Source organism: Trachurus japonicus, chromosome 16 (genome assembly GCF_045865225.1).
Source record: "Trachurus japonicus isolate A0001 chromosome 16, Traja_1.0".
Classification (NCBI taxonomy): domain Eukaryota; kingdom Metazoa; phylum Chordata; class Actinopteri; order Carangiformes; family Carangidae; genus Trachurus; species Trachurus japonicus.
The window spans coordinates 31927205-32071383 of record NC_140922.1 but is presented as its reverse complement, the minus strand read 5'-3'; the positions used below and the strand labels follow the sequence as shown (position 1 = coordinate 32071383).

At 41.9% G+C, this 144179-nt stretch overlaps 2 protein-coding genes across 11 annotated transcripts in view; one reads left to right on the top strand and one right to left on the bottom strand.

The window, feature by feature from the left end:
- Positions 1-39976: 39976 nt before the first annotated feature.
- mef2d (myocyte enhancer factor 2d) lies at positions 39977-121591 on the top strand. Of its 10 annotated transcripts, XM_085803074.1 has the most exons (13): positions 39984-40261; positions 51689-51892; positions 68270-68404; positions 68555-68692; positions 84219-84450; positions 90953-91006; positions 101699-101880; positions 103313-103342; positions 106189-106306; positions 107284-107455; positions 108964-109032; positions 113228-113278; positions 118031-121591. In XM_085803074.1, the coding sequence occupies exons 1-13, from the start codon at positions 40208-40210 to the stop codon at positions 118539-118541; spliced, it is 1950 nt and encodes a 649-aa protein (XP_085659200.1). In that variant the 5' UTR covers positions 39984-40207; the 3' UTR covers positions 118542-121591. The 10 variants fall into 10 exon arrangements, with proteins under 10 accessions (XP_085659193.1, XP_085659194.1, XP_085659191.1 ...); XM_085803067.1 differs by lacking the exon at positions 68270-68404 and having other exon boundaries at positions 39977-40261; positions 103313-103333; XM_085803065.1 differs by lacking the exon at positions 68270-68404 and having other exon boundaries at positions 39982-40261.
- A 13322-nt stretch (positions 121592-134913) lies between these two features.
- The window catches only part of nes (nestin), a 9668-nt gene continuing 402 nt past the window's right edge, over positions 134914-144179 (bottom strand). The window contains exons 1-4 of the mRNA XM_085803064.1: positions 143530-144179; positions 142045-142169; positions 139066-139139; positions 134914-138410 (exon numbers count right to left, since the gene is read on the bottom strand). The exon at positions 143530-144179 is cut by the window's right edge and continues 402 nt beyond it. Of these exons, the coding sequence (XP_085659190.1) occupies positions 135565-138410; positions 139066-139139; positions 142045-142169; positions 143530-144179 (3695 nt within the window). The 3' untranslated portion in view covers positions 134914-135564. The remainder of the gene's footprint in view (positions 138411-139065; positions 139140-142044; positions 142170-143529) is intronic.

Sequence of the window (144179 nt, the reverse complement as noted above, 5' to 3'; positions counted from 1 at the left end):
GCTTTCTGCAGACCTCAATTTCATTTCGTTTTGTTTTTGGCTGGACCACATTCCTTCATGATTTGTCTGAATTGAGGCGTCTCCCTAAAATACCAACCCGGCTCGCTTTTTTTGGCTCCGGTTCTTCCTCCTCCTCCTCCTCCTCCTCCTCCTCCTCCTCCTCTTTCTCGTCGTCGTAGTCGTCGTCGTTGTTGTTGTTGTTGTTGTTGCTGGTGTTGGCTCAGAGCCGTCCAGGCCTCAGAGCCAGAACTTGTGACGATCATCAGATGAATGACGTGAGATTAATTTAGTCACCACCACACGGCTGCTTCTTTTCTTTTTTTCTTTTTCTTTTTAAATTCCCCTAGATAAAATAAAAGAGTCATGCATGGTTTACAAGGATGATGATGATGTGTGTGTGTGTGTGTGTGTGTGTGCCACAGGTTTGTAATGGAATTGGAGGGAATAAAAAAAATTAAAAAAAACGCAGCCTCGGTCACCTTTCTCAGCCAATTGTGATCAGTGGTGGACAGTAATGGAGTACAGTTACTTGAGTACTGTACTTAAGTAGGCTACATATCCAGAGGATTTGTACTTTACTTGAGTATTAGATTTCTTTGGTACTTATTACTCTTACTTGATTACTCTTACTACATTTCCAAGACAAATAGTTTTACTTTTACTCAAGTTAATTTCTAGGAAGGCTGAAAAGTACTCGTTACTTTCAGGTCTGCTCTTTTTTTTTTTCTAAAATCCTATTGAACACAAGCTGTGTTTGTCTGTGAAGGAAACCCTAACCCCTAAAAGCAGCACATCAGTGCAGCTGCTTTCAAACAGTTCATTCTCACAAACAAGAGTTAAAAGATCCTTAAATTCATTTAGAAACAATTATAGTAATTAATTGATGTGAAAAATAAGAAATTTACTCTTACTCTTATTTTTACTGAAAGTAAATTTAAAAACATGTAATTTTGGATACTTTGGTACCTTTAAAAGCAAGTACTTTTTTACTCTTACTCGAGTACTGGGGTGGAGTACTCTGTCCATCTCTGATTGTGAGTGGAGATGGGATGGGATAAGAGGGGGGTGGGGGAGGGGGAGGAGGGGGTAAGAGTTGGGAGACTTTGCGCTCGCTGCTGCAGTGGTGAAGTGAAGTGAACGTCGTGCCACCGCCATACTGACGGGGTTACAGTGGCGTGAGAGCAGGGGCTGCTGGCCAGCGCTCCGGCACAGCTGAAATAGCAAAGCAGCAGAGCCAGGAGCTGAAACACTACACCCCTCCTCACCCCCTCCCTCCCTCCCTCCCTCTCTACTCACCCTATCCCCCTCTTTCTCTCCCTCTCTCTCTCTCCCTCCATCGCCTTCTCACCTCTCCCTCCTCTCTTTGATCTGAGGTCCTGGCGTTTTTCTCGCTCATCATCATCACCATCATCATCAACACCCTCCCCATCCCATCCTATCCCACCTCTACTCCCTCCTTCCCTCTCTTTTCTCCCTCTCCTCTTCCTCCTCCTCCTCCTCCTCCTCCTCCTCCTCCCTCAGCGCAGCGTGGCGTGGCGGAGAGGTTACGGCCTCATTTGAATATCTGAATGTACATCGAGCTCGTCCTCACTGGGGCGTGGCGTCGTTTTACGGTCGCACAGCTGGGCCGGCGTTATGGGACCATCTGCACAGGGCTCATTAAGTTAGCTGGGAGCTAACATGGAGAAAGAGTGTGTGTGTGTGTGTGTGTGTGTGTGTGTGTGTGTGTGTTAGCTTATTCCTCCTCGTTCTTCCTCTGTGTAGAATAACCATTACCCAGAACTGGAAGTGGTTCTAGGAAGACAGAGAGGAGGAGGAGGAGGAGGAGGAGGAGGAGCAGCCACAGAAATCCCCTCTCCACTCGTCCAGAGTCACACTCCTTCCTCACTCCTCTTTGTGCTCGTATGTTTTGGCTTGTGATGTTGGCGTGTGTCGTCATGCGTGAACGTGTACAGTATATCTCTGTCTCTCTCTGCACACACACACACTGTATCTTCTCGTGTGTGTTACTGGGGCACAAAATGTGGGTCGTTTCACCTGCGTGGAGACGGTTTCCAGTAGTTTTTTTTTACAGTGTCATGGAGCTGAATATCACCTGAAACCAAACTGGAATTTAACATAAAAAAAACCCCATTATATTTAGCAAACAGCCTTTAAAGCCTGTTAACTACAGTAGAAGTACATGTGTACTGTGTTTTCTTGGCTTGGTCCATGTGCACCAAGTTTCAGATAAAACACAAATGTTTAAAGAAACAGTCTAAAGTCAGAAAGATATAGATTTAATCACAGAAAAGCTTCCTTTTCTTTTTTTTAAACTCCACTCTCGTATCTGTAGGTAAGTTATAACTGGAGCCAGCAGTCATGTTAGCTTAACTTAGCTTAGCACAAAGACTGTAAAAGGCACAAACAGAGTCGGGCGTAAAAGGGGAAAAGAAGCAGGGAAGGTGGGTAGAAGGGAGGAGGAAGGGCAGGTTCATCATGTTAGTGATGGAGATGCAAAATATTGATGAAGAAAAACACTTTGAATACTTCAGGATTACGAACTGGTCCGATATGATCAGAGTCGGGTTTGATCTGCCCGACTGTTTTGGGACATCAAAGGGATAGTTCAACATTTTGACAAATTGGCCCATTGCCATAATCCCTATAGTTTAGTTAGGAGTAGGTTCGTTACCTTTAATTGTCGGTGCAAGATATTTTTAGATCAGCGGGGCAGAGACGGAGGCGCACGGTACCTTCGTGTTTCCCTCATCAAACTCATCAAATACACAATCCAACAACTCCAAATGTTCTGGTGGACAAGTTGTGACCTGCACATTCACCACGCTATGAAATAATCATGTAGAATTATGTAACATTATGACACATGAAGCAAATACTCAGAACTACTTGCGCTTTTGAAATCCCTCCGCCCAGCAGCCCTGTCTGGAATGTAGTTCCGGCTGGGTAATGAACCTACTCCTAACTAAACTATAGGGATTATGGCAATGGGCGAACTATCCCTTTAAGTGAGTTTGAAACAGCCAGCCCTTTAAGACTTTATTGATTAACCCACGTTATCCTGTCTCTCTAATCTATAGCACAACAACGGAATATCAGCCGGGTGCAGAGACTTCTTAGACCGGTGATGAGTGGTGTTCATCCCTCATAAAAGAGAAGCAAGTAAGTGCAGTTTCCCCCCTTCCTCCCCCCCTCCCTCTTCCTCCCCCCTCCCACCCCACACACCCCTAAAAATGTCAAACCTTTTTAAAAGGATTATCTGACAATAGAATAAATCTACTCTGTGCTACCGAGAAGTGAAACTAAACCACAAATACCAAACACCACACATGTCTGGTCACGTTGATTCCCCCAGCAGCTTTAGAAAGTCTTGGAGAAAAAAAAAAAAATCTTAATTTCTCACCACAGAAGTTTATTTTGTTTGCCCTTGTGCGACAAAAAAATATGTGTTTATATAGCATTTCATGTTGGGTAAAGCTTGGTACGTCTGTGGAGATAAAACCTTGATAGTGTGTAGTTGTGAGTCCACCTTGTTGTCGTGATGTAGGTCTAGTTCCTAGTGGTCTTTGTGTTGCTTGTATCTTCAGCATCTTTGCTTCAGATGGTTTAGCCACAGAGTTAGCATCGTTCTTTTATTCTGCAGCTATTAAAAAAGGTCTTACAGGTCCTTAAATCTAGGCCCAGATCCTCTGATGGAGGCTCTTTAAAGTTGCTGCTGAGATCTTTCCATCTCTCCACCTCTTTGCCCTGATGTAGAGAGTATGTGTGCGTATATGTGCGTGTGTGTTTTCTTTCTTTCTTTTCTTTTTCTTTTTTTTCACGGGCAAAAAGCACAGCAGCGTTTTGAGTCGATAGAGAGCGTACTTGTTTTGTGGCGGCCCGTGTCAGCGCAGGCATTAGATAACGTTTTATTTGATGGTGTTCAATGGCTGACTCGTCCTCACCTCTCGCCCAGGCCTCTCCTGCTCTCCAGCCCACACGAGCTCCCATGTAAAAACCAAAAACGCACACAGACATCCACCCACTGACTCACACACACACACATCATACACACTATACACACACACACACACACTATAGCTACACACTCATAAACACACTCGCTCTCTCTCTTTCTCTGCATCCTTCCTCTGGAGGATTCTGGCAGTTGTTTATGTTATTGAACTGGTTATCACATTACAGCTGGAACAGCACCAGGCTCGCAGAAGAAAAGAGTCCTCCTGCTTTCTCAAGAAAGGAAATAAAAGCGAAGGGAGTGCGAGGAAAAACAAGAGCAGAGGGGAGGACGAGATAAGAATATGTTACGTATTGATATGTTCCTGCTGATCGGCATCGTTATAGGACTCCTTCAGGTGTCTTCTGTCAATGTGAGGTCCTGCACTTCGCTTTAAAAACAAAAGAAGAGCAGCATTATCTGATCTGTTGTCTCTGTTCGCTGGAAGAAATGTTTTTACTTCCAATAGTCTTTGGTTTAGTTCAGGCAAACACCTGATTATGTTGAAGGGGAATATTGTAATTATGGTCACAAAGGAAACCGAGGAAGGACGTCTGGTGTGAAAGTCTCAGGACTCAGGAAAAAAAACTAGTCAGGTGTTTTTAAAGGAGCTGTTTGTAAGTTCTGCGATTGCTACATAGCTAGCGTTAGCAAGAACAGCTGCTTACGCTCAAGTCTAGAAACGTTTTGAGTTTAGAGTCATCTGTCTCCAGCTGTGGGAAACAACCATCCTTACTTTTCTATTAGCCTACTAACATGACTGAAGTTAGCATGCCAAGTAATGGCAAAGGAGGACATATATTTTGCTTAAAGAGCTGTTTGTAAGTTTTGCAATTGCTACATAGCTAGTGTTAGCATGAATAGCTGATTACGATTAAATCTAAAAAATAATTGTTTTGAGTTAAGCGTCAAACTTCATTCACCAATCTATCTCCAGCTGTGGGAAAAGTATCTTTCTATTTCTAACGCTTCTTCGCTTTGACCGAAGTTAGCATGCTAATCAGCTAGCGGTCTTGTCAATTTCCGATACCGAGTAACAGCGGACGAGACATATTTTGACTTCTTGTATTGAAAATGCAATCATGGCTGAAGCTCTTGATAAGCCTTGAATGTTCGTGATGATACTGTGATGCTAACATTAGCATTAGCATTAACCCGTCTTACCAGTTAGTTGGTGTGGGAAGCAGCCGTCTTTTGTTTTGGTTCTGTTTTTCTACTCATGAGGTTAGCATCACCATACATAACTAAAGCTGAAATAAAGAAATGGTAGCAAAGTAGGCTAAACATGGTTGGAACATGAGATGTTGGTGATGAGGAATTAAATCTAAAGTTAGACCCACAATGTTTCTTCCAGACTTGATGGTAAACAGCTGTTAATGCTAACATTAGCTGTGTAGCAATAGCAAAGCTTACAAATAGCTCATTTGAAGCAACTACAAAGAACTTTTAACTGGATGCAAAAGTCTTTGGTTTCTGCTGATGTGTCTATATGACCTAGGCTACAACAGCAAATGAGGCCATCGGTGGGAAGATAAGCTATTTCTTAATAGTCTAACTCTATAACTTTGGGAAGCAGTGGCCAATTAGATGAAACGATTTGCGGCAGGCGTGAGCCAGATAAGCATCTTACGACAATTCGCATTAGAGCTCATGGGAAATGCAGTCCTCATTCCGACAAAACACTACCGCCTTTGTCCACAGGGGTCGCCAAATTCAACACGAAATGAAAGTTCATTGTAGGTGCTTTAATAATGTATTTTTATTTTTTTTCTGGCTGATTTTTTGTTTTGGTTTGAGTCAACAGAGATGGAGGCTTTCACACCATAGGCCATTTCTCAAATCTGCTAGCTCTTTCGCATGCTAACGAGTTTGAAGCTAAACTCACAATGTTTCGTCTACACTTGTAGCTGCCAATGCTAATGTAAGCTATGGAGCATTAACATATAGCTAAAATGGCTCCTTTTAAAGTGTTTAACTCCTGTCTATGTGAACTCAGAGAAGAGATGACACCAGGTCAGTACATGCTGGTCTAGTTTACATGTTTCATGGTGTATAGAGGAGTTAAACAGGAGAACCTAACATAACCTCCTCCATCTCTCATAGTGTTGTAGGCTACGGCTTCACACCTGAACGCAGCAGCTTGTCTCTGCGTGCTCTGCCTGTTGAGCTATAAACCACCAAATAGAAATGCTTGTTGTTAAACCACCTCCTTTGTTACGGGAGGCAGAAAGAAAAAAAACACAAGTGATTTGGTGGTTGAAAAGTCGGCGCTAGAAGTTATGGAAACTTCTTTTCTTTTCTTGCTCACCCAGCAAGAATACATAATCCAGAGATGTGTTTCTTTTTCTATTTCTTCTTTCCTTTCACCCCATGGTTTTCTCATCCAATCCAAGGAAGTGCTGCGCTTTCAAATCCCCTCTCTTCTTCTTCCTTGTCTTTTTTTTTTTTTTTTTACAAACCGTCATCGTCCTAAATATCCCGCCGCAATTTCTCCCTCTCACAGGAGAAAACTTTGTGTGACAAAAGCGTTGACGGGAGGAGGTGGTAGCCGCCTATCTATCTACAAATTCCTGAATAAGACGAAGCCTTTCAGCCGCCATCAAAGGGGGAAGAAGGCATCTTAGCATCTCGCCGTTTCGTTTCGTCTCGTCGTCGCTGCAGAATCCAAATGCACACTAACACATAAAAAAAAAAAAAAAAAAGTTTCACTCTCAACAACCCAGGAAGCTTTAATACCCTTAATGATAGTAAAACAAGTTGACTTAGAGGTCGATTATCTCCTGACTGGTGCGTGACCCCGGGATTATCAGACCCACATCATACGGTCGACACGCTGCTCCACACAGCCCTGATTGGAGTGAAAACCTGAGCATTGTTGGTTATAATATGATTATGGATTAACATGACAGAGTAGTTTTTTATGTGTGTGTGTGTATATGTGTGTGTATGTGTTGCTCCCTTCCCTTCCCTTCCCTTCCCTTCCCTTCCTTGCCGTAATGCCGCCACCGGCTCCACTGAAGCAGAGCAAAGGAGCTTAGTGCTTTTAGCCTGTAGTTCTGGTCCACGGTAGCATCTGATGTCGTCGTCGTTGTCGTTGGACATGGCACACACACACACACACACACTTGAACACATGCTGCAGGGGCCATAAAGCCTCTGTTTTAATGCACCGACAGAGAGTGTGTGTGTGTGTGTGTGTGTGTGTGTGTTAGAGAGAGTCGGTGGGTGATACAGTATGAAGGAAGGCTTTTCACGGAGGACAATTCCTCTGGAGTCACAACAGGTGTGTGTGTGCAAGTGTGTAGCCTATATATGTGTGTGTGTGTGTGTGTGTGTGTGTGTGGAGAATTATGAGCTGGGCACTAAAAGAGGCGGGGGAGGGGAGCGGAGGGGTTGGAGGGCTTATGAAGGGTCCCCTCTGCCCCACCTGTAGCCTGTCAGCTGTTGTAAGCCTGTTAAAACGTCAGCTGTTTCTGAGGAGAAGTGTGTGTGTGTGTGTGTGTGTGTGTGTGTGTGTGTGTGTGTGTGTGTGTGTGTGTGTGTGTGTGTGTGTGTGTGTGTGTGTGTGTGTGTGTGTGTGTGTGTGTGTGTGTGTGTGTGTGTGTGTGTGTGTGTGTGTGTGTGTGTGTGTGTGTGTGTGTGTGTGTGTGTGTGTGTGTGTGTGTGTGTGTGTGTGTGTGTGTGTGTTAGTCAATGTCAGGGCGCTTGTGGAGGTTAGGGGGAGGGGGGAAAGAGGAGTGTGGCCCTCACCGCCCTGTTGCACATCAAACGCCTCGTTTGTGCAGCAGCAACAACCCCGGCACCGTGACGCTGCTGTAAAAAGTAAAAAACAGATTTGTAATTTCTGTCCTCACAGTAACTTTGAGACTTTGAAAAGAGTAAAGAAGTAAATGTGGGAATATGAATTAAAAGGAGTTAAAGGGATAGTTTTTGCCCCTTTGCCATAATCCCTGTAGTCATAGCAGTAGGTTCGTTACCTTTAATTGTCGGTGCAAGCTGTTTTTAGAATGGCGGAGCAGAGCCGTGAGCTGCTCAGAGCTATGCTACGGAGGTTCATTATGGGATTTCTTGGTTTCCCTCATCAGACTCATCAAATACACAATCCAACAACTCCACAACGCTCTGGTGGACAAGTTGTGACCTGCACATTCACCACGCTATGAGATAATAACACAACGTTACCACACAGAGTTGTTTTAGAGGGAAATTCATGCAAAACCGCTGATGCGTGTTGCCTTCAGGGACAGTTTTTCATCATCAGTCTCTGTATTTCCCTCTAAAACAACTCTGTGTGGTAACATTGTGTTATTATCTCATAGCGTGGTGAATGTGCAGGTCACAACTTGTCCACCAGAGCGTTGTGGAGTTGTTGGATTGTGTATTTGATGAGTTTGATGAGGGAAACCAAGAAATCCCATGAGCCTCCGTAGCGTAGCTCTGAGCAGCTCGCGACTCTGCTCTGCCGTTCTAAAAGTAGCTTGCACCGACAATTAAAGGTAATAAACCTACTGCTATGACTATAGGGATTATGGCAATGGGCCAATTTGCCAAAAATGTTGAACTATCCCCTAAAAAGAAAAAGATGTTGCTTGTTTTGTGCAGGAAGTCCCGCCCCCACAGCCCCCGTTTTGATTGACAGCTTTGCCTTTCAAGGAATCTGAATCTGAAACTGGTTTATTGGCTCGGTCTGTGTAAACACAGGAGGAATTTCATTAGTCTCAGTCTCAGTTCTTCCATATAAATAGACGTAATTAAATAAGAGACAAACGTGGAGGCAGTGGAAGTGGAGCAGTGATGTAAATAATAAATACCGAGGGATGCGCCTATATGTACGTCGTGAGCTTTATGTATTTCTATACACATGTGTTATTTATGGTGTGCAGGTTTTTATATAGACAGTTGACAGCTGTGATAATCTCATCATATTTCTTCCTGTTTCTTTCCAATGACGCCATGTTGGACGACTCGTATTTAGAGACGATGTCTGAGTCTTCGAGGACGATTTATTCTCCAAAAACCTGAAACATGTCTTCATTCAACATCAACAAAAATAAAAGCAGACCAGCTCATGAAGGGCGTCTGTGTTTCCTGTTGCCACAGACTGAAATAAAGAGAAAACATCTGAGCAAAGAGACTAAACACTAAACACTTTTTCTTTGAAAGATTTGTCGCTTTGGAAACTTCTTTTGGTTTTCTTGTTTCTGGACACGAGAACAAACAGCTGCACGTTCGTAGATCTGGTTAAAAACCCCCCCAAAAAGAAGGAAACTGTGAGTCGGGCTTCGTCATCGGACCGCGGTTCAGTCTCTGGACTCTTTGAGGAGGTTTTTGTGTTTTCAGCTGTTTGTATATGTTTGTGTTGAGTCATTATCCGCTGGTTTCCAGTCGCTCGTCCTGCTCCACAAGTTGTTTTCTGCTCCGGCTGCAGCGGACGGCTCGTTGTCCTGATCGATTAGTTTGAATAGATTGATGAGAGGGAAACGTTTCAGCTCGTATGTGTGTATGATGGTGGGATGGAGGTGTTTGGTGGTTTGCATCAACACAACTGCTGCTTAAAAATCCCATTTAAACCAAAAAACAGTGAGATTATCCAAATCCTCTGTCAAAGTGTTGTTATTATTATGTGGGAAAAGTTTGTTATAGATCAGTTTTCACTGTTTTTACCAAAAAGGCACAAGCTACTAAAGATTTAAGATGTCAAAAGTGACCTAATGTCTCAGATTAAGCTTCACAACTGCATCTTCTTGTCTTTTTTTGTATCTAACCAACTGTCCAGAACCAATAAAAGATGAAATTTACTGTCATATAACAAAGAAAAGAGAAACTTACACAGAAAGTGTGTAAAATCCTGCTCAAAATATTAATTATGAGTCACCACAGAGCTGTTTCTTCTTTCTTTACTCTAAAGAGGTTTTAGATGAGTGAAGAGATGAAATATGTAAACACATAAATGAATATTTATTCTGTCTTATCCCATAAATCATTATCTGACCCCTTTGACCCTCTTGACCTCCGGTTTGCAAACCACTGGTGTAGCGACTCTTTTTGCTTGTGATATGAAGCCGATATGTTTCCAAACTGAACTTTTTTTTCTTACTTAATTTTGAACATCATCATTTTTTCCTATTTGTATGTATTTATATATTCAAAAACATTAAAAATCCCCTCTATCATCTCCAACACAGTTTTCTGACACTGAACCAGTCTAGAGTTGTGTCTTCAAATCAGATTATATCTAAAATTACATAGAAATTATAGAAAATCAAATCAACAGTTCTTCTCAGACTTCTTCACATCTTCTCTCTCGGGGCTTCTTGAACTGACACAAATTAGATCACAGACCCCCATCTGATGTGATTGTTTTATTTTGAAAAGCCCCCCCTCCTCCCAAAAAAAATAACCCAGACTCTCCGTCACTGGAGTTATTTATAGGAGAGAGGAATTATTCTAGAGACAAGAAGAAGTTTATCTTGTGCTGGTATTTTTATTTTTTCTCTCTGGGCCAGTTAAGTAAAGTAAAGTTTTGTCTGACGACCTTTTTGATTCCAGACGTCGGCTCTTTATTTTCACCGACGTAAGCGAAACGTCTCTCTCTCTCTCTCTCTCACAGGTGCTGAGTGATTTATGGCTTTAATTTACTTGATAGATTAAAAATATAACGTAGCAACAAGCGTGGAGCGTTAATTAGCACACGGTGAGTTCCCCCCATCCCCATCCCCACCTCGCCATCCCACCATCCCGCCACCGCCGCTGGCAGGGAGACAGAAACAGCTTACTACTACACTTAGCGCTTTAAAATAGAAATACAGTACACAGTGTGTGTGATGATACCTGTTTCTATTCTTAGGACACAGAGGAATCGATGGGAGTTTATTGATTTCACCTCCGAACAACTCGTTTTCATAAAGTAAAGATAAACAGACTGAAATAAATAGAAACACAACCTGTGAATGAAGGAGTGTGTGGACGTTGAAGAGGAGGAGGAGGAGGAGGAGGAGGCAGCAGCTGAGCGAGGGAACAGGTTGCTGCGTCTGTTAGGACTCGTCTCGCTGCTCTTGACCTTTGACTTTTTTGCCGTGACAGCTCTGGTGGGGTTGGGGGGTTGGGGGGACGGAGAGGGGAGAGGGGAGAGGGGAGAGGGGAGATGCCAAACTTCCTCAGTTTGTGGAAGAGTCCGACAGAGACACGGAGTGTAAAATTCAGTGTGTAAAAATTAACAAGGTCTATTGGCCAAAACTGAATCTACTACCCATGAATATATAAGTGTACACTGCAAAAACTCTTACCGAGAATATTTGTCTTATTTCTAGTCAAAACAAATCTCAATATACTCAAAATAAGACTCATCACATAAAAAAGCAGCTTGTTTTTAGACACTTTTTATTTCTTTCAAGCAGATTTTCACTTGAAATAAGTAGAAAAATCTGATAGTGGAGCAAGTTTTTCTTTCTTATTACAAGCACAATAAACTTGCTTTCACTGGCAGATTTTTCTACTTATTTCAAGTGAAAATTAGTTTGAAACAAGTGAAAATGATCTAAAAACAAGTTCATTTTTAGGTGATGAGTCTTATTTTAAGTGGAAAGAGTTTAGTTTTGACTAGAAATGAGACATTTTGACAAGAAAAAAGACAAATATTCTTGGAAAGATTTTGAGTTTTTGCAGTGTATAATCGCTATAAAATAAAGTTTGTTTGGTTTTCATAGCCATATAATTATTCTTTTATATCTACATACAGTATAACGAGGGTCTTGCTTTAGAGAGTGTTGCCATCTTGCGCCGCCATGTTTGTAACGGAAAATGCCAGCCAGTCAGAGAGCAGGTTTCAAGAGTTTCACGTTCATAAATAAACCAACCAAGGCAAAAGGCTAAAGGCAATTTTATTTGTATAGCCCGTTTTTACAAACAGTTTGTCTCAAAGGGCTTTACACCGCATCATAACAACATCCTCTGTCCTTAGACCCTCACATCCACTGAGGAAAAACTCCAAGGAAACCCTTTAACAGGGAAAAATCGGAGAGGAAGGAAAGAAGAAGGAGGAGGGAACAGCAGACATGTTTAGATCTTCACCTCATCGCTCCATGATCCTGAAATACTCCCAGTCGTCACAGTCGTAGTAAACAACTTGTTTTGTCCTCGGAGGCAAACGTCACTTTGCCGACGGGAGGGGGGAGTGCAAGTGAGCGCTGCAAACTAGAATCTGAATGTTTTTCCCCCCATTTTACGCACTGGACCTTTAATAACGGTGAGGTGTTCTTGACGATGGTGACTCCACTGAGTTCATCAGACTCATCAGATCAGTGTTAATGTGCAAACACAAGTCTGCACTAATGCAGAGGCCGTGGTTTCACCTCAAATTAGATCTGGATGTCAGACAGTGGACGGTTGAGGAGGAGATGATGACGATGATGAGAGGAAACGTGAAAAACTGTGAAGAACCTAAAGAAAAACACAGTCGTCCTGCTGTCTGGAGCTTACAGGAGCTCAGGAGGGTCAAACTGCAGAACTGACCTGTTTCCTCTGTGAAGATACAAGGTGTCATGGCCGATAGTGAAAAGGTAGAAGACAAAACCAAAAGACAGTGAGATTATCCAAGTGTTGTTATTATTATGTTGGAAATGTTTGTTTTAAATCAGTTTTCACTGTTTTTACCAAAAAGTCACAAGCTACTAAAGATTTAAGATGTCCAAAGTGACCTAATGTCTCAGATTAAGCTTCACAAGTTCATCTTCTTGTCTTTTTTTGTATCTGACCAACTGTCCAGAACCAACAAAAGATTAAATTTACTGTCATATAACAAAGAAAAGAGAAACTTACACGTGTAAAATCCTGCTCAAAATATGAATTATGAGTCACCACAGAGCTGTTTTCCTTCTTTCTTTACTCGTTTTCTTTTGTCTAAAGAGGTTTTAGATGAGTGAAGAGATGAAATATGTAAACACATAAATGAATATGTATTCTGTCTTATTGCATAAATCATTATCTGAACCCTTTGACCCTCTTGATCTCTGGTTTGGAAACCACTGGTGTAACTCTGTGAAGATACAAGGTGTCATGGCCGATAATGAAAAGGTAGAAGACGAAGATGAGAGGAGGGAGGAAGAGGAGGGATGAAGAACAAGAAGTAGCTGCAGAATTTCCTCCAAACACCTTTAAATTAGAGTCAGAGAGTTAGAAAAAGAGTTGAAACATCCATCAAATCCAGATTATCATCTCAGTCTCCTCCACATCTCAGCATCAGAAACACTATTTACTGATAAACTGACAGAAAGTGATGAAACACTTCCTGGTTCTGTCCCTTTAAACGGTTTATTTACTTTGTTTGTTTAGTTATTCGTTCAGATCCAAGACTCAGACAACTTTATTGATCCAGACGACGACAGTTGATTTGCAGCTTTACGACGTCCACGATCACACAAACAAGGTTTAACGAGTTTCACTTCAAAGGTCCAGGCCCAGAGGTCGCTGAGATAAAAACATCAACAACCACTAAATAATGTGAAATAAATGGCAATAAAACCATAAAACTGAAGCATCTATTAGTTCAACCCAGAGGTGACAACCAGCCCATCATATTTTGTGACTTTAAACCTGCAGAAGTTGTTAAAATGATGTTGAATAGAAGGATAAAGATACCAGATAGACAAAGTACGTCAAGTAAAACAAACAAGAATCAGTTAAAACAGCTACAACCAGAAGTTTAAATGAGATTAAAACAAGTCAAATGACCAGGAGACAACAACAAAACGATATATTTTTAATAAATTCATACAAAACCGCTGATGCAAGTTCCCGTCGGGGCCAGTTTTTCATCAACAGTCTCTGTATTTCCCTCTAAAACAACTCTGTCTGGTAACGTTGTGTTATTATCTCATAGCGTGGTGAATGTGCAGGTCACAACTTGTCCACCAGAGCGTTGTGGAGTTGTTGGATTGTGTATTTGATGAGTTTGATGAGTTTGAAACCAAGAAATCCCATAATGAGCCTCCGTAGTGTAGCTCTGAGCAGCTTGCGGCTCTGCTCCGCCGTTCTAAAAACAGCTTGCACCGACAATTAAAGGTAACGAACCTACTGCTATGACTATAGGGATTATGGCAATGGGACAATTTGCCAAAATGTCGAACTATCCCTTTAAGGTAAAAACTTTATGGAAAGAAGATTGTAAGACAGCCAGTGGAGATTGGTGTTCATAGCTTTGACGTCGGCTCTGAGAGGATTTGATGTTGGATGGAGACGTCCAGCAGAAAGTCAGACTGAAGCTGTAATTGTTTCTCTGTTGTGGTGTCGATTAACGAAGAAGTACGGGTCGAGAGAGAGAAAGAGATAGAGATCGGAGAGAGGGAGGAAGGAGGAAAGGAGGGAGGAGTGTGCTCTCTCTGTTGGAAAATGTTCATCTTGTGAGCTTTATTATTGCTGTGAGATTTGTCAGGACTGTGACAAAAATGTGGAGGATTCCTCAATAATAATGTAGGTCACAGAGCAAGAGAGCAGCCAGACCATAATAATACGGCTCTGTCATCGCTCTGATTCCTCTCCCTCTTCTTCTTCTTCTTCTTTAATTTACCCCCCTCCTCACCCACTCTCAGGGAGGCAGATTTGCATAATCAGGGTTTTCACTGTCAAACCCTTGAAAGCGAATCATGTTTATTCACAAACCTATTAGTCACTTCGTACAAAGACAAAGTGGAGAATGAGCTCGTCTCCGTCACTCAGCAAAACAAATCCTTCCACCTTTTCTTTCTCTTTTCTTTTCTTTTCTCTCTCTGAAGAAGAAGTCGACAGCACAGCACACACATGGATTCTGGGATGTTGGGATGTTGGGATGTTGGATGTTGGGATGTTTATCGTAGCGAGAGCTGCAGCTTATACGCTTGTGTGTTTCCCTTTCAACATAAATACACTCGGCCTCGGGGCGAGACGAGAGCGAGCGGCTCGTTTCCTTTTCTCTGCTGCTCTGCTAAAGACCACAGAATAGATTTCCTCCTCCTCTCTCTTCTTGTGCCTCCCCCTCCTCTTCCTCCTCTTCCTCCTCCTCCTCCTCCTCCCTCGGCCCCTCCACATGCAGCCGGCACCACACCGGTCTTTGGCCCGACGCTGCTCCAACGTTTGTGTCTCCTGCAGCAACGGAGCGGAGGCTCATATAGATCCTCCTTTCAGGCCCGGGGCCAACGCCGTGTGTTCGACACGGAGCGGCCCCACAGGCGCCGTGTGGATGTGGATGAAGGGTGAGGAGGGGGAGGAGGAGGGGGGAGGAAGGGGAGGAGGAGGAGGGGGGAGGAAGAAGGAGGTGAGGTTGTGCAAAAACTCAGTCTTTCCAAGAGTATTTGTCTTATTTCTTTCAATTTTAGTCAGAACTAATCTCTTTCCACTTAAAATAAGACTCATCACCTGAAAATTAACTTGTTTTTAGATATTTTTCACTTGTTTCAAAGTAATTTTCAATTGAAATAAGTAGAAAAATCTGCCAGTGAAAGCAGGTTTTTCTGTGCTCGTAATAAGAAAGAAAAACTTGCTCCACTGTCAGATTTTTCTACTTATTTCAAGTGAAAATATGCTTGAAAAAAGTAAAAAAGTGTCTAAAAACAAGCTACTTTTTTAATGTCATGAGTCTTATTTTAAGTAGAATCAGATTAGTTTTGACTAGAAATGACATTTTGACTAGAAATAAGACAAATATTCTTGGTAAGATGTTGAGTTTTTGCAGTGTGGAGGTAACTGTGTCCTCGGCGCTCCGACATCAGGATTGTTGTGTTTAGAGCTGTTGTATATTTTTTCCCAGATTTCCTGCTGCAGATAGTTCATTTTTTCCACCTCCCCTCCTTCTCTCCCCCATCCTCCCCCCTTTTCTCCCCCCTCCCTCTCTGATATTTATCCATATAAGTTGCTGCTTCAGGACCAAATTGTCTGGAGGAATTTCTTTCGCCCGTACATACGTTCACGTTCACCGCGCTCTCTCTCTGTGTGTGTGTGTGTGTGTGGAAACTCAATGACACAACTGTTTAGCGAGACTCCTCGGCCTCCCATTTCCCACACACTCCCCCCTCCCCCCCTAACTCCCCCCTCCCCTCACCCATCCATCCCATCCCAGCCCGGCCCCTTTGGAGATTTCAAGGTCAGGAGAGGTCGCTGGCTGAGACTCGTTCCTTGGGAAGCAGAAACACACGGAGGATCTGTCCTTTTACAGTCTTCTGCTGCTCTGGACGCCACCATGGCCGCCGCTGCCGTGGTCATGGTTACAGTGATGCATCTCGCTGGGGGGGGGGGGGGTCGAGGGGGGGTGAGGTGTAGCATCAGATCTTCAGTGGTCGGTGTCAGTCTTCATCTGAGCCGACAGAGGACGAGGAGTCGTTCTGAAAAACCAAGTGTAGAGAGTTTGGACTCAGTGACAGCGAAACTTTTGCCAGAATACAACAGGGTGTTGTCATGGTTATGAGTGATGCCGTAGAGATGTGACCATATAACGTTTAGATAGATAGATAGATAGATAGATATATGGATAGAATATTTTATTAATCCCCAAGGGGAAATTTAAAATGTCACAAGCAGCAGCAGCAGCGGGAAAAATAACATGGCAATGGAGAGAGAAACAACACAGATCACGAGACACGGAAGTAAAATACATAAACAACACATAGTGTATTACAACACAATAATGAATATGTGGATAAAAGGTGTGAAATGTTAAAAAGTGCTGGGTTTAGGATGAATTTACCAGTGCATTAAAAAAAATCACTTTTATATGATTATTATTTTACAGCCTGGATCAAGTTTAAAAATAAACACCAAAAGACTTCTGTTATCAGAACTGAAAAATAAAAGTTTTAAACGTTATTAGACAGTAAAAAGCTTAAAAACCAAATTAGATCTGAACAATTAATCAATTGAAATCGTAAAAACGACAAAGTGAGCCGTAAAAAAGTAAAAACTAACTCTGCTGTCGGACTTTGGTGACATTTCAGATCAACTTCTGCATCAGGCATGAAAATATGTAAAATGAAAAATGCTAAATAGCCCTATTTTTTCAAATTGTAAAACTTTTCTCCACAGAATGAGGTCGATGGATGCAACATATAATCTGTTGTGATTTTAAAGGGATAGTTCAACATTTTGGCAAATTGTCCCATTGCCATAATCCCTATAGTCATAGCAGTAGGTTCGTTACCTTAACCTACTGCTATGACTATAGGGATTATGGCAATGGGCCAATTTGACAAGATGTTGAACTATCCCTTTAAAGGTGTTCAGAAATGGCCGTTTGTCCTGTTTGTCGCCCCTCCTTCCATGAGTTTCCACACCCCAGTTTACCCAAGTAAGGAGAACGAATTTGATTGGTCGTTATCGAGCAGGCGGGATATTCAATGTTTGGGGCGAGACCGAGCTCGGTGTGTGCGAGTGTGTTTAGCTAACGTAGCTAACGGTTAGCTAGCCAATGTGGAAAACTACCCCACTTTCATCCCGGATTTACTCGAAAATACCATTCTGCACAAAGTTTGGGCTCCATCGTCTGATAAATGAGTTGATACACTAATGTTAAAACCCATAGTGGACTCAAAATCAATGTTCTTTTCTGAACACCTTTAAAATCTTTATTAAAAGTGAAAATACAAGAATGTAAATGATTGTCCCAGCTCTACGTCTTCATCTAAAACAGAAAACAGAGTGAAATGTGATTGGTCCGTTCATCAACTAAAACATTTTAAATGGAGTCAAAGCTCTAGAAAATATTTCATAGACTCATTTAGGATTTTGTGGATCTTCAAACTTTATTAAAACCACGTGGGGAGACAATTTACTATTTATTTAGTGATATTTTTATATAATAATGAACATTTTTGTCTTTATGAGCGAGGTCACCGAGGTGATTTGTTTTCTGTTGTCAGAGATTATTGAAAAAATAAATAACAAGAACTCTCCGACAGCTGAGCATGCAAGTGTATGCGTGTGTGAGGTGCTGTGTGTGTGTGTGTGTAGATGTCAGGGTGGGTGGGGTGTTTTAGGGGTGGGGGTGGGGGGTCTACTGGAACAAAAGGTATGTGGGCAGCTGCCATCGCCCTGCCAACAGCTCCTGGTCCAAATGTGAGACGTTCACTCACATGTGCACAAGGGACAGATCTGACACACTGAGCTAAGTAGGCAGCTACACACACACAAATCCAGTGTGTTTTCAGGCTTTAACTCGCAAATACAGAAGTAAATAATCGAATTAATCTCTGTTCATATCAGCACAGTTATGGCTGACTCTAATAATTAGTGTCATTCCATGTTGTGATGAATTTGTTGATATAAATAATGTTATATTGTTTAAATCTCCTCATTTTCTCCAACGTAGCAACACAAAGTGACATAAAATAGAGAGAAAGCAACAGGTAAAAGCTGAAACCAGAGAAATATTTATGTTTTTTAGCAAAATAAAACAGTGAAAATGTGAGAATAAGTGTTTGACAATGAAAAGAGAATGAGAAGGTGTAAATACTCTGCAGAAATCAGCAGTAACCGATAGATTTTGGTGTTTTAAAGATGATTTTTTGGCGATAGTGAAATAAAAAGCGGTGATAAATATTGATTCTGACATAAAATAGAGAAAAAGCAACAGATAAAAGCTGAAACCAGAGAAATATTTATGTTTTTTTGCGAAATAAATGAGTAAAAATGTGTTTGACAATGAAAAGAGAATGAGAAAGTGTAAAAACTCTGCAGAAATGAGCAGAAACCGATAGATTCAGGTGTTTTAAAGATGATTTTTTGGCGACAGTGAAATAAAAAGCGGTGATAAATACTGATTCTGATCAATAAAGACAATAAGAGAGAAGAGAAAACGGTGTCATGTCCCTTTAAAGAGTGGGTCAACAAGCAGCGCGGTGGCCAACAGGGACACTGATGAATTGGTGGCAGTTGCTGAAGGCATATTAGGGCAAAGGGTGACCTGGGAGGGGTTTACCGCTCTGTGTGTGTGTGTGTGTGTTGGGGATGAGGTGTGTGTGTGAGGGGGGGGTCTGGGGGGGTATGGGGGGTATGGGGGGGTGTCCAGTCCAGTGAGAGGGGTAATTTGGGGGGGGGGGGTCCGGCAGAGTGAGGCTGTTCCAGCAGTTGTCAGTGCAGCAGTCGGTGGTCGAGTCGAGTGGCACATGTGCTGCTCTGAGTTCCTCTGCTGCCGCCGCCGACGACCGGGAATAAAACTAGAACCACAACTACAACTACGACTACAACTACAACTACGACTACAACTTAACTTGGATCCTTTGGAGTTTTTTTTAATTTCTTTTTCTTCTTTTTCTTCTTCAAATTAAAAACCCAGAATCCAGACGTTTTATTATTTTGTATTTTTGAAGATATTTTTTTCCTTCCCGTTGGTGTCGAGACATTTGACGCCATTGAACGCCTCCTGGTTTCTGTAATCTGACGGTAAGAGCAGCAGCCAGCGACCGGTCGACTCGACACACAGCAGCTCTGACAGTGTGGGTGTAAATGTGTGTGTCTGTGTGTGTAAAAGTGTGTTTAATTTTGCGTATAATCAGTTTGAATCGACTTGAACGCAGCTTTTTTTTGCGTAAACCTCCAGTTTTTTTTGACTCTGTGGCTGTTTTTGTTTCGTTTTGTTTCTGTTTCCTGAGGTCCTTGAACGCCTCAGATATGTTTTTATCTCCCTCTAATCGTCCCGGTGTCTCCCCCTCTCCCCCTCACCCCCTCCTCACCCTCTCCCCCCCTCCTCCTCCTCCTCCTTCTCCGGCGCCTCTGAGGACTTTACAAGGTAGATAGCGGAGGAGTGCGAGGTGACTTGATGTGTGGCCTGTTCTCCGTCGTCAGCCGCCGGGCCGACACCTCACTCACCCCCTCCTCACTCCTCACCCCTCCTCCCCCCTCGGTAGATATCTGGAGGAGGGGGTGAGAGGGAAGAAGAAGGGGGAGTGTGTGTGCTGTTGTGAAGATTTACGGTTGATAGCTTGTGTTGTCGTGCGGCTCGTAACATCACACCTGTTCTTCTGCTGCTGAATCCACCAGACTCACACGGACATTTAGAGAGAGAGAGACAGAGAGAGAGAGAGAGAGGCCTTGACACCTGTTTAAAACCACGCTGTTTACCTCACATATCACACACACACACACAGATGTAACACACACACAGACACACACACACAAGCAGACAGACAAGTGGATGGTTGGTTTTGACCTTGGCGTCTTCATATCTTTTGTCAGTCACAGAGAACAGGAAGTTGTTTATCCACGTTGAGCTCAGGAGATAACAGCCTCTTCTACTACTTCTGATTGATCTTCTTTCTTTTTCTTCTTTCACTTCTTTCATATCTTTTTCAATTTCTTCATAGTATTCTTCACCATTTCATAGCCTCTGTCTTAGAACTTCTACTTGTACTGTTCAGATATTGTTTCATCTATATTAGTAATGGTTCAACAATGTTTTCAAGCTGTCAGTTTTAAATACATGTGAGTAGACTTTAGCCTTTCAATTTCTTCATACATTTCTTCATACTGATTTTAAAGCAGATATCATCGGCACGGCCGTTTCGGCTAATGCTGTGTTCAAGGCAGGCTTTTGAAACCGTAAGTTACAGCTTCAAGTCACAACTACGACTTGGTAGCGTTCCAGGTAACCCGTAGCTCGTGTTTTTACCGTCCTGTTGTCTGTGAAAGTTCCCTATAACGGCCACTCGTAACTTCCGACCCGTGAACTCGTACCAGATCGAACTGGTATGACTTCACAGGAAGGAAAAACACAAAGTACGAGTTTCCTTGAACGCACCATGAGTTAGCAGCCCCCGCCCTTGTCAGGCATCAATTGGTCCTCGTGCTACGTCACCACATTCACGCGCATCCCTTGGCTGCACACACAGCCCTTCATGCCGTTCTCTCCCCTCATTGGATAACACTTGTATCCCACAAGGAAAATTTTCTCCTCGGGTTACAGCAGAGCAGAGTGACGGAGAGACTCGTGTTTAGGCTGAAATACTTCATGTAAGTGATTGCTGACGGAAAATAGGACTATTTAGGACTTATATTAACAAAAACATTCCACTGATATCTGCTTTAAGTAATTTCCAACCATTTCATTGAGCCTCCTTCTTACATGTTTTAATTTTACTCTTCAGATATTATTTCATCTTTTTCCAAATTGTTTCAACAATTCATTCAGCTCATTCAGCTTCCAGCTTTCAGCATTCACCCGTATTTCCTTCAGGAAATGTATTCTCTAGTTTTTTCGAGAAGAAAGAAGAAGATTCTTCTTTGGATTCTCCTTCTACTTCTAATTGATGTTCTTCTTCTGATTCTTCTTCTACTACTTCCTCTGATCTTCTTTCTTTTTCTTCTACTTTCACTACTTCTTCTGATGCTTCTTGTTCTACTTCTGATTAATCTTCTTCTTTCTTCTACTATTGCTACTAGGGCTGCCCCCAAATAGTCGACCAAGCACTGGCCGACCAAAAAATCATTAGCCAACTAAGATTTCATTGGTCGATTGGTCGTAGGACCAAACAAACAAACATTTGGAGCCAAAATTAAGTCAAAATTAATATGACTGAACTGCATGAAAGGCTGTAGGGCTTTTAATTTGAAGGGCCAGATACAGGAAGTCGTGACACTCAGTCACTGTTTTTTTCTGATTGATGTTCTTCTGATTCTTCTCCTTCTTCTTATCCTCCTCCTCCTCCTTCTGTCTGCTCCTGTATCTTTAAGTGTGAATGTTCGACTCTCTGAACTAGACAGAGAGTAGCATGAACCTTCCACTGAAGTGCTTTTAATTTGAAAGTCTGTGGTTGTGCGTGTGTATCGGCTGATGGTAAATGGCTCGATAGAAAAATACAAAGCAAGAAGTAGAGGAAGAAGTAGTAGAAGAGGAGCGAGGAGTGGATGGACGGAGCGTGTCCGTGTCTCCAAGCAGCTGCTGCGCTCTTGTTTTGAAGGGTTATCTTGACAACAAAGCCGGCCTGGCTCCGAGCCGCCGGCGGCCAGATTGAAAGATGCCTGAGTTAAAGCTGAGGGAGACGACCACATGTGTAAACAGTCGGACCTGTTGTCTTCAGGGAGGGTTCATCTGTGTGTGTGTGTGTGTGTGTGTGTGTGTCAGAGTGTGTGTTTATTATTCTTACTGTGCTGCTGTGAGCGCTCTGCATACTTTGCGGCAGAGCCCCCACGTTTTCTCTTTTGCTAATGATGGATCAATCTCACAGAAACATTTCTCGGCTGCTTGGCTATAAATAGCGTTTGGTTTGTTTATTGTGCTTGAAACGGCAGGATTCCTCCTCCGCCCACTCACCTGCATGAGCTCAGACCTGATAGTACCGCTGATAAAACATAAAACAGCTCCTCATTGACGAGAACGTGTTCGACTGGTGGCGGCAAAATGTTTTTCGTGGGAACGCCGACCGACCTCGAACGTCACATCGATGTCATCACTGGGTTTTTGTCCTGTGGGCGTTTTTTTTGTTTGTTTTTTTCTGTTGCAGACCTTTTGTTGAAGGGAAAAACCTTCGAAGCACTGACGAAACAGATGATAGATAATAATAAAAATAATCTTTATTTATAGAACACCTTATTTATAGAACAGGGCTCTGTCTGGTAATCTGTGGATAGTTCACTTTCTTTCTTTCTTTCTTTTTTTGGACCATTTTAGCTGTGTAAAAGCAGATGGGATGACATTTCCCAATGGTCTGCAATTTAATTTTCAACTTCAGCACTTTAAATATATCAATAACAAGTATACATCCAATTGTACCACTTTGGCTCCATTGTGACCAATCGAAACCCATGAAAACTACATATTTACAGTAAATGATACAATTGAAGGTAAAATGTCTTTTATTCTAGACTCAACACTTGATAATTGTATTTTTTTTTAATGTTTTCTACCAGATCATGTCACTAGTCCAATTTTTTGACAAATTTCATGTAATATTCTGAAGTGCATTGTGCAAACAGACTGGCATTTGAGGGATTAGGAAAGGAAATTTCTTTTTTTTTGACCATTTTAGCTATGTAAAAGCAGATGGGATGACATTTCCCAATGGTCTGCAATTAAATTTTCTTTAAATATATCAATAACATACTGTATACATCCAATTGTACCACTTTGGCTCCATTGTGACCAATTGAAACCATGACAACTACAGTAAATTATACAATTTAAGGTAAAATGTCTTTTATTCTAGGCTCAACACTTGATAATTGTATTTTTTTTTTTTTATGTTTTCTACCAGATTATGTCACTGAACCCATTTTTGGACCAAAGGAGCAATTTAATGTAATATTCTGAAGTGCATTGTGCAAACAAACTGGCATTTGAAGGGTTAAGGAATTAAAAAGGAATAGATATGATATTATACTAATGACAAACTGATGTTAGTTAAAGTTGCTGTACAGATAAAAAGTAAATTAAGATATTTAAAACAAGGAGAAAAAAAGTAAAATTAAAATTCCGGGCTCACAGTGTTTAAAACAAAAATGGTTGCCCAGATTGTTTTATTTGTTTTGTTTTGTTTTTTTAACGTGAGCTTTATAGAAGTGTCAGTGTTACCTGAAGTCGGCTCATCAACGTCTATTAAGAAGCTAATTAGCTTTATGGCTGCATCTTGTCATCAGTTTCATTATTGATCTCCGTCTTTTAATTTGTTTGTTCCATCAAACTTCAGAAAAACTTCAGTGTCGATCACAGAGTGTCAGAGTTTAACGAGGCGTCTTCACGCGTCCCGTTTGGACCAATTAACTCTCACTAATGTTAATAGATGTTCAGTTTTATTATTGTGTGAAGTGGAGAAAAGCAGCAAACCGTCACATTTTCAGACTCGTTAATGGATCAAATGATTATCGACGACTGTGAGAGGAGCTGACAAGTCCTCATTAGACCGACTGAGTTAATTAACCCATCGCTGTCTGTCTGTTTCTAAACTATCTCCCTCTCTGCTTCATGTCTCACTCGACTCTCTGTCTATAAACCAAGAGACCTGTCGATCAATAGGAAATGGATCAATAACAATACAAGTGACTGATCAGCAGGAACAGACTCAGGTTTGAGGATTCGCTGCTTTGAATTTAATCAATTTTTCTATTATTTTATGACATTTTTATTTATAACCGATTGATCCTTTAAATAAATTACAAACAGACATGTCTGTAAATTGATTATTGGGTATTTATTGATACCTTTTTTTAAGATACTGCTTGTTAGATGGAGCAAACACAACACAGACAGTGTGGAGACGTCGCCTCGAGCTCTGAATAACACACACACACACCTCGCCACTACACACACACACCAGCTGCTTCATTCCTGATCAATAGGACGAATCTCCTTGTTGTTTACAACTACTTCCGGGTAGAAAACCAGCATTCGAACAATAGTGACGGACGAGAGTTTCGCTATATATATCTAATTTTTCATGTCACTATACCACCGTTTAGACTAATCTGATGTTTGTAAAGTCTATAAAACCAATGATTGGACAAACATTACTATTTATGTGTGCACATTTTTGTAATTAGTCATGGTTATCATAGATTAGCCGTGCTAACGGTTAGCTACCTGTTTAACTTTAATAACTCAGTGACTCAATAAACGCTCCATGAAAAAATATTTTCTCCAGTGGATATCTGAGTTCCAACATGACTGAGCTAACTGGAGTAGTTTCATGTCGTGTCCCACAACGGGAGGGTTTTAACAGCTGACGTCCTGGTGTTAGCTTAGCTACCGCCGTTAGCTTAGCTACCGTTAGCTGTCCCTGTCAGCTGCAGCCACTGATGCTTTCTAGACACTGTGATTCCCCCAAACTGAATAAATACAACACATAGCAACACAAAACACACACACAGAAATAGTAATGTTTCTTCAGTCATTTCAGATTTGTCTAAACGGTGATAGGGCGTGAAAAATATGATATATAAAGCTAAACTCTCGTTCGTTACTATTGATCTCATTCAAATTACGTGCTGGTTTTCTACCCGGAAGTAGAATGTAAACAACAAGGAGATTCTGATCAATACGACTGATCAGAATCGATCTATTGAATGAATTGATCGGTTCTCAGACTCTGAGGTGAATTCTTCAGCGGCGTCGGCGTCGGTGTTGACGGAAACTGTCGCTCTCATTGTTCCTCCTGTCACTTCACACCTTGCAGGGCTGGCCGCGCCTCTCAACAGTGTGTGTGTGTGTGTGTGTGTGTGTTCCTCGCAGCAGTGATGTCACCTGACAGGTCAAACCACAACGTCCGACAAGTCGTCAACAAACCGCAGTGAGAGTTTTTGTGACTTCTACCAACTACAACAACAACAACACGACAACTCGTCTGTTTGCTGCTGCTGCTGCTGCACAACAGAGTGTGTAGCACAGGTGTATTATGGGTATTTGTGTGTGTGTGTGTGTGTGTGTGTCAGTGACAGTTAGGGCACGCTGTGTTGTATTGTGTGTGTGAGTGTGTGCGTGGGTGTGTGTTAGACTGCGCTATTGACAGCGGGCCGGCGTGATTCACGAGCCGAGAGCCACACACACATCTCCTCCTCCTCTTCCCTCCTCCTCCTCCTCAGAAGTGCTGCCCTTGCACTGCACCCCACCCCCCCTCCTCTCCCCCACCTCTCCAAAGCCTCACCCATGATTGGCTAAGAGGAGGAGGAGGAGGAGGAGGAGGAGGGGGAGGAGGAGGAGGGGGGAGGAGGTGTTGGATCATATTCCTCTGGCAGCGTCGACACTGAGGCACGATCACAGTCGGTCTCCTCCTCCTCCACCTGCTGATGCTGCCGCCACACAATCACCCATAGGGTTGCACTGTGCAGAGATGCATGCTGGGTAGGGATGTCACAATTAATCGCGGTATTTTAAACGCCACAATTAATTGATCGCAAAGATTCCTAAATACCGTCACTTTCACAAAAAAAGATTATGTATGAACCGTGTCGGCAGATGTGGCGCCAAAGTAAAGGAAGATGCACAGATACTGGTCCATTTACGTATCGTAACATTGAATTGGTAGGAGTTTGGCAAACTGACCCCCCTATAGTCATAGCAGTAGGCTTGTTACCTTTAATTGTCGGTGCAAGCTATTTTTAGAACGGTGGAGCAGAGCGGTGAGCTGCTCAGAGCTTGTTGTAGAGGTAAATTCATGCAAAACCGCTGATGCACGTTGCCTTCAGGGACAGTTTTTCATCAAGCAGTCTCTGCATTTCCCTCTAAAACAACTCTGTCTGGTAACGTTGTGTTATTATCTCATAGTGTGGTGAATGTGCAGGTCACAACTTGTCCACCAGAGCGTTGTGGAGTTGTTGGATTGTGTATTTGATGAGTTTGATGAGGTAAACCAAGAAATCCCATGAGCCTCCGTAGCGTAGCTCTGAGCAGCTCACGGCTCTGCTCCGCCGTTCTAAAAATAACTTGCACCGACAATTAAAGGTAACGAACCTACTGCTATGACTATAGGGATTATGGCAATGGGCCAATTTGTCAAAATGTTGAACTATCCCTTTAATTATTTGGTATCCATGACAATAAATGAATTGAATATTTCAAACACTTCCCCTGGCGGATTAATAATTGGTCATATTTTAATAGACATTTTGAATATTTTATAATTAGTAATGTATATTTTAACTATATTTGATTTTACATATTCATAGTGTTGTGAAATTAATTAATGCATGATAATCATGATAATCGTAGTACCGTGACTATTTCTCTGACAATAATCGTACCAAAAAAATCTATCTGGGTGACCAAAGTTACCCCCCCCCTTGTCCCCCCCTCCTCTCCCCCCCTCCCCCTCCAGTGTGGCGGGAGCCGTGTCCAATGGTTGCCCGGGAACATGAGGCAACAGGCTGTAAATATCACGCAGCTGGTGCTGGCAGAACACCCTCAAGGTTGGGCCGCAAACCGAGCCTCCGCGGGTCAGAGGAGGGAATTCAGGGGCTCAGTCCAACCCCCCCCCACCCCCCACCCCCCCAAAGCCACCTCCTCCTCCCACTCTGAAGACCATTACCACCACCAACACCCCTCCTCCTCCTCCTCCTCCTCCTCCTCCAGCCTCGACCCCATCGGCAGCTCCACACTGCAAAAACTCAAAACCTTTCCAAGAATATTTGTCTTATTTCTTGTCAAAATGTCTCATTTCTAGTCAAAACTAATCTCTTTCCACTTAAAATAAGACTCATCACCTAAAAATGTACTTGTTTTTAGATCATTTTCACTTGTTTCAAACTAATTTTCACTTGAAACAAGTAGAAAAATCTGTTTTTTGTGCTTGTAATAAGAAAGAAAAACTTAAAAATTATTATTATTCACTTATTTCAAGTGAAAATATGCTTGAAAGAAGTAAAAAGTGTCTAAAAACAAGCTACTTTTTTATGTGATGAGTCTTATTTTAAGTAGAATGAGACTTGTTTTGACTAGAAATAAGACATGCACTAGTTTTTGCAGTGCATGAGGAACCTCCCGTCGTCGTACAGTGAATCTGGAGTGAACCCTGGCATTTATGTCTTCACCTTCCTCCTCCTCCTCCTCCTCCTCCTCCTCCGGCTGCTTTGTGAGACGAGGGGAAAATGAATGAAATCAAATTGAGATCAGATCAGATGAGGACAGCAGCAGCAGCAGATTCCTGAAGCGTGTTGTTTCAGGTTGAGGTGAGGGAACAACTGATGTTTCACCTGCACCGCCAACAGGAAGTGGAGCAAAGAAAGAAAGAACAGACAAACAGCCCCTTCACAATAAGAGCCCCCCCCCCTCATGAATGATCTTTAAAAAAAGTTATAGGTGAACTCGATCCACTAGAGAATTATAATGTTAGTGCTGTGTTGTAGGAAAACACGGTGAGGATTTTCACCTGTTTCCTACTGATTTACATTGATTATTGATCAGGTCCTCGGTGCAGCTCTGTTGTAAACTCCAAGTTATTGATTGTTAAACAGTGAAGTGTTTGCAAAAAACAGTAATATCAGCTGATTGATCAGTTATCAGATCCCCATAACAGCTGTAAACAAGTTGTCATGTTTTAAAGCAGACTCACTATTTGGCAAATCAAAGGACGACTATTTAAGACTCCCTTTTTCCTAGTGACAAGTAATAGAAATTGATCAATGAATGGGTTTAAATATGAGATGAATGAATAAATATGTTTAATCTCCACTATCTGACCTGTGATTATAACCTCACCTGGTTATTTCATATTGATTGATTTATTGAATAACTGAAGATTTGATAATGGAGAAAAAATCACAAAGCTCAAGGGAAACTCAGAACAGCGTAGATATGATTGATAAACTAGTTAGGGGCCATTTGTGAATCCTTAATGTTAAGGGGGGGGACTCTTATTGTGAAGGGAAGGCGCTGCTTCCTGTCTGGTTGTGACCTTTAATTCGGGCCGAGGTCCAAAAACATGATGCGACCTTAATAAAAAGTTGGAAGCATCAACTCATTAGACGCCACACCCACATCGCTCACACTTCACATCTCTGGTGTGAGGAGGAAGGTGATGATGATGGTGGTGGTGGTGCATTCAAAGCCCCACGCTGAGGGTCGGGACTTCTCATTACCTGATGATAAAACAAACAGAAACAGAGAGATTTTATTATATTTTATTTTATTTTATGTTATTTAGCTGGTGCAGGCTGTCTGGTCGTCTGGTCGTCTCTCTGATTGATGAGTGATCGGTGGCGTATTGATCGTCCTGTTGTTCAGACTGAGCTCAGATCAGTCATCCTGACGGCTGCTGCTCTCAGAGGTCGTGACTCCTCCTCCCTCCATATTGAAACCTGAAGCCCCCCCCCCCACCCCACACTCCCACCCCCACACCCCCCCTCTCCATGGTGACTCCTGTGATATTTTGCCAATACAGCATGCGAACTGATACCACCAACTTTTCTTCATCATACATTTCATCGACACTTAACATCATTTGCAAACACGTCATGACACACCACCTCTGCTATTTGCTGTGGACGGGGGCCGACCGACCGGCCGGCCGGCGTGCCTCGGACCCCCGGGGGTTATTTATAGCCCCGACTGATGTGTCTCCAAAGTCGGTAACTAAACACTGGAGCGGTCTTTTCTCCTCTCAGCTGCTCCAGTGGCCGTACTTTACTTTTACATTCACTTTTAATCAAGTCAGACGCAGAGTTTATATTCGTGTGTAAAGTTGTGAAGCGCCAAAAAGTTTGTAACTTCTTGGCCTTTTTAAACATCAGCCAAGAGCTGAACGACCCCAGAAAACCACCTGCCAGAGTCAACATTAGTTAGTGTTGTGTTCAAGGTCTCGGCCTTTGTCTTGAGCTGGACCACAGCTGCAGTGACAGATGTCTCTCTGTCTCTGGCTCACTTTGGTTTCTGTGATGTGATTAGGTATTAAACGCCACAATTAATTAATCGTAAAGATTCATAAATACTGTCACTTTCAAAAAAAAAAAAGATTATGTCGGAACCATATCGGCAGATCAGCACCGAAGTAAAGGTGAATGCACAGATACCGGTCAATTTACTGTAACGTAACATTGAAGTGGTAGGAATTTAAATGTTGCCGTGTCACTTGACTTGAATATTTCAAACACTTCCCCTTAGGGGTTAATATTTGGTCCTATATTAATAGATACTTAAATATGTTTACTTTATTTGATTTTACATATTCATAGTGTTGTGAAATGAATTAATGCATAATAATCGTGATATTCGTGATACTGTGATTTTTTTCCCTGACAATAATCGTACCAAGAAAATCGATAATCATGACATCCCTAGATGTAATTCAGTAACTTTAAGATAATTTAGATTAAGAGACTTTAAGATGATTCAAATAGTTAGTCGTCATCTGAACAACTTGGTGTCACCAGTGTCACAGTGGGAGGAGACTCTGTTCAATCCAAACTTTGTTGACATTAGATATGGTTTAGATTTTAGATCAAATCATCTTTTCTTTGTAGCTGAGGAGGAATAATGTAAATATCAAGACATGTGATTATTATGAGGACTCGAATGGTCTCACATTGGTTTGGTCTTGACTACAACACTAACATTAGTGAATTTTCATTAGTGATTTAACTCGGTGTGTGAGATTCTTGGTGTTTATGGTGAATCATCATTATCATCTCTCCTCTCACATTTCCAACAACAGTAACAACCGTTTCCTTAACGGCTGCGTTTTCTCACAGCAAATAAAGAAACAAATAAAGAGTTTATTGCTTCTCTCCTTAGTTTCCTCTGAACAGAACCAGTCCGAGGAGAGAGAGAGTGAATCTGGATGGGTTTGATGTTAGTTTGAATTATGTTTTTCGTGGTGCAGCCTTTGCACTTTGCACTTTTCTCTCCACCTGTGAAGAAGCAGATGAGTTCATGGTGCTAGTTAATCACAGTGTGTGTGTGTGTTGGTCGGTCTGCGGTGGAGCTGGTCAGACTTGGCAGATGCTGGTGCTGAGTGGGAAAAGTGATGGATTTCTCAGCAGCACACTGGCTCGGCTCCAGCAGCTGAGAACCATCTTCACCTCCCTCCCTCCTCCTCCCCCTTCCCTCCATCCTCCCCCTCCTCCCCCTCCTCCCCTCCTCCCCTCCTCCTCCCTCTGAGCGACTCCCGGCCCCCTGCCACTGACTGTTATCTCTCTGCTCCAGGCTGCTCTGCTACCACTTAACACACCACGGCAGAAAAGGATGGACATGCACACACACACATATACACACATACACACACACACAGGCAGCAGCACAAACAGATAACACACAGACACACACACACAGAGACACACACACTTCACCCTGACCGATATATTGATGCATCTGTGTTGTATTACAGATTAATCATGTGAGCGAACCGATAACACACTGCAAAAAATGATTTTTTTAGCACCGTGGACGACGTTTGTGTGGAGTAAAAAGAGGAGAAAGTTTAGATTTAAGATTATTTTCAGTGTTTATCACCAATATCTGACCCAGTTATTGTTCTGTATCAATCAGACCTTAATCTGTAAAGCTCCATAGGTAGATGTTTGTATTAAAGCTCCTTCAGAATAAAGGTAGATGTTTGTGTTAAAGCTCCTTCAGAATAAAGGTAGATGTTTGTGTTAAAGCTCCATACAGTATAAAGGTAGATGTTTGTATTAAAGCTCCATACAGTATAAAGGTAGATGTTTGTGTTAAAGCTCCATACAGTATAAAGGTAGATGTTTGTATTAAAGCTCCATACAGTATAAAGGTAGATGTTTGTATTAAAGCTCCATACAGTATAAAGGTAGATGTTTGTGTTAATGCTCCATACAGTATAAAGGTAGATGTCCATGTGTAGTGTGATTATAAAGCAGCTCTAGGTTCTATATTAATACTGTGAAAGTATCAAAGCCTCAGTCCACAGAGAAATGCACACAGCCTGTATTCAGAAACTGAGCCTATAAAAACCAGCCGTCAGGACTTCCTGTCACTTTGTGAGGTCACAACAAAGCCCCGCCCCCTCACCACCATCACTTTGCAGGATTTGATTTCTTTTGAGTGTTTTATTCTGAAATCTGCTCTGTTTGAGTTGGATGGATGAACTGTTTGTTTACTTTACATCCTCAACAGAGTTTAGCACATTTAACAAATAATAATGTTGCTTCCTCTGTGTTTGGAGACATTTTCCGACGAGACCAGTTTGTTTAATTGTGCAGGATGTTTGTTGCAGCGTTATTAGAGAAAAGAAAAAAGGGAAAGGATAACAAATAAAACATGTGAGGCAGAGAAACGGTCTAACTGCCGTCGTTAGGAGGTCAAAGAGCAGCAGTTTACATGCATTAAATACATCAAACCACCACAGACTTTAATTACACAGCTCCCAGCATTCACACAAGATTAATGAGGAGGAGAGATTCTTTACTCCCGTTTCAGCCTGGGAAAGGATCTCTCTCCCCTTTTCCTCCCTCCTCTCCCTCCTCCTCCTCTTCCTCCTTTTTAGATCTACAGATCAGGTCGGGTCTGAGCGAGGTCTCGTCTCAACGCTTCACTTCCTGCTCTTTAAAGACCTCATGCTGTGCACTTTTCTCTGGGTTTATTTACCTGCTGATATCCCTAACAAGATGTATCATTGGTTTTGAGTACCTGTGATCGTTTCTACTGCCCCTTTCTGTTGCCTCTTTCTGGAGCTCCAGCAGGCACCGGTCAATTGGCCAATCAGAAGAGAGAATGATGACCTCTCCTCTGATTGGCTGACTGTTTTTGAGTGGCATGCGGTCTGGCCAATCACAGGCAAGTAACTGAAACCTAAGCTGCATTCATAAAAATTGAAGAAGAAAAAAACTGGTCGTGGTGGGCGGAGTTACCTGGTGTGTGACATCACAGAAAGGAGGAAGTGCTATCTGCTCGTCTTAAAGAGACAGTTCCTACAAATGGGTGGTGTGTGTTTCTCTGTTTATGACCAGTTTGATGCATGGGGCAGTATATACGTGGCCCAGAGACCTCCCCAAGCACCAAAAAATAACCAAAATCACATTTTTCATGCCATGGGGCCTTTAATGCATCATCATCTGTTGTGTGTCTCGTTAGGAGACGACAGTGTTTCTGGTGAAGAAGCAGGTGTTAGCTCTCTGTGTGTTTCTGTGTGTGTGTTTCTCTGTGTGTGTTTCTCTGTGTGTTATGAGTCAGTCCTGACACATCGTGGTCGTCGTGGTCGCCAGGCCTGTGGCTATGGCGGCAGACATGTTGGTGGTCGTGTATCGGTAAATATGGAGGGCAGCGGTCGCCTAGGGGACGGCAGGTTGTCAGGAGGAGGAGGAAGGTCAGCAGTCCCAAAGATCTGGGTGACGTGCCCTTTAACACGTCACTTAACCCCCGATCGCCCAAAGTGGCAGTTGCTTTGTGTCGCTCCAGGACAGAAAAAAGAGAATAATAATAATAATAGTAATAAAAAACAACAACCTTGTGTTAAACTTCCAAATTGCTCCTCATGAATCCCTGTTACACTGCAAAAACTCAAAATCGTGTAAAAAAGTCGTATTTCTTCTCAAAATGTCTAATTTCTAGTCAAAACTAATCTTTTTCCACTATAAATAAGACTCATCACCTAAAAATGAACTTGTTTTTAGATCATTTTCACTCGTTTCAAGCAAATTTTTACTCGAAATAAGTAGAAAAATCTGCCAGTGAAAGCAAGTTTTTTTGTGCTTGTAATAAGGAAGAAAAACTTGCTCCACTGTCAGATTTTTCTACTTATTTCAAGTGAAAATCTGCTTGAAAGAAGTAAAAAAGTGTCTAAAAACAAGCTACTTTTTAATGTGATGAGTATTTTAGGTTTAATCAGATTTGTTTTGACTAGAAATAAGACAAATATACTTGGTAATATTTTGAGTTTTTGCAGTGTAGAATCCGAAGCGCTGCCCTACGCCCACGTGGCTGCAACAGGAGATTGAAAGCTTTGCGGTGCTTTAATGGCTCGCTCCAGCAGATGTCAGGGATAATGATGCGATGCAACTGTTTTTTTTTTTTTTCCCAACTGTTCTTTTATGGACTAATCTTGGTTGCAGGCCGCCCCAAGGCTGCGACCCCGCGTGCCCTCTGTGAGGCTTAGTGGACACATTAGTACAGTAACAGTGTTTCTATCTGGTCTTTTCTTTATGCAGAGCTTCTGTTTACTTTTTTTTTTTTTTTTTTTGGTGATCAATCTGAATCTAAAGCCTTTGTTTTAGCCCTTTTCCATAATATTACACAGTTACAGCTCCACTCAACTCGGTTTAGGTAATTTTCCATTAAACCCTCGGGTTGTCCAGCTCTCGTCTTTTATTCCAAACGCAGGTCTGCACCTGGTCAGCGGACAACAGTGTAGTTTTCAACACACCAGCCTTTTAAACACGAGCTTTTGGTTGTTTTAGAGGTAAATTCATGCAAAACAGCTGATGCACGTTGCCTTCAGGGCAGTTTTTCATCAAGCAGTCTCTGTATTTCCCTCTAAAACAACTCTGTCTGGTAACGTTGTGTTATTATCTCATAGCGTGGTGAATGTGCAGGTCACTACTTGTCCACCAGAGCGTTGTGGAGTTGTTGGATTGTGTATTTGATGAGTTTGATGAGGGAACCCAAGAAATCCCATGAGCCTCCGTAGCGTAGCTCTGAGCAGCTCGCGGCTCTGCTCCGCCGTTCGAAAATTCTCTTGCACCGACAATTAAAGGTATCGAACCCTAGGTTTTGCCGGTTTGGTGGAATTGTACGTTTACGTTTCCATGGTTTTCAGTCGTTGTCATAGTGGGCGGTAAACGCATAGATCTATTAACGCTGGCTTTTAACACGGATAAAAGCTGATGTGATGATCCATGCGTTTTACAGATTTTCATTGAAGAAACAAAAAATCCATGCATTTACCGCAACTACCGAAACCATGGAAACGTAAACATAAAATTCCACCGGAAGAGCAAAACCGGCAAAACAGGCTTACGTTTTTGACGTTCGGAAAAAGGTGGATAGGGATTGTGGTGAATGAATGAATGAATGAATGAATGAATGAATTAATTTATATTTATTTACGTGTCGTGCACCAATTAAGGCGCCCAGCCTATAAGGGCCTACAAGACACATTATCATCATATTTAGACACCAAACAAAATCATCAGAGCACAGACAAAACCAAACAAAAACAAAAAACCACATGGAATTCACATAAATAATTCACTTTTTCTTTTTGACCAGGCACTTTTTATGAAAGTAGCTATAGTAAAGACTTCTTTTCTGAAGAACCATTCCAACTTTACCTCATCATCATCAGCCCAAAACAACTCAGGTTTCAGATTTTGCATTGTGGTAATAGGCCAATTTGCCAAAATGTTGAACTATCCCTTTAACTAGAACAAAAAAAAAAAAAAGCAGCTGTTGTTTCCTACAAAGCTCGGCCTCTCCCTCTGCTCTGTGACCACCACATCTTATCATGAAGCCGTCTCCGTGTGGTGTGTAGTGTAGTGTAGTGTAGTGTAGTGTAGTGTAGTGGGCGTTCCCCAGGGCGCTAATCTGGTCCCGCTGTAGATTCCCTAATTATCAGCGTTTATCTTTTCCATTGTCCAGAGCTTCTTCGTCTTGTCACTGTGGCCCTGCTCAGCCAGGCAGCAGACACACTCCAGGCCTCCTCCTCCTCCTCTTCTCCTCCTCCTCCTCCTCCTCTCCTCCCATGTGAGCGCACAGATTCTGCCTGACATCAGACATGGGAAGCGAGCTCCGGCAGCGTGAAGGGTAAAGAGGTCGAGACTTGACCACCCCGGGGCAGATAAAGCAGCCTTTTCATGTGTGATCAGCCCCCAAGACAAAATCCCTCAGTGCACCGCCTTTGAACTTCACCACAACTGGAGCCCGAGTCCTGCTCTCCCTCCTCCTCCCCCTCTCTCCCCCTCCCTCTCTCTCTCTTTGTAGCTAATGAAGAGCCGTGTTGTTATTTAGTTAAGATGCGTTCACTGACACCTCTTCAGAGAGAGAGGGAGTGCATCATGCAACGTATTAGCGGCGTCCTTCTCTCTTTTCAAGAGCTTCGCTAATGAGCTGCTGCAGGTAGAATTCATTACCTTTTAAACCTGCGCCGAGGAGGAGACGCACACGAAGCGAGGTGTTAAAGATGGATTAAAGCACAATGATGATAATAAAAAAAATAATAAAAAAAATAAAAAAGATTTAGCTGAAGGGGGCTGGAGTGTATTTACAGAGTTGTGCTGTTGCCAACAGTTTGTAGCGACACGTTCAGTTCCTGCAGCTCCTCGCTGTGGATTTTACAGGCTCAGGATGAAGCTTCCAGTTCTTAATTCTTAATTCTTTTCTTTGGATAAACCCCTTGAGATGTATTTATCGTCTGGTTTTCGTCGAGGGGGTCCAAACATACAGACAAACATGAACTCATCAAACAAACCTGTTCTCAACAATAAAGAAAAACAAACTGTATAATGATTAATATCAATTCAACAAATCAGAAAGAGCAGGAGCAGGTCACCACGAGGTGAGAGGACACCAAGAGAGGAACTGGATCTGATATTAGCAGGAAGGTTATGCCAATCTGCTGGTGCTTTAAAGGGATAGTTCAACATTTTGGCAAATTGGCCCATTGCATAGTTTCGTTACCTTTAATTGTCGGTGCAGAGCTGTGAGCTGCTCAGAGCTGCGCTATATGGAGGGTAATGGGATTTCTTGGTTTCCCTCATCAAACTCATCAGATACACAATCCAACAACTCCAAACGATAATAACAGAACGTTACCAGACAGAGTTGTTTTAGAGGTAAATTCATGCAAAACCACTGATGCGCGTTGCCTTCAGGGACAGTTTTTCATCATCAGTCTCTGCATTTCCCTCTAAAACAACTCTGTGTGGTAACGTTGTGTTATTATCTCATAGTGTGGTGAATGTGCAGGTCACAACTTGTCCACCAGAGCGTTGTGGAGTTGTTGGATTGTGTATTTGATGAGTTTGATGAGGGGAAACGAAGAAGAAATCCCATGAGCCTCCGTAGCGTAGCTCTGAGCAGCTCACGGCTCTGCTCCGCCGTTCTAAAAATAGCTTGCACCGACAATTAAAGGTAACGAACCTACTGCTATGACTATAGGGATTATGGCAATGGGCCAATTTTCCAAAATGTTAAACAGTTCTCCATCAAACCATTTTACAAAACAATTATGACACTCATAACACACCCTGGTTCTTCCTTTTACTCCCTTCCTCCACTCTTCCTCCGTCAGTGCATAATTCATAAGCGACTCATCTCCAAAGCTCAAGTCAATTGCAGCTTGTGTAGCGTGAGGCGTGCTGCTTTCTGCTGCTGTCAGCCCCGTGATGGACTATTTCACATTCTTTGTTTCATAAGAATGGATGTAAATAGAGGGCGTTCGTTCGTCTGCCACAGCCGCCGCCGCTCTCCCAGGTAGAAGGGAATGTGAACAATGCCGGAGAGCTGGTGTGGCGTCTGCACTCGTGGCTTTTCTTTTCTTTTCTTTCCTTTCCTTTCTTTTTCTTTTTTTGTTTCCAGATGCTTCAGCTCTGTAACGCTGCCACTTGGCTCCCACTGTCCTGTGTGTGTGTGTGTGTGTGTGTGCGTGTGTGTGTACGCAGACAGTCTGTATGTATATATAGAGAGAGAGAAGCTATTTTTAAAAGCTGAACCACAAATAGTAGTAACGGGGCCTAAAACGGTCTGTTGCCATTCCTGCTGCTGCCTCCACCGCCGCCTCCTCCCTCTCATTCATTCATGAGTTTGCATGAATTTGCAGACTCACTCTCTCCCTCTCTTTCTCTCACTCTCTTTCTGTAATTTATTAGGTTAACCCCCCCTCCTCCTCCTCCCCTCCTCCCCTCCTCCCTTCCCTCCCGTCCTGTGTTTTTGATCAGCCGCTGCAGCGTGTCTCAGACCAGCCCCTTATTTCATGGTTAGTTAGATTCACAGTAGTTGTGTGTGTGTGTGGGGGGGAGGGGGATCAGACCTGCGTTCACTTTAGGTAATATAAGACTGTGATGATTGTAGTAGTTATTATTATTATTAAACTGGACTCAAACAGCCGATCGCTGCGTCCTGAGAGTTTGGAGTTTGTGGTTTTATCTGATGTATTTATATTGGCTGCTACATGTTTTTTATTTATTATGCACATTTTTTAATTAAGTTTGAATTTTATGTGAAGAAAATCCACCGTTTTTTAAAGTTTAATCGAAGCTTCGTGTTTGTAAAGTCAACGAGTCGTTGTGTTGAATCAATACTGATCAGAATTAGTATTGATTAGGATTTTTGTCATGATCATATTGTGTCGATCAGTGATCGTCATGTTAGACTGAAACCTGCTCAGAGGCGGAGAGGAGAACTGACTCCTCCTCTCCCCCTTCCCTTCATCCTCCTCCTCTTCTTCTCCTCTCCACCTCTTCCACTTCTTCCTCTCCTCTCCTCTTTCTCTCCTCCTCTTTTTCCTCTCCTCTCTCCTCCCCCTCTTCCTCTCCTCTCTTTTCTTCTTCTCCTCTCCCTCTCATTTCCTCCTCTTCTTCTCCTCCTCCTTCTTCATCTCCTCTTCCCCTTCTTCCCCTCCTCTCCTACTCCTCTCCTACTGCTCTCCTGCTCCTCTTCCTCTCCTATCCTCCTCTCTTCTCCTCTCCTCCTTCTTCATCTCCTCCTCTTCCTCTCCTTTCCACTTCTTCCTCCTCTCCTCCTCCTCTTCATCTCCTCTCTTTCTCCTCTTAATCTCCTCTCCTCCTCCTCCATCTCCTCATCTCCTCTCCTCCTCTTTCATGTCCTCCTCCTCTTCTTCCTCTCCTCTCCTCCTCTCCTCCTCTCCTCTACTCCTCTTCATCTCCTCTATTCTCCTCTTCTACCCCTCTTTCTCCTCTCCTTTCCTCTCTCCTCTCCTCTCCTCCTCCTCCTACTCTTCCTCCTCTCTCCTCTCCTCTCCTCCTCCTCTTCCTCTCCTATCCTCCGCTTCCTCTCCTTTCCTCCTCTCCTCTCTTTCTCCTCTTCATCTCATCTCCTCCTCCTTCATCTCCTCTCCTCTCTCCTCATCTCCTCTCCTCCTCTTTCATGTCCTCCTCTTCCTCTCCTCCTCTCCTCTTCCTCTCCTCTTCTACCCCTCTTTCTCTCCTCTTCCTCTCCTCTCCTCTCCTCTCTCCTCCTCTTCCTCTCCTCTACCTTCTCCTCTTCCTCTTCCTCTTCCTCTTCCTCTCCTCTCCTTCATCTCCTCTCCTCTCCTCTCTCCTCCTCCTCCTCTTCCTCTTCCTCTCCCCACATTCATCGGCGGCGGCGTGTCAGCCTGGGCTCCCGGTCGGGCAGCCGGTTGCCGCGGGCGACCAGCAGATCAGTGATGTGGCGGTGATGCCTCTAATGAAGCTGACACAGCACAGCCTCTCCCTCCCTCCTCGCCGGGGCCCCGAGGGCCTCCTGCTCTGCGTGTAGCACCACAAACCCCCCCATCTCCCCCCCCCCCTTCTCTTCCTCCTCCCCCTCCTCCTCCTCCTCCTCTTCCTCCCCTATGTGCTCCTGATGATGATGATGATGATGCGATGGCGCCTCGGATGCTTCGCTGCATCATTTATTCCCCCCACATGAGCGGTCAAGGCGGAGACAGTGTTGTTGTTGTTGTAGTAGCTGAAGTGGGTCACGTATACAAACAAAGCCCCTCCCTCTCTCCCATTTCTCCCCTTTCTCTCCCTCTCTCCCTCCCTCTCCCCCCTCTCTCATTTCTCATTTCTCATTTATTTAGATCTTCTCCATTAGCTTTGGCTAAGGCCATCGCTATTCTTCCTGGAGTCTATACCTTCACAGATTAAAGGGACAATGAGGAGTTTTGGAAAAGCGAAGCGTTTTCACACTAGCTACATTTATGAGCCTCCGCACCGTGAAATTCTCTGACCGGCGCAAGACAGACTCATGTTTTCATTCATCAAGAATTAAAGTCAGAGGTTGGAAGACGATCACATACCGTCGTAGTTCCCACCATAAACGGTGATTTGGTGGCGTTATTCTCATGACTCACCACCAAACCGAAAGTAGAAAAGGCTGGTCGGCTCGCCCAGCGTTTCCGCCACCACTAATAATAACAAAATAACGATAGAGACAAAACCATATATTTATCTAAAATGGAGCCATTAACAAGTGTGGGTAGCGGAGATTCATCCACATTAATATGAGACTTTTTTATAACCAAATAGAAACTCGTTGTCCCTTTAACTATCCATTGCAGTAGATAATTACAAACAACATATACATATTACTGGACCTTATTCATTTCCACAGTGTAGCTACATTACCATAGTAGAGTGAAATAGTCAGATGTTCAAAAACATACGTTCCTCATAATTACATGAACTTACAGAAGCAGTAGGCTACCAAATACACAAGCAGACGTAGGATATTTCAACATTTCTCTTCCTCCGTCTCATCCGTGTCTCCCTGTGCTGCTGTTTTCCAGGAGCTGCCCAGCCGAGGTGAAGGGGAGGGCAGAGAGAGGACGAGCTGCCCCGGGACAAACAGGACCATGATCTGAGGAGAACCCCGTTCTTCCTCTCCTCCTTTCTCCCTCTTTTTTTTTCTTTTCTTTTCTTTTCTTTTTTTTTTTTTTTTTTTTTAAATAACGCGACGAGGTGACAGCCTCATCCTCATCCTCCACCTCCTCCTCATCCCCTTCTTCTGCTGCTGCGCCGGGACAGAGACACCACACACCAGGAGGAGGGAGACACACGACCACCCGTCCATCCATTGGCCTCTGACCTCCACGCTTCCTCAGCTCCTCCTCCTCCTCCTCCTCCTCTTCCTCCTCCTCCTCCTCCTCCCGCCACCACACCGGAAACATGGGGAGGAAAAAGATTCAGATTCAGAGGATCACAGACGAACGCAACAGACAGGTGAGCGCTAACTAACGTGTGATGACTTCCTTTCTTTCTTTTTTTTTTAAATTATTAGCGGTGCTTATTTATTAGTCCACACTACATTTTGGTGCCTACGCTCCTCTCTTCCTCGCATCGTCTCAGGTAATAACTGGGAAGGTTTCAGAATGTTTGTAAAGTGAAAGCAGATTTTCTACCAGACTTGATGACACCTGTCGTCTTCCTCCCGACGGTTTACGCCGAGGGAACCACCACAGATTATTGTAAAAGGTTTGAAAGTCCGAGGCTCGATCCAAAAACACTTTTACACAGCAGAAAATCACGTTGCTTGATCCGAAACTGTTCAACACTACAAAAAGCCGAACCATGGCATGATGATGTAGTTTGATCCGACACTAGACTGCGCTCCAATGTGCCGTTTTTTTAATCCTAGGTTAACCGGATAATAAATTCGTAACCGGATAGTAGATTGCCTACTCGGGTACCCGGGTACTCGGGTAACCGTGCACATCCCTAGTTTATACAGGTTTTATAATGTGCAAATAAAAAAACTAAAACTAAACTAAACTAAACTAAGGTGACAGGGACACTAACACAGTGGAGACGTCTCCATAGAGACACGATGGAGATATTTGATGATGATGATGATGATGATGAGTCAACGAGCTCAACAACACACTCAACTTCTAATTGATCCTCGATGTGTGTTAATTGGAGCCGTCAGAGTCGACGTGACGATAACGCGTGAATGCAAATTCCTTTTTGTTTTTTGATTCACGTTGATGAATGAATGAATCATAAAACTAAACCGTCTCCAGCTTCAAACTCCTGTCAGTTGTAATAATAATAATGATAAACTGATTTACAGTTACTGTTACAATCGGCTTAATTAACACTTGTGTGCAATTAATTTGCGATTTATCCCGATTAAACATCCTAAAACATCCAAGTTGACAAAATTAAATAACGATAAAAAATAGTCATATAAAGTCATAAAAGTAATTACTCCAACTAAAACTGTCACTTTAAAACCAAAACTTATTAGGAGTTTTATTTTTTTATAACTTCATCACTTTTTATTTTTATTTGTCGTTGGTTTAATGACACAGAGCGACGTCACTAACGTTCACGTTGCCTCATTGCAGTATGCTAAAGCTACTGTATGTATACGGAGTTGTTCTAGAGGTAAATTCATGCAAAATCACTGATGCGTGTTGCCTTCAGGGACAGTTTTTCATTCAGCAGTCTCTGTATTTCCCTCTAAAACAACTCTGTCTGGTAACGTTGTGTTATTATCTCATAGCGTGGTGAATGTGCAGCTCACAACTTGTCCACCAGAGCGTTGTGGAGTTGTTGGATTGTGTATTTGATGAGTTTGATGAGGGAAACCAAGAAATCCCATGAGCCTCCTCTGTAGCGTAGCTCTGAGCAGCTCACGGCTCTGCTCCGCCGTTCTAAAAATAGCTTGCACCGACAATTAAAGGTAACGCACCTACTGCTATGACTATAGGGATTATGGCAATGGGCCAATTTGCCAAAATGTTCAACTAACCCTTTAAGAGGTGACAGTGTAAAACCACTGGAGTACCGATGATATCAGCAATAATAATTTAGAAAATGTTCTGTCTGGTTTTATGACGGAGACAGTGAACGCGTCACGACTGGTTTCCTCCAGGTGATGATGAGTGAAGTTCTGTCTCTGGTTTTAAACACACACACACACACACACACACACACACACACACACACACACACACACACCTGAACCTGCAGGTTTGTTGTCCACAGTTTGATAACCCAGCCTAACTTCTGTCCTCTGTCCTCTCTACAACATAACACTGTCGTCCTTTTTCTTTTTTATGAGGCTCATATGACTCCTCAGAGCCATCATGGGGTTTTTAAACACCGCCTACAGTGAAAAGGAGCAGTGGGAAAGTATAATACCACCATGTCCCTCCTCCCTCCCTCCCTCCCTCCCTCCCTCCCTCCCCAGCCCTGAAAACAGCCTCAGTCCCTCTGGTTACATCAGTATGGTATTGTCAGCGAGGATGAAAGGGTAAATGATCCATCTAAAATGAGTCAACTGGTAAATGGGCTCCGCTCCATTGAGCAGATTGAGTAATGGATTTGACGTGCCCACCTTCAAAAAGCAGAGAGAGAGAGAGAGAGAGAGAGAGACGGGAAGACAAGACAGAGGGAGGTGGAGGTGCTGGTGGTGATGGTGCACTAGGGGAGAGGGGGGGCAAGGTGTCTGGCTGAATAAGACCTGAGTAGAGGGGGAGGGAGGGAGGGAGGGAGGGAGGGAGGGAGGTGGCCGGAGGCTTTTGGAAAATCATCCTCAGTTTTCTCCTCATCAATCTGAGCAGGTTGTATTTCCATAAAGGAGAAGAAGCAGCGCCTGAAGGAGGGGGGGTCGTAGCACAAAAACATGGCAGAAAAATATTCAAAAACAAATGTACAAAACAAATAAATTAAGTTGCATAGCTACTCGAGAAGGAGTGAGAAGAAGTAAAGTTTATCTGCTCCCACACCTTCTGCAAAAATTAAGACACAATTCCTCTCAATTACTGTCTGTCTATCATTAGAAGTGTTTTATATATACATATATTTGTTGTTTTTGATATATAGCCATAAGAATTAAATCTTTATATTTCAAAACTGGTCAAAAACAACAGATAAACCCCGTGATTAAAGTGTTTCCAGACCAAACTGATGCAAAAAAACCCAACAAAAACATGTATTTCCTGTCATTAAAGCAGAAGTAAGCGATCCGGTGGTTTTGTCTAACTTCTTGTCAGCCGATGGAGTTAGCACTCCCCGCCCTCGTCCCCACGTCACCACTTTCACGTGCATTCCTTGGCTGCACACACAGAGAGGACCGCCCCTTTATGCCGTTCTCTCTCCTCATTGGATGAAGGTTGTAGGATACAAGGAAAGTTTTCTCCTCGGCTCAGAGCAGAGCAGAGTGACTGACAGACCCGTGTTTCAGACCAAACACTCTATAGAAGTGATTGCTGTCGGAAGATATAACTATTTAAGACTTATATTAACACAAACATTCCACTTACTTCTGCTTTAAATCTTTATATTTCAAAACTGGTCAAAAACAACAAATAAAACTCATGATTGTCATGTTTCCAGATCAAACTTATGCAAAAAAGCCAACAAAAACATGTATTTCCTGTCATTAACTGTTCAGTTATTGCCAAAAATGTTTTAATTATCATGCTTTACTTTGAATTGAACCAAACTTGCATTCAGACAAAAATGCGTAGAAAGTGCAATTTACACCCCACCCTACCTCCAAAGGTTGTATTTCCATAAAGGAGAAGAAGCAGTGCCTGCAGGAGAGAGGGGGGGAGGAGGGAGGAGGGGGTCAGAGAAGTATGATGGCTTGTTATTCATCAGAGCACAATTGGACATAAAGGAGCAGAGAGAAAGGGAGAGCGGAGGAGGGAGGAGGAGGAAAGGAGGAGGGGGGGAGGTGAAGCTGACGTTGGTACAGTATCAGGTGTCAAACAGTTGGTCAATAAGGCGACGCTCCCCGTGCTCGAACACGGTCACGGTGTCACAATCACACGCCGCCGCCGCCGCTGAAATCGATCTCCGTCAGGTTGATGAACAAGCAGCAGGAACCGATCGGAAACTTCAGCTCTGAGACTGTTCAGCTCCTTCTTTAACACTTCTCTCTCCTATTTATTATTATTTTATGCTAGAAATAAGGTCCAGATTGTAAAAAAAAAAAGAAAAGGAAAAAAAAGCGCAATTCCCCTTTAATGAACGGTGCAGCTTCCTTGAAAGGAAATGAAATGAATTTTTTTGGAGGACATGCAGCCCGTCACCCTCCTACGTGTTGATTCAGAGATGAAGCCATAAGCTCCGCAAAATAAACAGCGTTCAGAGAGTGGGCCCCGGCTGGAAACATGACAGCTGCACACACACACACACACACACAAAGATAAAGATATATATATATATATAAAATAAAAATACAGCAGGTTTTCTTAGGGAGACAAAAGATGAGCGATCAGGACTGGACTCGGTTGGATCGGGTTTGGACCGGACGAGGTCAGAGAGAAGCAGAAAAATACTTTAAACCAGGTTGGAGAGGGAGGTTTGGATTTTTTCCTGTCGGGTCGGAAAAAGGATTTTGGAGGCTTTGATGGACACGAGACACGAGGTCTGGAGGTGAATCATCAGGGACAGAGGGTTAAAAACTGTTTTCTGGTTCTTCTTGGTTTAAAATAAAGTCAAAGGTGCAAAAGTGTGAAGATGAAAAAGCAGCTTAAAGCTCAAGAAATGAAATGAAAAACATCAAGTTCAACACAAACATCAGGCAGAGTGTTGACTGAACGTTGACCATCTCACTCCACTTCAGTTCACTTTCTGATCCTGGATCAGGCTTTTAGGTTAAAACAAAAATGTATGTAAGGTCGAAGCACAAAAACATGGCAGATAAAATATCTAAACTGTATGTAAACACATTTACAAAACAAATAAATGAAGTTGCATACTCAAAAAGGAGTGAGAAGAAGTAAAGTTTATCTGCTCCCACACGTTCTGCATTCATTAATACATAATTCCTCTCAATTACTGTCTATTTATCATTAAGTGTTTTATATACAGTATATCAGTTGTTTTTCTTATCCATAAGAATTAAATCTTTATATTTCAGTTTCAAAACTGGTCAAAAACAACAGATAAAACTCATGATTGTCATGTTTCTAGACCAAACTGATGCAAAAAAACAACCAAAACATGTATTTCCTGTCATTAACTGTTCAATTATTGCCAAAAATGTATTAATGATGATGTTTTACTTTGAATTTAACCAAATTATTGTTGTTGCATTCAGATAAAAATGCATAGAAAGTACACATTTACACACCCCAAACAAAATCCAGTGAGTATATTTTGAATTTTAAGCTCAATGAATCCTCAAATGCATCATGGGAGTTGTAGTTTTGATCTGCACCTTTGTCTCTTCTGTTCTTTTATTCACTTTAAATCAACAAACCAGAAATCTTTTGTCAAAACAACTCTTCATTGTCCTCATTGTAGTCCAGGATATAAAGGAAAAACAGAATTAAAGAGTTACTAAAGTTTAATACTAAGCGGTAGCTGAAGTAAAATAAATCAGTCAGTTCATCTTCACACACAGTTCCTTCCTGTATGAGTGAGTTTTATTTTAAAGCTCCCGCACGTCATCATCATCATCACCGGGGCTTTTATTTTGGAAATCCTGGACGCCTGAAATAACCTCTCTCACTCTAAATGTGTTGAGGGACGAAAAGGGAAAAAGAAAAAAGAGTATTCCTCCTCCTCCTCTTCTATTTCTTCCTCCTCCTCCTCCTCCTCGTCGTACGGTCGAGCAGAGAAACAGTAATGTAGGTTACACGTTCCCCAGCGTTTGAACTGTTCAGACCTGAAAATGAAAGTTTCCTCATCCATCTGCCGCCGCGCAGTCACAACCTGCCAACAAAAAAACCACTCAACCCCCCTCCCTCCCTCCTTCCTTTCTTTCTTTCCTCCTTTCTTTTCTTCCTCCCTTCCTCTCTCCACACTGAGGATGTCTTATTCTTCAGTTGCCATTGGTTACCTGGCACTTACACACTTACTTTCTGCTGTTATAATGTCAATTTACCTACCTGCTCCGGCTTGTTGTTTAACCCTTTTATGTGGTTTTTTTTGTGTGTGTGTGGGTTGAAACCGATCGATCGAAGCTCTCGGACCCCCGGCTCGAACCTGAGCTGATGACGGAGAGGAAGAGAAAGAGGAGAGGGGGAGAGGAGGGGGGGAGGAGGAGGAGAGGAGGTCTGTGTTTGTACTGGTGGACGACCTTATAATTTGCGAGGAGAGCCGTTCTTCATCACCAACCTCTCTGTCATCCTGTACAGCTGTAATTTCCTCCCTTTCCAACATCGCCACATAATTTATCTGCTCATTCAGTGTGTGTGTGTGTGTGTGTGTGTGTGTGTGTGTGTGTGTGTGAGGGAGAGAGAGAGAAAAGAGAGAGAGAAGAGGAGGAGATATGTAGATAAGCAGGGAGATAAAGATGGAGAGAGAGGGGGAGATGAAGGGAGGTAAGATGATGGTAGCAGAGTGTGATGAGGTGGGAAATGGGGGGAGGAGGTGAGGGGAAGAGGGGAGAGGGGGGGGGGGGGGGGAGTCGGTTGCCCATGGATACGACCCCGATATAATTTGATTTGTGGCAGCAGGAAGCAATGAGTGAGCGAGCGAGAGAGAAGAGGGGGAAGAGAGGGGGGGAGGAGGTGGAGGTGGAGGGGAGGATGTGGAAAAAAAAAAGCAACAGAGAGAAAGAGATGAAGAGAAAAGGAGGGCGAGAAAATGAGAGACGAAGGAAGACAGAGAGAGAGAGAGAGAAGGAGGGATGAGAGAAGCTTAGACATGTCGGGGATCAAGAGATATGAGAGATGGAGTGATCATCGTGGGAGAGAAAGATGGAAAGATGGAAAGAGAGTGAAAGAGAGAGAGAGAGAGAGTCTCACATGGCTGCTTTTCTCGCTTTCATCCTCAGCTGTGTCTCTATCTTATCTCCACCTCTCTATCTCCTCTCTCTTCCCCTCTTTCTTTCTTTCTTTCTTTCTTTACTTATTCAATTCATCGCCAATTACGTCCGGCCCAGGAAGTAGACCGTGCCTCGGTGCAGGTAAACCCCTGGAAGCAAGATCGATGCATCATTAGTCCATCGATCGATCCTGCAGTAACAGTAACAGAGTAATTATCATAAACAGACTCTGAGCATCCGTCTGAATGTTTTCACTTTCAGCACTCTAATAAAATAGCAAATATATAAATAAATAAAAGTCAGTAAAGTTGGATATTTACAGGTGCTTTTCACTTGAGTGCTGTGCAGCTTTTTTAGCCCAGCAACGTAGGTAATTTACAGTTTCTAAAACATTTTACACATTAAAGTGTTTAAACCTCCCAGTCGTGAATTCAGCCGTTCAGCGTATCAATAATTAATAGTATAAAAAAGGGACAAATCTGCGATAAAGAGCAGCCCACTGGCTCCGCTGGTAAATGAAATGACTTGGTTTTTTTCTAAACTAAACTGTGTTTCTGAGGCGTAACCAGCAGTCAGACAGGAGGATGGATTCAAATAAAGGCTATTAGCATATGTAATACAAGCACTTTTACAGCTTTGATTGAAGTATTTTTTCCCACTGTAGCTCTAAATGAAATGTTCACATGAATTAGGACACAATTTTTGGCTCATGTTTGGATCTCCACCAACTGGGTCCAAATATCTGGCTACTTTACCTGAGTGCTAAATGCTCCACTTTAGAATAGACTGCAGAGTTGGCGGAGTTAGCAATGCTACTAATGTACGACCATAACAACATGAGTAGCTCACACTGATGTTGCTTGATGTTCACCTTGGTTTTTCAAGTGTTAGCTTGTTTTTAATAGTTACCGTTAAATACAAAGTCATTTTCCTTTTCAGTTCCTTTTTGAAGCTCAGGAAATTTACAACACAGCTTTCAGTGTAGCAACTTCTTTTATTTTACCTCACTTGGCGGTTATTGTGTTTTTGTGATTTTATTACAGGCAGTTTCTTTTGATATGTTTTATTCCACCTTGTAACTTGTTTTTGAAAGGCGCTATATAAATAAAGTTATTATTATTTTAATTAGCATGAATAGGCTATTAAGCTTTTTGCTTTGTTTTAGTTTACAACAAACCACTGATTTCAAATATCTGGCTCTTTAGCAGCTGCATTTTCCACTTTAGCAACTAAAAAACTTACTATGATATTGCATTAAACAAAAAGAAAAAGCTTTCTTCCTATTCAGTTCATCGTGAACTCTCAATGAAGCATTAGCATTAATGTGGAGTTGCGTTTTCTGGCGGCTAAATGTTGCACATTAGCAGCTAAAGAGAAATTTGACTTGATTTTGTGTTGGGGTAACAATGCTAACTTTGTTGCAGTGTTATCTTATTTAGATTGGCTAATTAGCATTACATTTTGCAGCTAAGGCTGATGGGAGTTGAGTCGGACAAGCTGAAACTGAAAGTTACATGGATCACCAGAGTTGTTTAGGATTATCCACTGAATATGTGTCAAAAATTACATTTCTGTTCAGTCCAAAAGCTAAACTAAACTCAAGATATTTCACTCAGAGCTCCACACGGACTTCAAATTAAAAAAAAAAAAAAAAAACCAGAAACAGAAACTAATGAGGATTGAAGTGGAAAACAGAGAACAGGTTTTGGGTTACCACGCCCCCCCCCCCACCCCCTAACATGATGTCACAGAGGGTTTTTTTGGCTTTGACGTCAGATGGAAAATGTGTAGATGTCACTGGTGGATCGCAGCGTGAGTTCAGTTAATACCTACGTCTCCATCTGTGAACACTTTCACTTTCCACTTCTCTCATATCAGACGGCAGATATTGTCGCAGCACCTGAAGCTTTTCCCTTCTCTCTCTCTCTCTCTCTCTCTCTTCGTTTAATCTTTTTCTCCCCATGTGTTTGTGTTTGTGTGTGTGTGTGTGGAAGAGTGAGTGTGTGTTTGTGTTTGTGCAATCCTGTGTGTTTAATCCAAACAAAGCCAAATCTCCCCGGATCGTAAATACCAGTTGGTTATAGCAGGGAAGCGCTTCTAAAGCCAACCAACAGACAGCGAGGGACCGTGTGCTTCAGCAACACTCCCAGCTCCGTTCTGCTTGTTCACAACCGAGGGTGGCTCGCACAAGAGTGTGTGTGTCTGTGTGTCTGTGTGTGTGTATATGTGTGTGTGTGAGGGAAAGAGAGAAATAACGTGTGACAGAAGGAGAGTGTGGAAAAGAGAGCGGGAGAGAGTGTGTGTGACATAGGAGAGCATGGAAAAGAGCATAACAGAGTGTGAAAACGACGAGGACAGTGAATGTGATGGGAGAGAGAGAGAGAGGAGTGTGTGTGTGTGGAGGGAAGAGAAAGCCAGTGTGTAAGTGTGTGTGTGTGCATAATGCAAACTGATTACTCTCAACAGACCATGTTAAGACACTGTCTAAAAGTCTGGGTCTGAGAAATGTCTCTATCTTGTGTGAACACTTCCTCTCCTTCCTCTTTTTCTGTCTTTTATTTTGAACGGTTGATCCATAAGAAAATCTACAAACTATCTCAATGTAGTTTTCCATCTCCTCTCTGGAGCTCTAGTAACAACAGGCCGGTGTCAGCCAATCAGAAGAGAGGAGGGGGCTCTGAACCTCTCTTCTGATTGGCTGACTGTTATCTAAAGTGATTCAATAAAATATAGAACAGATTTCAGAATAAAACACTCAGAGAAACCAAATCCTGCAAAGTTGTTGTTGGATGGTGGGTCCAGGTGGTGAGGGGGCGGGGCTTAGTTGTGACATCACAAAGTGACAGGAAGTCCTGACGGCTGGTTTTAAGGCTCAGTTTCTGAATACAGGCTGTGTGCATTTCTCTGTGGACTGAGGCTTTGATACTTTCACAGTATTAATATAGAACCTAGAGCTGCTTTATAATCACACTACACATGGACATCTACCTTTATACTGTATGGAGCTTTAATACAAACATCTACCTTTATACTGTATGGAGCTTTAATACAAACATCTACCTTTATACTGTATGGAGCTTTAACACAAACATCTACCTTTATACTGTATGGAGCTTTAACACAAACATCTACCTTTATACTGTATGGAGATCCCTCCTCTGATGCTCACCCTGAGGTTTCTCCGATGTTTTCCTGTTAAAAGGGTTTTCTATGGAGTTTTTCCTCAGTCGATGTGAGGGTCTAAGGACAGAGGATGTTGTTACGATGCCATGTAAAGCCTTTTGAGACAAACTGTTTGTAAAAACGGGCTATACAAATAAAATTGCCTTGCCTTGCCTTTAATACAAACATCTACCTTTGTACTGTATGGAGCTTTAATACATGCCAATAAGCCAGTGATTGAGGAGGAACTGGTTCTGGTCCGGTTGAGCTTCAGGTCGTCTCTGCTCTTAAAATACAAAGAACCAGACATATAATCTGAGTTTCGTCATCTCAAAGTCTCCGACTGCAGACAGTGACTCGGTGCACATATGTGAACATAAACGCCCACGTCACCAAATGTTGTATGAAACGACTCGTGTCCGCTGCTGCTCACCCTGCTGCCAGAGCCCATCAGGACTGTAACTGAAGTTGATTGGGTTAATAGCATTTTAAGACCCTTAATCAAGTTGTTCTAATTTATTAAGGCGGTGTGGTTAGCTGACAGCAGGAGCAGAGACATACGTCACTAAACGATAATGTTTATTTATAGAGCCCTTTTTTACAAAGCCATGTTTCAAACCTCAAAACAATCTGATCATAAAAGCTGTTTGTGTGTGAGCAGCTGCAACAGAAACACACAACGTCATGAGGCAACAGAAAGTTTGGCGTCGTCTTCGCTGGTGCGAGTGAAGCTCCACATGTTTGAGAAGAGACTTAATGTCTCGTTGAAGTGTCTGTTTATTTCTAAATGAGCTTATGTGGTTTATTTTGGAGGGGGAAATTTGGTGGGAAATCAAGATGGTTATCGGTGGCTTCTAAACGTCTGCAGCTCGTCCATTCGTTCGTTTTCACACTCTGAAGTCCTGGGAGAAATTCCTCAGGCCCCCGGGAAACAGCACTCACAATAAATAACTGTAATCCGCGGCATGTCCCCGGGGCCGGGGCCTATCATCAAACATTTAAGACAAAAGACCACTTTAAGAAAGATTGGAGGAGAAATCAGCATCAACATCTCGAAACTTGGCAGATTTTGAAATGTAAACAAGTTGAGATAAAGTTTTTTTGGCGATGCGTGATTGATTAAAGGTACATTGTGTAGGAATTACTCCCATCTAGCGTTGCGGTTGTACATCTCAAGCAACTTAATCGTATTTTTCATGCTGCATTCACGTGAAATTGGGCAGACGGCAGACGGACGACAGCCGCTGCACGAGGCAAAACAATACAATGTTTACCTGACCCACGTTTTACCGTCTTTCTCTGGACTTCTGTGACTAAAATGACATCTGGTTTGTTAGCGACGGCCGTCTGCCCGACTGCAGGTGAATGCAGCATCAGTGTAACGCTCCATTCCTCCTCACTGCGTTACCGCAACGACTTTTCACAGACGCCACCTCGACCTGAGCCGACAGCTCCGTCTGGTGTCTCCGCTGAGTTTCCGTGGTTTCCTACCGTCACGCTGCCACTGAACGTAAAAACATGGCGACACCACATGGCAGCCAGCACCGAGCTTACCCGCTCCATGTAGATATGAATGATATGAACGGCTAATTCAGAGCTGAAAGGAACACTTCAGTTTGTTGATGGGGGGATTACTGGTTAATGAAAAACAGACTTTTGAACCAAATAATCGATTTTTACGTAAATAGATAACAGGAGAAGTTACACAACGTCCCTTTAACTTCTTGTCCGTCTTCTTCTTCTTCTTCCACCAGGTGACGTTCACCAAGCGGAAGTTCGGCCTGATGAAGAAGGCGTACGAGCTGAGCGTGCTGTGCGACTGCGAGATCGCCCTCATCATCTTCAACCACTCCAACAAGCTGTTCCAGTACGCCAGCACCGACATGGACAAGGTCCTGCTCAAGTACACCGAGTACAACGAGCCGCACGAGAGCCGGACCAACGCCGACATCATCGAGGTAAAGCGCCGGGGAATGTGTGTGTGTGTGTGTGTGGGGGGGGGCTCATTGATTGATTCTGATGGACGGCTTCGTTTTTCTGTCACGTTGTGTCTGAATGTCAGAGAACCAGGTCGTCTGGTCATCCAGGTCGTTTGCTGGTGCGTCGGGACTCGGTACTAAAATAAAGGTTTATTTTCCCCAGTGGAATCATTAAGATTTAATCTGAACTAATCTAATCTAGTTCTCTCCAGACTCATGCAGACTTAATTAAGTTGAGTCCACTTTATCAAAGCCAGTCCAGTTCATTGCAGCCCGGTCGGTTTAACTGACTCCACCAACGTCTTTAGTCCCAGTTTGGTTCAGTCTGCTGCAGCTTTATCTTGTTTTTTTTACCCAGATTCTTTACAAAGAGCTGATTGGATGAAACAGATTTTTAATGTCCTCAAAATTACTAATTTTTCCTGCTGCAGTTTACAGTAAATATCTGTTGATTATTTTTTTCTACAGATAAGATGGTTGATAGCATAGTTTATGGTTCATTAGCTTACTTTAGCTCAGATTAGCGTAGTTTATCTTAGCTTAGCATCAAGTCTGGAAACAGGGGTTGTGTATGTGCAAAGTTTTTGGACCATCTGCACATTTTAAGTTCAGTAATTAACACGTTGTATCTTGTTTGTTGTTGTTGTTGTTAGCAATGGACAGAGCCATGCTAGCTGATTAGCCCTCTTTTTAGCGTCTATGCTAAGCTAAGCTATCTTAAGTACCACCTTGGATACACCCAAATTCAGATACTACAAGTGTGGTGTCGATCTTCTCGTCTAACTGTCGGCAAGAAGATGAGTAAATCTGTATCGCAAAATGTTGAACAAGTCTAAAAAAAAATATTAATTTATACAAAGTATTGATTTTTTTCATTACTTTTAGATTCTTTGATGTAAACACACAAATTATGTTGGTTTTTTACATTTCAAAGCTTGAAAGATTGAGCATTACTCATTTATAACCCACTTGACTCCCCTAAAATTTAGTCTAGACCAGACCACTGTAGTCCGGTCCAGTCCCCTTTCTGCTTTAGTCCAGTTTGGAGCTCCAGTTTGTCCCTCTGTTGTTTACGGCTCTGCTCTGGCTCAGTGCCTGCTCGCTTACAGGGAGGGCAGAGGTAGGGACAGCTGGGCCTCACCCCTCCTCCCCTCCTCACCCCTCTGGCATCGGCACTGTCGTTACCCAGAGACCTCCACAACAAAAACAACAACAACCACAACAAGCTAGCCAACAACAAGCATGGAGTGGAAACCCACCTCGGCACAAAATGGCCACCAGAGAGGACGAGCATGTGGAAGCAGCTGAGGAATAACTTTGAGTCCATTTGCATACTGACGAGCGGAGAGGTCAGCGGCGAGGTCAGAGGAAGAGTTGCCGGGGCGATTGTTTAATTCGGTTTTTGTGTTTTTTTGTAATAGGAGTACATTCTTCTTCCTCCTTCGCTTCCCCCCGTGGGGAAAAGAGCTTCAGTGGAGCTTGTCAGGCGAACATGGAGCACATTCACATGCCTTGCTGACCCTTTTATACATAATGGCCCTCTCATGAATTGAACACGAGATGGTTAGGTATGAATCAGCGAGCCGTGCACACTGAAGTACAGCACTTAGGCTTCGTATGGAGCCGGATCCCAGCGTGTTCCTCAGCTGTTTTCACACCGATAGGCCGACGGTAAACTCTGTCAACATGAGGTCACCACGAAGCATCTGCAGTCCCTCCAGTCCGGGGGGAAAGTTTATCCAATCAGCCACTTTTATTTAGTTTCACTCCATCATTTTTATATCAAACGGCCCAAAGTCTTATCATCACGCATCTGCAATAATGTGGAATGTGTTTTTTATGAGCTCCATCTAACACTGAGAATATTCCAACAGGATTAAAGATCAATTTCAACCTTTTTGCTCTTCCCTCTACTATTTGATTCACACCTTCTAAAAAACAAACCAATACCTCCTCCGTGTCCCAGACGTGCTGAACTTTGATTCCTAGAGGATGAGTTCGGTTCCCGCTGTCAGGCTGTTCTTATCAAGATTGGATATTGGAAGAAGCCCAGAGGCTTCGGAGATGATTTGATTCATCTCGTGAACCTCTGGGAGGTTCCTCCGACCTACGACTTTCTGCTCCGGGGCATCCATGGGTTTTTTTTCTTCTTCTTCAAGTCGACTGAAGATATTTAAGAACATCTACTGTAAATCAGACTCCTGCTAACAGTGCAGGAAGAATCAGTGCAGGGAGAAATTGCGATATTTTATTAATGCATTATTGCCAAGTATTCAATGTAGTTCAAAACACCACCAACATGCTCTCTAAACATTTTACTGTATAGTTCAACCAAAACATGACAAGACAAGTAATACAATTATTACAGGAAAGAGAGAGACCAATAAGATCAACACAATAAAGTCAAATAAATAAAAATAGGTAATAACATCATCAAGTTAAACCTGATGATTGAGAAATCACAAAGGTTTTTAAGCCGAGATTTAAAGATACCATTGGAACTGACTGGAGAAGCTCTTTATATGAAAAGTGCATTGATAATAGAATAATTAAAGCACTTTTAAATGAATGAGATGAACTTTTAGACACATGTTGACAGAGTTTTCCTTCCTCAGCATCATTTGCAGGTGCTTCAAGTTGATAAAAAAGTGTTGTTACAAGATGTTTGACATGGCGTGATGATGATGATGATGATGCTTCTGGAGATTCCTGCTGAATATATTTCCATATTGTTGTCTTTATTTATATTCTAGTAAAACTAAGTGACGTGGAGGATGTTGTTAGTGGCTGTTGTTGTTGTTCTGTGTTGTGTGAAATCAGAGCCTGCGTTTTGTTGTTCTGCTGTTTTCTGTTTCTGGATCATTGGACTGGTTTTCACAGCTTCACAAGCTTTTAGTGTCTGATCTGCTTCCTGCGTTTGGTTATTAGCGGTCATCATCATCATCATTATTATTATTATTATTATTATTATTATTCAGTTGAGACAGGACTGCGGGTCGCGAGGCCTCAGCACTGAGAGTGTTTCTGTTTCCAGTGAGATGTGCAGCCGCTCTGGCTGTGTAATAACTGCTGAGAGTGAAAGTGTTGGTGAAGCAGTTTTTTGTGGATGTGAGGGGGCTGGAGGTAAAACAGAGGCTTCTTCTTCACCTCCACCTCTCCGCCTGTCACCGCCTGTCTTCCTCTCACCCTTCTCTCTCCCTCTCTCTCTCTATCTCTCCATCCTTCCTCCCTCTCTTCCTCCCTCTCTCTCTCCTAATCTCCTGATTCACTCTGTCACGACAATTTTTCCCTTCTCTCCCCCCATCCCTCTCTTTCCGTCTGTCTCAGAGTGTCAGCGCTAAAGCCTTTCTGTAGGCTGTATCTCCAGCTGCAGATGGCTCTTAAGTGTATGCATGTGTGTGTGTGTGTGTATATGTGTGTGTGTGTGTGTGTGTGTGTGTGTGTGTGTGTGTGTCGTGGCAGGGCGTTGGGCTGCTCCGGGCCACATCAGCTCAAGCTCCACTGGTCCTGTTTGTGTGCATACATGTGTTTGTGTTTTCAAGTGTGTCACTCTGTCTCTCCCTCTCTTAATGTGTGCTCATTTGTGTGTGTGTGTGTGTGTGTGTGTGTCTGTGTGTGTGTGCATGAGTCCACCTCTCTCTCTCTCTCCCTCCCTGTTTGCACGCTGCAGTAGCCCATGAGGACGCCTCATACAATATTCAGGCCTGGTGAGCCTCTCGGTTGTGTGTCAGCCTCCGTGTGTGTGTGTGTGTGTGTGTGTGTGTGTGTGTGTGTGTCCTACATGGGAACCTCTATACTGCCCCCCCTACCCCTCCCTCCTCCCCCCTCGACACCACCTCACCCATTGGCTGCGAGGCATCAACCAACTTTTCTCCAGCGTTTGTCCTCAGCTGTCCCCATCGTCCTCCTCCTCCTCCAGATGTGCTGCAGCAGCACACACACCTCCTCTCTGGGCAGGTGTTGTGTGTTAGTGTGTGTGTGTGTGTGTGTGTGTCTGCTGCTACAGTTGACACTCATCCTGATTATTATTGGTCTTATTATTATTTATACGTCTACTCTGCAGTGACATTTTGAATCATTAAGACCAAACAAAACAAACCCAGACAGGAGTGAAAACACTGAACTCATTCACTTTAATTCATTATAATGAGTTGAGTCACATGATGTTTACACGTCTGTTAATATGGACGTCACATAAATGTCATGGGGTGAAATATGGGGCAAAAAGTTGCAAAAATCTGTGTTATTTATGATTTTATATTTTTTATTGTCAGTAAATCCAGTGAAAAGACTGAACAACATGTTAGTGCATCACTTCATACTTTCTAGATCACCTCCCTGTGTCATTAGTTCCTACTGTAATGACAATGATAATATTATTATAATGAAGTTTATCAGTAAGGAATTATTTTATTCTGGGATAAAATGATAAAACAAACAACAAACGTGCAGATAAAGCTCAAAATGAAAATAGGAAGAAACATTATCAACCATCATGTAACAGTAACTTCCTGAACTAGTAGCTCACTTTTTAGGAACTACTTTCAGCAGCGGATTAATCCAAATCTAGGGCTGGAGTGAGTATCTGAGGCAACAGGACTGACAGGCCACTTACAGCTGCTGCATCTCAGTGAATTAGAACATCATGGAAAAGTTAATTTATTTCAATAGTTCAATTCAAAAAGTGAAGCTAATACATGATATAGATCCATTACACACAGACTGAAATATCCCAAGTCTTTATTTGGTTTAATTGTAATGATTATGGTTTATATCTAATGAAAACCCAAAATTCAGTATCTCAAAAAATTAAAAAATGATTGTTAATACAGAATTGTCCATGTATATGCACTCAATACTTGGTTGGGGCTCCTTTTGCACCTGTATAATAGAGTGTGTTGTTACCATAGTGACTCATTACCTGTGATTATCAATTGTGTCATAGGAAATTAGACGAAAGATCTGATTCATGAGTTTTGTTTGAGTGAAGCAGCTTCATGTTTTCTGCTCTTTATACAGGACGTCACTTCAGAGAGAGGCGGTAGGGCAGTTGGGGCAGTTGGGGGCAGTTGTGGGGGTAGTTGGGGGAGGAAGAGGGAGAGGAGGGGGGGTAACTGGATCGTCACAAAATGTGCCCATTTTGCCGCTCGGCCTCCGTGAGTCTCTCCGAGTGCTTTAGAGTATAAATTATGAAGTGTGGATGTTGTCACGCAGACACACTCACACTCACTCGCTCACTCACGCGCACACGCACACACACACTCGTGCATACGTCACCCTGCATGCGTGTACAGTACCGTACTGTACACGCACACATACACACACACAACCACAACGTCCCTGTGAGCTGAGAAGCACTTAAGTTCACATCGGAGGTTTGTGTGTATGTCTGTGCGTGTGTGTGTATGTGCGTATCTTTGTAAAGACAACACACACACAGACACACACACCTTCCCAGGTCTGTAATGGGGTTCAGGTTCAGGTTTATGTTGGGGTTAAGACACTTTAGGGTAAGTGGCAATGAGGATCCTCACTGAGATGGAAGTGTGTGTGTGAACTGTGTGTGTGTCCGTGTGTGTGTGTGTGTGTGTGTCCGTGTGTGCGTGTGTGTGTGTATTCAGTATTCATCACACGGTTGGACATTCCTTCACTCCAGTGTGCGGCTGAGAGGCAGCACATATGCACACACAGCCTCTCTTTGAGATGCACGTGCTGCTGCTGCTGCTGCTGGAAAGAGTGTGTGTGTGAACTGTGTGAGTGTGTGAGTGTGTGTGTGTGTGTGTGTGTGTGTGTGTGTGTGTGTGGGCAGCCTTCCTCTCCTGCCAGAATGTGTTAATCCGCTTGACTGCAGATTCCAATCAGGGCAAAGGAAGCAAGAAGACGAAGAAGAAGAGAGAGAGAGAGAGAGGGAACACACAACAAGCGAGCAAAAAAACGCTAAAAGAGCGACGGCGGCGGTGATGAGGAAACCGCGTAAGGGGAAGAGCCAAGATGGCCGCGTACGACGGGGGTTGCCCTTTTTCCCTCTAAGCGGCTCAGGGAAGTGAGATCCCAGCGGCGGCGGCGGCGGCGAGCCTCTGTCTCTCTATAGGGGCTTATTAAGGACCACGAGGCCGCGCCCTCATCGTCCCGGGTCTTAATATTTCTCATCGGAACGTAAAAGTTTATTCACAGAGGCACAAACATGACAAAATAGTGAGCACAACGATCCGATAAAACACAAAACTGAGTCGTTAAAGTGACATTGAAGTTCATAAACTATTGAAAATCAATCAATAGAATCACATAGAAACAGATACAATTCATCTGAAAGTCTGTTTAAGCCTAACGAGCTTCAAATAATCTGCATCTTTAAGGAGGATTCTGGTTTTATTAGTCTGTACTGTTTTAATATGTAACTTTTTTATGCAAAATTTGAAATAAATGATCATTATAGAGATTTAGGATTCTTAGGACCACCAGCCGTCTAAACAACATCCTGGTTGTGCAGGACAGAGATAATTATATTTGAAATAAATAAATAAAATTCTGGATTTTTTTAATGGAAAAATGTACTAAAAGAGTATTTTTGTTGTTCAAACACTATAAAATATCAAGAAAGTTCAACGTTAACCTGCACAATAAGCTCTGGTCTCATTATTTTATTAGGAAACAGACTCATATTGTTCATTTTTAAACATCTAATCTTTTTTATTTCTGCTTTTAAAACATTTTGCGTCACAACACAACATCAGGTGATCGACATAATTTTGTGGTCGGGACACAGATCGTAACAGTGTGTAGTTTTGTTTCGGGGTCGTTGAACATTGAGATGTGTGTGTGTGTGTGTGTGATTCAACAGAAACTCTCACTCGTTCTCTTTTACACAGTGATTAATAGTGCGACACTGGGAAAAAAAAGGGGCCAAGACTCCATTAAAAACATATTAAGGCCTGGAAGTCCTCGACTGATGAATTAGTTACTCAGCCAGACTCATTCATTTTGTAGAGATACTGAATGATTGAATGAACGACACACACACATACACACACATACACAGACACACACACCCCCTCCTGAGAAAACAAACAAAAACAGACCCGTGGCATTTAGTAAAAACCAACGTCACCTCCTCCTCCTCCCAGACTCTTTGTTCAGGGCTGAGGAGGGTGTGAGGAGGGTGTGATGGGTCGTCCAACAGGAACTGTCACTGTCAGTGTTTAAAGACAGGTTTACAAACGTCTGGGCGATTATAATCCTGTAATGTCAGATTTTTACACCTTAACCTTAACCTTATGTTAAATTACAGGGACATTGTGTAACTTCTATTCACGAAAATGGAGCGTTACACTGATGCTGCATTCACCTGTAGTCGGGCAGACGGCCGTCGGTAACAAACCAGATGTCATTTTAGTCACAGAAGTCCAGAGAAAGCCGGTAAAACGTGGGTCGGGTAAACAATACCACATCGACATGACAACATATGTCACGTGTATTGTTTTGCCTCGTGCTGACAGACCACTTGTTTACATAGAGGCTTGTTTATGCCGTTAGGTGCAGCGGCTGTCGTCCGTCTGCCGTCTGCCCAATTTCACGTGAATGCAGCATGAAAAATACGATTGATTTGCTTGTGATATACAACCACAACGCTAGATGGGAGTAATTCCTACACAATGTACCTTTAAATTAAAGATAAAGTTGTCTCTTTTTTCCACTCATCCTTACACAAAAAAAAATGCCCTAAAAAAAACAGGAGGTTTGTGTGCGTCTAATAAAAGAATGAAAGAGCTCACATGATGAGGATGAGACTGTTCAGATATTTGGAGATGTGGAAATTGATTTTTAGAGCACCAGCCGGTTCCTTCTCGTCTGTCGGCTCCGTCGACGACACGAGAAACAACAACTGCTGATCTATAATACAACATCTGAGCTGCTGAGACTGTGGACGTGACGTCCCATATGACCGACTGCAGGGGACTCAGTGTGTGTGTGTGTGTGGGGATGTATGTGTGGGTGGGTGTTCTTGCTCTATGTGACATGTTTCATTGGGATGTGACTTTGAATTCGTGCTTCATGTCGACCAGATCTGGACTCAGCCGTCTGCGTCCTCCAGAGTCCACAGAAAGTCGACAGACATTATCCAGAGATAAGACGACACACGCACACACACACACACACACACACACACACACAACAGGAAAAAGAAACAACATAAAACACAACCAGGTCAGAATATCGGGCTGTTAGCATGTCGACTAACAGAACGAGTTTGAAACGACATGTTTAACGAGAACTTAATGAAGCAGCTGTTAAAATACTGATTTCAAAACCACGACGTTGACGAAACAGTCATTACTCATTAATCATTATTATTATTTATTAAAATCACCAAACACACAAGAAGACAAAGACTGAGCTGTGATTTCAGCTGTGTTTATAGCGTTAGCATAGAAAGATGTGAAGGGTAGAAACGTATGTTGCTAGGTTTGTTTGATGTGTTTCATGGTCGGCAACCAATAGGAAAAATCCTACACTCGTCTAACTGACCAATGGTGTAGCCTAACTTCATCACTCAGTCAGTCACTGCCAGTTGAATTTAATTAAAGCGGCGTTCAAGTTACAAGTTGGTAATAAGCTAACATTGTTATTAGCATTGTTAGCTACATAGCAACACAATACGTGATAGTTAACGCATGAAAGCGGTTGAATATTATTGTCACTACAACAAATTTAATGACACAGAAACAAGACTAAGTGGTTAATGTCCAGATTTTGTTCACTGTTGACACACGGAGCGGCCATCTTGGATCGAGAGCTCTGTGCTAATAAAGTTCCTCTGAGTTTTAGCGTTGCAATTTCTAATTCATGGGATGTTTTCAGATGATTTGGCCAACTGAGATCTTGGGGAAACTTCTGAGCTATAACAAATTGCACCATTATGAATTCATGCATGTACAGATTTTAACACAGAGAGTCGACCAAGACAAGACACGTTTTAGCTGCAGCTGAGCATGTGCTAACCAGGAAGTAGATTGTCTCTAAAAATCAAAGGGCTGCAGTGTTAAGATACAGATTCTAACTGTTCAACAGCCATTATCGTGTTGTTTTCATCGCTGGTAGTCGAGGCGGATGAGCCAATCAGGAGCCCCTGTAGGTGTTGACGTCATTGATTAAAAATGTAATTTCGGCGTCCAACAGGAACACACCCCCAGAGTTTTTCAAAATAAAACAAGGTCAACAGATCAGCCTATTGAAAATCATCTGGAAAACTCTGTTGTGTGGACATAGAAAGAAAATTAAGCAAAAGAGATATGTTTCAAAACAAAAAACGTGAAAAGAGAGAAAAGAGAGGGAGCTGTGTGAGTTTGAAAGTTTCTGATGCCAGTGTTCGCAAATATCAGACATAAGGAAGTCGCACACAAAACTAGAAACCTGGAAACGACACGTTTTGATCAAATCAGGAATTAATCTGATCCAAGTCTGAGGCGTCAAGATGGTGAATTTTTGAGGACCAGACGTTCGATGCCGACAGCGTTCAATAGTCAAACCGAAAAGTCTGTGGAAAGGAGAAGAGAGAAAAAAGAGAGAGAGCTAGAGAGAGTATGGGATGAGGATGAAAGGATGAACAGCAGGAGGAGAAAGAAAGAGGGAGGGAGAGAAAATACGATGGGAAAGCTCTGGGAACAGGTCAAGAGAGAGAGCAGGGCAAAAGAGGACAGAGGGAGGGAGAGAGAGTGGTGGGAAAAAGAATAAAAAAAAGATGAGAGGAGGAGGAGGAGGAAATGGGCGACCGGGGAGAGTCACATATGGAGACATTACAACAAGAAGAAGAAAAAAAAGGAGAGAGAGAAAGAGAGAGATGTTCAGGGTGAAAAAACCCCACAGAAGGACGAGTGTAAGACTTTGCACTTTCCTGTGAGAGAGAGTGAGAGGTGGTCGGCAGAGAGATGAGAGATCGAGGCTTAGCCTACTCATTAATCCTTATTATTATTTATTAAAATCACCAAACACACGAGAAGACAAAGACTGAGCTGTGATTTCAGCTGTGTTGATAGCATTAGCATAGAAAGATGTGCAGGGTAGAAAAGTATGTTGCTAGTTTTGTTTCCTTGCGTTAGCCTGACAACCAATAGGAAAACACCTACACTCGTCTAACTGACCAATGGTGTAGCCTAAATTCACTCACTCAGTCACTGCCAGTTGAATTTAATGATCTAAAGTGGCGTTCAAGTTACAAGTTGGTAACAAGCGGGAAAACCGTAAGCTAACGTTGTTATTAGCATTGTTAGCTAACACCAATAGCAACGGATTACCTACAATTAACGCATGAAAGTGGTTGAATATTGTCACTATGACTAATTTAATGACACAGAAACAAGACTAAGTGGTTAAAGCAGAAGCGGGAAAACCGTAAGCTAACGTTGTTGTTGTTGTTGTTAGCATTGTTAGCTAACACCAACTGATAGCAACGCATTACGTTAAAGCGGTTGAATATTATTGTCACTACGACTAATTTAAAAGAGGACAGAGAGAGAGAGAGAGAGAGAGAGAGAGTGGTGGGAAAAATAATTTAAAAAAAGATGAGAGCAAGAGGAGGAGGAGGAGAGGAAAAGGGCGACCGGGGAGAGTCACATATGGAGACATTAGCTACAACAAGAAGAAAGAAAAAAAAGAAGAGAGAGAGAAAGAGAGATGTTCAGGGTGAAAAAAAAACACAGAAGGACGAGTGTAAGACTTTGCACTTTCCTGTGAGAGAGAGTGAGAGGTGGTGGGCAGAGAGATGAGAGATCGAGGCAGACAAAAGCAGAGAGAAGGAGAGAGAGAGGGAGAGGCAGCAGCAGCAGTGTTTCATGGAGAGCTGGAAACAGAGGGCGGGCGGACGGACAGGCGGGTGGGCGAGCCAGCGAGCGAGCGAGCGAGCCAGAGGGGAAGGAAGAGAGGGAGGGAGGGAGGAGAGGAGAGGTGGTGGTGGAAGAGAGGAGAGGAGATGGGGGGAGGAATGGGTGAGGGAGGGGGCGGGGCTTGTCGGCAGCCGCAGCCAGTCAGAGGCCGGCGTGCTGCTCTGCAGGGTGAATCTTACCCTGGCAACACAATGGAGAGAGAGAGAGAGAGAGAGAGTTGGAAAGAGAGAAAGAGAGAGAGACGGTGGACAGGTGAACAGATGGCTGACTGAGAGACAAGCTGATCAGCGGACTACTGAGTGTGTGTGTCGGTGTGTGTGTGTGTGTGTGTGTCAGTGTGTGAGAGAGAGAGGAGGGGAGGAAGCGAAGCATGCCCATGTTTGAAATGTGAAATAACAAAATATCAGTTGTGTTTACACGAGAAAAAGAGAGAGAGAGAGAGAGATAGTTGTGTCATCCAAAAAATAAGTGTTTGTTTGTGTAAAGAGGGAGAGTTTAGTGTGTTTACAGTGAGACAAGTTTCACATTAAAGCTCCATACGGTATAAAGGTAGATGTTTGTATTAAAGCTCCATACAGTATAAAGGTAGATGTTTGTGTTAAAGCTCCATATAAAGGTAGATGTTTGTATTAAAGCTCCATACAGTATAAAGGTAGATGTTTGTGTTAAAGCTCCATACAGTATAAAGGTAGATGTTTGTATTAAAGCTCCATACAGTATAAAGGTAGATGTCCATGTGTAGTGTGATTATAAAGCAGCTCTAGGTTCTATATTAATACTGTGAAAGTATCAAAGCCTCAGTCCACAGAGAAATGCACACAGCCTGTATTCAGAAACTGAGCCTTTAAAAACCAGCCGTCAGGACTTCCTGTCACTTTGTGATGTCACAACAAAGCCCTGTTGTTACTAGAGAGATGGAACAAACCTCATGGATCATAACTTTTTAAATAAAACACATAAGAAGTGTATGGATGACGGGGCAACTTCCTGTTTCCACTTTATTTGCTAGTTTTCAACATTTCACTGGATGTGCTCACTTCCTGTTTCACCTCCAAAATAAGAGGTTTAGCTTGCTGCCTTTGATATAGATAGATAGATAGATAGATAGATAGATAGATAGATAGATAGATAGATAGATAGATAGATAGATAGATAGATAGATAGATAGATAGATAGATAGATAGATAGATACATAGATAGATACATAGATAGATACATAGATACATGGATACATATAGAAACATACACATACGGTATACATAGATGTGAGTCTGTTTTCACATTGAGGATAGGAAACGGCAATGTCAGAAATTAAATGTGTCACTGACGGCCCACTCCAGTGCACTCTGTGTGTGTGTGTGTGTGTCTGTGTGTGTCCATGTGAATGACGCCCCAGCATTGCTCCAGTGTCATTACAGTTTTGTTTGCCGGCTCTTTATCTCTTTGTGTCCTGACAGTCGGAGGTTCACGCCTCCATCACGTCGTCCTCCACGCTGCCTCTGTCACACGCCGTCATTGTCATGTTGAAAGTAGTTTTTTTTATTATATATTTCATTTTTCCTGTTGTTCCTTTGTTCCCTGGATTTTCAGGCCACCACAGAGTTTTGTGTTTTCTGTAAACTGTGGACAGCAGAGAGAGAGTGTGAGTGTGTGTGTGGTGGCCTCGGCCTCCTCCTCCTCCTCCTCTTCCTCCTCCTGCAGGTTAAATTTGCATTAAGCTGCAGATCAGAGCGCCGACTTGTTCTGGGTGAAGCCGAACAGCTGAATCAGGCGACGACTTGTCTCCGTGTTGGAACAAATCTGTCTAATAACCTGTTTCTGTGGAGATAGATAAAACGCCGCTCTGACACCACGTTGCTGCCGCCGCCGTAGTAATAATGATAATAATAATAAATATAACAGCTTCCAGTTTTAATGAGATTCCTATCAAAGGCTGCTACTGTTATTAAAACAGAGAGCGTCTTTCACCCTGACATCCACACGCCGCCGTTAAACTCTCGTCCTCACCTGTTTTTTTTGTGTTGTTTTTTTTTCATAGAAGAGGATTTAAGGGCTAATTCATCCAAAATTAAAAGCGCCTCTGCCTCCTGCGCCTCCTCGGGGGTTTAAAGGGGCGAGGGGGGAGGAGGGGAGGAGCAGCAGTTCTCGCAGGTACGAGTTCCTGCCGGCTCCACTTCCGAGGCGGCGAGTTGCAGGCGGTTGAATCATCCTCACTTAGCGGTGATTGTGCGCAGTGGGAGTCTCTGAACATGAGCTTATGGTTTAATCAGTCCACCGCCGCCGCCGCCGCCGCTCGGCTCTCCACACAGCAGGTGGTTGTTAATTAAAGAAAATATAGGGTGCGTGAAATATTGAACACAATCTGATATGAGCACTTTGACACTAATGGATGATCAATGAAATCTTACACTGTAAAAAAGTGAGAGTGAGTCGAGTTGATTTTTCTTCTGTAATTTTGCCTTTAAAGGACCAAACCAGGGTTTTTTTGTTAGTTTTATCTACAAATCGTGTTTATATTCACTATTTTTAATGCGTTTATGTCTGATTTTATATATTTTATCATCCATTTTAAGACGCTCATACATTTAGCAGCTTCTAGCAGTTGAACTTACATTGTGTTTTCTGGAGCTCCCTACAGCTTTAACAGTGTGTTGGCATCTTTGAGCTCCTTGTTTTGTGCAGCAGCAGCAGTTAGTGCAACAAATGAGCTACATCCTGTTTTGTGTGCAGGTGGTGGAGACCAAACAGGAGCTAAAAGGAGATGAAACACTTCTCTTATGTTGATTTTAATGGCCTGAAACTGACTGTATATGATACTAATCTAGTTCCACCTCTTTAAGTTGTAAACAGATTTATCAATTGTACATGACCAAAGCTTGTACTTTTAACTGCTGCACAAGAGTCTGTAGAGCGGCAATTGTTGAATTTTACTGATTTTAAACATATTTGTCCTTTTTATCCCAGTTTTAGTCACTTTATTACAAAAAGTGTTTGAAACCCACGACCACAATATTCCCACAGTTTGTCTGTCTTTTGTCTACTTTTCAGTTTTTTGTAGAAAACAGAAATGTGTGATGGTTTTCTTCAGAAAAATCCATTTTAAACCCCTCAATACAACATAGTTATCAATATTGTTGACACATTTTATTACAGTAGGGTAATAATAAAATATAAATGTGATATCTAAATGATTTGCAGTTTTAAATTCAGCCTGTAAAATCACTTCTCAGGCCTTTTAAAGTTGCAGAAAGTTTAGTTTTCTTTCTCCTGACTGGTGTTGGAGTCTTTTGGACACAGGGTGTAATGATCTTCTGCTACACGGCTCTTAAGAGAATGAGGTTTTCAGGGCTCAGCTTGATACCTTGGAGGGTTTTTTCTCTTTTTTTTGCAGTGTAGGACAGTTTATTATTCTTATTATTTCCTCCTGCTGGAAGATTGTCTCCTCTTTTCTGCAGCACTCTGCAGGGTTAAAGCCTGCGAGTGAGAAACTCTGGCGGCTTCGCTCTAAGATCCATTCAGCTGCGAGGAGGATCCAGTGTGGTCAAGGGCCCGACAGGCAAAGCTACTTACCAGCAAATCTTGTTTAGCAGAATCCTCTCAAAATAAGAGCCTCTATCGCTCTCTTTCTCCTCTCCTCTCCCTCCTTCTCTTCTCTTCTCGCCCTTTCCAAATTGTGCTAACACCGACACATCCCTGACTGCCGTTAGCCGCCACGCTGAAACTAAAACCACCACTGGCTTCTTAACTTCACCCTTTTCTAGCCTTTTTTTCTCTTTCTCTCGGTGCAAAGCTTCACACCAATTACCCACACTGTTGATGAGGCGACGTGCACGGGGAGGTGTGAGGCCTCCGTGTGTTTTCTGACACGCAGCTCAGGTTTATACAGAGTTTGTGCATCTGTGAAGGAAAAGTGCGACGGGCGGCTGCAGCAGAGGAGGAGTTGTTAGGTGTTTTCTCCATCCACCTCCTTTTGATTTCACAGAGTCAGGAGCACAACTTGACCTACATGATGGTGTTAACTGATTATCCTCGGTCATTGACGGGTTTTTAAACCTATGACGGGGGGAAAAAACAGACAGTTTTGTCCAGTTGGTGGACAGTTTGTGCATATTAATGAGCTGTTGTCTAGTCCTGGTGTAGCTATGACCTCGTTGTCTGCACATGGAGCTGCTGTCCTGCTGTCTCTGTCATGTTTATGACTTTTTACATGAAGTTATTTTGCCAAACGAACAGAGAAGAGCTGATCATCATGTGTCTCTGTTGGTGTTGTTAGCAGGACGACTTGCTAGCCGTCAGATCTTTCCGAGAATATTTGTCTTATTTCTTGTCAAAAATGTCTCATTTCTAGTCAAAACTAATCTCTTTCCAATTAAAATAAGACTCATCACCTAAAAATTAACTTGTTTTTAGATATTTTCACTTGAAATAAGTAGAAAAATCTGCCAATGACAGCAAGTTTTTTGTGCTTGTAATAAAAAAGAAATTTTCTCTACTTATTTCAAGTGAAAATATGCTTGAAAGAAGTACAAAACAAAGTGTCTAAAAACAAGCTTTTTCAATTTCAAGTATAATTTGATTTGTTTTGACCTGAAATGACATCTTGACTAGAAATAAGACAAATATTCTTGGTAAGATTTTGAGTTTTTGCAGCGATCGTCCAGGTGGGGACGAGTTGGTGCAACTTGCATGAGCAGCATTTGATGCTTTTTCTGCATCCATGGTGAACACACTGTGAAATACACATGATCTTATAAATGAACAGTTTAAAGCTTGTTTGGGTTGAATATTAATTAGAAAAGAATGAATGAAAGTTAGATGCTGTTGAACATGTGTTGATTATCATTTAGGACAGACATTGACAGACGTGTACTGCAACCTTCTGATATGATCTGACCACCATTTGTTTTCACTTTAACCGACTTTATTAACATATTGGGCCCAAACATACACAAGAATCTCATTCCATCACTTTGTCCCGTTTTGTAAAAAGACAAAAAAAAGGACGTATATATGGAAAGAAACACAAAATATTTCTGTTCTATGAAATTAAAATGATCATATCTCTGGTTTTGCATGGTCTATTGGTGTCAAACAAAAACTGGGAGAGAGTTTCACATCTGCTCTTCCCAGTGAAGTTGATGGCAGAGCTGCAGGTGACCTTGTGTTTTTTCTGTTGCGTTGCTTTGGAAACGTTGTGTGATGATGTGTCACCCTGCAGCAGCTGGTTTGGTGCTCATGGTTCGTTTGTGGTCGATTGAGAACGATCAGAGATTGAGAATGTGTGTTTTTCATCATCAACAGGTTGCCAGAGCTCCATGGTCCATTTCTGTGTCTGGCGGGAAAAAAACGCTGAAACTTGTCTTGATCCCAAACTTGTGCATGAGAAGTAATGTAAATATAAATCTGCCTCCTCCTCCTCCTCCTCTTCCTCTTCCTCTATCCTCCCTCCTCCCTCCTTCTTCTCTGACCGCTTCAGACGTTGCGAAAGAAAGGCTTTAACGGCTGCAACAGCCCCGAGCCCGACGGCGACGACTCCATCGACCAAAGCCCGCTAAACGAAGACAAGTACCGCAAGACGGAGGACCTGGACAGCCTCTTCAAGCGCTACGGCGTGAGTACCGTCACACTTTGGTCACCTTGTCTAACCTCGCCTTTCTCTTCTTCTTCTCTATCTACCTCTCTCTCTCTCTCTCTCTGTCCACTCTCTTCTTCTTCTTCCTCTTCCTCTTCTTCCTCCTCTTCTTTTGTTTGGGGAACGAAGGCTCTGAACAAGAAAGAGCACCGGGACTCTGAGAGCCCAGACCCCGAGGAGCCGTTCTCCCTCACCCCCCGCACTGAGGAGAAATACAAAAAAATTGACGAGGAGTTTGATAAAATGATGCAGAACTATAGGCTGTCAGTGAGTACCCCTCCCCCCCTCCTTCCTCCCCCTCCTCCCCCCTCTGTGTAACACCCTCCCCCTCCCTCCCCCCTCCTCTCCTCTCCTCATGTTGGTATCCTCCTCCTGCTGCTGCCGCTCATCAGACGGCCCCCGGAGCCCACAGAGGGGCCAAACTTACTCACAGAGCACTCGCCTTCACTTCACTGCTCCTCCTCCTCCTCCTCCTCCTCCTCCTCCTCACCCCTTCACCTCCCCCACTCCACCACCTCTCACCCACGGCACCTCCACCCATCCACCCATCCACCAAAATCGCATCACTTACCCACAATCCCCCTCTGATGGTGTGTGTGACTGAGCACAAAGGTCGGGGCAGAGCGGCCGAGGGCAAACTGTTTAACACTTGAGGTGGGGCGGGGGGAGGGGTCTGATCAATAGGCCGCTGACTTATAATACGTTAAAGGGATACGCCAAATGTTTTTTTTTCATGTCTTGCCTCACTCCCGAGTCCTTGACCAGCAGATAGACACCATCCTTTCGACTGTGTGTGCAGTAACAAGGGAGATAACAGGCAGAGCTGGCGCACCGCTAATTAGCTTAGCTCAAACGCTGTAAGTGTATGGGTAGTGTTAGCCTGCCTCCACCTAAAGTCGCTAATTAGCTTAGCTCAAACGCTGTAAGTGTATGGGTAGTGTTAGCCTGCCTCCACCTAAAGTCATCAGAGAAACTCTTCAGCAACAGAGCTGACAAAACTCTCCGGTAAGGCATCTTGAGCGGTCAAATGCCGGTAACGGGACGAGATCGGTCAAAACGGAGGGTTCAAGCAAAGACGGTTTATTTTGGTTCAAGCAAGCTACATCGAGGGTAGGTTAGCTTCCTATTTCAAAGTAAAAGCACAAATTCTATTGTCATGGTTTTCTGTATGTAAAGGGCAACGGGTGTTTTATTTTGTGAAAGTAACCGGAAGTGCGTTGGTCACAACGGCTAGCTTGAGTAGCGCCGAATTCGTCCGAACAAAATTGTAAACAGCTGGTATTTAGACAAATTAACGACACACTGCTGATCTAAACGGCTACTCTCTCACCTAAAAATGCTTGAAATGTCGATAAAGTGATATATTTATAGAGTTTAGAGCTAAAATGAAATCAGATTCTGACTGCTGATTTCGGCTCAGGTAGGAGGCAGGCTAACACTACCCATACACTTCCAGTGTTTGAGCTAAGCTAATTAGCGGTGCGCTATCTCTGCCCGTATCTCCCTTGTTACTGCACGCACAGTGGAAAGGATGGTGTCTATCTGCTGGTCATGGACTCGGGAGTGAGACAAGACACGGAAAAAAACATGTTGGCGTATCCCTTTAACACTTGAGGTGTGGGGAGGGGGGAGGGGGGGGTGATCAATAGGCCGCTGATTGACAATACATTATTGATCGGTCTGCTTCCAATCACCGATCTCCACCTGTGGTTAAGGCTGTCATTTAGCCCCGCCCCCCTCCTCCCGCTGTGAGCACCAACAACACAAACTGACCCTTTTTTACAAAGACACTGATCAATTGATCAATATCAGCTGATCACACACTCACACATCGGTGATCAATGGCGGCATAAAAGAATAAACTGTGAACAACAACATGGTGCTGGGTGATGTCATTGAGTAGCAAGGGATCATGGGAGTTACCATAAGCTACTCTCAGGTCAGAACCATTCAGCGTCAGTGGGTCAAGAAACCAAACACACCCAGAGTTCATACAGTAACACAGAATTAAGATTTTAGATTTTTTTTCTCATACAACTTTATAAACCAGAGTTTTTTTTTATTTTTCACAACAGTTTCACTTAAAAAAAAAAAAAAAAAAGAATAAAAAAATCAGTGATTTAGCGACGCACTCAGCAGCTCTGAGAGCAGCTGGGCTCAAACATTTACTCAGCTTCTCTCTGATCCAGACGTTTGATCACTGAAATCCTTCGTCTGGTTAAAGCACAACAACAATAACAACACAAAACAACAACCGAGGTGTAAAAACTGAATCTAAAAATACTGTAGCAGGTATAAAGGGAGGATGTCATTGATGACGTCATCCCAATACAATATTAATATCACAGATTTGAAAACTGACGGACATACAGTATTTAACTCAGTGATACATAACATAGGTTAAGATGTTGTTAACCAGGTGGGAATTAATGGTGTTAATTTCTTAATTTATGATTTATTTAAAGATACAGATACAGATTAAAGCTGCAAATCTTAAACAATCAAAATCATTGCCAATTAATGTCCCGTCAATCAATGAATCAACAATTAAACACATCGTTTTTCTTTTCTTTTTAAAAAATATTTTATTTTTGCTTTTTTTAAACTGACACAACATAATCAAATCAGGGGAAAATTCAAAGTAAAAATGATAAAGTAAAAATAAAATGAACTCACAGTGACAGGACAATATAAAGTGGAAAAATAAAAACATAAAAAAAAATAAGTAGAAAAAGTAATAATAATAGTAGTAATAAATTAATAAATAAAGTACATTATACAATAATCAAAGATACTGAGAGAGACATAGGGTAGCATCAAAGTTCATACCAAGTCAAGCTACAAACCTGGTGAGCTAATAATCACATCTTTATTGAAAGATCTGGTTTTTATTCAAAAGTTTAATCTGTAAAAACTTGATTGAGATGACGAATCCTCCAGTTTTAATGTTATTTTAAAAACATAATCCTCCTGTTCTCTCAGATTTCATCTTGTTTTAATAAAGAAAAACAAACTTCTCTTCAAGTTGAAGCAGAAATACGAAGGAAACGACGTCAGCGAGAGATAAAAACGATACGGAGTCGGAGTCATCACAGTGAAGAGCTTCTTCTTCTTCCCCTCAGGCTTTAATACTCTGATGCTTCTGCAAGTTCAGCAAACGCACCAGAATAAAAACAACAAGAGACACAGACAGAGAGACAGAGAGAGAGAGAGAGCGACACTAACTAGGTCCCAGGTTTTTTGTTTTTTTTTTTGAAACAAAAGTCGGCATAGCAACAGGAAACCGTGTCTTTACGGTGATAATCAACACGTTTCGGAGCGATGCCTCTGAGCGAAAGAAGGAGAAGCGATTGTGTAACATTCAGCAACACTCAGGAAACAAGTGTACAACTGAGGACGATGAGTCTGTGCAGGTGAAACAGGGAGGGAGTCTTCGTCCTCCTCCTCCTCCGACATTATCCAGGTTCTGCCTCCTGACTGGCGCCGGTCCAAACCCTCTTACCGCTGCTGCGCTCCCGTGCCAGCTTCATTTCTCTTTTTTTTTTCTCCCCGTCTCTCTCCTCCTCTGTGCTCAATAATGCCATTAATGTCACTTTAATGAGCAGCACTCAATTTACAGCTCCTCTTCTTCCCGTCTGCCAGCTCCTCTGATTGGCCGCCGGGGACGGGACGTTAACGGCAGGAAATCCCCCGTATCTTTAGACGAGGTGTTAGCAGCTGGACGGGAGGGGAAGAAAGAAAGAAAAGAAAAAACTGTTCTCTTTCTACTGAACTTTAATTTAAGATACACCATTGGAAAATGAGACAAAACTATTGGACACGAACTCTGTTACGGAGACGTTTGGAGAAAAAAAGCAGATGGAAGTTGGTGGTGTTGAGTTTATTGGGTGATTGGGAGGAAAAATAAAAGTTGAAATCGAAGTGTGAGGGGAAACTAAGGCCACGCTTTTATTTTGAAATGATCTCAGACCTGAAAATGCTCAAAACCTGAGTGAGCAGAGCAGACTGGTGTCGACAGGAAGTAAGATACAGTAGTTGTCTCTGTATCTTTTGGTCAGAATCAAAGCAAAGTTCTGCAGTTAAAACGCTGAATTTAATTTAATTTAGTCTCAGTTTTCTGTTCATACAAATGACAACACATATCAACGTTTCCAAACTAAGTCGTGTCCGTTTCAGAGATTGAAAACTGCAACATCGTGCGTACGAGACGAGAAAACGTGTTTTCTAAAACAACATCGTAGTCATGTGGATGTGGCCTGAAAGACAGAAACAGGACAGACAGAAGCTGTTGTTCCTTAGACGAATGCTGATGCAAAAACAAAACTGGACCTGCACTAAAAGCTAACAAAAAGCATAAGTTTTGTCCCTGTCTCTTCAGTTCAGTCCAGGTCGTTGGTCACTAAACTGACAGACGACAGGACTGAATTAAAGATAAATACATTAATCATTAAAATAAAAACACACAAACCAATAGAAAACACATCAACAACTGTGCAAATATTCTAATACGAAGAACAATAATACAGAGAAATGACACTTTTTGATTGAACACTGAGCTCTGTGATTGATAATCATCAGCTATGTTACATACATGCAGCGTTTTATTTGTCATCCAAGACGTATTAAGCATCAAACTTTTTTTGTTTGAACAATTTTTTATTCATTTTCCATGTCGACATACTGTATACTGTAGCAAACATGAAAATCATTATAACAAAAGACAAAATAAAATAAAAGCATACAGACAAATCAAGTGTATTCACAGTTGGCAAACAACATACTATTGACTGTATATTCAAAAACTAATAATTAGTAATTGGTGATAAATGTATTGATGAATAAATAAATAAAAATAAACCAGGACGTTTCCTTCAAATTAAAGGACATCAGTAATTTCCCTAATAGAGAGGATGAGCTTCCTCCTCCTCTTCCTCCTCCTCCTCTTCCTCACTTTAATCAGCTGGATGAGTTTGTCCTCCTCACTTCGACCCCCCCCCCCCCCTCCTTTCTGTCTGAGCAGCGACAGGAAACAGAGTCGTGGCTCTTGGCGCTCGTCGGTTGGACGCCAGCCGAACAGCCGCTAGCGTCGCAGCATCCCCAGCCCACCCCCCCCAACCCCCCCGTCACCACACCACCACACATACCCCCCCCTCAGTCCCTCAGTCCCTCTGCCAGCTCGGCCCCACCACCACCACCACCACCAGCACACCTTTTTTTTTTCACACGGGGCATCGGCAAACAGGAAGCACCCGGCGGCAGCAGCGATGCCCCCCAACAAACCCCCTCTACCCCCCCACCACCCCCCCACCACCCTCAGCTTCATAATCCCCAGCCTGACAGCTAGGGGCCGGGATATACACGCTTAATCCCACTTGTACTAAAGTACCTCCTGAGGTAGAGGAGTAGAGGAGGTGAGGAGGCCAGGAGGTGAGGAGGTGAGGAGGCTAGGAGGCCAGGAGGCTAGGAGGCAAGGCAAGGCATCTTTATTTATATAGCGCATTTCATACCAAGGCAACTCAATGTGCTTTACATAAAGACAAAACATTTAAAAAAAGAGAAGCATAAAACAGAATAAAAACAAACACTAAAAACAGAGTTAAAAGTAAAATAAAAGAAAATAGATATGAGGAGGCTAGGAGGCTAGGAGGCGAGGAGGCTAGGAGGTGAGGAGGCTAGGAGGTGAGGAGGTGAGGAGGGACGGGCCCCGAGCTCATGGTCGACCTCCGAGCTTCTTCAGCTTCTGGAAATTAAAATAAGAAACAGATCAGCTCAGTGTGAATGTGAAGGAAGGAAACAGATGGAACCACTAAATCCTATAATATAATATAATTAATAATCAATACATTCATTCAACAGCACTGAAGCGTTTACTGTTACTAAAACAACACGTTTAACTAATATAATGTTGATGGTTAGGACAGAAATTCAATATGTACGATATGAAATGATAAAACTGAGCTCTTGAACCTTCACTGTCAGATTATTAAACGTATTTAAATTCAATTTAATCTCATTTTTTGTCATGAATATTCCTGCAAATCATCATCATTTGTCAACAAGTAGAAAAACAAGAGACAAAAACAAATCAACTAAGAATATAAATGAAGCAACAGCTCGGTCCATCAGTAGATAATAATCAATAACCTGTCAATCAATCAATCATTAATATAAAGAGATTATAACTTCAGGAGTCGCTATAAGAATCTCTGGTTTCCGAGCCGCCCTCAAACGCCTCGCTACACCTGAATCACCTGCTCACACCAGGACTTTTTTTTAACACATTTTAAAATCTTTATTTCTGCTGCACGTTAAAATCAGAATCAGTGGAGGAGGAGGACGGCGGTAACCATGACGACTGGACATTACAACAAAACAGTTTCAAATCCCAGAAAACACAGAAAAGTTTATTGATGTTTAAATATATAAATAATCTTTATAATGAAGCATGAACTCACTCTGTTAAATCTTTAATTACATAAGTGTGATTAGTGGAATATGATGAAGAGACCTCATTAGCATATCGTTTACAATAATTACCTCATTCTCTGAGCACTGTGACATCATCAGCACACACACACACACACACACACACTCATCATATTTTCTGTAAACACCAACGACCTCGTCTGTGATAGGATCGGTTTTTTTTACACATTTTGTAATTTAACACCACGAGAGCAAAAATACACGCTGCTCAACTCAACTCAACTTTATTTATAAAGCCCTTTAAAACAACCACAGCTGAAACAAAGTGCTGTACATAATGGAACATATGGAAATAAGACAATGCTGTTAATAGTTAGTGTTCAGATCCTCGGACGGCGCTGATAGACTGTTTGATCTGTAATCAAGTATTAGAGAAGAGGAGGAGGAGGAGGAGGAGGAGGAGGAGTCGAGGTCAGGATGCTAAAAAATAGATAAATAAATAGATAAATAGAAAGACTTGACTTCCAGAAGTTGCTGCTGCTGCTGCTGCTGCGCTTCAGTCCCACGGCTGCAAACAAATCGGATGCGACAATCCTGAAGTTGAAGAAGGGAAATGGGAAAAAAAAAAACTTTCAAAGGCTTCCAGGACAAGAGGGAGGAGGAGGAGGAGGAGGAGAAACTAGGCCATGAGTTTAATTCATTCTGATTTACCCTTTACCATCCAGGAAACACAACCTCACACCAGCTACCAGTCGATTATTTACCCAACAGCTTCTTCTCTTCTTCTTCTTTTTCTTCTCTCTCTGCGTCCACTTTGCAATTAACCTCCTCCTCCTCCTCCTCCTCCTCCTCCTCCTCCTCCTCCTCCTCCTCTTGTCTGTCGTTAGTTTAGTTTTAGTTTAGTCTGTTTATTTCGGTCTTATAAAAACAAGTACAATAGACAAATATAAAAGTATAGATACAAAACACAACAATGCAAGACAATGCACTTTGACTGAAAAGCTGCAGGCTGAAGCATCATGAAGCTGATTTTACCTATAGCCTTCTTAAATTAACATTTTCCACTCACTCATTTTAACATTTTTTAACAGAACAAAAAAACCTGCATATTCTACATACAGCAGTTTATGAGCACACTAATTCAGTTTTATATTAATATTTTAAAATAAGTTTCTGAATGTATTAAGTGTGTTACACAGTTTGATTTCTAATTCTAGAGCAGCCGAAACGTAAACCTGTTTGTATCAGAGAGAAGAAGCTTTTAAAATTCATCATTTTAGAAAAAAAGATGGAGGTGAAGAGGGACGAAGAAGGTTTTTCTTTTCTCTTTTTCCTTTTTTCTTAGTTTTTGGTCGTTATGTCGCCCATCGCCTAGCAACCGGAGGCTGGCAGCAGCATCACGGGCGACGAGGTCCAGCCGAGAAACAAGTCGCAGCTAAATATAATAAGACAACGACAACAGCAGAGACACGTACACACACACCTGAGGAGGAGTGAAGTTTCAAACTTTATTAACACATTTCAAATTGACAAATATACAAATGTAACACATGCAAATTAACACGGACGTGGTGACATCCAACAAAACACTGAAAATCTTCAAATTATCTTGTTAAACTCTTCGTGTCGTCATAAAAAGTATTTATTTATTCAAAATTTAAACCAAAATAAAAGAATAAAACAGGGAAATACTTTTTTTTATGTTGTTGTAAAACACAAATACCTGCACAGAAAGTCGTCAGCTCGTGTCGTCAGAGAATGGAGAGATAATATATGAATTAAAATAATTACTCAGGCATGTTTATTTGTGCAAAAAATGAACTTTATAGAGTTTTTTTCAGGTTTTCATTAATGAATAAATCAGCTGTTTTATGTAAAGGTTTAAACTGACTCAACATGTGCATCAAAAATACAAATATGAATATAAAATCACAGTTTAGTGAGTTTTAAAGTGGTTTGTCTGGAGGTCAAAGGTCATCCAGCTGAAACACACTGAACTGCATCCTCCATGTTTACACACCTCCACTCCCTTAACGCTAACACACACACACACACACACACACACACACACACACACACACACCTTCATCCACCCCTCCCTCCATCGTTTACCCCCCCACCCCCTCTCCCCAACCCCCCACCCCCTCCTCCCTCCCTCTGCTTGGCCAGTGTGCAGTGGTGCAGTGCTGTTAGCTGCTGCTATCTTCACCCGCCCTGGTCACAAACACACACACACACACACACACACATGCACATGCAAAGCGCTTTGATGATGGCTGAACTTTTAAATCGCCTCGTTTTCTACTGGAAGTGATCAAATCTAAACAAAGAGATCAATAATGCTCCTTTCATTTCTAAGATTCATTCATATAAAAGTGTTTAAAAATCACAATTATTAAAGGAATGGTTCACCAAAAAATGAAATTCAGTCATTATTGTCTCAGTCTCACCCTCATGCTGATGAATACTCCGGAGTAGTTTTTTATTCCTCAAAGTGCATCTGGAGACCCAGGAGGCCGGTTCCTAGTCCAACCAAAACTTTATACTGTATGAGAGTCAATAGGGCCTGACACAAAAACGTCCATAAAACTACACAAAAACCATTTAATATTCCTCCACACTGCTCGTCCACTGCAATCCAAGTGTCCTGAAGGGAGATAGTCCAGAGTTTACCCAAAACGACGGCATGTTTAGGCTGTAAAAATGTCCTAAATGACATTGTTTCCAGTAAACTCTGGACTATCTCCCTTCAGGACACTTGGATTGTAGTGGACGAGCAGTGTGGAGGAATATTAAATGGTTTTTGTGTAGTTTTACTAAACATTTTTGTGTCTGGCGCTATTAATCTCATATAAAACTTTTGTTGGACTACGAACCGGCCTCTGGGTCTAACCCCTAACCCTGACTGAACTTCATTTTTTAGTGAACTATTCCTTTAACCTTTTCTCACTTTGATAATGCAGTGCAATATTTATAAAGAAAAAAAAGTCAAAATAACGCCTAAAATGTTGAGCTTTTCTTTAATGCCCTGTTCAAAAAAAGTTACGTTACTACTGTTCGTGTACATTTTGTACATTGAACTTTAAACTGCAATAAAATTATGAAAGATTAATATTTTTTCAAAATTCTTTTTTTATTTTTTTCATGAAAGACTGCTTGTTTAATTCATATCATGAAATCATGATTTGCAAATAAATTTAACCCTTTAAATGCCGGTTTCAATCATGTACCACTAACCGCTTATTTGAAAAATGCAATAAAATTCAATAATCAAAAATAAATTTTGACTTTGATTATTACCAGTATCACCGGCTGACCCCTCTGAATCATCACTGAGAAAATTAATTTTGGGGCATTATTACTTTTTGAGTAATGTCAGATTGAATAAAAAAGTTACGTTACTACTGTTCGTGTACATTTTGTACATTGATCTTTAAACTGCAATAAATTTATGAAAGATTAATATTTTTTCAAAATTCTTTTTTTATTTTTTTCATGAAAGACTGCTTGTTCAATCCATATCATGAAATCATGATTTGCAAATAAATTTAACCCTTTAAATGCCGGTTTCAATCATGTACCACTAACCGCTTATTTGAAAAATGCAATAAAATTCAATAATCAAAAATAAATTTTGACTTTGATTATTACCAGTATCACCGGCTGACCCCTCTGAATCATCACTGAGAAAATTAATTTTGGGGCATTATTACTTTTTGAGTAATGTCAGATTGAATAAAAAAGTTACGTTACTACTGTTCGTGTACATTTTGTACATTGATCTTTAAACTGGAATAAAATTATGAAAGATTAATATTTTTTCAAAATTCTTTTTTTATTTTTTTCATGAAAGACTGCTCGTTTAATTCATATCTTGAAATCATGATTTGCAAATAAAATTAACCCTTTAAATTCCGGTTTCAATCATGTACCACTAACCGCTTATTTGAAAAATGCAATAAAATTCAATATTCAAAAATAAATTTTGACTTTGATTATTACCAGTATCACCGGCTGACCCCTCTGAATCATCACTGAGAAAATTGATTTTGGGGCATTATTACTTTTTGAGTAATGTCAGATTGAATAAAAAAGTTACGTTACTACTGTTCGTGTACATTTTGTACATTGAAATTTAAACTGCAATAAAATTATGAAAGATTAATATTTTTTCAAAATTCTTTTTTTATTTTTTTCATGAAAGACTGCTTGTTCAATTCATATCATGAAATCATGATTTGCAAATAAATTTAACCCTTTAAATGCCGGTTTCAATCATGTACCACTAACCGCTTATTTGAAAAACGCAATAAAATCCAATATTCAAAAATAAATTTTTACTTTGATTATTACCAGTATCACCGGCTGACCCCTCTGAATCATCACTGAGAAAATTGATTTTGGGGCATTATTACTTTTTGAGTAATGTCAGATTGACTGTTTGTGACACATTTTGTTCCATAGACTTCCATTATAAATGCATTTTTTAAACCCCCCCCTTTATAAAAAAGTGAAAAAAATATTTTGTCTTAATTCTTCCATTTCTCTGCAGCAAACCTCTTGAAGTATTGTAAAAACAATGCCAATCCAAAAAAAAAAAAAAAGTATCACTAGTGTGTGTGTAAGCGTGTGTGTGACAAAATAACAGCATTTTTCTCCAATCATTAGAACATCAATCACCAGAATAGTGAGAATCATGAGGGAAAATCGTGTGTGTGTGTGTGTGTGTGTGTGTGTGTGTGTGTGTGTGTGTGTTGTGTGTGTGTGTGTGTGTGTGTGTGTGTGTGTGTGTGTGTGTGTGTGTGTGTGTGTGTGTGTGTGTGTGTGTGTGTGTGTGTGTGTGTGTGTGTGTGTGTGTGTGTGTGTGTGTGTGTGTGTGTGTGTGTGTGTGTCTGTGTGTCTGTGTGTCTGTGTCTGTGTGTCTGTGTCTGTGTGTGTCTGTGTCTGTGTGTGTCTGTGTGTGTCTGTGTGTGTGTGTGTGTGTGTCTGTGTGTCTGTGTGTCTGTGTCTGTCTGTGTGTGTGTCTGTGTCTGTGTGTCTGTGTGTGTGTCTGTGTGTGTCTGTGTGTCTGTCTGTGTGTGTGTCTGTGTGTCTGTGTGTGTGTGTGTCTGTGTGTCTGTCTGTGTGTCTGTGTGTCTGTGTCTGTGTCTGTGTGTCTGTCTGTGTGTCTGTGTGTCTGTGTCTGTGTCTGTGTGTCTGTGTGTCTGTCTGTGTGTGTGTGTGTCTGTGTGTCTGTCTGTGTGTCTGTCTGTGTGTCTGTGTCTGTGTGTCTGTGTGTGTGTGTGTCTGTGTGTCTGTGTGTCTGTGTCTGTGTGTCTGTCTGTGTGTGTGTCTGTGTGTGTCTGTGTCTGTGTGTGTCTGTGTGTCTGTGTCTGTGTCTGTGTCTGTGTCTGTGTGTCTGTCTGTGTGTGTGTCTGTGTGTGTGTGTGTTTAATGCTCATCAGTGCAGCCGGATGACACATGCGCTTTTGTGATATTGGGTGTATCTGAATCCTAAGAGCTGCCGCACCTGGGTAAACAAAACTGATGCCTACTGCAGATTGTTTACATTCTCCCAACATGCAATTGGCTGCACTCAAACTTCAAAAACTTTGTTCAGGGGCATTGGGGTCATGTTGAAATTTTCTGCGAAATTGAGGTGATAGATTTGAACCTTCAGTCACTTGTTGAAATTTCCAGCGTGTGTGTGTGTGTGTGTGTGTGTGTGTGTGTGTGTGTGTGTGTGTGTGTGTGCATGCGTGCATATGTGTGTGTGTGTGTGTGTGTGTGTGCGTGTGTGTATGAGAGAGAGAGAGAGAGAGAGAGAGAAAGAAAATGAGTGCACATGTGTATGAGAGGAGATTTACAGCCCAATTATCTGATGACACATACAGTACAAATAGACACATACACACACACACACACACACACACAATCTTGATTTGACATGAACATGCAGGCAACAACCCTATCTTTCAATTTCAGAACAAATTTGCCATTTTCGTTTTGATTTTTTTTCACAGTGGCCTACAACACAAAAATTTGACAGAAAATATGAAAATTCATTTTTTTTCTTGTTTTTTTTGTGACGGCGGTGCGTTCCTCAACGGGAAACAATGTGAAATGCATGAATCAACAAAATATTGGTAAAATTATAAAATTTGAGGTTTCTCCTTCAAAATAAATGCCAGACATGATGAAAATCTTGATTTTATCTTGCCATAACCAAGGAATAAAAAATACTGGTTTTATGGATTTTTACGTGTTTACAAATAGCATGTTATTTACATAACAATTTCAGCGTCTGTGTTTGATTACACACAGACAGACTCCTGGAAAATATTTTTTCACTTCAACCATTCTGACTGTAAGAGGTTAAACCTAGCAACACATCAAAACCATTTTTTGGAGAAAAAACTGGATTGAACTGGTTTTCAGTAATCAACTAAATAAGGATGATAATTTATAATAAAGCGTCACCATAGAGGTCAGTGGGGGAGGGGCTAAAACTTGAAATTTTTTTGATTGACATAATTTTTACAAAACTTGATGAAGTTTGCTGCAGAGAAATGTAAAATTAAAGACAAAATCATTTTTTCATTTTTTTTTAGGGTGGGGGTCAAAAAATGTGGTTTTAATGGAAGTCAATGCGTACTTTTTGTACACGAACAGTAATAACGTGACTTTTTTGATAAGTCAGTCAAAATTAAAGTGAGATGAATGAAATTCTAGAATTTCAAAGTTTATGGAAAAATACAATGTATTACAAATTTTCATTGAAATAGAACAATCACAGCCAAAGTTATCACAATAAATCACCTCAAATAGCACAAGAAGTACACGAACAGGGCATGAGGGTTAAATTAGATTTTCTTCTCAATTGGAACCGAAATCCAGTGGAAACTGATCAGAAAAGAGTCGTTTTTTCCACTTTGGCTTCTTTATTTCCTCCATAAAAACGATCCAGAGGAGGAAAAGGAGGAGGAGGGGGAGGAGGAGAAGAGGAGGCAGCAGGGATGAAGGGCAGGGAGGTGTCCTCGTCCTCCTCCCTCTGTGGTAAACTGGGTCCCACAGTACAGTGCAGCGCTGGCCCATATTCTATTAATAGAGGTTCTGCTTTCAGATTGAGTTGGAACAGGGTGAAATGGGTCGGACGGCTGGACAACCCCAGGTCCTTGGCCTTCATTTCATCCATTTATTTATTTATTTATTTATTATTATTTAATTTCCCCAGGACCGCCTGGAAAAACACGTTTTAAAGGAATAGTTCACTCAAAATTGAAATTTCACTCATTATCTACTCATTATCTCATGTGGACTAAGGGCTGGGAGAAGTTTCTCCGTGGCTTCTCTGAGTTACAGGGGGTCTCGGCGTAGCAGTCCATGTCCATATAACGGTTGCAAATGGATACCAACTGACTGTCTTCCTAACAAAAACACACACCAAAAAACATCCAAATACCTCCATGCTGCTCGTATGTAATGTCTGTCTTGTATTGAAGCCCCGGAATGCGAAATTGTCCCGAAAAAAATTAAATAAGTCTATATTTCAAGCTTGTTTTGTAGCGGAAGCTTCTCGAAGCTCCTCTTCAATACAAGACGGACATTACATACGAGCAGCATGGAGGTATTTGGATGTTTTTTGGTGTGTCTTTTTGTCACGAAGACAGTTGGTATCCATTTGCAACCGTTATATGGACATGCACTGCTACGCCGAGACCCCCTGTAACTCAGAGAAGCCACGGAGGACTCTGAAACTTCTCCCAGCCCTTAGTCCACATGAGGGGGAGGAGATAATGAGTAAGTGAAATTTGAATTTTGGGTGAACTAACCCTTTTAAAATGTAATAAATGTTGTTACAGTTAGAAACAAACTCCAGGTGCACAGGGATGAGCACACATCGGTAGGGGGGATGGGGGGGTTGGGGGATTTAGTGGAATGTGACACACACGCCATGATGAAATGTCACCAATAACCCGACGCAATAACCTGCTGCTGCAGCCGCCGCCACGTGTTTTAACCTGGCATGAGGCGTGAAAGGAGACACGCAGCTTCCTGGCCTTTTACACCGAGTCACTGTGCATGTTCAGACTGAGCAGAGTGTGTGTGAGAGAGAGAGTGAGTGTGTGTGTGTGTGATAAGTTTTTGTGAAGAGCTAATTTCCAAAACCTTTTAAGTTTTTTTCACCGACTCAGGTCCAGTTTTAATGACCCGGCCTTTTAATCAGATTGGAAGTCGATCAGAAATAAACACACAACGTGCTGAGAGTGAATCTCTTCTTGGCTCGAATGTTTTTCAAAATAAGAGTCCTATTCTTCTCTAGTTTCTTTTTGACAAACATGAAAAGAAATATTCTCAGCACCAAGAGATCATGTGTGTTTTTTATTGGTAAAATATGAACAGGCTGATTCAATTTAACTTTATTGTGACAAAACAGCATGGCGAGGGTCTTTTATTTTGGAGGATTTTTTTTTTTAAGAATTAGAAAATAAAACAGATTTTCAACAAGATAGATAGATAGATAGATAGATAGATAGATAGATAGATAGATAGATAGATAGATAGATAGATAGATAGATAGATAGATAGATAGATAGATAGATAGATAGATAGATAACTTTATTAATCCCCAAGGGGAAATTTAAAATGTCATACTGTAAGCAGCAGCAAAGGAAAAAAAAAACATGACAATGGAGAGAAAACTACACAGATCGTGAAACACTGAAGTAATATACACTAAAAAAAACGTAGTGTATTAAAACACAATAATAAATCAAAGTTAACTACAGTATTTTAGATGTGCATTCACTTTTATTCACACTATAACCTCTTAAAACACTTTTTGGTGTTGATATTTAACAAAAATAAGATTTCGGAAAAAAACAAAAAAATCCTCCATATTATAAAATCATTTTGAGGCACTGAGCTGTAAAATTGTCAATTTTTGATATGATATAATTTTACCCTGTTTTAGACATAAATCAACTTTTTTCACGCCTTTGTATTTTGAAACAATAATGAAACGATAATAAAAAAGAAAATTGTCGAAAGTTTAGAAATTATCTTTGGATTTTTCACATTTGCCGCAATTTTTTGTGAAATTAAAATGATAATATTGAACTTTTGAGGGTCAGAATTGATTATGTATAATTTGAGAGTTTTAAGGTGCAGAATGTTTCATAAAATATAATATAATAATAGGCTGTAAGAATGTATTGATTAGGGGTGAACGTGGTTTTGGAAACAGTCTCTTCCTGTTGTGATCGGCTGCTTCTCTGCCGATCAATAACTCATCACCTGTGTGTGTGTGTGTGTGTGTGAGTATGACATCATCCACGCAGCTCGCTCTAAGCCCCTCCCCCCTCTTCCTTCCTTCTCTCCACCACAGTCCACAGTCCCTCAGCCGACCTTCTCCATGCCCGTCACCGTGCCCGTGTCCAATCAGAACGCAGCGGCGGCGGCGGCGCTCCAGTTCAGCAACAACCCCGGCGGCGCCTTGGTAACCACCACCTCCTTCGTCACCTCCACCCTCACAGACCCCCGCCTCCTGTCGCCACAGCAACCGGCCCTGCAGAGGAACACCGTGTCGCCAGGGTTACCGCAGCGACCAGCCAGCGCAGGTAAGAGAAAGACAGACAGACGGCGGTGAAAACTGTGAACGACACGTTTGCGGCTGTGAAGTCAATGATCTGTGTCTGAACGCTCGTCTGGAAACGTTAACGTCACTTTGAAATAAAATGAAGCAGAAGAAAAAACTTCTTCAAAACAAACAAAGAGGAAAAAAGAGGCTGCACCGCCCACACGGTTTGATTGACAGGTGTTGTGTTGTGTTTGAAAGATAAATAGACTCTGGTTCGTCTGTCACACGAATGTTGAAAGTTACAAAAAGATAAAAAATAATTACAACAGCAGCTTTATTTATACAAACCCTTCAAAATGAATTTTTAGAATAAAAACAGAAATGCAAATAATAAAATCCAAACTAACGCATACAATAAAAACAGTGATAAAAGTGAGTTTGAAGAAGATTTAAAGGTATAGTTCAACATTTTGGCAAATTGTTACCAGACAGAGTTGTTTTAGAGGTAAATCCAGAGACTGCTTGATGAAAAACTGTCCCTGAAGGCAACGTGCATCAGCGGTTTTGCATGAATTTCCCTCTAAAACAACTCTCTGGTAACATTGTGTTATTATCTCATAGCGTGGTGAATGTGCAGGTCACAACTTGTCCACCAGAGCGTTGTGGAGTTGTTGGATTGTGTATTTGATGAGTTTGATGAGGGAAACCAAGAAATCCCATAATGAGCCTCCGTAGCGTAGCTCTGAGCAGCTCACGGCTCTGCTCCGGCGTTCTAAAAATAGCTTGCACCGACAATTAAAGGTAACGAACCTACTGCTATGACTAATAGGGATTATGGCAATGGGCCAATTTGCCAAAATGTTGGACTATCCCTTTAAAATGAGATATAAACTTATAGAAGAAGTATTTATCTAAACCGTATTACTTACAAAGCAAGATCCAAAAAGTTGCTGCACTAATTTGCATATAAAATGCTATAAATCTGCTAATTAGCATGTTAATGATGTCTGTGTCTGTTAGCATTTAAGCGTAGGTATATTGGAGCTATATATAAACTAGTAATTACAGTAGAAAGTTGAACAAGGTTGCTGTGCTAATTAGCATATTCATAATATCATTGTCCAGTACATTTAAGTCTCTATATGAACTAAAGATATAAATGATATGGAAAGTAGCTTAAACTTCTCTAAAAAAGTTGCTTCACTAATTATCATGTTATTGATCTCAGTGTCCAGAACCTGACAGTTTAATAACAGGCAACTGAAAGAAGCTAAAATGGCTAATTAGCATATTCATGAGGTCATCACAGGACACAACGAGGCCTCCGAGCTCAGTTTTATGGAAAGTTAAACTAAAGTTTGTCCCAAAAACAGTAAAAAAAAAGTGAGCAGGACGCAGTAGAAACGACCAAGGGTGAAACTCCATCACTCAGTCACTCAGTAGGTCGACCTGACAACACACACACACACACACACACACACACACACACACACACACACACACACACACACACACACACACACACACACACACCCAGCCAGATGTGGGTCATGTTCAGATGCAGCTGCAGCAGCTGTCGACCCGTCGTCTCTTCTCTTCGTCCCAGTTTTCACACTTCACCGTCGTTATGATGTCGTTGTCGTTGTTGTTGTTGTTTTTTTTTGCTCCAAACTGTTGGAAAAATGTTTCTGATCGAACGAACAAATACAGCACTGACCTGGTTGTCAGGGCAACGCAGGTGGACTGAAGACATGTTTCATTAGTGGGATGGATGGATGGAGAGACCGACGCACAGACGGATGGATAGATGGACTGACAGATTGATGGACTCAGGATACAGTAGATAGATGGAGGAAATGATAGATGGATAAAGGGGTTGCTAGATGGATGGACAAATTGATAGATAGATAGATGGATAGATAGACGGATGGATAGATAGACGGATGGATGGATGGATGGATGGATAGATAGATGGATAGATAGATGGATGGATAGATAGATGGATGGATAGTAGATGATAGATAGATGGATAGATGGATAAAGGGATCGATAGATGGATAGATGGACGGATGGTTAGATGGATGGATGGATAGATACAGTAGATGGATAGATAGACGGACAGACGGATGATAGACGGATGGATGGATAGATACATAGATACATAGATAGATAGATAGATAGATAGATAGATAGATAGATAGATAGATACATAGATACATAGATACATAGATACATAGATGGATAGATAGATAGATGAATAGATAGATAGATACATAGATACATAGATGGATAGATACATAGATAGATAGATAGATAGATAGATAGATAGATAGATAGATAGATAGATAGATAGATAGATGAATAGATAGATAGATACATAGATACATAGATGGATAGATACATAGATAGATAGATAGATAGATAGATAGATAGATAGATAGATAGATAGATAGATAGATAGATAGATAGATAGATAGATACATAGATGGATAGATACATAGATAGATACATAGATAGATAGATACATAGATAGATGGATAGATAGATAGATAGATAGATAGATAGATAGATAGATAGATAGATAGATAGATAGATAGATAGATAGATAGATAGATAGATAGATAGATAGATAGATGGATGGATGGATGGATAGATAGATAGATAGATAGATAGATAGATAGATAGATAGATAGATAGATAGATAGATAGATAGATAGATAGATAGATAGATAGATAGATAGATAGATAGATAGATAGATAGATAGATAGATAGATAGATAGATAGATAGACAGACAGACAACAGTGTTTTTCTCAGTCAGTGTGTTAGTCAGTGTGTTGGTGTGGTGTTTACCCAGCATGCACCTTGCTGTCAGTGCCACCTGCTCAGGTGAGCTGCTGCTGCTGCTGCTGCCTCTGTCTGTGTGCTGGTGATTTATCTACCCAGCATGCACCTTGTTGTTGCCCCTCCCCCTCTGACTCTAACAGGATTTGTGGCCCATTTCTTTGTCTGAGACAAGGTTACTTATCGAGCTTTGTTCCGACCAGTGTAATCTCATTGTAAGTCAGAGGGTGGTGATGTAACGAGCAACAAACGCATTACGCCGTCTTTCACAACGGGCAGGAGGGTTTCACATGGCACAGTAATGGACGCAACCATCCCTCCCTCCCTTTCTCCCCCCTCTTTCTCCCTCTTCCCCTCTGCTACAGTATGCACCTTACATTACCAGAGATGTCTTGGGTTCGTGGTCGTTTTTATTTTTTCCACGTGTCGCTCCACGTCCAGATATTTCTCATTCAACCCCGACGACGACCCCCGACCGGTTACTGAGTGACTGAGCCAAAACAATAACACATGACTGAATCTCAAAACCACGAAAAGGGAAAAGAAAATGTTAGCAGATTTTTCAAAAATTCCCATCTGTAAAAAGTGAGAATAATGTTTGAAACAAGATAAATAAATAAAATATATATGTATAAAGATAATATATTGTTGTGTGGCGTGATAACTCTGAGTTATTTAACATGTTTCTGTTGAGTCAAAGTTAATTATACTCACACAGATTAAACTGTTGTAAAGCAGAGCTCATTTCTATAGAGAGAAAACATTATAAACTTATATTAACTCATTGAGTGCCAGACCTTTTATAAAATGGTCAGTGCCAGGTGCCAGCGTTTTGGGGCATTCTGAGTAATATGTAAAGACCCAGAGAGTATTTTGTATTATGACTCTGAAAACACCAAACAGCTCAAAGGAAAGAGGAGACTCTCTATATAACTAGGGAAAAAAAACATTTGTTTGTACCTTGTTCCATTCTTGATTTATCTTAAGTTGAATAGAGCCTGGTTGAACCAAAAAGACCACTTTTTTTCTAGAAAGCTGAGAAAAATGCATTTTTGTGAAAGAGAGTCTCTCAAGAAAAACAGTGATTTATCCGTTTTAATTTTGGCTTCAAAAACATGTAAGACCTCTGAAAATTTCATTTCACATGTTTTTTCATTGAACAAAAAAAAAAAAAAACTAAAATACAACAAGTAGGAGTCTTACTCTGCAGAGTGATGCCTGCTCTCCTACTCCTCCTGCAGTTGCTGCCCCCTCACCCCGATCCTAACCCCCTCCTCTCCCCCCCTCTCTGCCCCTCTCCTCTCCTCCTTCTCCTCCTGCTGCATCGTCTCTGAAGTAGGGAGGGAGACGTCGTGGCGTCTTCAGCCTCTCGCTGATCTCTCGGTTCGTCGTCACGACGTCGGTTTACAGCAACTGGTGAAACTGATCCGCTTTCGCTTCTGCATTTCGGTGCTGATCATCTAGATGAGTTTACCTTTCCTGCCTCCTCTGATCACTTCATGCTGGAGCTATGCTAATAGCACCGTAGCTAAGCTTCCTCCAGCTCCACGTTACACTTGTTCCAGGCTCTGCCTGTCGTTTTCCTCTAGAAATAGAAACTTTTCCCAACTTTGTTATCTCTGTACCGATCGCACTCGTCTTCTCCTTCTTCTTCACTTCTTGCTCTGATCTACAGTCTTCTTCGTTCTACACATCCCAGAAGCCCCAAAATTACTCACAGTGTGCGCAACAGCGTCCCCATTTACCAGCCGCAGAAAAGTGCATTTGACGTATATATACGTCAATGGCACTCAAGCGTTGGATTTTGATTGACGTATATATACGTCAATGGCACTCAATGAGTTAACAAAGATTCACAGGAAGAGATTTGTTTTTGGTCTTTGAATAAGAACTGTTAAAAAAGAATAATGAAAATAAATGTAGGTATATAGTTTATGTACTTAAAAGTGAGCTAATTATTGAGTAATTGTACAAAATATAGAAGAAAAAGAGATAAAATTGAATAAGGAAAAGAAAGTAGGAGTAGGATTAGTCTGAATCAAAGAGAAATATAATATAAAAAAGTTTAGTCACCTCAGATTTTCTCTTTTCCTGAAACCTCCTTGTTAACAGTTAATAATAGATAAATATAATTTGCTCTGTATTAGATCCTCATTAGCTGTGCTCTAAAGCACCACTATGTTAAACACTACATTTAAAACATACATTTACAATCATGACATAAATAAGACAAGAAAAGTCGACAAAAACTTACATTAAATCTTTACAATACGTATAAATAATCACTCTAAATAAAAAAAAACATACATAAGACACTCTAATGTACAGTGGTTATGAAATAAAAAGGCAAAACAAATCCAAGTGACGACAACAAAATATTATAATACGTCCAGATCATATAATTTACATGATGAACCAGTTTATATTATTTACAGTGAAACCAAAACAATGAGCTGCTGATGATTAAACCTCTGTGGGTTTATCACAGATTTATACATGATAATTAATTCCTTAGCACAGCCTTAAACATGTCGGTGTGATCGTAGCAGCTTTCGCCCAAAAGCTCATTTACACCTGCAACAACTAAAACTAAAACTGAAAACATCTAATGAGTTAACAAAAAAAAAAACACTACATCAAATATCCAAAGTTGTCTTTAAAGCAGATGTTTTATTATATATGTTTTATTTAACTGTTCTTCATCGAAACTGTGAGATTGAAATGTTGTTTATATGTTCATAATGGTTTTATTATCACTGGATTATGAATCCAAATGACAGTATTTACTATATATGATGGATTATGTGTCTAAATTGTTATTATAATGTTTTAAAATTACAATATTACTGTGATATTTGTGTCAAAAAGCTCTGGTTTTCTTTCTATCAACCCATTTCACAATATTACTTTGACAGTCACACAGGAAGCCGATGGGCCTTTTTTCTTCCAGCTACAGTACGCTCCTGAATATGAAAGTTAAACATCTTGTATTTGTAAAACTCCTGTGGGTTGAAGCTCAGGTTAATAATCAGTCTGTGATATTTGAATATGAGATAAGTAGCAGAGCGAAGTGGAGGAAGCTGCTCCGCTCTTTATTACAGATTAAACCGCTGCTGCTCCATTGAAACCAATTATGGTTCTTCACACGCCGAGGAGCGTTTCAACAGCAGCAGCACTTTTTAATGACGCACTTGATTTAATGATGTTCTTCATGGTACAAAGAGGAGATCTGCACTTAGATCTGTTTAATGGGGTTTTTATTTTATATACAGTATTTTATTAGGAGTGGGAGAGAAAAAATCGATTCACATAAATATCGCGATATCTTTTTTGACGATTTTTTTTTTTTTCTAATTGTTTTAAATATTGTGCAATGTGCATTTGTTAACCTTTTTTACATACAGAAAGTACAGGTTTTGAAAAGGGTTTAAGTTCACTTTATAATGGAGTATGTTCATTTATAGGCTCCTACAGTATTTGTGTGCAGATAAATGTTAAAAATGCTAAAGACTAAAAATCGAGAGAATCGGCAATATCGTAGAATCGCAATTTAAAATCGCCATCCAAAAAATCGTAGAAGAATCGAATCAGGAGAAAAGCATATCGTCCCAGCCCTAGTATTTATTATTATTATTATTATTATTATTCCTATTATTATGATGATCACATGTACTGATCGTGGTGTGTTTACTGTCCTAGGTGCTCTGTTAGGAGATATGGGGAATTCAAATGGAGCGTGTCCGAGTCCAGTCCGTAAGTGAACCTCACCCTCATGTCATGCCGCACATTTTTTGTGAAGCAATGACACACACACACACACACACACACACACACACACACACACACTCATGAACACACACACTCATGAACACGTACACACACACGTACACACTGCAGCAGGTCGTCTTCCCGTCTCTCTGCTTTTGAAGGGAAATGAGTTGGAGTCGGAGCGGTGCAGAATATTTCTCTGTGTGGCAACAGGCTGCGACGCTCATGAAGCACGAAGGCACCTGTCGCCACGCCGACAGCTGACGGCCGCCGCCGCCCGCCACCACCGCCGCCACCGTGGCACAAGCTGCTTGTAAACAGTCCAAAGAACAGAACGGGTTTCAGGTTGTTGAGCATGAGACACAGACACAGAGATACAGAGAGAGACATGGAAACTCCTCAGCTGCTTCTGTGCAGCTCATAAAAACCAGAACTGAACTCTGAGTTAGAAAATCATTTTGTCTTTGCCTCAGATTGTCAGATTTAATGTCAAATTCACTTCTGTTTGTCACAATAATCAAAGTTTTAGTGCGACTCCATCGTGAATTATTTGTTAGATAGATTTTATTTGTTATAGTTTGGAAAAAAACCCTCGACAGACGAGCTCCTCGTGAGGAGAAATGTTTACACGAGGCACAAGGACGGGGGTTTTATTGGGAGGACGACTTTTATGGTGTAGGAGGAGAATTTAGGGAACTGTTCCTTTAAGGAGAAGAAGAAGAATTCAGGTCGTGACCGTTAAAAATTTCCCGTCTAATCAGAATAAATTTCCATTTAGTTTCACTTCTTTCACTCTGACGTTGGCTCGTTTCACTTCTTCCTGTTTGGTAGAAGAGAAGAGAAGAGAATATTTTCTTTTTCTTTTTCTTTTTTTTATTATATTGCATCAGCCAATCAGCAGCCGGCGGTGACATCATCGACGTTAAATCAACACGTGTTTGGACAGCTGCAGCTGTTGGAGCAGAAACATTTCACTGTGACGTTACAAAATAATGAGGACGAATAAAAAACTGTTAAACACAAACATTAAAACTTTATTTATGAGTTAAAGCTAAAGAGTTTTTTATATTCTCAAAATCTTAGCAAGAATATTTGTCTTATTTCTAGTCAAAATGTCATTTCTAGTCAAAACTAATCTCATTATACTTAAAATAAGACTCATCACATAAAAAGTAGCTTGTTTTTAGACACTTTTTACCTCTTTCTAGCATATTTTCACTTGAAATATGTAGAAAAATCTGATAGTGGAGCAAGTTTTTCTTCACTGGCAGATTTTTCTACTTATTTCAAGTGAAAATTAGTTTGAAACAAGTGAAAATGATCTAAAAACAAGTTAATTTGTAGGTGATGAGTCTTATTTTAAGTGGAAAGAGATTAGTTTTGACTAGAAATGAGACATTTTGACAGAAGAAATAAGAAAAAAACAAATATTCTTGGAAAGATTTTGAGTTTTTTACAGTGGTCAGTGAACGCACCACCGTGTGTTTCCCACAGTAACGTCTGATTTTTAACCATTAAACCTCCTTCAGTCCACTCCTCCCCCTCCCCTCTCCCTCCTCCCTCCCTCCCTCCTCCCATCCTGTCGCTCTCAGCTGTTCCCACTCGTCTCCTCTCAGGAATAATCTCCCGCCCCACCCCACTCACCCCCTCCCCCTCCCCTTCCCCCTCCCCTCGCCCAACTGTCCCTCGTCTTGGCACCGGCGTCTCCTCAGAGGTGACTTTGACACTGGACAGAGCTCCCCCCTTAAATCCCATTAGCCAGGACAGATACTGCCAGGCTGCCTGTAGTAATAGATATGGTGTGTGTCTTTGTGTGTGTGTGTGTGTGTGTGTGTGTGTGTGTGTGTGTGTGTGTGTGTGTGTGTGTGTGTGTGTGTGTGTGTGTGTGTGTGTTCCCATATTCACTTGATCAACATATTGTCTCAGAAATCAATACATTACATTAACTCTCTGCAGCGGCAGTGGAGCCAACTCTCTATATTGATATTAGTCTTTTAGTTTTTTTCTTTTTTTTTGGTTTATTTATTTATTTATTTATTTTTGGTCCGTGGTTATTAACGATAACGACTTCCTGTGAATCGATCGATGCTCAGGTGCAGTAAAGTAAGTAAATGTCAGACTGAGTGCACTGATGCCTCCTGCTGGTTGAAATCAGTAACACACGTTTAGCTGTGATCTCAATCTGGATGGAAAACGCCGGCAGGTCAAACTGCATTTACACGTAGCTGTGTTTGTATTGAATTAAATTAAATTGAATTAATTTATTTAGAGTAACAAAACAACCAGGGTTTAGGATTATCATAACGTTGCTGCTCGGTCTCCATGGCGACTCCTAACTAAAGAATATAGATCTGTATTGATGGATTTGAGCTTCAGTGGACCAGATGAGGATTTCCATCAGGTTTTTGTTGTTGCAGCAAGGAACTGTGGGTCGGCATCGTCTCCTTTTCCTTTACCAAAGGAAGAAGGTCCAGAGGAAAACAGACTTTTATCTTCCTCCTGGATTTCTTATTATTATTATTATTTTTATTTCCAGCAGACTTAAGTTCACTGCTGCCTCCTACTGGTCGAAAACAACAACACATTTGTTTTCTCCAAATGGAAAAAATCAGCGTATAATGCAGTGGTTTCCAACCTTTTTTGGCTCGTGACCCCATTTTGACATCACAAATTTCTGTCGTCAATCAAGATGCGTCAGCTCCGATATTTTTATACGCTGCTTTTTTTATATATATATATATATATATATTTATAATTGATAAAGTGAAAGTATAGAATACAGTTGTTTAAGACTGTGTGTGGTGTTTTTAATCATAATTTTAAAAAGAAAAATTAGTTAAGAAATATTTTTATCAGTAATTTTTTCCAATTACTAGACATTCGACCCCCAGGTTGAAAAACGCTGGTGTAATGAGTTTATTTAGTCAGAAAAATACATTTAGACAGGTGAATGTACGTATGAACGTATGGAGTGACGAAGTCGGAGCTTTACACCTGTGAGTGAATCACCTGAGACACATTGAACAGGTGTTTTGCCTTATATTACTTTAACAACGCTTTGCAGAGAGAAGAGTTTTATTCTGAAATGCTTCACTTGATCTGACTCATTGACTTGAATCTGAGTCGACATGTTCCTGCACTTTCTCCTAGTTTCACTTTTTATTTTTATCAGGTGTTTTGTAGAGTTTTAAAGTCGACTTCATCACGTTTGAGTCCAGACGAGCAGAGATCAGAGATTCACTCCGTCTCTATCAACAATAATCTGATTTAGTTTTTAGTTTTAGTCGTATCAACAACAGGAAGTAGAGTAGAGCAGCGTAGCTTAGCGCCGCCTTGTGGCTGCTCTGTGACGATGAGTGAAGTCGATGTCAGACGAGACTCGCTGATGAAGTGATTAAGTTTTTCCTCGTCTGTGTGTGTGTGTGTGTGTGTGTGTGTGTGTGTGTGTGTGTGTGTGTGTGTGTGTGTGTTCAGTCCGTGCGTCTCCCTGTTGCAACAGTCACGAATGGAAACATGAAACCTCCTCAGGTGACCTGATCCACCACGAGCTCTTTGTCCTTCATCCCTCTCTCTCTCTCTCTCTTCCTTTCTTTTTCTCCTCTTAGATCCTTCTCTTCTCTTTCTTTTTTTACTCTACTCTTTCATTTCTTCTCCTCTTTTCCCACCTCTCCAGCATCTTCCTTTCCTCCCATCCCCTCTTCTTCTTCTTCCTCTCTCTCCTCCTTTACTGTCGTCTTCTCCTCTTCTTCTCTTCTTCCTCCTCTCTCTCCATCTTCTCCTCCTCAGTTCATGTCCAACTTTTCTCCTCTTCCTCCTCCTCCTCCTCCTCCTCCTCCTCCTCTCTTCTGATCTGTCGTTCTCAGCTGTTGTCCAGGGACTCGGGGCTTCGGGAATGTCACCATTGACGTCACCCAGCATTCCTCACATTCCCACGCCCAGCCTCGCGTAATAGGAGACATCACACACACACACACACACACACTTTTACTCACACACACACACACACACACACACACACACTCTCTCACACACACACACACACACACACACACACACACACAGAGAGAGCAGCAGCAGCAGCACATGTAAAGGCCACAGAGACAAACATATAAACAGTCAACGTTATGTATAAATACGTCACCGTGCTGCCGTGACTCACCGACTCTCAGAAGAGGAGTGTGTGTTTGTAAACTACACACACACACACACACACACACACACACACACACACACACACACACACACACACACACACTCACACTCATGCAGACTCAGTTTTTTAAAAAACCTTTAACTCTTTTAGTTCATTAAACCCTGAAAAGACACTGAAGAATAATTGGTGAAAGGTAAACGAGGGAGCAGGGAGGAGGATGGAGGGAAGAAAAGAGGTGGAAAGTGGGAGATGGAGGAAAGAGAGAAAGAAAAAAGGAAAGGAAAGAAGAATGAGCTAGGAAGTGACTGAGAGAAGGCAAGGCAAGGCAAGGCAAGGCAATTTTATTTGTATAGCCCGTTTTTACAAACAGTTTGTCTCAAAGGGCTTTACATGGCATCGTAACAACATCCTCTGTCCTTAGACCCTCACATCGACTGAGGAAAAACTCCATGGAAACCCTTTTAACAGGGAAAAGTCGGAGAAACCTCAGGGTGAGCAACAGAGGAGGGATCCCTCACCCAGGACGGACAGACGTGCAATAGATGTTGTTACAGACAGGAGAAGAAGAAGGGAGGAAGGATAGATGTGGGAATAAGGGAAGGGAAACTCATGGGAAGGTAAAGAAGGAGGTGGGAAAAGAGAAAGGAGAGAAAAGGATGAAAGGAGGTGGAGAAAGAGAGAAGGAGGTAGGGAACGACAGAGGGACGAGGAGACAGGAGCGTTGTGTTCATGTCCCGTCTCCATCCTTCCCTCCATCCTCCTCCCCCTCCTCCTCATCTCCTTTCCTGTTCCCTCACTCCTTCCTTATCTCCTCCCTCCTCTCTCGTCTGTTCAGTCTTAAGTCTTTTATTCTTCTTTTTCCCTACCTCCTTCTCTCCACCTCCTTTCATCCTTTCCTCCTTTATCTTTTCCCACCTCCTTCTTTCCATTTTTTACTTCTTGTTTCATCCCTTCTTCCCACATCTATCCTTCCTTCCTTCCTTCTTTTCTCAGTCATTAGCTCATTCTTCTTTTTTGATTTCTAACTCATCCTCCTTCCTTTCCTCTCCTCTCTTCTCTTCTACCTCCCTTTCTCTCCTTTTATCATTTCCCTCTTTCCTCCATCTCTGTCCCATCTTCTTCTTCTTTCACCTCGTTTCTTCTCTCCATCCTCCTCCTTCTTTTACCTTTCACTTCTTTTTATTCCGTGCCCCTGTTTTACTTTTCTCCTCCTCCTCACCACCCCCTTTCCTGTTCCCTCACTCCTTCCTTATCTCCTCCCTCCTCTCTCATCTGTTCAGTCTTAAGTCTTTCTTCTTTTTCTCTATCTCCTTCTCTCTTTCTCCACCTCCTTTCCTCCTTTCTCTTTTCCCACCTCCTTCTTTCCATTCTTTACTTCTTGTTTCATTCCTTCTTCCCACATCTATCCTTCCTTCCTTCTCTCAGTCACTTCCTAGCTCATTCTTCTTTCCTTTCCTTTATTTTTCTCTCTTTCCTCCATCTCCCACCTTCTTCCTCCTTCCCTCCTTCCTGACTCCTCCCTCTGTCCCATTTTCCTCTTCCTTTACCTCTTTTCTTCCCTCCATCCTCCTCCCTGCTCCCTCGTTTACCTTTCACCTCTTTTTTTTAAATTCCTCCGCCCCAGTTTTACCTTCCTCATAATTTCTCCCCCTTCCCCTCCCCCTCTTCACCTCCTCTCCTGTTCCCTCACTAACTCCTTCCTTCCTTATCTCCTTCCCTCCTCTTTTTTATCATTGTGGATAAAAACTTGTTTGGTTTATTCACTGAACTCCTCTTTCTTCTTTTTCCCTCCATCACTCCATCCTCAAACCTCCTCCTCCTTTCTCCTCCTTTCTCCTTCCCGCCATTCTCCCCCTCTCCCTCCCTTCCTCCTTCCCCCCTCCTCCCACTGAGCTGATAGCAGAGGTAGTGTTCGCTTGTTGTTGTTGTCAGGTCAGTTTATTGTGTGTGTGTGTGTGTGTGTGTGTGTGTGTGTGTGTGTGTGTGTGTGTGTGTGTGTGTGTGTGTGTGTGTGTGTGTGTGTGTGTGTGTGTGTGTGTGTGTGTGTGTGTGTGTGTGTGTGTGTGTGTGTTTCCCTGGAGTGTGTGTGACTGAGATAAAGCAGAGTCACATGCCGCTGTCGTCTGGAGGCGGCGTCATGGAGAACTGCTATCTGCTATCACACACACACACACACACACACACACACACACACACACACCCTGACTGTGCCTGTCTGAGGGGAATACAGTGTGTGTGTGTGTGTGTGTGTTGGGAAAGTCCCCGCTTCACACACACTCTGTTTTAAACCTCGGACTGCAGCCGCGCCCCGACGCTGCTTCGGTAAAACTACAATAAAAATAAAAATCAATAATTCATCCTTAAAGCAGAAGTAAGCGATCCCGTCGTTTTGGCTAATGCTGCGTTCCAGGCAGGCTTTTGAAACCGTAAATTACAGCTTCAAGTCACAACTTACGACTTTGTAGCGTTCCAGGCAACCTGTAACTCGTGTTTTTCCGACCTGTTTTACCTGTGAAAGTCACTATAACGGCCACTCGTAACTTCCGACCGGTGAACTCGTACCAGATCGAACTGGTACGACTTCACAGGTCGGAAAAACACGAGTTACGGGTTGCCTTGAACGCACCATAACTTCTTGTCAGCCGATGGAGTTAGCAGCCCCCGCCCTCGTCATGGATCTATTGGTCCTCGTCCCTACGTCACCACATTCAGGCGCATCCCTTGGCTGCGCACAGAGAGGACCGCCCCTTTATGCCGTTCTCTCTCCTCATTGGATAAAAACTGTAGGATACGAGAAAAGTTTTCTCCTGGGCTCAGAGCAGAGCAGAGGGACTGACAGACCCGTGTTTCAGACCAAACACTCTATGTAAGTGATTGCTGTCGGAAGATAGAACTATTTAAGACTTATATTAACACAAAAATATCACTTACTTCTGCTTTAATATATAAAAACTCACAAGTCCAGGAAACAGTAAAAGACGAAAACGCATAAAACACACGACGACACACTGAGGCTCTGAGCTGTCACCGAGGCCTCGTCAGGTCGTCAGGTCGTCAGGTGACATCGTTGTTCTTGATTTCTATGGAAACGAGCGGCCAATTAAAAAGTTTGTCTGAGAGGGAAGGAGCTGTAAATATATTATATACTGTATATTGTCATAATTAAAGGAAAAATGCGGTGACGTTGTGTCATGTTGTTTCCACTATAACTCTGATGTTAACTGTTGTTTCAGTCTCGCTTCAAAAGAACGAGTTCAAAGTTCAGTTCATGAAGATAAAAAATGAACTGATTCATGTTCATGGGTTCAGTTTTAGTTTGTTTTCTGAATAAATAAATAAACTGCTGCTCTTTCTTCTCTCTCCATCAATAAATCACTGAACCACTGAAGAGTCACAGACTTAAGTCACATTTAACTAAAAACATGAACTAATACTGATATTTATATTATTTAACCTTTAAAACGTTGAGTTTTGTTCTGCTAAAAGTAAAAAAAAAACATCAGTCGTTTAGCTTTACTGCATTTAAAAAGTCTGACTATTGATTATATCTAGTAACTATGATGTAATATACAGTAATTGAATACATATCAAGAGCTGTTGATTAAATTAATTAAATTAAAAAGAAAGTTTCTGAAATAAAGTAATTAACATTTACTAAATAGGTGAAATTGATTTGTATTTATTAGTAATAATCACTTTATTGATCTAATCAATATCTCACCTTCTTGTCGTTATTGGAGTTTAATTAAATGTAGTTCAAATACATTCAACCTGATGGAAACACTTTTGCATCTGATTCATCTCTTTGTTTGTTCACAAAACAAACTTCGGCAGTTTTAGATGTGTCGTCTGTACCGTCTGTTACCGTAGCAACATGCCGCTGATTCTGGGCCGTTTCCATGGAGACCGTCCTGGTTCAGGTTCATCACTTCACTTCACTTCATCATCACAAACTGAAACTGATTCATCCAGAGTTCAGAGTTCATGAATCCTACATAACTCTGCAAAAAAAATGTGGATTCATCCGCCGCTGAAAGTAGTGGTAACACTTTACTTGAATAGGTATTCATAAGATTGACATAACACTGTCATAAACATCAATGAATACTTATGACAGCTGTCGTTAAGTGTCATTCGGTAAGTTATGACACTTTTGATGCAAAGTTGACATTGTTTGAGATGTTTTTGTTCTGACAACTTTATTGTTTATTGTTAATTTAAACTGTCATAGCAGACCTAATTGCCAAACTTTATTTAAAATTATGTCAAGTTCTCATAACAAGGACATCTCAAATAATGTCAACTTTGCATCAAAAGTGACATAACTTACCGAATGACACTTAACCACAGCTGTCATAAGTATTCATTGATGTTTAGTACATTCAAGTAAAGTGTTACCAAAGTCAGGGCCGGCCCCTGGCATAAACACTCTACGTGGTTGTTTAGGGCCACAGCCGTTAGGTGGGGGGCCACATGATCAGAAAGGTACCGGGGTTCATCAAGTCATTTAAACATCCTGAGGTCTGCACGTGCACGCTATGAGCTTTATATGTAATGTGAAGTCAATATTCACAGGGTTCCTACGCAAGTATGGAAAGTATGGAATAATATGGAATTTGATTTTATTCATTTCCAGGTCTTGAAAAGTATGGAAAATGGAAACTATTGTATGGAAATATATTTATCTTAATACTTATTCAGTCTTATTCACATTTTGTATGCGCTATTGTAGGCTACCTAGCTACAATCTCCTGGAAATTATTTGGTTACATAATGGCATACAAATTCAGAATAATGAAAACAAATTAATTGCATAATTTATTAGCATGAAACACATCTATTGGCTCAAATGTCACAAATTATTTGAATTTTTTTACTGAGACACTGCAAAAACTCAAAATCTTTCCAAGAATAGTTGTCTTATTTCTTGTCAAAATGTCTAATTTCTAGTCAAAACTAATCTCTTTCCACTTAAAATAAGACTCATCACCTAAAAATTATCTTGTTTTTAGATCATTTGCACTTGTTTCAAACAAATTTTCACTTGAAATAAGTAGAAAAATCTGCCAGTGAAAGCAAGATTTTTGTGCTTGTAATAAGAAAGAAAAAACTTGCTCCACTATCAGATTTTTCTACTTATTTCAAGTGAAAATCTGCTTGAAAGAAGTAAAACAAGCTACTTTTTATTTTAAGTATAATGAGATTTGTTTTGACTAGAAATGACATTTTGACTAGAAATAAGACTCTTGGTAAGATTTTTAGTTTTTTGCAGTGGATGTCCGGAAATTAGGGTCTGGAAAAAGTATGGAATTTGGAAATTTAAAATGTGTAGGAACCCTGTATTCAGCTTCTTTTATCTCACATTTGAGACATTTGGTGAAAATAGAACGGCAGAATGACAACATTTGTGCTCAAAAAGCAATCTTACAAAATTTCATTTTAGATTTGTTTTCTACACTTATCTATTACTGTATTCATATCCTATTTCAAGCACCAAAACAGTTCATTCTCATGACTGAAGGTGTGTTTTCACAAGGGATTTGAATTTTTTTCAAAAAGCAGACCTCAAATTTCCAGCATTTGGCCTAAATTATTTCTTTCTACAGTGTTCTAGGACAAACTGGCCTCAGTGTGCTTACAGCGGAGGTTCTAATATTTAGACATAAAACACTTGAGTATTGTTACATCTGCAAGTATCTTAAAAAGATAAATTTAAGAAAATATGTAAAAGTTGAGAAAATGGCCTCAAACCTCAGAGGGCATAAACACGTCCATCTTTATTTACAGTTGACGAGACGAACAGGAGAGATGTTTTCTGACGCTTTGAGCTGATAAAGAGCGAGTAAATCACGCAAGTGCTCATGGGAAATGAAGTTCACAAGGTGCAGAAACACAAGAGGAAGCTGAAGTCGCTGTGATGTTGGTGAAACAAAGACTCGTTGTGTGTGAGAGAGAGGGAGAGAGGAGGAGGAGGAGGAGGAGGAGGAGTGAAGGATGGAGAGAGTCCAGGGACGAGTGTTTGTCTGTGTGTTTGTTTTACATCAAGTGCCGACGAGACGAATGAAACAAAAAGAGGGAAGAGTGAGAGAGAGAGGGGAGTGAGAAGAAGAAGGGAGGAAAGGAAGGTAGGAAAAGAGGAGAAGAAAAAGAAATGAAAGAGGAGGGTAAAAAAGAGAGAGAGAGCGAGCATGACTCGGTGATGTTTGATGTTTTTGGAGGAGCTGCAGCAGAAATCAGAGCGTCGCCAACAAACGCAGCGCGAGCGGCAGAGATGATGAGGAGCATGTGGTGCCACGGAGCCATCCAAGTCGCTAATGAGACGACACACACACACACACACACACACACACACACGATACACACACACACACACACACACACACACACACACACACACACAATACAAAACACACAGTTCACACTAAACACAAACACTGAAAACACAGAAACAGACAAGATCCTCCCTCCTTTCTTTCTCTTTCTCACTCTCTCTTTTTGTTTTTTTCTCTCTCTCCCTCCTCCAGCTAACGGCTACATCAGCGCCAGGGCCTCCCCGGGCCTCCTCTCCGTATCCAACGGCAACAACAGCCTGGGGAAAGTAGTCCCGGCTAAGTCTCCGCCTCCGCCCAGTCCTCAGATGGTCAACAGCCGCAAGCCGGACCTCAGGGTCATCACCTCGCAGGGCGGCAAGAGCCTCATGCAGCTGGTGAGGAGGGGGAGGGGGGAGGGGGAGGGGCTACGGCAGCCACACTGGGACAAACTAAAGACGGAGAAACGGTTAACACTTTAGATTATTAGGGAACACATATTCACCATTAACTAGGTGCTTATTAATATGCATATAAGTAGCTTACTAGCTCCTTATTAGTCATTATTAAGCACGTATTAACACCTTATTCTACCTCTATTACACCATGAATTAAGATTTTCCCTCATATTAAAGGGATAGTATCATTTTTTTAAAGTGGGGTTGTATGATCTACAAATAGCCCCTAAGTTTTTAATTGCAGTAGTAGACTCTCTGCACTCCTCCCGTTAGCAACGCCAGCCCATAATAGCCCTGCCCAGAGATTTACAACATACAGTGTTGTGAACAGACCCAAAGAAACGGCCTATTTTCACGGCCTAAAAGAGGTTTTACCTGCAATTAAAGTACTTAGGGACTATTTGTAGATCATACAAGCCCACTTTTTAAAAAAATGCTACTATCCCTTTAACAATAATAATACACATATAAAAGAGACATATCAGACTGAGACACAGAAAAATACATTTTATATACGAGAGTGAATCAAAACTTTGTTTATTGACAGATCCACAGTACAGAAATTCTGAGAGTGAAGTTCGCCGAATATTTTAGAAGCAAAATATTGTTGTAAAACATTTTAGAAGTGATTTTAGTTTGAAAACGAATCAGAAAACCTTTATTGTCTCCTGCAAAAAGTGCATAAAAGAAACACAAGTTAAGAAAAACACAAAACATAAAACAAACAGCAGATAGATACAGAATGAGTAGAGACACCTGTAGTATCAGTATGTGTAGTATAAGTATGTACAGTATACATACTTTTTCCTTTTTTAAGATTTTTCCTGATATTAACTCTAACTAATTATGGCTTATTCATTGTAAATTAATGCATTAATGCTACAGTATACTAATTCAGAGTGATAAAGGAGGAATTACTGTTCTTGTACAAGGCCCCAATAAACCACTGGTTATTCACATCATTATTCAGAAACAACAATGCATTCATTTACAATGAATAAGCCATAATTAAGAGTTAATATCAGGAAAAATCTTAATTCATGGTGTAATAGAGGTAGAATAAGGTGTTAATACGTTCTTAATAATGACTAATAAGGAGCTAGTAAGCTACTTATATGCATATTAATAAGCAGCTAGTTAATGGTGAATATGTGTTCCCTAATAATCTAAAGTGTTACTGGAGAAGAAACTTGTCTGTGCAACAACAACAACGTCTCAACATCTGGATCCAGTCGTTCTCCTCTTGCTGCTGTTGTTTCTATTTCTCTTCCGTCTACTTGTTGTAGAGACGTGTAACCGTCCTCTTGTTTTTCACCTCCTTCCCCCCTCCCCTCCTTCCTCCTTCCTCCTCCCCCCTCGGCCGGCCGTGCAGACAGAGGAGGAGCTGGAGTTGGTGAGTGAGGTGAATAGACTTTAGACTTCTTTAGCCTGAAGCCTGATGTGGTGTCGACTCTCTGTGTGATCTCACCCAGCAGCATGAGTGTGACACCGTCAGTCAGTCAGTCAATGCATCCCATTTATCATCAGAGAGAGGAGACGTTGGGCTTTTATTCTGAAGGGCAGATTTCACTTCCTGGATCAGGTTCAGGTTTTTCTGGTTCCTCGACAACATCAACGACAAAATCAGACAACAACAATACAGAAGAGAATAAAACAGAAAGGCGGCGGCTCGCTGCTGCTGTGTGATTACCAGGCGTGTGCCGAGTGAGTCATGACAGGTCCATTCAACAACAAGAGAAAGTTAGAAACACGTTGAAACTATGTCGCACTGCATCATCAATATCAATATTAATATTATATTAATGAATAACTTAATTAGTGAAATAAAGAGAGTCTTTTATTTAATTTTTTATCTAGTTTTATTGAACTACAGAGTGAATTTAAAGAGACATGTGAGTGTCTCATGGAGGTAAATGTGAAGCTGCTGGAAACAGGACGGAGCGGTTAACTGTCAGTCGTCACAAGGTTCACGAAGAAGGTGAGAAAGTTAATCTGTGAGTTTCCCACAAGGTCAAGTCAGTTTTTATTTCTATAGAAACAGTTCACATCAGAAAGTCTCTCAACTTTACAAATGTATAGAAACAACTTTTCAAAATAAGAGAGAGAGAACAACTTTCTCCAAGACTTGATTTGGACTTTCTGAAATAACTGCTCTGGGTATGATCATATCAATAATAATAATAATAATGATGTATATTATTTAATTACCTTTATTTAACCAATAAGTCCCATTGAGATCATAAAATAAAGAGACCTGGTCGAGTTATACATATAAGATCCACAATAAACAATAAAAGAAAGTGTCAGCTACTCCGACACAGTGACTGAATATTCTGTATGATTCTCGTAAAATCATTAATGGATAGAAATGTTTTTAGTTTAAGAACTTGCACAAGTAGATCCAGATGAAAATAACCCTACGTGAGCATCATAAGAAGTGTGGATCAGCAGAATAATTCTAAAAATACATACAACAATATATAAACGACACATATCAGACTGAGACACCGAGAAATACATTTTATATACGAGAGTGAATCAAAATTTTGTTTAGTGACAGATTCACAGTTCAGAAAGTCTGAAAGTGAAGTTGACTGAATATTTTAGAAGCAAAATATTGTTGTAAAACATTTTAGAAGTGATTTTATTTTGAAAATGAATCAGAAAACCTGTATTGTCCCTGCAAAAAGCAGTGGAAATTCTTCTTTGCCGTGTGCATAAAAGAAACATAAGTTAAGAAAAACACAGTTTAACAAAACAGCAGATAGATACAGAAAGAGTAGAAACACCTGTAGTATCAGTATGTATTGTATTATCACTGTGTGTTGCGGTGGAGTCCAGATGAAACCGTAGAAACGGAGCGCGACCAGCTGATGGTCTGGTGCATGTGCATGTGTCATCTGAGGATGTGAAGACGGACACACACACACACACACACACACACACACACACACACACACACACACACGTGCATGCTAACATTGTGTTCATGCATATTTCACTCCCTTAAACACACACACACACACCTCAGAACAAACACACACACCTCACATTGTGAATTCATTCCTCGCATACCTCTACACACACACACGCACACACACACACACACACACACTCACTCGGTGGTGCATGTGTTCCTGTCAGCATGATCCTGCAGCACGGCGTCGCCTCTCATCATCACACCTCTTCCACCGTCACGCCGTATGTATGACACCAGCACCCCGGGCGCCCCCGGCAACGGCAGCGGCAGTAGCAGCAGCAGCGTTGCCGTGCCAACGCCACGTTAAGATGCGAGACACTTTCTCATCCTGCACGGCCCCGATGTTAAAGTGTCACAGAGATGAAGTTGAAACGACCTCATCCTCTTCCTCGCCGTCGTCTCAAACTTCCAAGTCCAAGTTGTTTTTATTTCTGCCTCAATCAGAAGCAGCTTCTGTGTTTAACCCCCCCCCCTCCCTCCTCCTCTTCCTCATCCTCCTCCTCTTCCTCCTTCATCCATGTGCTGCACAGTGAGAGCACATGTTAACTATTATCATCATTATTATTGATGTTGAAAATGGATGAAGTCACGATCGGCCCTGAACGCCTCACGCTCAGACCTTATAAGGAGAGAAAAAAAATACCCACGACCAGGAGCGAGGCCTCAGCTTCATTATTAGATTTAGTTTGACTAAACCCCCCCTCCTCCCCACACACACACACACACATATCACCTCCTCCTCCTTTAAAGGAGACATATTCTGCCCCCTTTTCTACAAATTAAAATAGTTCCCAGGTGTCTTAAAGACCAAATCCCCAAGGATCAAACATCACAGCTCTCTTCATCCTCTCTAAACAGCTCTGTTCAGAACGGCTGGTTTCAGTGTCTGTCCCTTTAAATGCAAATGAGCCACTGCTTGCCCCGCCCCCTTCTACCGGTACCAGGTAGGGGCGGGGTTATGCAAATTCGAAAACGAATAACATCATTGTCAGACAACTGAAGGATGGATTTCAACCTCGGGAGGCTGAAAATTACTGATTTATTTGTCAATTCTCACATTTTAGGGGCTCGAAAAGGCAAAACAAACACCTAAATATATGTTAAAGAGCCTTCAAAAAGTGGCATTTCTATAATATGTCCCCTTTAAAATCCCTTCTATCTAAGTCCTTTTTTTTTTTTTTAAGATCCACTGCAGCAGCGTCCTTCACTTCCTGTTTCCTGTTAACACTCAACTTCCTGTCTCTGTTTCTCTCTCTGTGTTTTCCCAGAATGCTCAGCGGCTAGGAGGCTCCCAGGTGGCACAGTCGCTCACCACCCCGGTGGTCTCCGTGGCAACACCCAGTCTCCTAGCGCCCTTCTCCGGGATGCAGACGGCCTACAACACCGGTAGGAAGTAGAAAATGATTTCTTTCTTTCTTTCTTTCTTTCTTTCTTTCTTTCTTTCTTTCTTTCTTTCTGTATTTCTTTCTTTCTTTCTCTTTTTCTCTATTTCTTTCTTTCTTTCTTTCATTCTTTCTGTCTTTCGTTCTTTCTTTCTGTATTTCTTTCTTTCTCTTTTTCTCTGTTTCTTTCTTTCTGTATTTTTTTTTTCTTTCTATATTTCTTTCTTTCTTTCTATATTTCTCTATTTCTTTCTTTCTTTCTCTATTTCTTTCTTTCTGTCTTTCTTTCTCTTTTTCTGTATTTCTTTCTTTCTCTATTTCTGTATTTCTTTCTTTCTTTCTCTATTTCTGTATTTCTTTCTTTCTCTATTTCGTTCTTTCTGTCTTTCTTTCTTTCTCTATTTCTTTCTTTCTCTTTTTCTTTCTTTCTTTCTGTATTTCTTTCTTTCTGTATTTCTTTTTTCTTTCTATATTTCTCAATTTCTTTCTTTCTTTCTTTCTTTCTTTCTTTCTTTCTTTCTTTCTTTCTTTCTTCATTTCTTTCTTTCTTTATTATTATCACTATTACGACCTTATATTATACCTGAAATATACATTGATGTGTGTTCACTGTGTTGTTTGTCTGGTATTTCACAAGAAGAGGGTTAGTTAGAGTTGGATTTAATTCTATTAAAAATGAGTCAACGATTTTAAAAAAAAAACATGAAGTCGAGTGGAGTTGAGAGAAAATCTTGTGTCATGTTAAAGAAAAGAAAAGGGAGAAAGTAGGAAACGTGTGGATGTGATGAATATTCACTTTGTTCATTGTGTGCGAGCTTCTGGAGCGATTCCACTTCAAAGGTTTCACATTAATATGGATCAGAGCTGATTAATATTGATGCAGCAGAAAGTTGTATGATGTAAAACAATCCTCCTCTCCTCCTTTCTCTCTCCCTCCCTCCCTCCATCCCTCCATCCATCCTTCCTTTCCCTCGCTCTCAGAGTACCAGCTGACGAGTGCAGATCTCACGGCGCTCCAGACGTTCACACCATCCGGGCTGGTGCCTGGCAACATGGCTACCTGGCAACAGCAACAGCAGCCGGCCGTCTCCCAGCAACAGCAGCAGCAGCAGCAGCAGCAGCCACAGCTCCTGGCGTCGCTCAGCAACTTGGTGTAAGCTCCCGTTACATTTCTGATTTTGTACCCAGAACAAACTCACTTGATTAGAGTGATCTGCTCCTGACCTTTGACCTTTGACCCGTGACCTTTGACCCGTAACGCACGGCGCCTGTCAGCTGATTGAGAAACAGCAGCTACTTAATGAAACACTGGGAGCTGTAGCAGCATCACTCCAGCTGTGGTCGATTCATCTTCATGGTGACCTAGATACTCCCCCTCCCCCTCCCCCTCCTCCCCCCCTCAGCTCTGCCTCCCACTGGAGCCTCTCATTTAGCTCAGAGAGAGAAAAACAGGAGCAACGTTGTCACTACAGGAAGTCACTGGTCAGTCAGCTGATCGCCGTAGCTCCGCCCACTCAGGTGTTTTCAGTCTCTGGTCCTCAGGACTCACAGCTTGTAAAACTTTAACAGGTCATCTGTAAGTTTAAAACTTTAATTTCACCTTTAAAAATGAATTATTATTATATTATATTACATTTTAGCAGATTATATTATATCATATCATATCATATCATATCATATCATATCATATCATATATCATCATATTACATTATATTATATTATGACTTTATTAATATTATTTGGTAATATTTTGAATCAAAGAATGAAACATGAAGGATTAAATAACAACTTTTAGGTCATTCAGGGCCATCTATTACATTTCACTTCAGCAGATTATATTATATTATATAATATCATATATCATCATATTATACTATATCATTTTATATTATATTATATTATATTATATTATGACTTTCTCAATGATATTTGGTAATATTTTGAATCAAAGAAGGAAAGATGTAGGATTAAATAACAGCTTTTAGGTCATTCAGGGTCATCTAGTTTCAACAATTTTTATTGATTTTTAGCAGTGAATTAACAAACAGACACACAAACAACAACAAAAAAATCTTACATTTTCTTGGTCGTTCAGGGTCATTTGAGGTCAGAGGTCACACAACAGACACACGCGTTCTGTTTGAGTAAATGAAAAGTTTAAAGTATACAGTATTGATCAGGAGGAAGGTTTCTATAAAAAAAATATTATTTTCTATTTAAATGTTTCTTTTTGTGTTTCAATATAAATAGAAGTGATGATGTTGTGTCATATTGATCATTGATCCCCTGATTCAAAACCAATCAACTTCCTGTTGTGGTGCCTTTAGGTCATCGGCAAAGACCGTATCAATGTCTTGTTGAATCTGTTTTATATTATTACTGTATAGGATGTGATGAAATGTTTGATTAGACAGTGATTATTGGTAATCAATCACACATTTACCAGAGTTTGAGTTGAGTCTTTGTCACTGAGGTGTTTGTGTTGTTGGAGCTCCTACTCTCCCATCAGCCCCCTCTCTCTCTCTCTCTCTCTCTGTGTGTGTGAGTGTGTGTTAGCATTTAGCCGTTAGCGCTGAGCCTCAGAGCTCCAGACTGGGGAGCAGCTTTGTAACGGCCTCTTTGTTTTGTCCCTCCCCCCCTCCCTTCCTTTTTCTCCACAGCATGTGGGGTGCAGAGAAACAGAGTGCGGAGATGGTTAACTGCATCTCCAATTTTGCTGCTAACCTGAGGTGAATGACACGATATGGCACCTAAACGCCTCACGGCTTCGCCTTGTCTCTACTTTTTATCTGTCAAGTTGCTCAAAACAACCCCAGAAAAAAAAAAAAACTAAACACAAACACACACAAGAGGTGCAATTACACGACAAACATGAAATCAAACTGTCGTGTCTTTGTGTTTGTGTGTCGGCTGTGATGCCAGTTGTTGCTTCGCTGTGTGTGTGTGTGTGTGTGTGTGTGTGAGACTCCAGTTCAGTCCTGAGTTAGTTGTGCTGAGATCTGAGACTCGTTGGAAGTGTCGTCGCCGCCGTCACAGAGGAAGACGTCTCGTCGTCTCGTTAGGGTTTCGGCTGTGAAAGTCGCTCTCAGTCGCACGCAGACGCTGAACCAGTTGAACCAACATCTGTGCACAGCTGTCACTCTCAGGTGACACACACACACACACACACACACACACCATGCAGCGCCCGAGCCTCAGATGCACGACGGCCCTTAAACGCATCGCTACTACAGAGAATAATCCAGACGTCGCGGCGCCGAGCTGTCGAAGCTTCTGATAAAACAGAAAACAGTCTCACGTCTGATCTCACTGTGATTTTTACATTATACGAGGAATATATATTATATTACATTGTAGCAGATTATATTATATCATATCATATCATATATCATCATATTATATTATATAATGACTTTCTTAATAATATTTGGTAATATTTTGAATCAAAGAAGGAAACATGAAGGATTAAATAACAACTTTAAGGTCATTCAGGGTCATCTATTACATTTCAGCAGATTATATTATATCATATCATATATCATCATATCCTATTATATTATACTATATCATTTTATATTATATTATATTATATTGTGACTTTCTCAATGATATCTGGTAATATTTTGAATCAAAGAAGGAAACACGTAGGATTAAATAACAGCTTTTAGGTCATTCAGGTCATCTAGTTTCAACAATTATTATTGATTTTTAGCAGTGAATTAACAAACAACAATCTTACATTTCTTGGTCGCAGACACTGAACCAGTTGAACCAACATCTGTGCACAGCTGTCACTCTCAGGTGACACACACACACACACACACACACACACACACACACCATGCAGCGCCCGAGCCTCAGATGCACGACGGCCCTTAAACGCATCACTACTACAGAGAATAATCCAGATGTCGCGGTGCCGAGCTGTCGAAGCTTCTGATAAAACAGAAAACAGTCTCACGTCTGATCTCACTGTGATTTTTTTTTTAAGGCCGACGCCGTTTGTTCCCAACAATCACAGCTGGTCTTTGAACGCATCGTCCAGCTGCTCGGAGGGGGAAAAAAAAGATAAAGAATAAGAGAAATGTGTTAAAAAGGAGAGTGAGAGTAACGACAGCTGTCTGTGTCGGTGTGTGACGGGCTGAAGGTTGTTGTTGTACATAAATATATCTGTGTGTGACTGTCGCTTCCTGCAGCGGTCGACCAAAACAAAACATGTGGGAGAAAAGAAACTGAAGCAGACGACAGATCAGAGATGAAATCAGAGGAAAATGAATCAGAAACAGTTTATTTAGTTCAATAAAAGCATCAGAATCAGGATCAGATACTTTAATATGTTCAGTTTCAGCTGCTTCGTTAAATATGAAGTTAGTTAAAAAGATAAAAATACAACAAATATGACCTTATATTATGAGATCTATGAGGAAACGTAGAACATGTAAAGATACGGGGATGTTGGTAACAAAATGTTTAATTCTCCTGTTTGTCCTTCTGGGTCAAATTGACCCAATCTGTTCCCTTCCTCCATCCTTCCCTCTTTCCTTCCTTTCTCCCTTCCTTCTTTCCACAATCCTTTTTCTCTTCCCTTTTCCTTCCTTCCTTCCTTCCTTTTTGACCCAATTGACCCAATCTGTTCCCTCCCTCCATCTATCTTTTCCTTCATTTTCCCCTTCCTTCTTCCCTCAATTTGTTTCCTTCCGTCCTTCCTTCCTTCCTTCCCTTCGCCCTTCCTGCCTTCCTTCCTTCCTCCTTTCCCTTCGTCCAAAAAAAACAGCAATTACTAAAGAAAACAGTTTGTAAATTCACTGGAAATGGCAAAAAATAACAACAACTAATCATTATTTCCATCTGTAGTTGTATTAAATTATAGATTTTAATCACTAACTAATAATAATCAGGATTTTTATTGATAAGCAGACTTTTAAAACGAGCAGCACAGAATCATGGGAACTCTTCTCTAGGCTCAGACTCTCCGGTTTGTTTTTGATTTCATCCATCCTCCTCTCCCCCTCCCTCCCTCCCTCCATCACACCCTGACTGACACTCTGTCGGAGAGCGTTGCCTTCACTGTCGCCCTCGCTCCTGTCATCTCTCTCCTCTCTGCTTATTTCCTGCCTCTTTTTTCTGTGCGTCGGCCTTTAATTCTCCAAACACCTGTTGACTCTCATCTTCAATCTAAATGTTAATGTCGCGGCCGCCGCCCTGCAGAGCCGCAGAGCCGCAGCTCGCTGTCTGTTTGTGTGTCTGTGTGTGTGTGTGTGTGTGTGTGTGTGTGTGTGGATGTGTTATCGCTCCGACAGGAAATGAACAGGGGGCAACTTTTAGAGACGTTGTCGCCGTCGTCGTCTGCTGCATCAACTGTTGTTCAGTCTGTTTGTTTATGAAACTACGAAAGGATCAAATGTTTCTCTCCTCCGTTCCGTTCCGTTCTGTTCTGTCTGTCCGCGGTGGTTTAAGAGGAAAAATAGAAGAAGTCGAAGAAGAAAAAGAAGAGAAACCACTCGCAGACACTTCCACACGTCGCTAAATTGCTTCCAGGACGCAGTGTTTGTCAGCAGGGCACAGAGCAGCTCAGTAAAACCTCCCCAGACGAATCAGTGTTTTCCCAGACGACAGATTAGAAGCAGAGAGGAGGAGGAGGAGGAGGAGGAGGAGGAGGAGGAGGAGGAGGAGGAGGAGGAGGAGGAAGAGGAGGAGGAGGAGGAGGAGGAGGAGGAGGAGGGGAGGAGGAGGAGGAGGAGGAGGAGGAGGAGGAGGAGGAGGAGGAGGAAGCAGCTCCATTAAACCTCCTGCTGCTGCTGCTGCACAGGAGATAAAAACTGACTCTGAAGCTGCGACATGTTCAGAACCGTCATCAACATCATCTTCATCATGTTGGTCTGCAGGATGCAGCAGGAGATTTTAAAGGGATAGTTCAACATTTTGGCAGATTGGCCCATTGCCATAATCCCTATAGTCACAGCAGTAGGTTCGTTACCTTTAATTGTCGGTGCAAGCTGTTTTTAGAACGGCGGAGCAGAGCCGTGAGCTGCTCAGAGCTACGCTACGGAGGCTAATGGGATTTCTTGGTTTCCTTCATCATCAAACTCATCAAATACACAATCCAACAACTCCACAACGCTCTGGTGGACAAGTTGTGACCTGCACATTCACCACGCTATGAGATAATAACACAACGTTACCAGACAGAGTTGTTTTAGAGGGAAATTCATGCAAAACCGCTAATGCACGCAGTTTTTCGGCAAGCAGTCTCTGCAATTCCCTCTAAAACAACTCTGTCTGGTAACGTTGTGTTATTATCTCATAGCGTGGTGAATGTGCAGGTCACAACTTGTCCACCAGAGCGTTGTGGAGTTGTTGGATTGTGTATTTGATGAGTTTGAGGAGGGGAAACGAAGAAGAAATCCCATGAGCCTCCGTAGCGTAGCTGTGAGCAGCTCACGGCTCTGCTCCGCCGTTCTAAAAATAGCTTGCACCCACAATTAAAGGTAACGAACCTACTGCTGTGACTATAGCGATTATGTCAATGGGCCAATTTGCCAAAAATGTTGAACTTTCCCTTTAACATCTGCAGCTCCTGACATGTCAGCTCTAGATAAAACCACGAAGAGGCAAAGCCGATGATTTCATGGAGTGTAAGACAGTGTTGTGTGTTGTGTTGTGTTGTGTTGTGTTGTGTTGTGTTGTGTGTTGTGTTGTGATCCGAGGCTCTAACTCTTCCTGCAGCTCTAACATCGACACCGTGCGACTGAAGCAGCTGTCGGGACCTTTTGTAGTTTTCTCTCCCAGTGACCGTGAGCGTCCTCCGTCCTTCTGTTTCCCCGCTGTTTCTTCTTCCTTCCTTCTTCTGCTTTTATTTTGTAAAACTTGCTTGTCTCCCCCCCTCCTCTCTTCTCTCCCTTCTCCCTCTCCCTCCCTCCACAGCTTGGCCTCTCAGTCCAACTTGCTCTTTGGCAGGGAGGAGGCTCTCTGCTGGTACTGTACCTTCTACACTTCAGTCACACGGCTGCAGCTCCACGCTTCCCAAAATACCAGCTGCACCGAGGAGCAGAGTGACAGTGACCTGGTGGTGACACAAGCACAAGAACATGATATGAACTAGAAGAAACAGGGAAGTAGAGCTAAAATAAACTGATTCTTAGTATTTAAACAATTGGACAACAGGTAATAATCTATAGTCACAAATCTAATCTACCTCTTATATAACATAATCACCCTATATCTGTATATCGATATAGGAAGATATAGTAACATTTGTTCATGTGCATATACTGAAAATAATATCTATATGAAGATGTTGCAACCATGCATATACAGTATTAGCAATATATTAAATTAAATACATATTTAGTTTATGTTTGCAAGTTTATTTAAACAGCAAACATAACAACTCTATATATTGTATGTTTTGCTTTTCAATGTTGAGATACATTTACATTCTGTTTATAATATCAACATATACTGACAGGTTAGACCTTCATACACTTTGACATACATGTATGTGTGGACTCGACATGTACATAATACAATCCACATAATATGTCATTAATAGAAATGTAATATATGCACATATATTTGATAACATTTTCTAACGGTGACACCCACACAATATTAAAACAAGATATAGCAACACATGAAAGGACTTGGTTATTTATAGAACGATACTGGGATGGTTTTAATATCTTATTATGGATCAGACTTTCAAACTAAAACACAGGCTGAAGCTTTCAAAATAAAAGCAGAGACATGAACATGCTCATCACTTCAGTTTCGACTCGTTCTCATGAGGGAAACATTCACAGAATCAAAGTCAAACACCACAGGTTTCTAAGTGTTTCTGTAAGTGAACTGAACTCACCCCAGTTTCCTCGGAGCAGCAAAGCATTTTGGGAAACGTGGCTGTAAACAAAGCGTCTGCTGTTCTTTCTTTCTTCCCTTCTCTCTGTGCTGTTTGCTGCTGGATGTCTTGTTAGCGCTCTGAGTGTGTGTGTGTGTGTGTGTGTGTGTGTGTGTTGGGGCTACAGCAGCTCTGCTCGCCGCTGCTCGCCTTCATCACTGTCACCACCCGCGCTGACTCGGCCCTTTTTACACTCGCCATAACAACGGCACCGCGCGGCGCCCCCCCTCCCGTGGCACCGCCATCCATCTACCTGAGCCGAGCCGAGCCGGGACAGAGCCGAGCTGCAGGCTGATGAAGAGGCTTAGTGCTGCCTAGGGACTCGTTTATATGTGTGTGTGTGTGTGTGTGTGTGTAGGAGGAGGGAAGGAGTGTTGTGTTTGCACAGAGCTGCAGACCTACATCACCTGAAGGAGACCGACCGTCTGTCTGTCTGTCTGTCTGTCTGTCTGTCTGTCTGTCTGTCTGTCTGTCTGTCTGTCTGTAGCCGTGTCTCAGTTCAAGAGACTTCAGAGAACGCATCTGAAGTCAGATTACGTCGTAGCTCCATGACAAACCCTGTCCCGATTCAAGGTTCCTCCAAATCCGTCCTTCTCTCACGTGTTCTAGGACGACACATCACACCTGCCTCTTTCCACTACACAGTTCCAGCTCTATTTATGGGATAGTTCAACATTTTGTCAAATTGGCCCATTGCCATAATCCCTATAGTCATAGCAGTAGGTTCGTTACCTTTAATTGTCGGTGCAAGCTATTTTTTAGAACGGCGGAGCAGAGCCGTGAGCAGCTCAGAGCTACGCTACGGAGGCTCATGGGATTTCTTGGTTTCCTTCATCAAACTGAGCAGCTCATGGCTCTGCTCCACCGTTCTAAAAACAGCTTGCACCGACAATTAAAGGTAACAAACCTACTGCTATGACTATAGGGATTATGGCAATGGGCCAATTTGCCAAAATGTATATCACTTTCAACTCACCGCTCCATGGATTGATTTCTCACCGGCTTCGTTGTTGAAAACAAAAAATGCACATGTAGGAGAGGAGGGTTAGAGACACAGAGGAGGAGACACCAGACCTGGAGAGTTCAGATTTAAACCTCCAACTCGGCCTTCATATGCATCCTCCGAAGGACGAAGCCACTGAACTGAGACACAACTTGTTGACTGTGTTTGGACGCAGTCAGGAAACGCTCCGAAGGATAGACTGTCCCATTTACCAACGGTTTCCGAAGCCGTCGCCTCCATAGACTGCGTAGGCCGCGTCCTCCGAAGGATCCAGACCCTGAATCAGGACACAGCTCCTTGTCTGTCTTCACCCCCCAACACACACACACACACGTCTCACTCTGCCTCAGTAATTGAGGGAGCATTAGAGACACAGCGCTGCAGATGGCTCATGATATGACATATTAGAACAGACCCGGGGGGCGAGACGCTGTAATTGGGGGCTTCAAATTCACATCGACCGAGTCAAACTGAGAGAGAGGGAGAGAGAGAAAGACAGAGAAAGCACAGTCTGAAAAAAATGCTGTGGAGACGCTCACAGTGCAGCGTCAACAGCCGACGTCTGGATCGGTGACAGGTTCGACACAGCCTCCAGCCAGAGGAGGAGGAGGAGGAGGAGGAGGAGGATGAAGAGTGTGAGGAGGAGGAGGAGGAAGAGGCTGATCAAAGGCTGGTGGCAGGTCGATGCTCAGACGCCGACACAGACGGAAAAAGATGTGAATTTTGTCCCGAGTGTCTCACAGCTCGTTATTTTGTTATGACGACTGAAGAGAGATAAACGTCTGTGCAGAGTTGTTGCATCACTCTCCACATATATATATATATATATTTATATATTTATATGTTTATATACACACTCAACACACACTTTGCCGTTCTGGCCCTCTGAGGTTTTTGGTTCTTATTAACATGAGAGCATCAAACAGCTGCTGCAGATTCAACATCATCTTGAATCAACCGGTGAACTCATCGTCATGTTTAAGGAACTAGTTAGAGATGATCTGAGCTCTGGAGCAGGAAGCAGCTTTAGAAGATCCAGATCCGGTCAGTGACGACACTCAGGTCAAGTGAGATGTTCAAAGATCGGACTTTTCCGTCGGCACCTGAACGTCTCATCAGACCAGACGACGTTTTTTCCTCCTTCTGTCGTCCGAAGCTTCAGTTTCCTGTCGTTTCGCCGACAGGAAGTGAGACCTGCTGTGGTTCGAAGGTCTCTGGATCTTCTCCGAAACACTGCGACCAGAACAACCGTGCTGCGTTCAAGGTCTCTTAAAGGTCCAGTGTGTAAAATGGGAGGTAATCAGATTCTAGTTTGCAGCTCGCTCACACTCCTCCGTCCTGTCTGCAAAGTGACGGTGGCCTCTGAGGACAAAAAAGTTTGTTTACCACGACTGGCACGACTTGGAGTATTTCAGGAGCGATGAGGTGAAGTTTCCTCCTCCTCCTTCTTCTTTCCATCCTCCTTCCTCTTCGTTGGTTTATTTATGAACGTGAAACTCTTGAAACGTGCTCTCTGGTTGGCTGGATTTTCTGTTCAGGCTGCCGTACAAAAATGGCGGCGCAAGATGGCGACACCCTTGCTATATGTTTATACTGTATAAAAGAATAATTATAAGGCTACGAAACCGAACACATTTTATTTTATAGCGATTATACACTTATACTAATATATTCATGGGTTGTAGATTCAGATTTTAACAATAAACCATGTTAATTATTACACACTGGACCTTTAAATCACAGTTCTTCTTCATTCTGATGCAAACACAAGGTGCCTTCAGGTGCAAGGGGGGGAAACGTGCATCTTACCCTGGATCAGGTGCATTATGGGATGTTTAATAACCTCTTTGAAACTCGGCAGCAGCAACAAATCCACAGAGTGTGAAGGAGCAGACGAGTCTCAGTGTTACATGTTGTAATTAGGTTAGCAGCTCGCTAACGCTAATTAGACAGCTCCAACTTTCTTCTTTTTCTTCGTCTTCCTCTTCTTTCTGTCGGTGACATCGTCTCATGTTTTCTCCTAATCGTCGTGTTCGGAGCTGCAGACCCGGGGGCGTCTGGGTTTAAGCGTCAGGAGAAAAAAAAAAGGTGTTCTGGGTAATCACCGCCTCGGGTGCTGTGTGTGTGTGTCTGTGTGTGTGTGTGTGTGTGTGTGTGTGTGTGAGGAAAGCAGCGTTGAACCAAATATTTCAGCAACAGTCGTGTAAAAAAGACAAAAACTAAAAAAATATCTGAGTTGTGATGCAGTTTTTTAAATTTTTTTTATCTAATCCAGATTTTTATTAAACAGATGTTGAGATGCGTTCGCCAGCAGCTGGTCGACTTGAACGCAACACAAACACACAACACACACACACAAACTGAGACTGATGATGACTCTGCTTCTACATCTGCTGTGAAGCCGGTGACCTGTCAGCAGCTTGGACGTTTCCATAGCAACAGACTCCTTTTTTCCAACCGACATGGCGGCGGCTGCATGGCTTCACTGTGCTCTGCTGTGCTGCTTTAACGTGACCTCAAACGTCGTCGTCGTCGTCTCTGTTGTTTCGTTTTTGTGTGGTTTTTTTTGCCTTGTTCACAGCTTCCTGGTGTCGTCAGCTTTTCAAAATAAAAGCCCAGTTTATCTGTTTGATGCATTGTTTTCATCCCTGCAAACTTTTCAAAATAAAAGTCCAGTTTATCTGTTTGATGCATTGTTGTTTTCATCCCTGCAAACTGCTGTCTTATGATGATGATGATGATGATGATGATGATGTGGCGTTCAAGGACACGGCCAGTTGATTCTGACGTGTCGATGCTAACGGCGGCCGTGTCTCTGTCTCCTCAGGCCGGTGGGTCACATCCCTCAGGGCGCCGCGCTGACCGTCAACACCAACCCCAACATCAACATCAAGTCTGAGCCCGTCTCGCCCAACCGCGACCGCAGCACCCCCAGCTCCACCTGCGGCGGAGGCGGCGGCGGCGGCATCATTGGCGGCGGCGTTCAGGGCCAAGGTCTGGTGACGGTGGCGTATCCCGGCAACCTGCGCTTGGAGGCGGCGGCGGCGGCGTTGGCGGGTCAGGGCCGCTCGCCGGTGGACAGCCTCAGTAGCAACGGCAGCTCGTACGACGGCAGCGACCGGGACGACGGCGCCGGGGGTCGAGGTGACTTCCACCACCAGGGCGGCGGCGGCGGGGGCGTTGGCGGCGGCGCCCAGCAGCAGCAGCAGCAGCAGCAGCAGCAGCAGCAGCAGCAGCAGCAGCAGTCCACCATGGTCCTGATGAGACCCCCGTCGGCCGAGCCGCAGGAGGACGGGACCAACGTGAAGAGGATGAGACTGGACGCCTGGGTCACATAGAGGGACGGACCGACGGATGGACAGACGGAGGACGGAGACGTGAACTCTGGCCTGTGTACATGCCCCCACCAGCCCCGACGCCCCCTCCACCCCGCCCCCCCCCCCGCCTGCACACACACACACACATATACAGACACACACATTAAAGGGATACGCAACTTTTTTTTTTCCGTGTCTTGCCTCACTCCCGAGTCCATGACCAGCAGATAGACACCATCCTTTCGACTGTGCGTGCAGTAACAAGGGAGATACGGGCAGAGCTAGCACACTGCTAATTAACTTAGCTCAAACGCTGGAAGTGTATGGGTAATGTTAGCCTGCCTCCACCTAAAGTCATCAGAGAAACTCTTCAGCAACTCTAAACGGAAACCGGCGGGCCGATCTTCGTCTCAGAGCTGACAAAACTCTCCGGTAAGGCATCTTGAGCGGTCAAATGCCGCTAACGGGACGAGATTGGTCAAAACGGAGGGTTCAAGCAAAGACGCTTTATTTTGGTTCAAGCTAGCTACATCGAGGGTAGGTTAGCTTCCTATTTCAAAGTAAAAGCACAAATTCTATCGTCATGGTTTCCTGTATGTAAAGGGCAAAGGGTGTTTTTATTTTGTGAAAGAAACCGGAAGTGCGTTGGTCACAACTGCTAGCTTGAGTAGCGCCAAATTTGTCCGAACAAAATTGTAAACAGCTGGTATTTAGACAAATTAACGACACACTGCTGATCTGAACGGCTACTTTCTCGCCTAAAAATGTTTGAAATGTTGATAAAGTAATATATTTACAGAGTTTAGAGCTAAAATGAAATCAGCTTCTGATTTCGGCTCGGGTAGGAGGCAGGCTAACACTACCCATACACTTCCAGTGTTTGAGCTAAGCTAATTAGCGGTGTGCTAGCTCTGCCCGTATCTCCCTTGTTACTGCACGCACAGTCGAAAGGATGGTGTCTATCTGCTGGTCATGGACTCGGGAGTGAGACAAGACACGAAAAAAAAAAGTTTGTGTATCCCTTTAAACCTGCCATCAATCCACACAGGAGACGCTGACCTCTCACACACACAGACACACACACATCCAGCATGCTAACACACTCATGTTGCACGTGTGGACACTTGATGCACTTGTATGACAACGTGCACACGTATTTGAACTCTAATGAACTTTCACACACAAACACACACAAACACACACACACACACACACACATGAATCCACCAAACCAGGGACTGTTTGTCTAAATAATCACGACGATGGATTTTTAATCAGCTGTAAACCAGAGAGGAGTTAGTGAATGAGTTTTTTTTTTCAATCAGGACACACTCAGAACAAAAACACGCCGCCGGCCTCAGTTTCCCAGCAGCCCCCTCTCCTCTGCTCCTCCTCTTCCTCCTCCTCCTCCTCCTCCTCAGCGCTGTATCAAAGAGTCCAGGTCTTAGTGTTGGAGCTTCGTCCTTTTGTCTCGACTGTTCCAAGTTCTTTTCGTTTTGTTTTGAGTTTTTTTTTCCCCCAAAATGAAGACACTAAAGAGAAAAGAGATGACGTCACCGGGGTTGGCGCCTTCTTCTGGCCCCGCCCCCTTCCCCCTGCTCCTCCTGACTCCTCCCCCCTCGCCCCTCCCTCCAAGTTTCTGCTGAAGCTGTCAGACGGACGAGGAACACGGCGGCGGCGACAGACTTTTCTTTGAATCAGGGACTCAACCAGTCTCGCCCACATGGTGTCAACCACAGATGCTGAGAACGACGACGTGTGTGTGTGTGTGTTTGTGTGTATGGGTTTGTTACCTCAACTGGTTGTGTGTGTGTGTGTGTGTTTTTGTTGTTGTTTCTTTGTTTGTTTTTGTAACAAAGTGATCTGGGCAGAACTCCTCACTGATCCCTGAACACACACACCTGCGATGCAGCAGAAATTATTTTTGTGAAGCGACTCGTGTTTTGAATCGACGGCCGAGGCGGCGGCGAGGTGGCGGCGAGGTGGCGAAGTGGTGAGGCGAGGTACCGTGTACATAAGCAATCTGTAACCTTTGTGGCTTTTTGTGTGTGACAGGGATTTAATAATAATAATAAGGTGTTTGGACGGTTTTAAAAACAGCTGTTAGAGGTCGTACAGTAGAGATCGTATTCAAGTCTATATTTAAAGAGCCAGAGCAGCAGACCACAGGGATTGTACATATATATAAACTATATATATATATATATATATATTCGGCAGGATTATCCCTCAGCGACAACGACGACAAACGAGTAAAACAAAGCAAACAGGTTGATTCTCAGTGGATCGGTCTCTTTTTTAGATTCTTATTTAAGTGTGTATATAAAGTGTAACGTGTCCAGCAGCCAGCAGAGGGCGACGCTGCTGCTGCTGCTGCTGCTGCTGCTGCTGCTGCTGCTGCTGCTGCTGCTGCTGCTGCTGCTGGACGCAGAAAGGGACGACGATCGTAGCCGTGGCGACGTGGACTGTTCACAGTGAGCAATGGGTTGGACTCTGTCACTGATGGAGCACTTTACCTGAACCCCCCCAACCCCAAACCCCCTCCTCCCAATCCCAACCCCCACCCTGACACCTGAACACACTCACACATACATACACCAGGGTTGGACTGATACAACAGCAGGTTTTTACTGTTATTTAATCCTCCAAATTGTTATTTTCAGTCATTTATTACCATCAGAAACTCATTTATTTAGTTTAATTACAACATTTCTGAGAGAAAATGTGAGAAAAGACAAATAAAATAGTAAGTATTACTATTTGATGGAAGGTCAAGGTCAACTTCTCTGTGAAGAGATGAGACTGATAACGTTACTGAACCAGTCAGTTAATGAACATTTGTTGTGCTTTTTTAAACAAATCAAATCACAAAAGGACCAATTCATTCTTAAAATGAATCAGTTGAGGAACATGAATGTTTCTTTTTCTGTACATTTAGTTGTTGATGTGTTTATTTGGATTCGCAGAGTGAAATCTTCTCTGTCACAGTTCAATATTTTATCAACAATAAAAATAACAGACAGTCAGAATACTGTCAATAATAACAACAGTAACAAAAACCCCACTCACTAATAGAATAAATAGGTCGATGTCTCTGTGACCTCACAAACCAGATAACAAGTGAAAAGTCGACATTTACTGCATCATTTTTACATGAAACCACAGTTTCTAGTTCACCTGCAGAGTTTAAAGACACAAAAAATCAGTTCTGAGATGATCACATGGTTCCTACACAAGTATGGAAAAGAATGGAATTTGATTTTATACATTTCCAGGTCTGGAAAAGTCTGGAAAATGGAAACTATTGCAAGGAAATATATTTATCTTTAATACTTATGTGAAGGTATTTCGTATGCACTACAGATGAAATTTAGCTGGTAGCTAATTCTGGTATGGCTGAGAGCCGTGCACTGTCCCTGTTAAATAAACGATTAAATGCACTATTAGCTACAATCTCCTGCAAATTATTTGGTAACATAATAGCATACAAATTTGGAATAATAAAAACAAACGATTAATTGCATAATTTATTTACATGATACACATCTAATTACTCAAATGTCACAAAATATTTGAACTTTTTTTACCAAGAAGTCTGGAAAAAGTCTGGGATTTTAAAATTTCCAATGTGTAGGAACCCTGTGATGAAATCAGTGAGGTCACCGTCAATATTTATTGTGAGGTCATTTTTTGTGGGTTGAATTATTGAGTTATGCCAGCGAACGTATCAGTCGGACTCTAAACACACACACACACACACTGATTTGCAGACACAAGCCAAGGAAGTTCCTCTCTGAGTAAAAGCCATGAAGAGTCTGGATGAAGCAGCTTCTCCTGCTCCCACCTGTGTGAAGGAGTGTGTCTTGTTTCTCTTTTTCTTTTCTTTTTTTTTCCTTTTCTTTTCCTACGCTGTGAAAGTGGCTCTGGGTGGAGGGCGAGGGGGGGTGAGGTGAGGTGAGGTGATGTGGGGTTTAGTGGGTAGATCTCTATAAAACCCCACAGTGGTCAAGAGTGCAGATTCATGTATTTATTTTCCTAAAAGCTCTGTGAGCCGCGGCCGCCGCCTCGTTAAAAGCTTTCACAGCCGCCGCTCATCCTTTAATGACCGGCTCCCAAATCCACACACTCCTCCACTCTGGGGTTTTTATACCTCATCCTCCTCTTCCTCCTCCTCTTCCTCCTCTTCCTCCTCCCTCTCACCCCTGTCATTCACTCACCCACCCCTCTCTCTCTGGAAACTTCATCACACACACACTCCTCTTTCTGTTTACTCCGTCCAGACGGCCAAATGACAACTAGTCAAATTATTTTCGGGTCATTTCCACACACACACACACACACACACACACACACACACACACCCCCTCCCCTCTTCCTCGCCCCTCCTCCTCATCATCATCACACACTAATACTCACTCCATCTCTGGTTTCTCATTTTCCCCCTTCCCTCCGTCTGTCGCTCATCATCCGACGAGTCTGAGCGTCAATTTTACTTCTTTTTTTTTTCATTATTTTTTAATTCTGAGCGAGTGGCAGTGAGTGAACGTTACCCCCCCTCCTCCTCCTCCTCCTCCTCCTCCCTCCCACCCACGCTGAGTGTAAACACTTTGACTGTTATAAGACTGTTTGTGCCCTGAGCTTCGAACAAACAAAAAACAAAAAGAAAAACTCAACAAAAAAAAAAAAGAAACAAGAAGAAGTCGACCGCGCACGCAGGTTTCAGGTGGAAGCACTGACTCGTTCCTCAGAGCAACACTAGGGGGCGCTGTGATCACAAAAAAGCAGAAAGACAAAGACAAGACAATCGTGCTGAGGAATAGTTTTGCCCCTCCTCCCTTCTCCTTTCACACACACACACACACACACACTGCCCCCCCCCTCAGTAAATCGGATCGATTCTTCCTCCTGTATAATGATGTTTAGAAAGTCTCACTCACTTTCCAGTGTTAATTTGTGCTGGTGACAGTCTGTTTTAATTGTTCTCTGAGAATTGATATTATTATCATTATTATTATTATTATTGATTAATTATTGATGATCGTCATGGTTACCACAGCTTTTACCGGTGGCGACTGACATGATGATATAGAACTCTGCGGTTTTTATTTGTTTTGTTTTGTTTTTTTGTGTAGGTTAGACATGTTTTTTTTGGAATTTGATTTTATTTTATTATATGAAAATATTCTATAAATATATTTTTGTTTTCTCTTGTTAATTTTTTTGTGGGCGCGAGGGCGGGCGGGGGAATGGGGATTTGTTTTTGTTGCTTTCTTTTTTTTCTTTTAAAAAAAGGGTGTTACTAATGTTGCACGATTTTTATGACATGAAACAACACAACACAAGCGTAGTGATATTAGTACGTGTGTGTGTGTGTGTGCGTGTGCGTGTGTGTGCGCGCGCGTGTGTGTGTGACCGTGGACGGAGGCGCTGAACGAGTCGACCGCGACACAAAAAAAACAAAAAACGACAAACAAAACGCTTCAATGCTGCAATTTTGAGTCCAATGTACAAACCTCTTTTGTCCACATGTTGTTATAATATGAAGAGGGGGTGGGTGGGGTATTGAGGGTGGGGGTGGGGGCGGGGGAGGGGGTGGGGGCAGTGTGACACGTCTAACTTATTTCTGACCAGACACAATGATGTCAATGCATGGGCGTTTCAAAAACAAGAGAAGAGTGAATCATGTTATAGGAAATAAAATGTAATATCCACACAAATATACATCACACAGAAATACATTTAAGAATAAAAAATAAAAAAAAGAAATTGAAAAAAAGTTTAAAATAAATTATAGCTAATATATTGTGTTCGGCTAGTCTGCTTTTTTGTTGTAAAGATAATTTTTTTGTTGTTTTTGGAGAATGATATACAATTTGTGTATATTTTCATAAATAAAGTATGCACTGATATGTTATTACAAATTCTATACTGCTTTTACAAAAAAAAGTGTTTGTTATTGTACCAAAGTATCCATTGGTCCCCTCTTACCCTCCTCCCTCTTTTTGCGTATGTTTTACCGTATTTTATATATTAAATAGACAAGTTGACCTACAGACAAGTTGGACTCTGTGTCTCCTTGTGTCTCTTTGCTTGTGTTTCCCTGTTGGCACCACTAGAGGTCGCTGTGGTGTTTGGTGTGAAAGCTGCAATGAAATGAAGCTTCAAAAGCAGGAGCTCATATTTCTACAAATTCTATATATTATATTATATTATGGTAAAAAGTCAGCAAGTCTCCAATTAACATCTTGAATCTGTCTTGTTATTTTTTGATGCATTAAGGTTATAACAGACAAACAGCAACATTTGAAAGGCACCGCATTCTAGTTTCAGAAAATGTGCTTTTATTGCATTTGACTAAATCATAGCCTGACCATACATGGCATTGTTTGTATTTTTTTTATCTTCGCCTGTGAGAATGTCATGTTTTATAAATAGTTTAATAAGATATGCTTCATACAAGAACAATGACTCCAGTAAACTCCAGAATATTAATTATTATAAGTCATATTTACTTGTTATCACAAACTCTCCTGTGCAGCTTAAAGTCCTCCAGACCCAATTACTTAGTTAGTTTAATAGGAATTTATAGTTCATTAAAACAAAACAAAAAACAACTCTCTACATGGAAAACTGGGGAGAAATGTGAGTAGGCTAAACTCTTTAATATGAGATAAGTTAAAAGATCGATATCAGTAATAATACTACTACACTGTTTGTCCTCCATAAATAGTTCATTGATAACAATAGTAACAGTTGTAGGTACTGACACTTGGCTACTATCTTGCGTAGCTACCAGCTGCCAGTACTCTGTAACTAAAGTATAAATACCTAACTATAGCTTAGGTAACAGCATAACTGTTTAAGTTTACGCACCTACGTCCTTGGCTCTGATTGGCCAGTGGAGATGTCCATCTACAAGCTACAAGACGTTAGTAAAGCCGTGAAAATAACAGACTTTTTTCTTGTCATGCATTACATTGACGCTCGGTGTCGGTGATGCTCCGCTGTCTTTCCCGAGCCTCCAGGAGTGAAACCTGATGGATCCGGAGAGGTGGCCGCCATTTTGGAAACAGGAAGCTAACGAAAACAGATATAGGTGATGAAAATACACCAGAAAAACGAGTGGAAAGCGACAATATTTACTCTGAAAATACCCTGTACTTATTTTTGTGACCTTAGTGAGTTCATCAAATGAAGGGATGGAGAGAAGATCCAACTAACAGGTAGGCTACGATCCACACCGCCATCTTGGTTCTCCTGGTATTGATAAATTATATTCATGTGCACATTATTTGCGCAGACTGAATGGGATATTTGAATTCTAGAGACTGTAAGCAATGTTACAAGGTTAAGATTGAATAATATTGACAGAAATATTTACTCAGAACCTTTTACATTCAGTACACAGGCCACTGAGTGGTGAGTGGTTCTTCTAATCTACAGCTTTACAGGAGGATATAAAAGTTGCCGGTGGTGATACATGGAGCCACTTCAGGCTCAGATCAATAATTGATACTTAAAAGAGAAATAGTCTGATAGATCTCCTCCTCCTCCTCCTCCTCCTCCTCCTGTCTCCACAGGGGACAGAGCTGCTGATGGTCTGAGACAAATCTGTGACTCTTGGATGTGTAAATAATATTGATGGAAACTTCCCCTGGAGCCGGAGGAGGGGGCAGGAACACTACTGTGGTTCAGTTCAGTCTCTGAAAGTATACATTACAAACACATTAAAGGGATAGTTCACCCTAGAATGATATTTCGCTCATTATCTACTCACCCTCGTGTTGACTAAGGGCTGGAAGAATTCTCAGAGTCCTCCGTCCCTTCTCTGAGTTACAGGGGGTCTTGGCGTAGCAGTGCATGTCCATATAACGGTTGCAAAGGGACACCAGAGCTCTTCGTAAAAAAACACACACAAAAAAACATCCAAATACCTCCATGATGCTCGAATGTAATGTCCGTCTTGTGCTGAAGTCCCAAATTGCGTAATTGTCCCGAAAAAAATTAAATAAGTCTATATTTTAAGCTTGTTTGTAGCGGAAGCTTCTCGAAGCTCCTCTTCCTGGTCCGTCCAAATCTCGCGTGATTCGCAGTAACCGCACTGACGCCGGCGCAAATCACGCGAGATTTGGACGGACCAGGAAGAGGAGCTTCGAGAAGCTTCCGCTACAAACATGCTTGGAATGTGGACTTATTTAATTTTTTTCGGGACAATTACGCAATTTGGGGCTTCAGCACAAGACGGACATTACATACGAGCATCATGGAGGTATTTGGATGTTTTTTTGTGTGTGTTTTTTTACGAAGAGCTCTGGTGTCCCTTTGCAACCGTTATATGGACATGCACTGCTACGCCAAGACCCCCTGTAACTCAGAGAAGGGACGGTGGACTCTGAGAATTCTTCCAGCCCTTAGTCAACACGAGGGTGAGTAGATAATGAGCGAAATATCATTCTAGGGTGAACTATCCCTTTAATCAATAAATTGTCCAAAAAAAAAAAAAACACATTATGAAGACAGAGCAGGATTTGTAATAGATCTGTTAAACCACATCTTGTAAAGATTAAACTGTAACATGCTCATTTCTTGGAGATAACTCGCATGAAAACAATTTGTCCTCTTTTTTCCCCCTCTTCATCTTGACACCAGGCGTCAAAACTCAGAATCAAAGAACAATTATTTTTCTGATAATTGGGTAAACAAAGCTTTGCCGTGTCTGCCGGGCTAAGAATAAGTATTTGGTGATCACAGGAAAACTGCACATGTCAACTTTAATCACCAGCAGACGACAAAAGAGGAGAAATAAATAATTTCCTGCATCTTTTCAAGTCAGGCAATTTGTTCAGGTCTTTTTTTTTTGACAGGCGACCAATGAGAGAGCAGGTTGGTTGGTTTTTAATTGATAAAAACAAAATTACTGATAAAAATACATTTTAACTGATTATTATTATTTTTAAAATTATGATTAAAAACACCACACAATGTTACACAACTGTATTCTATACTTTCCCTTTCTCGAATATAAATCCAGTTCAAATAAAATGCAGCGTATAAAAATATCTGAGCTGACGCATCTTGATTGATCACATTACTGATCACGTGATTGGGCGTCGCCAGAAATTTGTGATGTCAAAATGAGGTCAAGAGCCAAAAACGGTTGGGAACCACTGGTTTAGTCTAATCAACAGTTACTGTATTGTAATGAACTACCTGTTTTCACTTCTGTGTTGCATCACTGAATATTACACCACTACATCAGTTACAGCTCAGTTTTAGGAGACATCGTTTGGTTAAAATTGTGTTGATTTAAACCATCAATACCAAACTACTGTTAAAAAAAGAAAAGAAAAAAGGAATGAATAAAGGTCTTGAATTCCCCGGTTGAATATTAATGTGTTGGTTGTGTCAACTTTAACCACCAGCTTTCATGGTTTCAGCAACACTAGAGTGTGATGTCGTCCGTCAGTGGTTGCAGTCGGCTCTAAGCGTGAGACTGCAGCCAAACATCCAGTGACTTCACAGGTTTTGCATGATGTGGCAGTGACTCCCACCCCCCCAGACTAGGGGAGACCGGGGATGGTTGTAACACTTTTTGTCTCAGCTCCCATAACTTGCAGAGTGTTTATGGTAGGGCTCCCACATTTTGACACAGAGTCCCCTCATTTGTCCACTACAAATAGCAGTGCCCTAAACTTCTGAAAGTTGATCACAGAATTCACTATTTGATGTCAAATGCAAGGAGTGCCCCTGTTACAACCTATACCCCGTAACAGTGAGATTAAAAACTAAAAACTTAGACCAAACCAAAAAAACATGCATCTATGTAAGTTTATTATTGTGCATGTGCCACAAAGCATCTTCCTGTGTCAGTTTGAACAAAAAAAACTCATCACTGACAGCTAAATGAAGAACAGTGTCAGTGGTGTGGATACTAATATTAGAAAGCTGTCTTATAGAACATCTTGTGATAATGATAATATGATGATTTGTTGCTATGTGCCACTTATGCACCTGTGCTGTGCACTTTGAGGTTAGCCACTCTACATGCACTTTATGAGGCAGCATAGAATGATGATGGGTATAATGACGAACTGTGTAGGTATTTTTACTGTTTCTTATTTATTGTATTGTTTTTGTATGAATGTCTCTCACTGCGAGCCAAATTTACCTGCGGGTACAAATAAAGCAATCTAATCTAATCTAATCTAATCTAATCTAATAATACTGATCAATGCTGAACACATGTATGAATGGAAACCTTCAGCAGGAGGTCGGAAGCAGCTCATAGTCCATGTATAATTCCAGGAAAGATGGTTGACACTTGATGACACTTACTAAAACAACAAAGGTAAAAGGTGTTAGCCTACAACCATCCTCACCTCTGTCAGCCACTGTTTGGCCGGTTGTACCAGCACGGTGGTTTGAAATAAACATTGATGAAATTACTCACATTTTACCTAAAACCTACTCTTTCTTCTTATATAAGTTACCTAATTCAAACTTCAACAGTATCGATACGAGTCAAAATTTAGACTTGGTCCAAAATATTAGTTTTTGACCTAAAAAAATGGGGTGGGTACACATGATATTGGTCACATAACTCTAATGTTATCTCTTATTGGTGATGCTGTTAAACCATCCCTTTGTTACAACCATCCCCGGTCTCCCCTACCCCGGCCTGTTGGTGGGGGCTGCAGGCCGTCAGCTGGCGGGGGCAGGCAGTGTGTCCACCGCTTCACGTCTCAGACAGACACACACTCCTGGCTCAACAGGCGGTTAATAATACACACACTCATACAGCTCAGTTGCTGTCCAGCTGGACAGTTCGAGCATTGTTTGTCAAACAGTCTGGTCACTTCCTGTCGCTGAGCGATGGCTGTAGCCTTTTTTTTTTTCTTTCTATGACTGATGTTATCTTTTTTTAACACTGTGACTGACGAGTGGAAAAACCCTCTGCAGTGACCTCTTTATGCTCAGTGTGAGTGTGTGACATCTTCCAAACTGAGACGTAGCGTTAGCATTAGCTTGAAGATTTTTTTTTTAACAAACTTTATTATCACATTTGAAACATACAAACATGACATTATACAAACATGAAACAACACTAAAGTACAGAGAGCGCATAATACATATAGCAGAGCTTGATAAAAATAAGTAAATGAAAAAATAAAATAAAATAAATAAATAAAAATGAAATAATAAATAAATAAATAGATAAATGAATAAAAATTAAAAATACAATGTATCCATATGCATAACCAAAAGGATAATTATAGGGTTAGGGTTAGGGCCAAATCATGAACAATAAAGAGCCAGAAAATAAATATATGCAAAAATTGGAAAACAAAAAGCATTAGCTTGAAGATGCAGGAGTGAATTTACAAAAATATAACAGATATTAACTGGATAGAAAGGCGTATGTTAATGTTAACAGCATGCATGCATTGTGGTTTTCACAGTGCTGGATGAGACAGAGAAGTGGTGGAGCGGTTGTATGACTCATGGTCTTCCTCTTAGCCTTCGTTTGTGCGCTGTGTGTTGTCATGGGCGTGGCCGGTCATACAGCTAACTTAATTTCCTCACACTAATTAGATTACTGTGTGGGCATCTGCTGGCACACAGACACACAGATGCACAGCAGCAGAGGAAATAACACACTTCTGCTTCTGACGACTGAATGCAACCGAACCCTTTTAACAGAAAACAGGTTTGTTTTTCTATAAGTCGAATTCATATTGGATCACGAACCACGACTCTGCAGTTTCCTCTTTTACATTTGTCATGGTTGACACCCCTCAGAGATCTCCAGGAAATACAAATGCTTGTTGTGGCAGTCCACTGACATAACGGTGATAAGTGATAGTGGAAATACATGATAGCTTGAAATGTGCTCCACACCTTTTATATACAAGACCTTATTGAAGAAAACCCTAACACAGTCCAGAGGTTTTGATAAGAATCAAGTTTTAATAACATCATCTTAGGGCACCCTCCTCTGCTGCGTATGGAGAATGAGCCCCTTCTTGCATAAAAACAGTGTAGAAACAATGTTTTTTATTTACAATCTTCTGTTTCTCCTGCTCTAAATGATTTCAGCAGAAATGTGTTCATGTTCCTTTCTGAAGTGGTTTGTCTGATTAAACCCAGAGGAACCCGCTGGGATCTTTTAAAGAAGTAGAAGCAGATATTTCACACTGACTTTCTGGCCTTGTGATTTAATTCACCACTGAATACTAATAACACAGACTGAAGCATCAAAGACAGTTCAGTTGTTGGTCAGACACTGTTCCTGTCTCTTATTTACAACATTTACCATCCTCACCTCACCCTCACCCCCTTATAATGAGACATTTATCTTCCAATCAGATCAAATAAAACCCACAGAGTGAAGGGTGACACAGCAACATTTCTCAAACACATGATCGGGAACTCAAACATCCAGGTCAGGACCTCTGCCGATACTGTCCTCATGAAGGATTAGAGTCTATTCACGAGCCGCTCCCGAACTGAGCGGCAGCTGTCGGTCACAGATTGCACACTCCAGTGCAACCTCTGCTCTATTTTAATACAGGCTGGTGACCGATGACTTACTGAGCAGGATTTGATGGTGCTGTAATGCAGTCGGATGCCTGAGGCCCCTGAGTCACCCAGATAAATACTAGAGGAGACCGAGTGTTACGGTGGGGCAGATGGATGTTGCATGCATCACCTGTCAAACTGCAACAGGAAGCCAATGATTCTGCTTTTTTATCATGATCAGAGATAACCTGAGAGGGGACAGCTCTTTGAAAATGATTTAAACTCTGAGGGACCAAATATTAAAGGTGTTCAGAAAAGAAAATTGAATTTGAACCCACTGTGGGTCTTAACATTAGTGTAATAACTCAAATATCAGACAATGTAGCCCAAACTTTGTGCAAAACTCTATTTTCGAGTAAATCCGGGATGAAAGTGGGGTAGTTTTTTTTCGCATTGGATAATGCAGGCGCACGAATTATGCGCCACGTTGCTTCATCAGCCAATGCTATTGGATCCGTCAATCAAACGTCTGAGACACATACACACACACCGAGCTCGGACTTGCCCCAAACATCGAATATTCCGACCAATCAAATTAGTTTTCTTTACTTGGGTAAACTCGTGTGGCAACTTGTGGAAACTGGTAGAAGGAGGCGCGACAAACAGGACAAACGGACGTTTCTGAACACCTTTAAGAGTGCTTTCACACTTGGATCGATTGAAGACGTTCGGAAACGGGGAGCGGTTTTCATCAAAGATCGGTTAGGGCCGTAAATATAGGCTATACAAAAGACTCGGATTGGGTCGGGTCTGGGCTTCAACCTCGATTTGGACTGTGTCAGATTTTAATTTTCAGCCCCTTTGAGACCTCTCCTCCATGGATTTTATTACTTTTTTAAAAATTTCTGACCAATAAGAGAAGAGTTTGTTAGCGCATGGCATTTGTTTACAACTTTGGACCATTTGGAACTGTTAACGGCCCCAAATAAAGAAGACAACAGTTTAGTATCGATTTGGTTGCTGAATTGGAACAAAGCAGGTGTGAATATGCCCCAGGTGTCTAAGAAAGGTTGAATCAAGAGTGGCTGGACCTGGTTGTAGATGGGGTGTTGCATCTCATCCAGAATCTATCTACAGACAAGTCTGGTTGTCTTGGACTCAGCTTTTCTTCGATAAGAGAGTGAGAATATCTATTTTAAGTACTTCATCATTCCTAATCAGCTCTTCTAGAGATACCTGTGCCTTTTCTGGTATAGCTCGAGCTCTACAGTAGGAGAACCCAGTGGAGATCCCACTCAATCAATCACACCAATGACATGAGGAGTAAATCAATAGAGAAGAGATGACGGATGGCAGATGGCTACCGGAGCACACATGTGCACACACCACCACAAAGAGCTTAGAAAGGTTTACGTCTCTCCTAATGGACCCACACAACCACACCTCCCCCCCATATTAATGAACTGTGGCAAACAGCCATTGGTCACGGGTCGATCAAAGAAGAGAGTTGATACCCAGTGTGTCTTTAGCAATTTTGCTGCAATACTTATTTATTCCTGTGAGCTGAATGCCTTTTGTACAGAAGAACTAGAGCACCAAGACCCGAGGATGCACCAGTGAACACCAGACCAATCAGAACCACCAGCAATGCCTCAAAAAGTAGTAGATGGGACATCAGACATCAGAACAAGGATGGTCTGGTTTTCTTATTCATCTTGGTTCGTGGTGGTTGTTTGCCAAAAGTGTATTCTAGCTGTGCCGATAAGTCACCACAAACACAACAGTGCTTTTATCAGGAGCTCTGCCAGGTTTTGTGGTAACCAGGGAGCTTGTTAGTGAAAACTTGGCACACAGCAAACACGTGTCGTTGACGGTTGGTTTGACCTTCGCTAATAGGGTTTTACTGCATCAAGTTGCCAATGAATAAAATGATTCATGCAGACATCAAAAGATCCCTCCAACCCCCTCCATGATTTATCACCAATATGGGCCAGAGTGTCTGTGCCAGACAAACTTTTAACTACACTAATTCCCTGCATGTTTAAAAAAGACAGCTCAATGACTTGTTTTAATCGACTTGTTCGGTTCATGCCAAACTTCTTCAACTAGGATCTTCACTAAAACATTAAGTTTGTTGTGCTGTATTATACCATAAACATGACGACACAAGACTCAACTAGATCATGCTGGATAAAAAAAAATGTAATTGACACATGCCTTCATTTTACTTTATCAAATAGTCTATATTCCACAATATCCAATAAGTGAAAGAATGCCTTTAGCAACCAGGAATCACATTAGGATTTTTAGATTTTCTCATACAGAAACTATAGATCAAATGGAACAAAAACATTCACTGATTGCATGAACTAAACAGACCAAAAAAGCTTAAATTAGAGCCTAAAGTTACCACAGATTCACAGCTGTGTGTTGGAAGTGTTAATATGTAGGTTGCTCAACACTGAAACATTATGTTTCCCATGATACCAGTTGATATTTGGAAGTGAATCAGAATTTGAATCTCATCTGTTGCGGCCCTAATCCCGAGGCATTGATAGATCGTATGACGGTGTCTTGGTGGGACATGCCTATTGATGGGTGGAGAATAGGAGCATGCCAGACAGCTGCCGTAATACCATTCCAGCACTTTAGCCCTCTCACAGTGAATAAGGCTGTCTGTGGTTTCCTTCCTACCCAAGCTCTCATTGGGCAGATCTGGCCAGTGAGGAGGCGAGCACCCACTAAAATAGCCATCATTGTTTGGTAAAACTGACTAATGAATGATGGACGGGGGGTGGGGGAGGTGGGGAGGGTGAAAGCGGGAAAGGAGAGGAGCTGAGGTCACACATTGTTCCCCCTTTCGGTCTTTTTCTCTGGACTGTCTCGTGGGACGGCTGTTTGCTAGCGGAGGGCCCCGGTGCTGCTTTGTTAGCTTGCCTGCTTTGAGGTCAGTGAGTGAAGCTGGGGTGTTGCCAAGTCCAAGCTCACATAAACGCACAGACACACACAGCTTCACAGCCTTCGTCATTGTAATACCCCAAAGGAAACAGGGATGGAAGCTCAGCCAGCAGCTGGCTGCTTGACCTTGTCTTGAGGATGCAACTGCAGAGGGTTTTTACTTTTAGAGGCGTGTCTCATCAATCATTACCGGCCAGGTCCCTCTTTTAAGGAAACCGGCATTCATCTTATTTTCACCGACAAATGCCTCCTCTGGGTATTTGGTAGCAAAGGTGTTGCATGATTCATTTCATGTGATTCTGTAAAATTACCACTTTAACACTTTATTTTACAGGTCTATAATTTTGATAAGTTCCCTGGAAAGAACATTGTAATTTTGTGTCTATTGAGGGAAAAGGTTTAATTCTTTTAAAGAATGGCACCATCTAATTCTCAGAGAAAATCAAAGTGTAACCTTCTCCATAAATGCTGTTGTGTGTGCTTACAGGCACCTTTAACCCCATTTTTTCACATTGGTTGTCGGCACAAAAGACCTCTATGTGACACTAGCAAAAGACTGTGGTAATTGAACTGTATTTTCCCTGTAATTAGCATAACATTTTATAGTTCTATCCAGGACAATTAGAGAATATTATTAGAAAATGACACACCGGTAAAATGAAGTCGCAATAAATCAGCCATAAAGTGGTGGATTTAGGCCATCACTGATTTGCCAATATTCTTTTCTCTAGGAAAAGCTAACATGATGCTAACACCAATTCACCAGAGAAGTGATAAGTGGAATCTGTGTGACTGTCATTCAGCTCTCTAGAATAGAAATTAACTGTATTAGTTTGTGTATTTAGGTGATGTCAGTGTGTGAGGTGCACGGTGTGAGAAAACAAGGAGTCAACAAGGTTCAAACAAAGAGACTGTATTACATAATCTATTGTTTATTCTGTAATTGTACCGCAGCATTAATTTCGTGGATGGAAATAAAATGTGAAACTAGTTTGCTCACTTTTCAGACCAATCAAATAGAAACAAAAGCATCTGTTTATTTATATGGGTTATCCTTAGATATCAACTTTTATAAGCAAGTCATTCGTTCACTCTGAGTCAGCTGTCAAATCAGAGAACTCACAAGCAGAAACACTAGCTGCTCTTTTGATACTCTACAAAGAATTCTACCCTTCTGGCGTCATTGATTTCCATCAGTCAGTAAAATCAGATTAAGCAGCAATCAATAAACCCTTTGACATTCAAATGACATTCTTTGTTCTGTCTCCATGCTTTCCCCACATGCACAAATTCTCAACCTTTCTTCACATGCACACTAAAAGACTGAAAGACTAAACAATTAGGAAGTAGAATATGATTAGTCAAATGTGGTGGTACAGTATAAGGAAACATGATGAGAGCTCTGTATCTTTATAGACAGAATTGGCACATTGGTGGTTAGCGCCAATGAGGTGCGCACCAAGGCACGACTTTGGTTTTCCTAGTATATGCATTCTACAGAAACTAGGTTTACTTTGTCTAACACTGATACGGTCTAAACAGGTTCACCTAAAACTTCTTTGCTTCCTTATACCGTTTCCTCACCAGATGACCAAGATTCACCCTCAACTTCAGACTCCTCAGAGTGGACCAACTCCCCCTCAACAGCACTTCTACACAACAGCTGCTTGACCTCAGAATGCATCTGCCCCTGTTCCTCTTTAGTGGTCAGGACTTTAGATGAGTCAATATCCACCCTGGAGTTCCCGTTAATCACGTTTGGGTTTTCTGAATGCTCCCAAAATAGGTTGTCGGCAAATCCTAGATCCTGATCCTGATTGGTTTGCTCAGATGCCTCGTTACGTGCATCATCTGGTTGATAGGTGGCACCAGTCTCTAGGGAAGACACCCAGAAGTCACTCTTCAAACTAGAGCTGAAGACACCATGCAGGCTGTTGTCTTTGCTATTTTTGTTCGCTGATTCTGTTGAATCCTTCACCGCAAAGATATCATGTTCATCAGGAGCACTGTCAGGGGAGATCTCATGGGCTTCCTCTCTGCACATCATAACACCTTCATCAGAGCCTCCATCGTCATGGAGGTTAGATCCGGGGCCATCGTCACATTTTTGATCATGTCTAATCTGAAAGTCTTCACTCGGATTCTGTAGGACTTCCCATTCACCTGTTTCTGGAACATTAGGGAATGCCTGACAGTCCACAGCCTCTTCACCCGGATGTTCTTGAGGATCAGGTTCCTCTACAGAAGCAACATCTTCCACCTCAGTGGGGGCAGCTGCAACCTGCAGTTTTTCCTGTGATGCTGAGTCTGGTTTTTCTGAGATGAGGTTGAGGTCTTCTGTCTCAGGCCTGCAGATTAAGTCACTAAAGCCGGCACAGTCCTCTGTTACATCAACATGCGTCACCATGGATACATTTTGTTCATCCACTTCCTCTCTTTTGTCTTGAGCACTTGTATCTTCTTGCTCAACCTCATCAGCCAGAGTGTCTGTTTGAGGCATTACCTCTGATGAATCAGTTGAACAGAGGTTCTCAGGAGGCTGATCTGTAATTGTGTTAGGAGATTCAAAATTGCTCAGGTCAGGCTCTGCACCATCTGTTTTTGTTTGTCCATCCTCTTCTTGCTCAGACTGCAGGTGTAGCATCTCCTCACTCTCGGTGACTTGCTGCTGAGCAAAGTGAGCACTGTAGCTCTCTGTGGACAGGTCTTCTAATTCCTGCTCCACAAGTCTGTCTATCTCCATCTGCTCATCATAGTCTACATTTGTGGCTACAGTGGGTTTGGTTAATTCTTCAGTTTCTTCATATCTGTCAGTGTCTTGCTTTATCATTTCTTTCACACTTTCTGTATCATTCAGTGACGTAGCATGCTCACTTACAACTTCCCTGTCCTCAGTATGGGCATATACCAGGTCATATTCCTCATCCAATGCTTCCCCTTCAACCTCTTCGCACAGATCCTCCATCGTTCCAAATTTCTTTGACTTTTCTTCGCTCCATGTTCCACTTCCCATCTCTACCATCTTCTTTTCCTGTTCTCCCTCACTGGACTCGCTCTCCTCCATGTGAGAGGCCTGAGTGTTGGCATCAGTCTCGTCACTTTTGTATCGGATCAGAGGACGGGTGTCGGCGAGAGTGTTGTCCTGAGCGTAGCTGTCACTCTCCAACTCGGTCCTCCATGAAACACAGACATTTTGTGAGTCGTCCTCCTCATCGTCTTCCTCTTCTTCTTCTTTGTTTGGCGGTGGTGCATTCTCTTGGTACAATGCAGCATGGTCTTCATCATCATCTGCTTTTGTGTCCATCACCAAGTAGTCCTCTGCTTGTACATCGTGGACAAAATCCTTTCTTTTTTCATGCTCTGGTTCTCTTGCTGATATGTCTTCCTCTGGTTCGGCACGTTGTCTTTCCGCTTCATCGTCTTTGATGCCATCGTCTGTTTTCAAATCAACCTTCCTCTCAATCACACTATCCCACGTGTCCATCTCTTCTCCATCAGGGTACAACTTATCCTCGACATCTGTCTCATTTGTTCCAACTAAAGAAGAGTTGACCTTATGTGTTATCTCACCAATGTCGCCATTTGAGCCGTTTTCTTCTCGGCTGAAATCTGTAAACTGAGTGAACTCACTTTCTGCATTCTCACATTCAGACATTGGACTGCTGGTCCTGGATTCAAAGGTTGGCTCAAGCACTGCCTCGGTTTCAGAGTCGGTCTCCTCTTGCACCTGCTCTACTGCTTTACCTATGGACTCTGTACTTCCCCATGCTTCAATTGAAGCATGTGGCTGTTGCACACCATCTTTTTTAGTTGGGCCTTCAATAGGCATGTCAGTGTCAGATTCATCGGGGAAAACACAGGCCTGCTCTGACATTCTGACGTGGTACAGTGTAAGGTTGGGTGTTGTCAACTGATGGTGAATAACTTCATCTTTGAAGGGCGGCTCGCTGCTGAGGCCAGATTCGACCTGATTACTGACGACTGACTCCACAACTGTTTCCTCAGGAGCTTCATCATCATCAACATCCCTCTGGTCCTCCTCGTTTTCATTGGCCCCCGATGCAGCCTGAGTAAAGGACTCCTGCTCATTGGGAGGTGAGAGAGGCTCAGCATAGGTGACTTTCTCATGAACCTCCTGTGGTCGGAAGTTTTCAACAGCCCCATCTTGTAATATTTTTGGATAGGGGGTTTCCCATGTTGCTGACTTGGTTGCCTCTTCCTCGGCAGGTTTGTTCGAAATCTTTGGTGTTTCGTTGAAAGTTGCAGGTTTTCTGTTAAAGATCGGGGTTGCAGGTATTGCTGTTGGTGCTTTTCCTGTTATGGCACGGAAAGATGAAAGGGAAGTGGTCTTGTGGGTAGCAGACGGCTGGGTTTGGTAATTCTTTCTAACTGCTCGAGGACAAAACGCCACGTCTGTGGAGGAAAAGAGCAGAGCTCATGAATACACAATGGACTAATCTACTGTAATATTGACTTGCTCTGATGTCTGAATATACTGAGTCTAAATGAACCAACCACATCCTCATACTGTAACTACGCTGTCAATATACTGCATCCTGACATATTTGATGTCTTCACACTGAAGACAGAAGACACACTGAAGACAGCGCTGACTAGCGCTTCAGGTAATCCCTTATAATCTTAACGTGACAGAGTTGCTGTGCATTATTAAAACGCATGTTCTCCAAGGAGCTTGGACACTAATGGGGTAATATTGATTGTCATTTCCTTTCACCATTGTCTAAGTTACCGGAAAGCAAAGCCATATGGCTCAATAACCTTAGGGGACTCTCTTGGGTGGCTTGCATTACAGGACCCAAAGTGCAGAGCTCAGCCTGGTTAGCCACACCCACCCCCCTCCACCACTCTCCAGTTTAACTAATGTGATTACAAATGGTCTCAAACATGTGCCCCACTTTTAGGGGCTTTTAGTTAAACAAAGTGATATTACGCCTTCACAAAGGGTGCGAATGGAAATAAAGGAGAGGACAGTGAGGCACTAAACACTGCAGCAGTGCAGTCCCTGACATTGTGCTGATGTATGGATATTGTTTGTTTATTTGATTACCTGTGATGGAAATGTTTCGTGGCTGATTTAGCAAAGAGACGCCCCCACCGAGGCTTTCACTGTCCAGTAGTGCTCTGCAGAGACAGACAACAATAGAAACAGGTTAAATCTCAAAGTCATATGCAGTCTTCTGGAGACGTGTAAATATATATTATTATATTTTATTTATATATTTTATATTCAGGATTTGGATGGTGCTATAAGAGACACAACGCCACACACAGAGCGGTGCAGCACGAATGGAGGACGACTTTTGTTGCTCTTGAGCAGCATGAACAGACTGAGTCTGTTGTTATGGTAATGAAGGAAAGGCCTTGCTATTGAGGAGCCATCTGCAGCACACACACACACACACAATTGACAGCAGATATTATGAGCAGCCCATGCAGCACTAACGCCACTGTTTGCATTCACACATGTGGATCACACCAATCTCCATTCCAACACATACTCCTATAATTAGCTGCATGTTTAACATTTTAACTTTTTCTATCTGCATTTCTTTACAAGATGCTGAAATACCCCAGATACACAACATAGATAGAACACATAGAACAGTTTCTTGTGCAGTGAATGACATTGAAACTTGTCCTCTAGTTATGAACCCCCCCACACCCCCATCTCGCTCCCTCTGCTGTTATTCTAGACTCCCATAGCTCATAAATCGGTAGCTCTACACTGAAGGGTGAGGGTCAATATTTTGAGGAGGTGGGGGACGGAGCAAGGAGACGCCACCACAGCTCTATAATGGATAAGTTACTCTGTCTGAGGACAACAAAGGCTGCTGTTTCAATGAGATACCTAACCTTTAGCCCAGACGGCTGCACCCGCTCCGGACCGCTCTTTATTTGTCGGATGGATGGATGGATGGATATTTGCGCTGTTACTATTGCGCTGTTTGCACTATAGTGTTTCAGTAGGTTAAACTAATCACCTAAATCAGAGCTGACATAGTGTGATATCAGCTGAGCTGGATGTATTTGGAGTTTCACTGGTGCTGTGATCTTTAGTTATCAATATATGTATATCAAAATCAGTAACACTTTATAATAGGTACACACTATTAAGCAATAGTTAAGCATCAAATACTGAATACATCATTTATAACACAGGAATACTCAGTATGTAGTTTATTAACACAGTTAAAAATGTTTTACTCAGCAATAAGCACTAACTGTATTTATAAACTACATACTAATGAGTATTCATGCGTAATAAATGAAGAATTCCGTATTTATTAATGCTTAACTAATGCTTAATAGTGTGTAGCCTACTCATTATAAAGTGTTACCACCAAATCCAACCCTGAGGCACATAAGCTTCTTCCACCTTGTATTTATTGTTTAGTATATGACTCTACATACTCTTGCCACTCCATTACATTTTTGTTCCATTTAATAAACTTGAGTTCCTGGTATTGGGTTGACAGTGTCAGACAATTGCATAATTTCTTCCTTCCTCTTTTTTAAATACGTCTTACTGTATTCAAAAGATGTTGACATCCTTTGAAGCCAGTCATGAAATGATACTGCAAATATGTGTCAATCTAATTTCTAATCAATCCTGTGGATATTTTCTAAATGAACTGATAAAGTGTTTAGTCTTTAAAATCCAAATCATTTAGCTTTACGTATGCACATATAATATGAAAATGTCTCTCTTTGATTTTGATCAAACGTGCAGGTGCCGTTTGCCATGTTGAAATCAACACGAAAACGTCTTGAGAAGCTTTAGTGTTTTACATCTGAGCAGTTTCCCCTTTTTCACTAGAGCGTGATGACAAACCACCAACACCACGCACAAAGAGTCAAGGTAAAGAGTCAAGGCAAAGACTTAATTACTCAGTACTCCATCTCCTTTTTCATATTCACTCAGTAATCTCAGTAGAATGGTTCTTTTTCAGCCATGGATCACAATACAGTATATTTGACGGAAATAGTCAAACAGTCAATATCTGAATCAATCAAGCATCAACAAGATCAGTGTTAAGCAAAAAGCAATGTGTTGCAAGCATTTAAATCTGATAAGAGTTTGCAGAAGCAGTGTCGATACTGTTAATATTGTGTTGGAATATTTTGTAATAAGTTATCAATACAGTACCATGCCATCTTTTGTATCACTGAGGCCTAGACACTTCCGAGACATTTCTTCTTCTTTTTTTAACACTGTCGATGGTTTTACAGTACAGTACATGCTCGTAATTATATCTTATCATGTGCAATACATGCCAAGTCATCTTCAAGTGTTAAACCACCCTGTGGTCTCATCAACTCCGTCAAGAGACAATAACAGTTCATCACTTGCAAAAAGAAGATCCTGCGCGTGGTTTTCACAGTTACTGTCCATGTAGCACTAATCATATACTGTACACTAAGGTTCCAATGCGCCTTAAACTCAAAATCAACAATAGTTCTGACACATAAAACTTCAAAAATTCTGCTTGTTTTCATAATAAATAAACCTTATGTGCTGTTATGGGCCTTATGCTAAGCTAGGCTAATCATGCACCATAACCAATGCATGGAACTTTGGTAACACTTAATTAACGTTAGGCATTAATATATAAACTAATGTGTTAATTAATGCTGAGTAATGCATACATAATGATATCTAATTACATTATTTAACTTTAACTTTGAGTAGTAAACATTAATTAATTGCTTACTAATAGGCTACATTAATGAATGTGTTTCCTAATCCTAAGTAATACATAATAATGATTGTTAATATATCTGTAAACAGTTCATTAATGCTTAATAATGTACTAACTAACTAACGTTAATTAAAGGACCCTTATTGTAAAGTGTTACCGGAACTTTTAGTTTTATTAACGTGTTTAATGTTTTGTACAAGGGCAGAGATCCTGAGTCCATCTTGGAGAGGAGCATGCTGGGTGTAGCCCCCCAGTCCCACTCCCCTCCAAAGCTGTTGTGTGATTAAACTCTTCATTGAGGCTTAGGAATCTAATTTCCTGTGTACCTGTAGGTTGCTACCTCCAGACCCAGAGACATCTTCAGCTGCATCAGGCCTCGGTTCTCCTGGAGGACACGGTCGATATGCTGAGCCACCTCTTCTCTCTCCACCTCCAGCCCCTCCAAGTGGGCCTGCCAAAACAGGAAGTCAAACAGGAAGAGGAAGCAGTTAAAAAAAGCCATGAAAGCATTCTCACACGGTAGTATGCAAGGAGGAATAAACATGTCTTTGTGTTGCTAAGAAGCAAACGTCGGTGCTGAGCTAAAATTACAGCAACAATGTTTTGCTTCTTTTGCTTAAGGTTCGACCTGCCGCTCTGGCTTAGTGTTAGACAGTCCAATGTTACTGCACAGCCAGAAAGTAGCTTGGATTTGGGTGTTTCACCTCTACGACCCCAATGTGAACCAGAACTAATCCCAACAGGCTGCGTATATCATTCATATGAATATGTAGCTCCCTATAGTCCCATTCACATCCAGGTCTTTTCATTGCATGAGTGCATTAGCATAGTGCAAAAGGACAGACCCCCGCGGGACATCACTAAGTCTTCAGTGGGACATCTTGCAAATTACTAAAGAGTGTATAAATATTTGCCAGGAAATGAGATATCAATAGAAAACCTTATTGTAGTAAGAATAAGAGAGATCGTTTTGATGACTGCCATGCAAAAGGGAGTGTGTCTTAACCGCATTTGGTCTCAGAGGCGATCTTGCTGATTATCACATGTTCACATCCCTCTGTGGTTTCTAGCACTGTTATTTTAAACATGTCTATTTTGTACTATGTAAATGTGATGCTGACCTTCACTGACTGCACATTTCTTGAGTAACAATGGCAGATGAGTGTGGGAAAATTTTCATGTGAGAAGAAGTTGCAAAATTATTGTCAAAAACAAAAACCAACAAAAAAAGCAGGTGTTTTTTTTTGTTTTTTTTGCGTGTCCCTTACTGTACATAGATATTGTAACATATTGAAATGATCAACACCCAGTGGTCATTATCTTATTCATTCATAGAACTGAATCATTCTTGTCATTTTTAATGTCACACTGCAAAATCTTTGTCCTTTTTCTTGTCAAAATGTCTCATTTCTAGTCCAAACTAATCTCTTTCCACTTAAAATAAGACTCATCACATAAAAATTAACTTGTTTTTAGATCATTTTCAAAACTTGCTCCACTATCAGATTTTTCTACTTATTTCAAGTGAAAATTTGCTTGAAAGAAATAAAAACTGTCTAAAAACAAGGTACTTTTTATGTGATGTTTCTTATAATGAGATTTGTTTTGACTAGAAATTACATTTTGACTAGAAATAAGACAAATATTCTTGGTAAGATATTTGAGTTTTTGCAGTGCAATACCGACAATTTGATGATGAGCACTTTGGGTTCTGACCCATTGTTTTGTGAGTGAGTATTTAATCACTGAAAGGATATTTTAATCATAATGCTCCATAAACAGATGTTATAAACAGGATGCTCTGCACTGACCTGGAGCTGCTGGACCTCCTGGCTGTGTCTGTCTCTCTTCTGCACTGCACTCTTCTCCAGATGCAGCCTGACGTCCTGAGCTGAAACCATCTCCTTCTCCAGGGCTTGGAGCCTCAGCTGGCTTTCTCTCTTCTCTTTCTCCACTTGGGTCAAACGGCCCCTGGCCTGGTTAAGCGACTCCTCGAGCTGAGCCAACTGGCCCTGGTAGGCCTCCGCTGCCTCCTGCCAGGCTCTGCTGGCCCTCTGGGAGAACTCCTGCCCCAGCTGTTGGAGGTTCGGTGCCTGGTGGTGGCTCCGTTGGGCCAGCGTGGGCGGCGTTGTGGCTCTGGAATGGGTCAGCGTGGCCTCCAAGTGGGCCACATCCTCCTGATGGGTTTGAATCAGGAGTCTCAGCTCATGCTCCAGATGACTGACCTTCTCTCTCAGCCAGATCTGCGCCCTGTGTTCCCCCTCCAGCTCCTTCCTGCTTTGCTCCGCCATCGTCTCGGCCTTGACGTGGGCCTGAGCCTCCCTCTGTCTCTGCAGGTCCAGGGCTTGGAACTCCTCGGTCAGCCGGCCGACCTCGAGCTCCGTGTGGACCCTGTCCCTCCAGGCTGCGTCCAGCTCCAGCCTCGTTTGCCGCAGCTCTTCCTCCAAGCCCTTCCTGCGTG

What these genes read in the sequence shown, in the direction of transcription:
- mef2d (XM_085803074.1), top strand. Translation starts at nt 40,208, where the DNA reads ATGGGGAGGAAAAAGATTCAGATTCAGAGGATCACAGACGAACGCAAC. An exon ending in TGCAGAACTATAGGCTGTCA is followed by an intron (nt 68,693 to 84,218) that starts GTGAGTACCCCT and finishes TCTCCACCACAG; the next exon opens with TCCACAGTCCCTCAGCCGAC. An exon ending in GCAGCGACCAGCCAGCGCAG is followed by an intron (nt 84,451 to 90,952) that starts GTAAGAGAAAGA and finishes TTACTGTCCTAG; the next exon opens with GTGCTCTGTTAGGAGATATG.